At 49.4% G+C, this 133,221-nt stretch overlaps 42 protein-coding genes across 42 annotated transcripts; 19 read left to right on the forward strand and 23 right to left on the reverse strand.

The window, feature by feature from the left end:
• Positions 1-48: 48 nt before the first annotated feature.
• On the forward strand, positions 49-471 carry CDV56_100024 (uncharacterized protein; the record flags this gene model as incomplete). The annotated part of the gene is made up of 1 exon (XM_026753643.1): positions 49-471. A coding segment is annotated over one exon (423 nt), but the record flags the coding sequence as incomplete, so codon positions are not given.
• Positions 472-1,422: 951 nt separating this feature from the next.
• CDV56_100411 (putative mucin family signaling protein Msb2) lies at positions 1,423-4,305 on the reverse strand (the record flags this gene model as incomplete). Its single annotated transcript, XM_026754030.1, has 1 exon — positions 1,423-4,305. One exon carries the CDS (start codon positions 4,303-4,305, stop codon positions 1,423-1,425), a length of 2,883 nt encoding a protein of 960 aa, XP_026616103.1.
• Positions 4,306-8,269: 3,964 nt separating this feature from the next.
• CDV56_101459 (uncharacterized protein) lies at positions 8,270-8,808 on the reverse strand (the record flags this gene model as incomplete). The annotated part of the gene is made up of 3 exons (XM_026755078.1): positions 8,270-8,371; positions 8,435-8,584; positions 8,644-8,808. The coding sequence occupies 3 exons, from the start codon at positions 8,806-8,808 to the stop codon at positions 8,270-8,272; spliced, it is 417 nt and encodes a 138-aa protein (XP_026616104.1).
• Positions 8,809-9,482: 674 nt separating this feature from the next.
• On the forward strand, positions 9,483-11,174 carry CDV56_101640 (uncharacterized protein; the record flags this gene model as incomplete). The annotated part of the gene is made up of 4 exons (XM_026755259.1): positions 9,483-9,741; positions 9,809-10,136; positions 10,193-10,334; positions 10,395-11,174. 4 exons carry the CDS (start codon positions 9,483-9,485, stop codon positions 11,172-11,174), a joined length of 1,509 nt encoding a protein of 502 aa, XP_026616105.1.
• A 266-nt stretch (positions 11,175-11,440) lies between these two features.
• CDV56_101905 (uncharacterized protein) lies at positions 11,441-13,297 on the reverse strand (the record flags this gene model as incomplete). The annotated part of the gene is made up of 1 exon (XM_026755524.1): positions 11,441-13,297. The coding sequence occupies one exon, from the start codon at positions 13,295-13,297 to the stop codon at positions 11,441-11,443; it is 1,857 nt and encodes a 618-aa protein (XP_026616106.1).
• Positions 13,298-14,252: 955 nt separating this feature from the next.
• CDV56_102288 (ESCRT-II subunit protein VPS36) lies at positions 14,253-16,269 on the reverse strand (the record flags this gene model as incomplete). The annotated part of the gene is made up of 3 exons (XM_026755907.1): positions 14,253-15,893; positions 15,950-16,085; positions 16,169-16,269. 3 exons carry the CDS (start codon positions 16,267-16,269, stop codon positions 14,253-14,255), a joined length of 1,878 nt encoding a protein of 625 aa, XP_026616107.1.
• Positions 16,270-16,839: 570 nt separating this feature from the next.
• On the forward strand, positions 16,840-24,191 carry CDV56_102623 (phosphatidylinositol-3-phosphate-binding protein BEM1; the record flags this gene model as incomplete). Its single annotated transcript, XM_026756242.1, has 5 exons — positions 16,840-16,912; positions 16,969-18,226; positions 18,284-18,476; positions 22,442-23,209; positions 23,274-24,191. The coding sequence occupies 5 exons, from the start codon at positions 16,840-16,842 to the stop codon at positions 24,189-24,191; spliced, it is 3,210 nt and encodes a 1,069-aa protein (XP_026616108.1).
• Positions 24,192-25,171: 980 nt separating this feature from the next.
• CDV56_103582 (AFG1 family ATPase) lies at positions 25,172-27,035 on the forward strand (the record flags this gene model as incomplete). Its single annotated transcript, XM_026757201.1, has 4 exons — positions 25,172-25,550; positions 25,607-26,057; positions 26,108-26,621; positions 26,688-27,035. The coding sequence occupies 4 exons, from the start codon at positions 25,172-25,174 to the stop codon at positions 27,033-27,035; spliced, it is 1,692 nt and encodes a 563-aa protein (XP_026616109.1).
• An 806-nt stretch (positions 27,036-27,841) lies between these two features.
• Positions 27,842-30,118, forward strand: CDV56_103854 (uncharacterized protein; the record flags this gene model as incomplete). The annotated part of the gene is made up of 3 exons (XM_026757473.1): positions 27,842-28,024; positions 28,087-28,512; positions 28,559-30,118. The coding sequence occupies 3 exons, from the start codon at positions 27,842-27,844 to the stop codon at positions 30,116-30,118; spliced, it is 2,169 nt and encodes a 722-aa protein (XP_026616110.1).
• Positions 30,119-31,409: 1,291 nt separating this feature from the next.
• Positions 31,410-32,014, forward strand: CDV56_104220 (putative di-, tri-valent inorganic cation transporter; the record flags this gene model as incomplete). The annotated part of the gene is made up of 3 exons (XM_026757839.1): positions 31,410-31,530; positions 31,627-31,706; positions 31,763-32,014. 3 exons carry the CDS (start codon positions 31,410-31,412, stop codon positions 32,012-32,014), a joined length of 453 nt encoding a protein of 150 aa, XP_026616111.1.
• Positions 32,015-32,926: 912 nt separating this feature from the next.
• CDV56_104364 (uncharacterized protein) lies at positions 32,927-34,920 on the forward strand (the record flags this gene model as incomplete). The annotated part of the gene is made up of 7 exons (XM_026757983.1): positions 32,927-33,205; positions 33,268-33,366; positions 33,423-33,496; positions 33,546-33,645; positions 33,696-34,117; positions 34,177-34,300; positions 34,375-34,920. 7 exons carry the CDS (start codon positions 32,927-32,929, stop codon positions 34,918-34,920), a joined length of 1,644 nt encoding a protein of 547 aa, XP_026616112.1.
• A 261-nt stretch (positions 34,921-35,181) lies between these two features.
• On the reverse strand, positions 35,182-38,982 carry chsB (chitin synthase class II; the record flags this gene model as incomplete). Its single annotated transcript, XM_026758197.1, has 5 exons — positions 35,182-36,085; positions 36,140-36,306; positions 36,354-36,538; positions 36,596-38,286; positions 38,744-38,982. The coding sequence occupies 5 exons, from the start codon at positions 38,980-38,982 to the stop codon at positions 35,182-35,184; spliced, it is 3,186 nt and encodes a 1,061-aa protein (XP_026616113.1).
• Positions 38,983-40,288: 1,306 nt separating this feature from the next.
• On the reverse strand, positions 40,289-41,338 carry CDV56_105002 (DUF1774 domain-containing protein; the record flags this gene model as incomplete). Its single annotated transcript, XM_026758621.1, has 4 exons — positions 40,289-40,494; positions 40,548-40,987; positions 41,052-41,265; positions 41,329-41,338. 4 exons carry the CDS (start codon positions 41,336-41,338, stop codon positions 40,289-40,291), a joined length of 870 nt encoding a protein of 289 aa, XP_026616114.1.
• Positions 41,339-42,434: 1,096 nt separating this feature from the next.
• CDV56_105166 (inositol monophosphatase family protein) lies at positions 42,435-43,508 on the reverse strand (the record flags this gene model as incomplete). The annotated part of the gene is made up of 1 exon (XM_026758785.1): positions 42,435-43,508. One exon carries the CDS (start codon positions 43,506-43,508, stop codon positions 42,435-42,437), a length of 1,074 nt encoding a protein of 357 aa, XP_026616115.1.
• Positions 43,509-44,438: 930 nt separating this feature from the next.
• lap1 (putative aminopeptidase) lies at positions 44,439-45,738 on the reverse strand (the record flags this gene model as incomplete). The annotated part of the gene is made up of 3 exons (XM_026758947.1): positions 44,439-44,672; positions 44,740-45,486; positions 45,553-45,738. The coding sequence occupies 3 exons, from the start codon at positions 45,736-45,738 to the stop codon at positions 44,439-44,441; spliced, it is 1,167 nt and encodes a 388-aa protein (XP_026616116.1).
• A 1,758-nt stretch (positions 45,739-47,496) lies between these two features.
• Positions 47,497-48,813, forward strand: CDV56_105567 (uncharacterized protein; the record flags this gene model as incomplete). The annotated part of the gene is made up of 3 exons (XM_026759186.1): positions 47,497-47,908; positions 48,025-48,541; positions 48,591-48,813. The coding sequence occupies 3 exons, from the start codon at positions 47,497-47,499 to the stop codon at positions 48,811-48,813; spliced, it is 1,152 nt and encodes a 383-aa protein (XP_026616117.1).
• Positions 48,814-52,749: 3,936 nt separating this feature from the next.
• On the forward strand, positions 52,750-53,826 carry CDV56_105948 (uncharacterized protein; the record flags this gene model as incomplete). The annotated part of the gene is made up of 1 exon (XM_026759567.1): positions 52,750-53,826. The coding sequence occupies one exon, from the start codon at positions 52,750-52,752 to the stop codon at positions 53,824-53,826; it is 1,077 nt and encodes a 358-aa protein (XP_026616118.1).
• A 4,675-nt stretch (positions 53,827-58,501) lies between these two features.
• CDV56_106327 (putative MFS transporter) lies at positions 58,502-60,616 on the reverse strand (the record flags this gene model as incomplete). Its single annotated transcript, XM_026759946.1, has 10 exons — positions 58,502-58,613; positions 58,823-59,052; positions 59,110-59,194; positions 59,252-59,421; positions 59,477-59,880; positions 59,937-60,039; positions 60,092-60,173; positions 60,227-60,302; positions 60,355-60,490; positions 60,551-60,616. 10 exons carry the CDS (start codon positions 60,614-60,616, stop codon positions 58,502-58,504), a joined length of 1,464 nt encoding a protein of 487 aa, XP_026616119.1.
• A 1,131-nt stretch (positions 60,617-61,747) lies between these two features.
• CDV56_106531 (tRNA-ribosyltransferase family protein) lies at positions 61,748-63,384 on the forward strand (the record flags this gene model as incomplete). The annotated part of the gene is made up of 8 exons (XM_026760150.1): positions 61,748-61,822; positions 61,891-62,141; positions 62,195-62,278; positions 62,338-62,658; positions 62,710-62,767; positions 62,824-62,880; positions 62,958-63,145; positions 63,198-63,384. 8 exons carry the CDS (start codon positions 61,748-61,750, stop codon positions 63,382-63,384), a joined length of 1,221 nt encoding a protein of 406 aa, XP_026616120.1.
• Positions 63,385-63,649: 265 nt separating this feature from the next.
• TMP1 (thymidylate synthase) lies at positions 63,650-64,648 on the forward strand (the record flags this gene model as incomplete). The annotated part of the gene is made up of 1 exon (XM_026760269.1): positions 63,650-64,648. One exon carries the CDS (start codon positions 63,650-63,652, stop codon positions 64,646-64,648), a length of 999 nt encoding a protein of 332 aa, XP_026616121.1.
• A 190-nt stretch (positions 64,649-64,838) lies between these two features.
• CDV56_106708 (AN1-type zinc finger protein) lies at positions 64,839-65,777 on the reverse strand (the record flags this gene model as incomplete). Its single annotated transcript, XM_026760327.1, has 1 exon — positions 64,839-65,777. One exon carries the CDS (start codon positions 65,775-65,777, stop codon positions 64,839-64,841), a length of 939 nt encoding a protein of 312 aa, XP_026616122.1.
• A 609-nt stretch (positions 65,778-66,386) lies between these two features.
• CDV56_106797 (histone deacetylase hosB) lies at positions 66,387-69,929 on the reverse strand (the record flags this gene model as incomplete). The annotated part of the gene is made up of 1 exon (XM_026760416.1): positions 66,387-69,929. The coding sequence occupies one exon, from the start codon at positions 69,927-69,929 to the stop codon at positions 66,387-66,389; it is 3,543 nt and encodes a 1,180-aa protein (XP_026616123.1).
• A 2,900-nt stretch (positions 69,930-72,829) lies between these two features.
• CDV56_107119 (YggS family pyridoxal phosphate enzyme) lies at positions 72,830-73,633 on the forward strand (the record flags this gene model as incomplete). The annotated part of the gene is made up of 1 exon (XM_026760738.1): positions 72,830-73,633. One exon carries the CDS (start codon positions 72,830-72,832, stop codon positions 73,631-73,633), a length of 804 nt encoding a protein of 267 aa, XP_026616124.1.
• A 314-nt stretch (positions 73,634-73,947) lies between these two features.
• Positions 73,948-76,932, reverse strand: CDV56_107173 (AP-2 complex subunit alpha; the record flags this gene model as incomplete). The annotated part of the gene is made up of 4 exons (XM_026760792.1): positions 73,948-74,061; positions 74,117-76,035; positions 76,094-76,428; positions 76,481-76,932. 4 exons carry the CDS (start codon positions 76,930-76,932, stop codon positions 73,948-73,950), a joined length of 2,820 nt encoding a protein of 939 aa, XP_026616125.1.
• Positions 76,933-78,223: 1,291 nt separating this feature from the next.
• On the reverse strand, positions 78,224-78,663 carry CDV56_107383 (putative copper resistance protein Crd2; the record flags this gene model as incomplete). Its single annotated transcript, XM_026761002.1, has 3 exons — positions 78,224-78,303; positions 78,358-78,453; positions 78,504-78,663. The coding sequence occupies 3 exons, from the start codon at positions 78,661-78,663 to the stop codon at positions 78,224-78,226; spliced, it is 336 nt and encodes a 111-aa protein (XP_026616126.1).
• A 1,363-nt stretch (positions 78,664-80,026) lies between these two features.
• On the reverse strand, positions 80,027-81,758 carry CDV56_107460 (homeobox domain-containing protein; the record flags this gene model as incomplete). The annotated part of the gene is made up of 4 exons (XM_026761079.1): positions 80,027-80,394; positions 80,456-81,099; positions 81,164-81,301; positions 81,379-81,758. 4 exons carry the CDS (start codon positions 81,756-81,758, stop codon positions 80,027-80,029), a joined length of 1,530 nt encoding a protein of 509 aa, XP_026616127.1.
• Positions 81,759-89,702: 7,944 nt separating this feature from the next.
• Positions 89,703-92,222, reverse strand: CDV56_107851 (THO complex subunit THO1/HPR1; the record flags this gene model as incomplete). The annotated part of the gene is made up of 7 exons (XM_026761470.1): positions 89,703-90,135; positions 90,190-90,503; positions 90,586-90,735; positions 90,791-91,480; positions 91,539-91,657; positions 91,712-91,790; positions 91,863-92,222. 7 exons carry the CDS (start codon positions 92,220-92,222, stop codon positions 89,703-89,705), a joined length of 2,145 nt encoding a protein of 714 aa, XP_026616128.1.
• Positions 92,223-92,334: 112 nt separating this feature from the next.
• Positions 92,335-96,762, forward strand: CDV56_107928 (RNA helicase aquarius; the record flags this gene model as incomplete). Its single annotated transcript, XM_026761547.1, has 4 exons — positions 92,335-92,570; positions 92,628-92,728; positions 92,785-96,264; positions 96,323-96,762. The coding sequence occupies 4 exons, from the start codon at positions 92,335-92,337 to the stop codon at positions 96,760-96,762; spliced, it is 4,257 nt and encodes a 1,418-aa protein (XP_026616129.1).
• Positions 96,763-97,309: 547 nt separating this feature from the next.
• Positions 97,310-98,428, reverse strand: CDV56_108100 (PaaI family thioesterase; the record flags this gene model as incomplete). Its single annotated transcript, XM_026761719.1, has 9 exons — positions 97,310-97,379; positions 97,439-97,602; positions 97,696-97,742; positions 97,811-97,882; positions 97,943-97,985; positions 98,039-98,104; positions 98,217-98,229; positions 98,302-98,342; positions 98,402-98,428. 9 exons carry the CDS (start codon positions 98,426-98,428, stop codon positions 97,310-97,312), a joined length of 543 nt encoding a protein of 180 aa, XP_026616130.1.
• A 304-nt stretch (positions 98,429-98,732) lies between these two features.
• On the forward strand, positions 98,733-100,290 carry CDV56_108146 (TFIIH/NER complex subunit TFB2; the record flags this gene model as incomplete). The annotated part of the gene is made up of 3 exons (XM_026761765.1): positions 98,733-98,856; positions 98,913-99,000; positions 99,060-100,290. 3 exons carry the CDS (start codon positions 98,733-98,735, stop codon positions 100,288-100,290), a joined length of 1,443 nt encoding a protein of 480 aa, XP_026616131.1.
• Positions 100,291-100,758: 468 nt separating this feature from the next.
• On the reverse strand, positions 100,759-102,639 carry CDV56_108198 (uncharacterized protein; the record flags this gene model as incomplete). The annotated part of the gene is made up of 1 exon (XM_026761817.1): positions 100,759-102,639. The coding sequence occupies one exon, from the start codon at positions 102,637-102,639 to the stop codon at positions 100,759-100,761; it is 1,881 nt and encodes a 626-aa protein (XP_026616132.1).
• A 444-nt stretch (positions 102,640-103,083) lies between these two features.
• CDV56_108269 (PhzF family phenazine biosynthesis protein) lies at positions 103,084-104,046 on the reverse strand (the record flags this gene model as incomplete). Its single annotated transcript, XM_026761888.1, has 1 exon — positions 103,084-104,046. One exon carries the CDS (start codon positions 104,044-104,046, stop codon positions 103,084-103,086), a length of 963 nt encoding a protein of 320 aa, XP_026616133.1.
• A 611-nt stretch (positions 104,047-104,657) lies between these two features.
• tof1 (putative DNA repair protein (Tof1)) lies at positions 104,658-108,364 on the reverse strand (the record flags this gene model as incomplete). Its single annotated transcript, XM_026761930.1, has 4 exons — positions 104,658-105,763; positions 105,815-107,923; positions 107,985-108,222; positions 108,278-108,364. The coding sequence occupies 4 exons, from the start codon at positions 108,362-108,364 to the stop codon at positions 104,658-104,660; spliced, it is 3,540 nt and encodes a 1,179-aa protein (XP_026616134.1).
• A 366-nt stretch (positions 108,365-108,730) lies between these two features.
• On the forward strand, positions 108,731-109,831 carry CDV56_108410 (3-hydroxyacyl-CoA dehydrogenase family protein; the record flags this gene model as incomplete). Its single annotated transcript, XM_026762029.1, has 3 exons — positions 108,731-108,859; positions 108,917-109,016; positions 109,101-109,831. The coding sequence occupies 3 exons, from the start codon at positions 108,731-108,733 to the stop codon at positions 109,829-109,831; spliced, it is 960 nt and encodes a 319-aa protein (XP_026616135.1).
• Positions 109,832-110,119: 288 nt separating this feature from the next.
• On the reverse strand, positions 110,120-111,234 carry CDV56_108449 (uncharacterized protein; the record flags this gene model as incomplete). The annotated part of the gene is made up of 3 exons (XM_026762068.1): positions 110,120-110,342; positions 110,624-110,872; positions 110,936-111,234. 3 exons carry the CDS (start codon positions 111,232-111,234, stop codon positions 110,120-110,122), a joined length of 771 nt encoding a protein of 256 aa, XP_026616136.1.
• A 926-nt stretch (positions 111,235-112,160) lies between these two features.
• arp6 (actin family protein) lies at positions 112,161-113,738 on the reverse strand (the record flags this gene model as incomplete). The annotated part of the gene is made up of 4 exons (XM_026762115.1): positions 112,161-112,299; positions 112,356-112,418; positions 112,472-113,180; positions 113,243-113,738. The coding sequence occupies 4 exons, from the start codon at positions 113,736-113,738 to the stop codon at positions 112,161-112,163; spliced, it is 1,407 nt and encodes a 468-aa protein (XP_026616137.1).
• Positions 113,739-114,101: 363 nt separating this feature from the next.
• CDV56_108549 (uncharacterized protein) lies at positions 114,102-115,214 on the forward strand (the record flags this gene model as incomplete). The annotated part of the gene is made up of 1 exon (XM_026762168.1): positions 114,102-115,214. The coding sequence occupies one exon, from the start codon at positions 114,102-114,104 to the stop codon at positions 115,212-115,214; it is 1,113 nt and encodes a 370-aa protein (XP_026616138.1).
• A 302-nt stretch (positions 115,215-115,516) lies between these two features.
• CDV56_108586 (uncharacterized protein) lies at positions 115,517-118,513 on the reverse strand (the record flags this gene model as incomplete). The annotated part of the gene is made up of 1 exon (XM_026762205.1): positions 115,517-118,513. One exon carries the CDS (start codon positions 118,511-118,513, stop codon positions 115,517-115,519), a length of 2,997 nt encoding a protein of 998 aa, XP_026616139.1.
• A 1,838-nt stretch (positions 118,514-120,351) lies between these two features.
• Positions 120,352-121,776, forward strand: CDV56_108692 (uncharacterized protein; the record flags this gene model as incomplete). Its single annotated transcript, XM_026762311.1, has 1 exon — positions 120,352-121,776. The coding sequence occupies one exon, from the start codon at positions 120,352-120,354 to the stop codon at positions 121,774-121,776; it is 1,425 nt and encodes a 474-aa protein (XP_026616140.1).
• An 888-nt stretch (positions 121,777-122,664) lies between these two features.
• On the forward strand, positions 122,665-123,837 carry CDV56_108743 (60S ribosomal protein eL13; the record flags this gene model as incomplete). Its single annotated transcript, XM_026762362.1, has 5 exons — positions 122,665-122,667; positions 122,788-122,821; positions 122,925-122,971; positions 123,106-123,264; positions 123,400-123,837. 5 exons carry the CDS (start codon positions 122,665-122,667, stop codon positions 123,835-123,837), a joined length of 681 nt encoding a protein of 226 aa, XP_026616141.1.
• Positions 123,838-124,545: 708 nt separating this feature from the next.
• Positions 124,546-126,485, reverse strand: CDV56_108782 (uncharacterized protein; the record flags this gene model as incomplete). The annotated part of the gene is made up of 2 exons (XM_026762401.1): positions 124,546-125,530; positions 125,587-126,485. 2 exons carry the CDS (start codon positions 126,483-126,485, stop codon positions 124,546-124,548), a joined length of 1,884 nt encoding a protein of 627 aa, XP_026616142.1.
• Positions 126,486-126,805: 320 nt separating this feature from the next.
• On the forward strand, positions 126,806-127,627 carry CDV56_108818 (oxidoreductase-like domain-containing protein; the record flags this gene model as incomplete). The annotated part of the gene is made up of 1 exon (XM_026762437.1): positions 126,806-127,627. The coding sequence occupies one exon, from the start codon at positions 126,806-126,808 to the stop codon at positions 127,625-127,627; it is 822 nt and encodes a 273-aa protein (XP_026616143.1).
• Positions 127,628-133,221: the final 5,594 nt, after the last annotated feature.

A 133,221-nucleotide genomic window follows, 5' to 3' on the forward strand; every position in this document is an offset into this window, starting at 1 on the left:
GTGAATAAGATTAAGGGAAAGTACAGCTACTGAACCCGAATGTGACAGCTCGGCCTCGCAGTCGTCCCCTTCCTCCCTTACATCTTCGACGAACCCGTCGGCGAAGCAGTAGAATGGTCCTTCCGCACCGCCCTCCGCGCCTACGCAGGCGAGGACGCCGTCCGCCACCTCCCCGTCCCGACCTCGCTCGCTCACCCCACCACCACCGAACATAAAGACGCAGACGCAGACGCAGACGCACCTTCCCTATCGCACTACCTTAAGACCCAGGCGGAGAAGAACTCGTCCACGACGCTCGGAGCCGACGCGTCCGTCGCAGCGAGCGCGAGTCTCTCCTGGGAGGAATACAAGGCCGAGCGGCAGAAGGCGAAGGAGGAGCGCAGGCGGGAGCGCGAGGCGAAGGGCCAGATTGGACCGCTCGCTTGGTTGGGGTTCGGGCCAGGGTCGAGCTCGAAGAGTAAAACGGAGTAATGGGCGTCTATGCTCCTTATCATTCGTGGGTGGGTTGGCGCGGGGCGTTTCATGGTGCTCAGGCGCCTGCGCTTGATCCTGTGTGATTTTTGGTCTGCCGCGTAGACTCCGTCTCCGTCCGATCCGTTTCCTTTGTCATTCATCTCATCTCTGTTGCATATGCACAGCCATGTATAGGAGTTCCAGGTGCTCTCAGCTCAATGTTTCCAAGTTCTATCCAATAGATCTAATTGATAATGGAAAAGGACGTACACTAGATTCATTGACTTATCCTTGGCCTGCCAAGACTCTGTGCAGGCAAAAACATGCAGCTCAGTATCAACCTGTAGCTACGTACTTGCAACATCGAACGATATTCAATATATTACCGGTCAAATAAATATACACACATTCGTTCAACATCCATATCGGTTCAAATATCACAAATACGACTCGTTCACTCTCTACTCACACTATACATCTGTACAATAATCACAAGAACAAAACACTGAAAGACATCAAGGGGAACAGGGCCAGGGGCGATAGTATACGGCATCACTCATCACAGATACCTACCCCCCAACCCAGGTATGGAGCAGAGGAATTGATTTTTTTGACAAGATGCGAGTCGAGAAGGTCACAATGATCTTGGTGTGGGGAGGTAAGTACTTCTCTGTGGCACCATAAAGGAAAGTAAGAAACGAAAAGGGAGAAAAGTGAGGTCCAAAGTCTGGCAAGAACAAATGGGGAATAAATATAGGAAAATATGGTAGAAGAAGAGACAGAATGATACAAAAGACAACGCCCAGAAAGCGCTGTCACATAAACAGAAGAAAATGAATACATTCAGAAGTTAAAGGTTATCTCCGAAGGAAGCGGGACTGACAAGCATTCCGCTGAGTCCCACTCCTGCCCATGATCTCTGAGCCACATCGTATGCGCAACCTATCATTCCTGTTGCAATACCCGAGCTTAGTTCCAGCCCAGCGAGTTCTCGGCCATGACAGGAGCACTGATCATCTGGGCCCGGCCACTTCCCCGGCTATTTTGGCTGTTGCGGGAAAGACGGCCGCCGGCGGCGAAGAGAGAACCGGCACCGCGACCTTCACTTGTCTGCTCGACAGTGGAACTGGAGCGGCGATGCAATTGACGCTTCTTGCGGTAGCGACGAGCAACCCAGAACATACCCGCACCATAGGCTGCTGCACCGGCCACGACACCAACGCCGATGCCAACAGAGCTGGCCCGAGCGGAAGAGCTGCGGCTGGCACCGGCATCCGCGTTGTTAGCAGAGTCACTACCATTGCCACTGCTACCGCTGCTGCTGCCGCCGCCGCTGTATCCGCTGCCGCTAGACGATCCGCTGCCACCAGATGAGCCAGATTCTCCGACAACAAGAGGGATTGATGGATCGATCATCGAGAACAAGGTCTTGACCGACTCGTTGGGCTGCTCGTAGAGTTTGGATAATGGGCTGCGGAGCAGCTTCCTCAAGGTGTCAACCTTGTCCGTAGGGATATAAGCCAAGGCAACGGTTGCAATATACCCGGTGCTGGCCGAGTTGTCGTAGGGCTGGATCGCAAACATAGAGATGTCTTTGCCGAGAATCTCCAAAGCATAGATCAGACCCTGTGGAACATACAGGAAGATCTGCGATGAAGAGAGCGGGGTCGTGGCGACGAAGCTGTATCGGAGCTTGCCATTGAAACCGATCTGAATCAATGTAGAGTCCGATGGAGGGGAAGTAACACTATTGGCTGGCGAGATAGATCCAGGCAACTGAGCAGGCTGAGTGGTGCCAGTGGCAGTCTCAGCCGTCGAGACCTGAGTCGTGCTTGTAGGCTCCACCAAAATACTGGAGGGAACAAAGTCGGTGTTCTCGGAGGTGGTAGTTTCAGCGGGTGGACGAGTAGTAGTTGTCGTGGTGGGTGCGACTGTGGTCTCTGGCGTGGTTGTCGAACTTGTGCTGGCTTGCTCGGTTGTAGAGGGCGTCGGAGTTACCGAGCTCGTGAAAGTGGCAGTCGGCGTGACCTGGGTAGTGGGCACAGTCGAGCCTACTGCTGTGGAACCGGTGACAGCGATCGAGGAACCAATGGCAGTATCAGTGCTACCGGGAATGACAGCGGTGCTGGTGGCCGAGGGAGCAGTTGTAGGAACGCTAGGACTGATCTGAGTGAATGAAGTTCCCGTTTCAGTTCCGCTGATGCCTCCCGGGATGAGGATACTAGTCAAGCCGGTGGGGACGGCAACGAAACTGCTGGTGGGCGTGCTTGCACTTGGAATGATTCCGGTGCTACCGAGGATAGGACCCAGAATTCCACCCAGGCCACTCGAGGTGGACGCGGAGGGTGTCACAACAGGGACACTGACAGAAATAGTAGGCAGACCAAGGCCTGTGGATGCCGAGGTCTCAGCCCCGCTGCTACTGTCGGTGATGGCTGAGGATGATGCAGCAGAACCGGGTAAAAGGTCAGAGATACCAGAGGTCAACGAATCGAGCAAACCGCTCGAGCTTGCAGTTGGGGCTGGGGTGGCCTGCGTCGAAGAGGGAACAACACCCGTCGAAGTGGGAACGACGCCAGTCGAAGTGGGGACAACGCCTGTCGAAGAGGGGATGACGTCTGTTGAGGAAACAGCATCTGTCAGAGACGCAGCAACATCTGTCGAGGAGGCAACAACGCCATCAGTGGTGGAAGAATTGGAATGGGCAGCTCCAGGCAAAATTTCAGAGACTTTCGAGGCAACTGTGTCAAGGAGGCCGGACGAGCTGGCAGTTGCGGTCGGGGTCGGAGTCGCTTCCACCGAAGAGGGAACAGCGACAGTCGATGAACCCAGTAGCGTTGTAGATGTTGTGCTGGAATCAGTGCTCTCGGTCGCCGAACCCTTGAGGGTGTTGGACTCTCCAGTGACGGATGAGCTTACTGTAGGAATGACACTGGTTGCGCTGGTCGAGGTTCCCAGAAGGCCGCCAACAAGGCTGTCCACACCGCTCAAGGCGTCGCTGACGACATTTCCGCTGCTTGTGGCAGCAGTCGATGAGGTTGTTGGAGTTTGAGCATTTTCAGAAGCGGCTGTCTGGGCCTCAGAAGAGGTCTGCGCGGTTGACGAGGAGGCTATGGTCGCTTGGGAGCTGTCCGAAGCGGCTGTCTGGGCCTCAGAAGAGGTCTGCGCGGTGGACGAGGAGGCTATGGTTGCTTGGGAGTTGTCCGAAGCGGCTGTCTGGGCCTCAGAAGAGGTCTGCGCGGCTGACGAGGAGGTTGTCGTCTGAACATCCTTCGAAGCAGACTGATCGGCGGTAGAAGATGCCTTGGACGATGACGACGCAGCTGCGACCGTTGACGACTCGGTAGTCGAAGCTGACTTAGCATCAGAAGATGTCTGGTCTTGCGAAGTGGTAGTTGAAGCGGCGTCTGTGGTGGCACTTGAGCCTGCAGGCGCAGTCTCGGAGGTTGAAGTAGAGCTCGTCACGGTCACTGCTGAGGCGGCCGCTGTGCGGGTTGGCGCGATTGTGGGACTACCGGTAATGGTGTGAGAGACGCCGTTTGCGTCTACCGAGATGGTGATGGGCACGATGACGACGGGGGCTTCTGTAGACACCGGTGTGCTGGTTGTTGTCTCGGCGCCGTTTTGAAGCAGGCTGTTGAAGTAGGACATAAAGGGATTCCCATCGGCCCTTGTAGTCAAGTGGGCGTCAGTGCTCGAGGCAGCGGTAGATGAATCACGTCCATAGACGACATGTCTCTTGAGTTGTTTGGGAATGAAGCGAGGCTTCAATTCCTGGGCGTTTTCGGCTGTGACGAGTTCGAGACCCCCCAGGGACAGGAGGGCCGCAACGAGATGAGTCGCAGGACGCATGGTGTTGATACCAAATTGATTGATTGCTCGCGATAAGGAACGGCTAGGGTTGACGATGCCGCAATTATGCACAAAGGAATGGACGGAGCCGAAAGCTCAGCAGGGCTCCTATAGACAAATGTAATTCACGAGAGAGGCTCAGTGTTATCCGTCACGCTCGGAAATGCATCGATGCAGGTGTTGGAGCTGGCTGGGCGATTGGAAATGCTGGTGTCACGTCCAAAATCGTATATACCGTATGTAGCTAGGAGGCTGGGACGCAATCACGGTTTCTTCGGACCAGACACCCTTGCTGGCAGTCGACAATAGATAGTGATAGACTGCGATCGTCGACTGAATCCAATACAAACGCTTCGATGATGTGAGATAGAGGATCGGGATGGTAGCGATATAGCAGCGGCGACGTCAAAGCTGATCAATTCGTGATAAAGAGCGAGTATATAAACAATGCGAATAAAGAGCGACAAGGGAAGCTATTGAGTCGACTATCCCCCAAAGCGAATTGCAAAACGAATGTGAGTAAGGAGCGAACGACGAGATCTAGATTAGAAACGTCAAAATAAAATAAAATAAAAAGGACAACGTTATCTGTCGTGGATAAGGAGGTGGTAGTGAGTGAGGGTGGTGGTGGAAGAGGCCGATGGATAAAAGTACCTGTGAGTAAGGAGGACTGACTGATCTCTGGTAGAAGCGAGAGCGCGACCGTGGTAGAGAGGGGGGTGGGAAAGTGGATGCGATGCAAGGAGTCAGGGCCAACGGTAAATAATATGGGCTACGTCAGCCAACAACAGCACCGACTATCATGTAGATAGAAGAAAGACGAGACAATTAAGAGGGACGAAGAGAATAAAAGAGGGGGAAAAGAAGAACAAAAGTAAAAAGAGTGACAAGAGGCAGGACAGACAGCAGCACTTGAGAAGACGAAAGACTACCGAAGAGAGAGGGATCTGGAAGGTGAAAGGGAAATTAATTGAGGCGGAGATTATCTTTGTCTAGTTTGAGGTTAGTCTGGTTTATTTTCGTTGTTAGCGCAGAGCAACTGGAATTATTGTTACCATACTGTAAGATTCTACAGGGGCAGGCCATATTTACCACCAAATCAGTGCACATCGGCCGTGGAAATGGAAAGCGAGGTCCGAATATTACAGAATAATACAGAGTATTGTTACCTAAGGTAGTATCACTCAAGGTAAACGTACAAGGGACACATTATGGCCACGCACCACTTTGCGGCTAGCAGCCACGGTTCTACAGTCAACAAACAGTGTGCTACTGTCCTTCTAGATACCTTGAGTTACTACTTTGAAATGTTGGCATTGGCAACACCTTGACGTCCTGCCATACTCAAAGTCGATGTACTTATCTGCAGATATCCGTCGTGATGCTACCAGCCTATCAGACTGGATGGTTCTCTCATGGAATAGATAATCACAAGAAGCAAGGCTCACTACTGCGGCTGGCTACTGCAGCATAGCCTAAGGATACCGCTTCCAAGTCTACTGGGAAAGACAACATCAGTACTAATCTGTAATTCCAGTTAGCCTCGGTCAATGGCAGCTTTGGATATCTCAATATTATGAACTCCCTGAGTTGGCCCAGTGAACAGATTTGAAGGGAGAAAATCAGAAGAGAGGTCTAGATGGCCCATGGTGTATCTGGATCGACAAAAGACCCTGACTGAGTTCGAAGTAAGATGCCTTCAAGTCAAAGGCACACAATCAAGTGGCACTGTAGTCGATCTGTAGCACAAAAGCAGTGTAGTGGCAGTGTTGAAGGCCAAGGCATAATCGCAAGAATTTCAGAACAGGATTGAATAAGGTGATTAACATTCCCCTGTGTGAAACTAGAACAAAGGAAACATGCAGTTCCTAGGTTCATTGAAGAAGTTCATGAGTTTATCCATCCATCCATAGGTGGCTGATTCTAGCTCCTGTGGATTAACCTCTCTTTAGTCATTAATCAAGTTCAAAGAAGACATGTAGGCTACCAGCATCATCATTAATGGCCACTGTGATTGCTACTGTGCATGCTGATCTGCTGGCCAGGCGTGCACATCATAATTCCCGCCCTAGGCCTCCACAACCCGCTCACCAATCACCCATGATCCATCTAACCAACTCACCAGCCTCTTGCCAAATGCTGACTTTGCACTGCAGTAAGCCCATTCCGTCAAGGTTCGGACCATCGCAAGGCCTAGAATGACGGCGTCATTTTAGTGCGTGTGTGGACCACAAGCAGTCCACTTGTTCCGACTCCTAAGATGAATTGTGGATATGGTGGAGTGTTGTGGTGCGTGGTGATACAGAGTTACAGTGATTCAACGGCCGACTCGAAGTGACAGCCGTAAGGAACATGGACATGGAGTTGGTCAGAGTCTGAGGTCTGAGCCCTCTTCTCCTCCTCAAGATAATCTTCTTGTTTGATGAATTAGATTAAGCGTACAGCCTTATGGTTATGACTACGGTTTATTCATTGTCAAAAGATACCCGACGATGACAGCATTTCTAACCTGAGGCATGAGCCCTGTTCTGTACTCTATCAGCACATAATAACAAACCACTGAGCAATCAGGAAAAAAGACAATATGGCAAAATACTCCGTCTGGAGAATCATAGCGTACGCTAGCATATTTGCAGTAAAGCCTCCATTAGCGTGTCATGGCGACTGACACCATTGACCTGGATGAGAAACATAGGGGAACAACTCGTTCATTCGGTCTTCAACCGGTAGTAAACTATTACATACTAGACAACGAGTCTAACGACTGCTCAATTCAGCGATCGACTCGGTCATAGTGTGAGGAACACTCCAAAGTACTCCGTAAAGTGATTATTGACGATTAAACTTCGATAGGCTGATGCTAAAGAATGCGCGTGTCAATCATCATATCACCTTCCAGACTTCTACAGAGTATCCATCTACATTCGACCAGCAATCTGAGTGCCAGGTATCAAGTATCGCGCGGAAATGCCTCTCTCTCGAATGCTATGATCTGTCAATAAGGCGATGTTTTACTTCCACATGTTTTCCCCTGCCAGGATGCAGTACGCCGTAAGCGACCTGGTCTGGGAGGCTGAAACGGTCGTCTTTTCATCCCTTTTGGCTCGGCACTGCCAGGAAAACACCGAGCCTGGTACAGGTATGCCCACAATCAACAGCAGTCAAATTGCAAATTTCTGTCAAGTGAGCAGACATCTAGTAATACTACCTGGAGAGCAACTAGAAAGTGAACTGTTGAAGTCACTTAGTCCCAGCGACGAGTAGCAAATGTCCCCTATGGCCTCTGCAGTACGCATAGGACAGAATGGTGATGTTTAGTACAGAGTACAGAGTACAGACTCGGAGACCATGTCCTGATCCAGTAAAAATGCCAGCAATCAATAGACAATATCTTAAAATTTTTGCTGCCTCCTGAGACCCCAGCTATCCACAGCATTATGCTCGAGCCGGGGCAAAACTTCATTCCAGGTACCACGCAGTATCCTCACGCTTGAGAATTCTGAGAACAACGTCATTGACATTCCTCCCCCATGTGCTTGGAGTCGACCATGTTTTTCATGATAGATGATGGATCAAAAAATGTTCTCCTTGATGAGACAAACAAAATGTGACGCTGTCTAGACACTTGGTAGAGACAGATTTGCCGTACTTGGTGCCTGAGTTGGTCCTGGTAAAATGACGCTAAACCTGTTCCTGAAAAAGGACCTACAAAGGCCCACTTTACTAGCAAATGTCCGTGATACATACAGTGGTACAGGGTTTTATAGCATTGGGTACCTCACAGTAGTAATGGTATTCTCAGCTTACCATTATCATCAAATCAACTGGTGTTCTGGTTCAAGATGAGTTGTCAGCCACATCAACACCAGCCATACGACCGTCAACTCAAGATACCTACCTATCACACAGCTCCAACCAATCCAACAACTCATCACCACGCCTCCCAGTCATCATACCATAACACCTAAAGTCGAGAATCCCTCACCCCCCTCGTCACCACTGCAGAACACTCAATCTCCACATCCGTACCCAACGGCAACGTCCTAACAGCAACGCAAGTCCGCGCCTAACCCATCAGAATCAGCATCCACCTCGTCTCAAAGCAGCACAAAAATGAATCAGAACTAACCGGCTTTGGCTCCCCAAATGCCGCCTGGTAGACTTCATTCACAGCCGCAAAGTCCCCCATATCAGCCAGGAAGATATTCACCTTTACCACGTCATGCAGACTCGATCCGCCTGCTTCCAGGACGGCAGATAGATTGTGGAGGATTTGCTTCTGCGTCTGCCTCAGCTTTTATCTTTCAGAATTGAAATGAGGGGTGGGGGGGAAGGTACAGTGCGCTCTTGTATCGGGCCCTCCACCATCTTCCCTGTTGTAGGATCCACGCCTACCTGCCCGGAACAGTAGACCATATCCCCTACTTTGATCCCCTGGGAGAGGAATGGAGGTGGGAGGGGGGCTTTTTCGGTTCGGATGGGGATGCGGGTTGCTTTGGCCATGATTATTGGGGAGGTTATCCAGTTGAAGTTTTGAAGATTGTTGGATGCTGGAGGTTCTTGGGGTGTGGAAGGCTGGAGGTAGAGTCGTGCGGAGATGTCGCCCCACTATGACTATGACCCGGTATATGGGGTCTACCGTCCACTCAACAGGTATCTATCTAGGTGACGGCTACATAGGCAGATAATACTTGGAAGATAAAGAAATGAGTCTTGGATTATTATGAGAGTCGTTGACACAGTTGTATTCTTGAGAAATAAATTTGGATTGTCGGTGCGGGGAGATATATTCTGGTTTATGGTTATGGTGAAGCTGTTATAACAAGACCAAGACAGAGATCTATTATGCAGACAGATAGAATCTTAAAGTCTGGCACCAAATCAGAGATGTCTTCACCCTTTGAAGAGACTGGGCTATTTCTAGATATATACAAGCTGTCTAGTATATATATCTATATCTATATCAAGCCAATATACAAGTCAATCCACTGAAAACAAGCAAACTGTAGAGGATTTCAGTAGTATGCATATGCACAGGAGTGCTTATATCCTGACCCTCTCACATCATTACACACGTCTAGAGCAACAGTGAATGTGCAAGATGCCCTCCTACTCAAACCCAACACTAATCCTCAAATCTCTCACCAGAATGATCCGGAACATGACCCGCCAGCAAAATGGATCGCTATCGCCCACACATGGAAACAATTCGAGAATTCCCAGAACTTCCAAACCTAGCTCTACAGATGACCGAGAATTGGAAGCCCATCCCTGACTGGGAGGCCGACTGCAAGGCAAAGCGTAGACCAAGACCAGCTCCCCAGTCAAAGAGCCCTGTCGAGGTCCGCGTACATGGTCTGGCAGCAAACTTCTTCCTGGATCTCCCTGACGATAGAATCATCCCCAGCTACTATCTGAAGAAAGCCGAGAGAACTGGTATGTTTTGCCTGTCCCAAAAGACGTCCTGTCCTGACAGAGGAAATCACTGACTGATGTGTCTTAGTCATTGTTCAGCGTACACCCTGGTGCTTTCGCGAGGCTGACGATGCCCGCGACGTGAACATAAACAAATGGTCTCCAATCGACCTTCGCTTTCGAAGCGTCTTCATGACCCTCAGAAAACTCCCCGAGTTTGGCTCTCTTTACGACGAAGATGAAGACGAGGACGAGGGGTACGGTACGATGGACGGCGGGGGAAGCAAGTCCAAGCCCAAGTTCGATGAAACGATCAAACTTCAGGGACAAGTCGTGTATGCTCTTCTGCAAGGGATCTTTGAAGCATTCAGAATCAGCAGAGAAACGGACAACAGTGACTCCTATTACTTTTTGCGGTCAGTAGCTTCTCCACGGCATGTCGCTCTCAACGCTTTCACTCACAGCCGTTTAGGGCTAGGCTGCTCAACTGCGAGCTCGAATATTGGATCGGATACCGCGAGAGGTACAGAGACGGTCCTATCACAGCTGGAATGGTCGGCTTAGATCACTATCCTAACAAGAAGGTCTGCGCTGCAGTTCTGCCCGTGTCGGCGGTAAGCTTTGCCCCTACAAATCCACACACGTCGTGTCGGATCGCTAATACCTGCTTGTAGTCATTGGAAAACATATCTCTCAGATCGGCCCTCGAGGACAAGCTCAAGCTCATGCTTGGCCAGCTCCTTCTTAACATCTCCCGTCTGCGGCCCCATGGGGATCAGATCCCGGACCAGGAGGTTTATCTGATTGGCATCCACGGTTCCAGGCTGCATATTCTTCGTGCCATCTTCCTCGGCCAGAAAACGTCCCGTCTGTGGAGCGGAAGACATAACCGTCCCTCCTCAGATGCCGATGCGGTAGACCCCAATCCGAGCACAGCCTACGATCGATTCTACTCTGGAAAGAACCTGGAACGACTTCGCCAACAGGTGGAGTGGCTTAGTGCAAAAAATCTGGACAGCGATCCAAATCCCCGTAATCTTCGAGTCTTGGGCAGCCGAGAATTTGATCTCTGGCGCAAGCAAGATTTTCGGGCGGCCGTCAAGATGCTTGTAGCTCTGTTCATCTACATGATGAGCGGCCAGGCTCGTTGCGGCGTCCTGCAGAGTGCGTTCAAGAATTACCCTGTTGATGATGAATCAGACGATGACTTGGAGGAGGTACATGACACCCGCAAAAAGGTGGCGATTGAAGAAGAGGAGCTAGCAAAGAGAGAAAAAGAGCTGGAAGAGACGGAAAGGAAGAAGCGTGAGGAGAAACGGAACAAGGCGAGCATGAGGGGAAAGATGCGAAGCTCCATCCATGATCGCATTCGAGGATTCAAAGGTTGGCGTAAGTGGGATGACTCTGTGTGGCAGGACAAAGAGAAGGATAGCTCACTGGAGGAGGACTTGTAGACCATGTATTCCGATCCTTGTTTGTCCTGAGGACCATGCAGCCTGGACCATCGTGCTCCTGGTAGAGTCAGCTATTCTGAATCAGTCAAGTTCGACTTGGCGATTTTGCAAAACCTGGCAATGCGCTTAAATGCAACATTCCATTTGAATAGGAGGTGCACCATCAAGCAAATAGAGTTGTGATTTTTCTGTACAAACACCAAAATATGATCACAATGTTGTCACAAATTGTTGCTTCGCATGAGGTCATAACCAGAAATGATCATCTACTCTCGGTCTCTGCGACGCCTTTCAGACTCAAACTCGGTGAATCCATCAATACCCAGTCCGTCTTGCCCCCCGGTGCGAAAATACTCGACAACAACACCAATAGCGTAGCATGTTCCCGCCGTCGCTACACCACTGATGAGCATTCTACGAAGAGCTGTTCGAACTCTGGACCAAGCCTTCGCATGATCAGTATCCTTTGAAGCTTCAGCAGTGCTTGCAATGGCCGGATTGGGAGACAAGTCAGAAGGACCAGTCGCCGCTCGGAGATTTTTATCATGTTCTGACTGAGTGGAAGCCAGTTGTCCTGCTAGACCACCACGGCTTGGGATCTTTGAACGCATAACTGAGCCACTCTCGGAAGCCTGTCTAAAGACAATGATATCCTCGCCGCCAGAGACAATTTCATACCCGTCGTTGTGCATTTTAGCAAGGTACGGCACGAACTTCGCAGGATGGCTCAAACGAGAAAGGACTTCCGCGGGTGAAAGCAGCTTATCCGTCGGCTGCAGTGAGGAGCTCGTCTCTGCTTCCATTATCCGCAAGGTAGAGGGGTCATATACAAGAACACGATATGTTGCTGTTGCCCAAGGATCATTTGAAGAGACTTGATCCTGATTGTACTGCTCCTCGGCTTCATGATCTGGATCAACCCTTACGTTGTGATAGCCTTCTTGAACACGAGGAATGGAGGTACTTGCAGTCATTGAACTCTGCGAGCGCAACTGAGGCTTTGATAATTCAGGTGTCTTCGAAACCGTCTCCTTTGATTCAAAAGAATCATAGATTTTGTACTTCTCTCGAATGCTTTGAGCATCTAGATCTTTGACTGGGTCTTCGGCCAACTCAAAAGCAAGGTCCAACTTGCGCCGCTTTTCCCTTAATTGACCTTCAGAATCCTGATCCTTGTTCTTCAGCTCGTAGGGTGTGCGAATGTCACTGGCGCGCAGAATATCCAAATCTTCAGCCTTTTCTGCTTGCGTAACCCACTCTTCCTGCTGTTTAAGCTCGTCGGGTGTCATATGTGGCGTAACTCGTGGATTTATTGTTTTCGTGGGGACGCTTGAGGACCGTTCATTCTGATGGCTGGCTGCAGAGTCAGGCACATCGTGAGTCTCTAAACGAGCATGGCAAATTGGTAATGGCTCGTTAGTTGTTCCAGATGACAGTACTGCCTTTGCAAAAGCCGTGGATTCGTCCTGAGGCTCAGCTGGGTCTTTGAGCTTGTTTTCATCGAAATTTCCTGGCTTCGCAGGAAACTTGTTGCTGCGAGACGCGGATTCGCCTGGTCCTTGTGTGTTATTTTGAAGACTTGGGTCATCGGCACTTCCAGATTGCACGGTATTTTCATGGGATCCAACCTCTGTAACCCCTTTTGCGTCTGATTTTACTTCTGAGCGATCTACCGGGGAGAGGAAGCCAGCACTCTGAGCATCGTCACTTTGAATTGTGTTCGAATGAATCGTTGAACTGGGAGTTTCGGTGTGTTTGATATTCCGAGACCTCTCACAAGCTTCCCCCTTCTTCCGGACCATGCGGCCAGTAATTGGATCAAACTCCTTCTCTCCAATATCATCCTTCGCCAGCTCCTCATATGTATTGACCTCGTTTTTGAGGCTTGCTGACTGTTTGTCACTGGGCTGAGGATCTGATGAATGCACAACATCAGTCTTCACGCGCGCAGTCGTATCAGTCGCCTTAGGCTCAGCTTCTGCCTTTGACCCATGACCGAAAAAGGACTGAAACAAGGAAGAGAAAATATTCTCATGCTTGCCCGAAGACTTGAATGGTTCAAGTCTCCTCCCGAATAAAGCCGCGTAAGGATCCGCCTCGATCTCCTTCTTTATTTGTTCCATCCTCTGCTCCAAACGAACCCTTTGTGCTTCCCAATAGTCGTTCCTGGGCGTACGTTCATTCCGATATGGAGGAATGCTGAATTTCAACCGGCACCATCCCCAGCCAGGATTCCACCAGGGATGATGATTATCGAATATAGATTGTGATCTTTGACGGTGCCCAAATTCTCGGTCTCTTAGCTTTGAAGGACTATGGCGCTGGTACTTTTCTAACATCCTTCGTTCGTCCAAGCTTCTGCTCCCATGTCGATGGTATGGATACCGCCATATCCCTCGGCTCTGGATTGAGGTTGTGCTCGACACCTGGGGGAAAGTGATGTATGGGACTTCAGAATATCTTGGAATAGCTCTCGAGCACCTGGATGGTTTGGGATTCGATAGCAGTGCAATACATGCCATTTTGAACGCTCTCCTTTGAGCTCAATAGATTAACTTATCAAGTCTCTCGATAATGAAGATGTAGCCAAAGCTAGCGAGCTATACCTGACTGCGTTATGACAGCCAACAATCTAGACGATCACATCACAGCAGCTTTCGCAGCTTTAGCTCTCAACGAAAGCCCAAGCTAGAGTCAAGTACTAACAAAGATAAGAAATGATGGAGACTAAGATTGACGATGGATGTCACAACAGAGACGGTGAACTAGTCTAAGGATGAGGAGCGAAGGAGCTTCCTTAAAGGCGGAGAGAGCTCGTCGATAAGCTATGCGGGGTCGATATCCTCAAAGGCTCAATGAATGTGGGCCAAAGGTCAACTCTCAGTAAGAATTCGCCACAAGGCACACTTTCATGAAAGAAAACTGGTACAATTGTTTGTGGTTATACATATAATAAGTTCGAGGTAGCAGCTGCTTTAATAAGGAAGATTCATTTCTCTTGGTCATAACGGCGTCACATTGTGTTAAAAAGGGCCATGCGAACGAACACGCTATATCAATATGTACAAAAGAACTTCTTCATATGGCCAGACTTGACACCCTCGAATCAATGCTATTAATCGAAGGAAGGTCAGACGTGATGTGGTTGCTCCAGAACCTTAACCCTTCAATGCCTTCCTCACGACAAAGGACCCCTTTATCCTCAGCCATTTCTAGCTCCTCTGCTGCCACACCGACACTCCACTTGAACCTTTGAGCAGCCTCCTGTGCTGTCACGGCACGCCCAAATTGACGCCAGTCCCAGGGTACTGGATCAGCCGGCGGTATCTGACGAAGTTCCGCCATCCATTCTTGCAGTTGCCGAATGGTCTTCTCATCACTCCAGTCGTAGCGTTGAACAACAAGAAGACCACTTTTGAATCGCCGCAGCCGAACAGGTAGTTTCAGTTTCTCCCACAGCTCCGCTGCTTTCTGAAAGTCAGAAGGACTGACTAGTTCTACCCCATTTCGGGAGCGGTTGAAAATTGCCCAAAGATCAATCAGACTCATGATACCGCCTTCTTTCTGTAAGATACCCTTTCTGTCGTCGGTGAGGTACTCTGCCAAGTTGCGTGAAAGTTCCGAGAGATATAAGTTCTCAGCACCAGAGCCAAGCATATCTTTAGTCGTGATCATCCCAAGAGCGGCAGCAGATTCTGAGAGCACTGCGCTGGTTGCTGCAGAATCCCCGTCGCCAGCCATACCTGATTCCCTGGCGAGCGTTTCAGCAAGGTTAACGATCCGTTTAGCAGACGCCATCAAGGCCTCAAGATCCTCAAACGAGCTGCCTATTACCGCCTCGTTGTTTCTGCGAGCCTCAAGTCCCCTCTGCTCAAGGCCCGCGATTCCTACTGCCGGGGACCGAGGTTTCGCTGGCGCGGAACCATTAGCAGCAACGGCAGCTGAGGCTATTGTAAGATTTGGCGTGGCGGACGATTGCAATGGCTGCTGCGGAACAGGAGGCGCATCGTAGAGCAGCCACTTTCGTTGGACCAAGGCGCCTTTCAGCCTTTCATAGAAAGTCTTTTCACCGCCTCCGCGGAAGGATAATTTGACAACCTCGAAAGTCTCAGTATTGGCGATGTTACCTTGTGCGAATACCGGCGCTGGGGATTCTGAACGCTGGGAGTCCTCAGCAGAAGCTCCTCGAGCGACTGCGGAGGCTAGGGGAGCCCCGCATATCTCACACTCCAGAAGATAGGGATGGTTCACAAAAGTACATCTGGGACACGGCGTCGAGGTACTAGGCTTGCGTACGACTTTAACATCATTGCTTCCGGTTTGACCAGGCTCATGTGTAGCTGAAGTTACCGGCGTGCCTTCGCGGCCAGCGGCGGCTGTGATGGCAGCCTTCAGAACGGTCGTAAATGGAGGCTTTATGCCACAAGCCAAACATGGCGGCAAGTGAGTAGAAGCAGTAGCCGTTGCTGGGTCGAAATTAGAAGGCACCGGATTAGAGAACGAGCATATCGGGCAGACCCAGGTCGCGTTCGTAGGCTTCGGTGCTGGCGGCTTGTGAAATGAAGATGAGGTTGCTGGGAGTGGTGACTGCGATCTCCCGGACTGGAGAGCTGGAGACTGTGATGCAGAGGGGCTAGCCCCTGCGCTCTTTGACTTGAGGTCATTCTTTGCGGGTTTAGGGTGCAAAGTGATCTTCGAAGAGGACTTTAGAAACCCTGCCTGGAAAGGGTGAGCACGGGAGCAAATGACAGTACAGAGTCAACCATCAACCATACTTGGTAATCCGCTCGGTCGATTTCCTTCAAGTCGATGGCGACTGAGTACTTGCGTGGCTCGTCAACAGCGACATAGCAGACTCGGTGGGATGTGAGGTATGCATGGCCATTTTGATAATTTGGAACCTTGAATTTTCTGTATATACGAGCAAAACTTGCCGGTAAGCTTCAATGGCACATACAAAGGAGTAACTGGGGAACAGCTTCCTGTCAACTCACCCTTCATATAACCCCACCGCATCCTGGACGAAGAGCAAAGTCTCATCGGGCAATAATGAGGGACGGAGTGCAGTGGTCAGATCCAGAGACTTGAAGAACATCTAGTAAGCTCAGCCAGCATCTCTCCACCATCTGAATTGTGAAGAGAATATACAATCAATTCCGATTCCAGAAACATCCCAAGTCATGCTCATGATCACTCGACTCACCCCGCTGATGTAAGATAGACTAAGGGCGGCGCGCAGTAGATAGGGAGATACAGGTAGCGAGAGCCACCATTAGCGCATTCTCACATCCTCTCCGCCACACCAAGCCAGACAGAGTAAGCGAGAGTCTTAACCTCCTTCCTTTCAAAGACCTCACTTTTGCACTCAGACCTAGTGGTTAACGCAACATCTATCACTAGGATAGCTTCGTCCACCCAAACTTCACTCACTACTCACCTGCTAGTTGGCCTATTATCTCTCATAACCATACTAGTTTTGAGGTGGTTGGCCAACTTCTCAGCTTACTGGTGTGTATGAACGGAATTTTGATCACTCTCCTTGATCCCCAGGCAACGCGTAGTCTAATCTTTTTCTTCGCTTTCTGATTCTGATATTCTTTTCTCCTTTCAAGTTATTTCCTACTCTTCTTTTTGTGTTTATGCTTTTGTACAAGATTCTCCCATCATGAGTTCTGGTATCCCACCCTGGCGTGCTACCGCGTCCGCTACTGCTACGGCCCCTCACTTTCCTGCACATGGTATGTGTCTTCTTAATCTAATCTGTTCACATACTCAAAGTCTAACTGTGACTTAGCAACCCCAGCCTATATCCCTGTTCAAGCACGCCGTAGCTTTGCTCATACCTCTACAACCGCCATGTCACCTCAGCCGCAGCCAACAACAGCTCAAGCACCACGCAAACGAGTAGAATGGCCAGCACCCCTTCGATTATACGTGCAACGAAGCTTCGCGCCTGAGAACCAAATTCCTGGAGTCATCCGGCAGGAGATGGAGGTGAAACTGAAAACCGTCATCACCGAGGCGGCAGAGAAGAATCAGCTAGAGAAGATCAACTGGGATGCATTGCCCCTACCGCAAGTCATGATTCAAAACGAGCGCAACCAGATCCTGACCAACCCCGATGTCTCAGGTTGGAGTGCTTCTCTTGTAACTGCTGCTCAGAAACCGGACACCGTGACCGAGGACGCATCTAGGAAAAGAAAATCGGCTGAGTACCAGTACGGGGACAAAGACAGCTGTCCACCATGGAGGCAGACTAACAACCACCATGCATTTGGAGATCGAACTACTTATTCCTCAGCAGACAAGCGCCAGCGTGTTGATCAGAAGAACCCAAGTAAGTCAAAAGCTAATTTGGAAATGCGGAGGAAGCGTTTCGAAGAACTACGGGCCAGATATGGCTCTTCACCATCCTCATCCCGTGGGGAATCACCAGCGCCTACTGCCAATCAGGGCCCTGTTGTCGGACGGTGCCAGGAGCTAGAGAAGAACTACTTCCGATTGACTTCAGCGCCAAATCCAGACACCGTTCGTCCGCTACATGTTTTGTACAAGACCCTGGATCTTTTGAAAAAGAAATGGAAGAAGGATAACAACTATGGATATATCTGCGATCAGTTCAAGTCTCTACGACAAGATCTGACTGTCCAGCACATCAGAAACGAGTTCACTGTCAGTGTCTATGAGATTCATGCCCGCATTGCGCTCGAGAAGGGAGATCTTGGTGAGTATAATCAATGTCAGACACAGCTGCGAGCGTTATATGCCCAAAATCTCGGTGGACATCCTACAGAATTTAAGGCGTATCGTATTCTTTATTTCATCCACACTCGCAATTGGACGGCCATGAACGATGCGTTGGCCGATCTAACAGCAGCAGACAAGCGTGATCCTGCTGTTAAGCATGCCTTGGATGTTCGCTCAGCCCTTGCCCTTGGAAACTACCATCGATTCTTCCAGCTCTACCTCGACACCCCGAATATGGGAGCTTATCTGATGGACATGTTTGTGGATCGCGAGCGACTTTCCGCACTTGCGGCCATCTGTAAAGCGTAAGTGCCTTTCTCGCGTTGTGTGCATTTCTTTGCGGGCTGACTTGATGATGACAGTTACAAACCCGACGTAAAGATTCGTTTTATCACTGAGGAACTTGGCTTTGAGTCCGATGAACAGAGTGCACACTTTATTCTGGACCACGCCTCTGAGGATTTACTCCAAGAGAAAGATGGATCCGTGAGGCTGCTCACGAGCGGCAAGGCTGCGCAACTCTTCGAGGCGGCCAAGTCTGAAGCCCACAGAGTCGTTGATATAAAAGGACAGATTTGATACCGAGTCTTTCGTTACTGCAGCCAGCGTCCAAACCCCACTGCTTACCGGCATATATGAGTTTCCCCATCTCTCAGTGCTCTCAATACCCTTGCACCTTGATTCCGTCTCTTTTTCATTCCCCTTTCTTTTTTCGTTGAACGGCATAGGCAGTCAACTGGCATCAGTGCCTCCAGTGGTTCCCGTCACGTCCGCTTCGGCCTTCTCTATGCTCCTCGGCCCTTGACGGCGTCTTGCATATATCTTTGATGGCTTTTGAGATCACCTCACCTGACCCTGGAAGCACGGTAGCGATATTTTCTCTGGAGTTTTGGCGTTGTCATGGATGGGTTGTGGAAGTGGGTTAGCATTTGATTCTTTAGTACTCGTAATCTAGTGGTACATAGCAATATCAAAAGTACTTTCAATACCAGTGGTCGCTATCTTTGGCAATCGTTATACAAGACATTGGCCAGTTTTCGATTGAGAGCAGTCTTCAGATCCAGTATGATGAAATCAATAGGCACAAGAAGCCACCTCCAGATAAGCCACTCGTTGAGAAGGAGAGCCTCACTGCCTGGATTACACCGCTATGATTTAAATGCTCCGACTCTGCAGGTCGACGGACTGCTTGACGCAGTCAACGGCGGTGTCAGAACAATTGCTCTGCACTGTAGCCCCGATTGGCTGAAATGCTATTCCAATATGCAAGGGCACCTGCATCGAGATGCAGCAGCTGTCTCATCGCCCCCTGTCCGATTTAGAATTCCGATCCTCGATCTACAGGAGTTTCAAAGTCTGGTAGCACGGTGAGCTAGGATTGTGGCCGATTTCGGAGGAACTTGACCACCGCACAGGGTTGTCCGAACTTGAAGCTGTAACTACAGCAGGGTATAATGACCGATCCTACGGATCATTGACAGTCACTGTATGAATCACGATCCGAGGGTCGAAGATATGCTAGTTGATTGCCCATATTATTCTTGAGGAATTGAGGATTCTTGCACCAGTTCCTTATTATAGCCCGAAATCCTGGGATTAAGCGGAGAAGGTCGAGAAATTGGAGTCTGGGATAGGCATGCTGGACCATGGGACTGCTTCACCTGGTGGAGGAGTCGGGGTTGTGCTGGTATCTGTTATCGGGAAGATGTTGCAGCCCGTTTTGGGTACCTTGCTGGTATACCTTAGTCCTGGCTTGCTAGGAACGGGCTTTCAGTACTCAGTCTTGAACTGTCGATGATATCAGGATGTTCTGGAGTACTCAATGGCTCATGGATCTAGAAGTTGAGATAGGAAAATCGATCATACCTTATTTATTGCCTTGACATTTGACAGTAGTGACTTGGCCAATCAGCTTGAAGCACAGACGCGGTTGGCCGTGCTTCATGATTCTTCGCCAATAACAGCGCCTCCACGACTACCCAGAACGAAGACTCGGATTGGTGGCGACCGAAACCCCATGTGGCCGCCATCCCACACTGGGACGGGTGGAATACGTACGTTCAACAAGTCTTGGCTGAATCTGTTCCGTCATCCCATGATTGGGCGAATGATGCTCAAGTCCTCGAAAGAGAGGAGATTAGCAGCTAATTAGCACATTTGGTGGGTTCTGGCAGGTTCTCTAACTTCTCTCTCTCGTAAGTCATAAATCATAATGCTGCCCGATAGTCGCAGGGATTGTGTGCATTAACCACTCGTTTGGCCTTAGGCACTTGGGCTGGATTGGAACCGGGGACCACCTTCCGACGCACTGGATTTGGTACTGTGGGCTGTGAACGTGCCTTGGTGCCTTACCAGATTAGTTGCTGTAAGGTACAGTACCCAGATAGAATGGTCCACTTGTTGGGTATGAGCCATGGTCGAGGCATTTCCAGAATAACTGGAGAATGTGGATGATTATGGTATTCATGGTTACCTTACACTCTACAAAGTACTTGAATAACGATCTTGAAATGCCGTCCTGAATATTAGCTTTTTTGGCTTTGGCTTAAATATGAGAAGAAAGAAAGCCACTTCTAAAAAGTGGACTGTACCATCATCATCCCCACATAGGATGATAGGCACGGCAGGTACGGAGTACCCATTATCACTACCTACTGTACAGCTTTCAACTGCACAGCTCTCATGCAGTATCACATCTTCCTTAGTAACTGATTTAATCATTGTCAGATTGTTGACGATATTCCCCTGCTGTAACTATAATCATCGCTAACGATATATCTATGGGTTATCTCTAACATTCCACCCTTTTGTAGCTGAATTCTGAGAAGCGGTTGGTGGAATCCCGCCACCTTTGCATCATAGCTCTGGATAAGAATAAAGGTACTTCTTGGAACCTTGTCCAGGCTTGGAACCTCGAAATGTTGAGAATTTTAGGAGGCGAGAACAACTTCGCTGTCGTCTTTATATGCAGTATCCAGTATCTACAAAGGTATACTATACTCAGCAGCGGTAGATCACAGGCGCCTACACAAGGAAGGAAGTACTTTAAGGCTTCCACTTCAGCTGGTGTAAAAAAAATTACTCTTAGGTGTTTCCGTGACTGTCTATCGTTATTAGACGTTCGCATAGCCTGCTTTTCTCCTTCTGCGTCTCTCAGCTGATTGATCAATAAAACCATCGTCAACCAGCCTGCAGTGGTATTCTGAAAACCGACAGGGTTCCCAGCCAGCCCAAGCCAGATTTCTTTCTATTTTCCCTTTCAGGGGGGCGAGAAGGGAAATCCCAGCACCACCACCAAAGCGGGCCACTTTCTTTCGCAATCCAGAACCAGAACAACCAAACCCTCACGTATCCACGGTAGTAATCGAGCACGAGGGTAAAGTGAAGAGAGAGAAAGCACAAGAGATCCATTACTCAATAAGGCCACACCACTACTACTACCTATTACTATTACTATTACTACTGCTACGGCTAGACTACCTACTCTCCACACTCTCTCTTACTGGCATTATCATTATTATTTGAACCATTCATTATCTACCATTTCTTTGACTACGACGTGCTTTCTCTCCTTCTTATTCCACACAAACACGCACACAGACAAGAGACATCGACTTTTGGTCTCTCACACTCATTTTCTCTTTGTATGAACCCAAGAATCTGATTACTTGGTTGTCCTTTTGTTACACTCTTTTTCTCTTTGACTTTTGGGTCGTTATATTGCTTCTTTCTGCCTTGCCTCTCGAACCCACCTCTCGCTCTTTCGCAATCCCCTTGACTCTCCCAGCCTACACGGCTGTCGTTGATCCAACCTCCCGGACCGAGTACAGTGCTACTTTCAGTACGATTCCACTAGTTCGTTCGTCTTGAAGGGAAAGAATGAAGGTATGCTTTGATTCTAAACTGTTTGATACTACCTAGTGAACTCTGCGCGTCCCCTTCGTTTCAAGCAGCCGGCTTGCCCCCTCTTCCACCATAATAATCCATACCCCGCCTCTCGTTTATCTCGATTATTATGGTCGCTTGTGGTCTCTTTTCTTCCGACTCCGATTTTAGTGTTTATTTCCTTATTCCTGTCCTCGGAATATCATCGTCATTATTTCTCTTTTTTAAGACTTGAATGTTTATTTCACCCTCCCCTCCTTTATTGTTATGGCAAAATAATAACATACTGTTCAAAATATACAGGCCATCAGGCGATCTCTCAAAGGGGAAAAAGACCCCAAACCTCACCACCACCATCTTTCAATCACTCCCAAGTCAGCCATTGCGATTCTGCCCCCCAAGAAGGTAAGCCTTTATCCTAACCCCCCGAAACCAAAATGAACCGCTACGGCCCCCTTTCCCTCTAACATTTCATTTGCCTTTGAATGGATCGCATTTGAAAAGAGTATATCTAGACCCATGACTTTCCCTCCCTCTCACCTCCCCTCCCCCTTTCAAATTACCCCCCCTCATTCCAGTCGCATTGTCGATTCTTGGAAGTTGGTATTGACCGCGCGTCCCTTTTTCACGTCTAGGTGATCAAAGCTCTCTACGACTACCAACCAGAACCCGGGAACACGCAAGAATTAGCGTTCAGCAAGGGCGACTTCTTCCACGTTATCAGCAGGGAGGACGATTTGGACTGGTACGAAGCGTGCAATCCCCTCATCCCTAGTGCCAGGGGGTTGGTGCCGGTCTCCTTTTTTGAGGTCATTGGCAAGAACGAAAGAGATAGTGGCGGGTCGATCGATCTTCATAAGAAGAAAGAGTCGCACGACTCGGGTTTCTCAGATCGTGGTGCCGCTCTGTTTCCTTCCCCAGACCATACTCCCACGCAACTTCACCACCCCCCCACGGCTCTCAGGATGTCGACGTTAGGAAAGGCCTCGAGCGCCATGGTCTATGGTATCGTCCAGTATGACTTCCAAGCAGAGCGACCGGATGAACTCGATGCGAAAGCAGGCGAAGCGATCATTGTCATCGCCCAATCCAACCCAGAATGGTTTGTCGCAAAGCCCATCGGTCGTCTAGGTGGTCCCGGTTTGATCCCCGTCTCGTTCATCGAACTCCGGGACATGCAGACCGGTCAAGCCGTAACCGATCCCTTGGAGGCAGTCAAGCGCGCCGGTGTACCAAGGGTTGAAGAATGGAAGAAGATGACGGCAGAATACAAAAATAGCAGCATCACCCTCGGCAAGATCGACTCTGCCGCATCAACAATGCAGTCCGTGACCTCTGGAGTGGAGAAGATGGCCATGGGTCGCAACAGCGCTGGCCACACAAGCCAAAATGGAAATGCCTACGTAAGTCTCCCTTCTTGCTGTCTTCCTTTGGCGATGCGCATGCTCATGCTGTTTTCTTGTACAGGGCTTTCATAATCGGAATGCGAGCAAAGCGTCCCTACCTCAACACCTGTCGCAGCCGCCGATGCAGAATCACCATCAGCCTCTGGTCGCCCCAATAGCCGCATCCATTCCCCGGTACTGCTTTGATAACGACAAGTATTGGTATATTATTGAGGCCAAGATGGAGGACGGCCGCTGCTGGGAGTTGTCCCGTTATTATCACGACTTCTATGATTTCCAGATCGCGCTTCTGACCCAATTCGAGGAGGAGGCCGGAAATCGAGGCAAGCCGCGCACCTTGCCATTCATGCCCGGGCCCGTGACGCATGTCACCGATGCGATCTCCAACGGCCGTCGCCAGAATCTGGACGAATACATAAAGAAGCTCCTGGCCATGCCTTCCCATATCTCCCGTTGCCAGCTGGTTCGTCAGCTATTCGCACCTCGCCCAGGTGACTTTGAAATTGACCCGAGCGCGTTTGGAGAAGATGCTCGGTACTCCGGTGGCTCGCACCATTCCTCCACGCAGGAGGCATCGCGCAGCGCGTCCCGCCAGTCATCTCAGGCTCAAATGAGCTCGCACCCCGACCGAACTTCGCACCAGCGCAGTCAGCCCTCCGTCTCGCATCCGGCCGACAGACCGGCGCCGATGAACCGGCAGGCCAGCTCTCTCACTCAAGTGTCGACAACCTCAAGCGGGGGCGCCATGAAAGTTAAGGTTTTCTTCCAGGACGACTTGATTGCCATTCGCGTTCCTAGCGACATCAGTTTCCAGCAGCTCCGGGAGAAGCTATTAGATCGTCTCAAGGTCAATGAGGAAATTGTGGTGCAATATAAGGACGAACCCTCCGGCACGTACATGGACCTGAACAACGACAGTGACCTTGACACCGCCATCCAACGGAATTCCAAGCTCACTCTACACGTCGGGCTTGCCTAAAAAAGCCCTCACCTCCTCATATTTTCTTCTTGAAAGCATGCATAGAATCATGATTTTCCCGATGCAAGTTTGCGATAGATCGTTGTTCCTCGTATCTGTCTTTGTCTCACTCTACCCGGCCACAATTTTGATCGACTGGTGGAGACGGTGTATGGTGTTCTGGTCTTGTCATTTTGTTCATGTTCATTTTGGGGAAAAAACAGCCTTTTGAGCGCTTTCTGATTGTTTGATGTGGTTGAAAAATGGCAGAATGAAATGTCCGACATGTTTGATGTTTATGCCGTTATGTACTTTTTCTTGTTTGATATATCCTTTCCTCTGTTTTTCGCATTGGATTCTGTCCAGTGGGCACATGACTTGTGTGATGTTTCCATACCCTCTTGACGCTTTGTCCATCACATGTACATATGTTCTTTGCATATATACACCTCTATGTAGGTTTCTCTACCTGCATGCAGTCGTATAGTCCTGATATGTCATTCCTTCAGCATTATCCTATAGCATAACATAGCACAACATTCATACTCCGTGCTCCTACCTGATAGAAAGAAATTCCGCCTCAATTGCCGGGTTCCGAGTCACATGATTTTGGCCGTCGGAAATCCCGCGGTTCTTTTTCGCCTCAGGCCAACGCAGTGCTAATGGAACTTGATTGCCTCCTGACAATTGAACACACGCGTACCTGGCGCACATGCTCTCATTCTCTTCGTCCTCTTAGTCTTCTGAGAATTTGGAAATTACCCTAGCAAGGAACTGATGCCTTTCTACCAAAGGTATAAGGCGTACTCGCTTTGTTGACACCGACAACTGCTTTCCTTTTCCCCGCTTGTCCGCCGCACTTGACCCATTATTTGTCGATTCTTCGGCCATAGAAGTATACCCGATCGGAAGAATCTAAGCCCATCGACCACATATTTTTACACGAAGCGTTTTACGATCCTTTCCGCTCAGCATCCCTTACATCGACTCATCAGGAACAAATGAGTCGGCCATCTGCGAAACTCTGCGCCGAGTCCCTTCCCTCAGCGCTGAGGGGCCGGGCCCCAGCGTTCACGGCGAGGAGGTCCGGCCGTGGACGGGTACCGATCGAGAAGTGTAGGAGGAGTGTACATAGCAGCAATGGCGCGGCACGTCGTCAGGCGGCGGAGGCGCAGGGTGTGTGGTTGAATGCCAGGAACGCGCAGCCGAGTCCCGGAGCGTATATGCGGCGCTTTGCTACGGCGGCTGTGACTCAGCCTCAGGCTGAGAGTATTGCGGGAGTGACGGAGGATGCGAGGGCTGGGGTGTCTGGTGGGCCAATGCAGGAGTATGAGGCGCGGGTGCAGCAGGGGCGGTTGCGGGATGATCCGCATCAGAGGGGTGGGTGTTTTCTGTACCTGTTGTTTCGGGAGAAACGATGAGCTGACACAGTTAAGAGATTGTCCAAGAGCTGCAGGACCTGCACGAGGTGTTGAAGGGTTATACCCCCCCGGCCGTTGTGCACCCGAGCGTTGAGTCGCTGGATCCGAAACCGCAGTCGTCGTTCTTCGGCTCGCTGTTTGGGCGCAAGAGCGCGAAGACGGAGTTGAAGATCCCTGAGAATCTCCCCAAGGGATTGTATATGTATGGCGATGTGGGGTGCGGGAAGACGATGCTCATGGATCTGTTTTACGAGACCCTGCCGGCCAACATCAAGTCCAAGTCGCGCATCCATTTCCATAACTTCATGCAGGATGTACATAAGCGCATGCACGTGGTGAAGATGCAATACGGTAACGACTTTGACGCTCTGCCTTTGGTGGCGGCGGATATCGCGGAGTTGTCCAGTGTGTTGTGCTTCGATGAGTTTCAGTGTACGGACGTTGCTGATGCGATGATTTTGCGGAGGTATGTGCCTGGGGCATTGTGAGGCAAGGGCTCAGCTGACACTTTTTTAGACTCCTTGAATCTCTCATGTCGCAAGGTGTCGTGCTCGTGACAACCTCGAACCGTCATCCCGATGATCTGTACAAGAACGGTATCCAGCGAGAATCCTTCATTCCGTGCATCAATCTCCTCAAGACTGCGTTGACCGTGATCAACCTGAACTCGCCGACCGATTACCGCAAAATCCCTCGCCCACCAGCAGCCGTGTACCATCACCCGCTCGGTCCTGAAGCTGATCGCCACGCGCAGAAGTGGTACGAATTCCTGGGCGATCCCAATGATCCTCCTCACCCCGAGACGCAAGAGGTCTGGGGCCGTAAGATCGAGGTTCCGTCGGCCAGTGGAAAGGCGGCACGATTCACTTTCCAGCAGCTCATCGGAAGCGCCACGGGAGCGGCGGACTACTTGGAGCTGGTGCGGAACTACGAGGCTTTCATCGTGACGGACGTTCCGGGGATGACATTGCATCAACGCGATCTGGCTCGTCGATTCATCACTTTCATTGACGCCGTCTACGAGAGCAGGGTGAGTAGCTCCATCGGTTTGTTTTTTCGCCCAAGTCAGCCGACGGCTAATAATCTCTCTCGACAGGCCAAATTAGTCCTCACCACAGCCGTCCCACTCACCAACCTCTTCATGTCCGAGCAAGAAGTCAAAACCTCCCTAGAAGAAAACGGCGACCACTCCGATCTCTCAGACGCCATGCGCATGATGATGGACGATCTGGGATTGTCAGTGCAAGCCCTCAAATCGACCTCCATCTTCAGCGGTGACGAGGAACGATTCGCGTTTGCGCGTGCCCTTTCCCGGTTATCCGAGATGGGCAGTAAGGAGTGGGTTGAGCGTGGCTTGGGAGTAGGGAAGACCGTCCAGGAGGGGAAGAGCGAGCACGATGCGTGGATGAAGGCAAGGAGCCGCTGGAGCGAGGACAACATGTAGATCCAGTTCATCCTAGACTTGTGGCTTTCTTCTAGACCTTTTTGCATGCGTTTTGCGGCATGATGAGCCTGTTTGATGGAATGATGGTGCAGTGTATATCCCATTCGATACATATAGAACATACCCATACATATATCATCAGTCTTCCACCACTGCAGTATACACACGTCTAACACCTAACCCTCATCTAATCAACCCCAGTGATTGTATAATCTAGTCTACCCCACGAATACGATAAGTGCAAAGCCATACTGATACCTCTCTACAATCAGAGATAAGCCATCACGATAAGCCATGACGTCATCCGATTCTTCGATACACCACCGGGTGCATTACTTCTCATCTACCTCCAGAGTACAAAATACTCATAAGGTACCCCAGATACTCGGTATCCCAATGCTGCTTCATGATTAGAAATACCCAGATTCCAGACCGCAGCCTATGGCCTCTCGCTGACGTGACATTCGCCGAATCGCGCAGCGGACATAAGCAGGTTTTTCAGCGATCGGGGTTCGCGGAGCCGGCGATCACCATTCACCAGGCATGGAAACCTGGATTACACGGCTGTCTCCACTGGAAGTTGCTTTGGGAGTGGTTGCTGGGTACGTGGAGTCCAAGGTAAGGTAGGAAGTGGAAGTAGATGGACGATGTCATCGCGCGGGGATTGCATCATATCTGGGAGTTTGGGCATTGAAGGCCTGCACTTCGATGGTTAGTTCAAAAATTTTATATATAGGATTGGGAAGATGGCAGGCTTAGCTCTAGTATTGTGAAATACGAATTTACCGAAGACTCTGTGAATCATAATGTCTACGAATCAAACGAGTAAGACTGCTGATCTCCAGCGCGATACTATCGAGCTGGACGATAAACAGCACATGACAACCGATTATGGAATTAAGATATCTGACCCGGATCACTGGCTGCGTGTCGTCGATGAGAAGCATAATGGCCCTTCGCTCCTCGAGGATCAAATCGCCAGAGAGAAGGTACTTGCGCCTCCTCGTAGAAGGTAACTCTTGTGCGCGGAGTAAATGCTAATGCGATATAGATTATGCGATTCGACCATGAGCGAATCCCCGAGCGAGTCGTCCATGCGCGCGGCGTCGGTGCCTTCGGCACGTTCAGACTTCACAAGAGCATCAGCCACTTGACCACCGCTGGTGTCTTGACTGATACCTCTCGAGAGACACCCTTGTTCCTGCGCTTCTCCACGGTGCAGGGCAGCAAGGGAAGCGCGGATACTGTGCGAGACGTGCGTGGGTTTGCGGTCAAGATGTATACATCCGAGGGTAACTGGGATATTGTGGGAAACAACATTCCCGTCTTCTTCATCCAGGATGCGATCAAGTTCCCGGATGTGATCCATGCCGTCAAGCCGGAGCCTCATAACGAGATCCCCCAGGGACAGAGTGCGCATAACAACTTTTGGGACTTTATGTACATGCACTCTGAGACAACTCATATGCAGCAATGGGTAGGTCTTCTCTTTTCTTAATCAGCGCAACATGCTAATCCTGCAGGTCATGTCGGACCGCGCGATCCCTAGGTCCCTTCGCATGATGCAAGGTTTCGGTGTTAACACCTACTCCTTGATCAATGCTGAGGGCAAGCGGCACTTTGTAAAGTTCCATTTCCTTCCCGAACTTGGTGTGCACTCTCTTGTGTGGGATGAAGCCCTCAAGATCTGCGGACAAGATCCCGACTTCCACCGCAAGGATCTGATGGACGCGATTGATGCCGGCCACTTCCCCAAGTGGAAGTTTGGTATCCAGGTGATTCCTGAAGGGAAGCAGGATGATTTCGAGTTTGATATTCTCGACGCCACCAAGATCTGGCCCGAGGAGCTGGTCCCGATAGAATATATCGGTGAAATGGAACTCAACCGCAACATCGACGAGTTCTTCACTCAGACAGAGCAGGTCGCCTTCTGCACCAGTCACATCGTGCCTGGTATTGACTTTTCAGACGACCCTCTCCTTCAGGGCCGAAACTTTTCCTACTTTGATACACAGATTTCCCGTTTGGGACCCAACTGGCAGGAGCTTCCCATCAACCGTCCTGTATGCCCCTACGCAAGCCTAGTCAACCGCGATGGTGCTATGAAACACCGCATTACCAAGGGCAAGGTCAACTATTGGCCCAACCGATACGGAACCAACCCCCCTGCCTCTCCCGCCCAGGGCGGCTTCACCAGCTACCCCGAGAAGCAGCAGGGTTCAAAGGGTCGCCATTTCTCGGACAAGTTCAAGGAGCACTTCAACCAAGCGCAGCTCTTCTACAACTCCCTCTCCCCCATTGAGAAGATGCACGTCGCCAAGGCGTTCTCGTTCGAGCTTGATCACTGCGACGAGGAAATTGTATACAAGCGTCTGTCGGAACGTCTTGCCGTCGTCGACCTCGAGCTGGCTCAAAAAGTAGCCAAGAACGTTGGTGGTGACTCTCCTGAAAAGGCGCCCAAGGAGAATAAGGGTCAGAAGTCCAAGGGTCTCAGTCAGCTCGAGTTCATGCCCGAGAGCGCCGTCATCACCACCCGGCGTATCGCTATTCTCATCGCTGATGGCTTCGACTATGCCTCGTACAAGTCAATGAAGGATGCCCTCCAGAAGCAAAACGCCTTCATCTTTACCATTGGCCCTCAGCGACAAGGTGTTACCGCCGAGACGGGCGAAAAGGTCATCCCCGAGCACCACTTCTCTGGTATGCGTTCGACGCTCTTCGATGCGACATACATCCCTGGTGGAAAGAAGCACATCGCTGCCTTGAGCAAGAACGGTGTAGCCAAGTACTGGATCACTGAGTCATTTGCGCATCTCAAAGCCATCGCTGGTCTCAATGAGGCTGTCGACTTTATCCAGAAACAAATTGGTCTGGAGAGCGTCAAGTACGCCGCCGGGTCTGGAGAAGTCATGCAGAGTTATGGTGTTGTCACAGCTCATGGTTCTTCGGATGAGCACTTGAAGATCTCCGCCGAAATCAGCAAGGACAGCAAGGGATTCGCTGAACAATTCATCTGGCAGGTTTCGAGACACAGGAACTGGCAGAGAGAGTTGGACGGTTTGGTGGATGAAGTGGCTGCTTAAGTGCTTTTGTACAATATAACATGACCGTGATTATGCTCGTTGCAATTGATTTGTTCTTGAATAGTGAGCAATGCCAATACCTTGTCATTGACTGGACGATACTCGAGTAGTGACAAGTAAAGGAAAACAAGCAGACCCCCTGCTTTGGGGGAGTAGTTTGGCGGGTACTAGTCCTGCGTTGAATTCAGGCCAGATAAACGTCGCACACTATCACGAGCCACAAATGCCATGAATGACTAGAGTCCATGGGTAATGTCTCAAGTTGGGGACACGACTCTGCAGATATCCGAGGCGTCACACAAAGCGCAGGCAAAGAAGGAAAGGGGAAGATTTCGCCATCTCTCCTGGCCTTTTCCTTACTAGTATACGACTCCTTTCTTCCATTGCTTCGATCCGAGCAGCGTTGGAGTAATACTTCCCGAGATGGCCCTGAGCATATCGCGCTCACAGCGCTTGATCATCGTGATCGGGATATCATCATGTTTCTTCTTGACTGAAATCTCAAGTATTTGTCCTCTGCACAGATAAACGGATCCCAGAATTCAAAGCTGATATCAGAAGTTGGCTTGTACACTCATTCGCTAGCTCTGGTGGCAGATGCCTTTCACTATGTACGCTTTGCTTTGTCTCCCAGGTGATATCTGCTGAAAGGTCCAGTTGACTGACCTGATTGGGTTCGTTGTCGCCTTATCGGCCTTGAAGGTGGGATAATGGTCTTGAGGAACAAGAGAGCATAGAAGGTACTGACACAGAAAACAAAAGCTTTCTGAGATCAATGATCCACCGAAGATTCTGGCCTTCGGGTGGCAGCGAGCACCACTATTGGGAGCTTTCTTTAACGGAGCACTTCTCTTTGCGCTGGGAGTAAGCATTCTATTGCAGTCTGTGGAGCGATTTATTTCATTGCATAGTTTGTGCCCTCCTTCGATGCGCAGGCGATTTTTACTGATATTTCACAGAAGTCGAGAACCCCAGACTCATGTTCATTGTTGGATGCGTTGGGTTGAGTCTCAATATCATCAGTGCTATTGTTCTGCACGGCAGGCCTACCTTCTTGGATGTACGGTCTCGTGACTAATGTCAATATATTAGAGGACGGTACCCATGCCCATCAACACGCGTTGGAGGCTTCGACAGACCCATCCATAAGAACCGAGGACGAGGCAGGGATGCCCAAGGTGTGCCCTCATTGCCACACTTTTGGGTTTTGTATGAGCTCAGCTAAATCCTCGTGCAGCGCAATATAAGGCTTTCGCCGAAGAGGACAGCATCCAGTTGCCATGATCTCGGAATGCTAGGAGTTCTGCTCCATGTTATCGGAGATGCAGTCAACAATCTCGGCGTTATGATCGCTGCATTGGTGATCTGGTTCACAAAATCTGAAGGACGATATTATGCCGATCCGGGAGCAAGTTTATGGATCGCTTTCATAATCATACTATCCTCTCTCCCGCTCCGTGTGTTGTTCTCCATCTGTGGAGTTGTTAGGTGACGCTGACGCTTTTCAGTGCGGAATTCCGGATCCATCCTCTTGGGGAGTACACCCTCTGGTGTTGATCTCAATGACTTAAGATGTGATCTGGAAAAGGTAAGCGATGTTGTATTATTCTGATGTCATCTCAGCTCTGACTGTGACGGGCATAGATCCAGGGAGTGTTATCAATTCATGAAATCAAGGTGTGGCATATCAGCCAGCACAAGTCCTTGGCTATCATTAGTGTGCTTGTCACCGACCAACATGTCCCAGGATTTATCAAGCTGGCCAGCATGGTCGACGAGTGTTGTCAGAAATATGGCATCCAATCAGTTGCTCTTCGGCCAGATTTTGCGTTCGCAGGAATTGTCACTGTCAATGGTAAACCGGATTTGGAGAGCGATGTGGGCAATAGGATGTAGGAGGATGGATCTTCTGGGGTTCAGCAATTGTCCGAGTGTCATGTTGGGCATAGAATGGATAGGTTCAGACGATGTTGTTGAGACTAAAATCATGTCAGGAATGAGATGAATGTGGGATGGTTCTCTGTCACCTGACAAGTCCATGTCGCTTTTGCAACAACCAAACTGCTACTCTCCTCACTACCCTATCTCATCTGATCCCGTTCATATCATCGTCGTTTGTTCCAATAAATTGATCAAAGCATTGATCCGAGCTTGGGTCTTCATTTCTCCACCTTCTCCGCATCTCTGGCGGAATCATTCCGCCATGATGAAGGGAGCCAAAATGCTCTTCTCTGGCCTGGTAGATATACCAACCTACACGATCCTCAGGAAGATTGTGAGCAGCTCTGAACGAGGACAGGGTTGTCTGTCCTGCTTTGATTGATTCTTCGTTTGGACCGAGAGAATAGACGACTCTGAACTTATAACCATATCCGTACTGGACGAAAAGGGCAACTGATACGCCCTGAGTGGCTGAAGGCCCCACGACCACACCTTGAAAGAAAGAACCAATGGTACAAATTTCATGAGGAGAAGGCTTGATGGTTCACTCGAATCAACAACCGATCGGCAGATAAGAGCTTCTCCAATCTCCACCGTGGCCTATCTCCAATGTCTATTGTTATCTCCCGCACGTCTCCTGATTGGAACTTGTCACCGTATTCCGATTCCGAGACGCAAGGAGCTACAGCCTGAACGATTCTATGGGTCTGCTTGTGACGGGAACAAGGGGATTGACACTTCGTGGCGTCTTGGAAGAGGGGTATAACATATAGTCCTCCCGCCTCCTCCATGATCTAAGTTTAAGTTCTTACTTGATCGTCTATAAGGGGTACGTTGTTGTTGCCATATCAATCGGCGAAATACAATATGTCTGTACAGAATTGGGAAATTCGAGCGCGCCGAGCTAAAGACGTCCTTCTAAACTCTGTTCCAAAGCAATGGATCCTTCCCGCAGACAGACTGCCTCCGGCGGACCAGAAAAATGTCGAGGACTTCCCACGAAAGAGCGGTGTTCTCAGCGATAGAGAGGTCTCTATCACCGAGATGTCTGCTACCGCGCTTGTAGCAGGTATGGGAGCCGGCCTACTGAGTGCCGAGGAAGTGGTCATTGCGTTTCTCAAACGAGCTGTCTTGGGTTACCAGTTGGTATGCTACGCAACCAGAAGCTACATCTCAATTTGGCAATTTGGATCCGCTAACAGTGATAGCTGAACTTTGCTACAGAGTTCATGGCAGAGAGAGCCATTGCTAGGGCTAAAGAGCTTGACGAACACTATAAACGGACCGGAAAGCTTGTTGGGCCCTTGGTAGGTTGGCCTATCATGCCAAAAATGAAAAAGCCCTAACGGCGAGTCAACTGTAGCATGGCGTCCCCATCAGCGTCAAAGAGCACTTTGAAATTAAAGGTCGAACCTGCAATGCGGGCTTTGTGGCATGGTATGATTCCAGCTTGCAACAACCCAGGCCGCCAGCTGACAGCGCCCAGGGTCGACGACATTGCAAACGAAGACGCATTGCTTGTCCAATATCTTGAGAAAGCAGGCGCAGTTTTCCATGTGCGAACGAACCAGCCACAGTCATTGATGGTAAGCAACCTCCGTCTACTTGCAAAGACCACATACTAAATCTATCTTAGCATCTCTGCTGCAACAACAATCTCACCGGTCCCACAAGAAACCCCTACAACCGCACCCTCACACCTGGCGGCTCCTCAGGCGGCGAGGGCGCCTCAATGGGATTCAAGTGTGCTGCTCTCGGCGTCGGCACAGACATTGGCGGGTCCATCCGAGGCCCTGCCGGCTTCTGCGGTGCATATGGGTTCCGTCCCACGACTCTCCGAATGCCTGGGACAGGAATCAAAGTCCCCGGCGCAGGACAGGAGTCCATCCGCGGCACCGCCGGACCTCTGGCAAGCCAGAGTGTCGAGGATCTAGATCTATTCCAACGAGCCGTCATCGACCAGGAGCCATGGGAGACGGAAACATCCCTAACCCCATTACCCTGGAGGCGCGTAAAAGCCACCAAAGACATGACGGTTGGCATCATGTGGGATGATGGGTATTTTCCCTAGGTCCCATCCGCTGTTCTGCGCTTAGACAATAGTACTGACCGCACAGATGCGTCCGCCCCCATCCCCCAGTCACCCGAGCCCTGCAACACGCCAAAGAAAAGCTCCTCGCAGCCGGCCTGAGAGTTGTAGACTGGGAACCCTACCGCCACGATCACGGCTGGGAGATTGTCGTGCGTCCCTCCCCCCCAATCTCCACGCATCATCCCCTTGCCTCTCCCCAACTAACAACCCAACCCCACAAAAGTCATCCCTCTACTTCCCCGACGCCGCCAACAGCCAACGCACCGTCCTCTCCCAAAGCGGCGAACCCCTCCTCCCCCTAACAGAATGGGCCTTCGCCTACAGCCGCGCGTCCCCGCTCACCGTCCCCGAGAACTGGGACCTGAACTACAAGCGTGACGCCTACCGCGACGCGTACCACGCCCTCATGAAATCCCGCGGGGTGGACTTCATCCTCTGCCCTGTGTACGTCGGCGCCGCGGCGGTAATGGGCGAGTCGCATTACTGGAATTACACCGCGATCTGGAATATCCTCGACTACCCGGGTGTTGTCTTCCCGAGCGGGCTGGTTGTTGATCCGGAGTTAGATCCGGTGGATGGTGGGTATCGCCCGCGGAGTGAGGTTGATGCGCGTGAGTGGGCGAAGTATCGTCCTGAGCGATATGAGGGGGCGCCGATTGGGTTGCAGCTGGTAGGCAAGCATTTCAAGGATGAGGAGACCCTTGCAGCGGCGGGCCTTGTTTCGGATATCGTGCAGGGGAAAGGGAAGGATACCGAAGCTAGGCTTTGAGCCTCGCGTCTAGGCAGTGCGCTTGGTGAAGAGCTCGCTACGCAAGACAGATTCAGGTGTCCACACATCCTGTCATTATATCCATTCAATCATCAGATACATACATACATGAGCATCAAGTAACGAGTCAGAAGACTTGAATCAGTCATACATATCAATCGGTATCTAGCGAAACAAACTCCAACACGAAAAGAAAAGCATAGGAACCCATAACTCGGGGAGTACTGCATCAGCTTGAAGAAACGCAGACATCAAACGGCATTACTTCCTCCAGAACATAGCCTTGCCTGCCGTCCTCTTAATGGTCCAACCAGCTTCAGTCACCTTGTCCTTGAAGCTAGTCCCACCACCATACCGCAGTGTCGAACTACTCGTCACATAACTCGAAGTAGCACTGTTGGCATTCGCAATATTGCCTGCATCGAACTTGGTCTTGCCCTCGACGATCTTCTGAACCACCAACAAGATGGCGTAAGTCGTGGACCCGACGGCACGGATCAGTGCCAACACAGCCACAGACCACAAAATGATGGCCAGATAGACGTTTGTTCCACCCGCGTCGACGCCATAGATCTCGGAGACGGCCATGGCGAGGATGACATTGGCAACCATCCAGATGGACACCATGTATGTACGCACGGCGCGGTAATAGTCTTCTTGCTGCTGGCTCTCGGATACCGGGGGTTCAGGGACTTCGAGACGGTCGCGGAGGTTGCGCAGGGCGGCGTCGTAGCCACTGTCGATGTCAAGTTGCTCTGAGGGCATCTCCACCTCGACGGTCGTTCCGTTAATGATACGTGCTGCGCCCAGATCGGTGTTGATGGTGTTGTCACCCTTGGTACCCCAAGTCACATCGTGCGTGTTACAGAATGCGTAGACCTGCAGAGTGCAAATGTAGCTTGGCAGGAGCGCAAAGTATTGCGCCGAAGACGTGAACATATGCCATGGATCCAAATAAAGGAACGAAGAGTAGAAGTAGAGGCCAACGGTCGAGAGCAGGGATACCACAATATTGACGAAGAGGGAATCACTGACACCAAGATCTTTCTTGCCCACTCCAACCTTCGACATGAGCTCTAGAACGACCAGGTAGAGAGCGCAGAATGCAGTGTAGACCATGATTATACTATAGACAATGATACCCGACAAGTAAAGCTTCTTTGCTCTTGGGGGATGTCAGTAATGTACTTTTTCGTTGCTACATAGCCAGGACACTCACCCCTGTGGTCGATTACCCATCGAAATGATGAATTGCAAGCACATGACCAGGATGCAGGCGTACCGCAGGACAATGAAGATGTATTTCCCAACGTTGTGTCCGAATGGGTCAATCTTATCGTCTGATAGAGATCCTGCAATGAAAAAGAAAGCCAGGTAGAAGTTCGCCTGCGGATCGTCAGTATCTATCCAGTAAGCAGAACTATATCACATACCAGTCCAAAGTAAGTAAAGAGCAGGTTCAAAAATTGATAGACCGCCTCGATCTGAAGAAGAATCTTCCGTGGGAGAGAGTGGTCGGTTTTCCAAAGCTGTTTACCGTTGACGAGGGAATACACGGCCGCAAAGAAAGCACCGTTCAGCCAACGTCTTCGCTGAGAAATAAACTCGGGTATAGAGTCTGATGAGGCCATGGGTTAGTTTCAGTTCGACCATACAACCCAAAGGCAACACACACCTGGAACGTCAGTTTCACCGACAGCGCTTTTGACAAATTTCAGAACCCATCTCTCTTCCCTCTTGGCTACCAATTCCCAGCAGAGGATACGATCTTCTGCCAGGTACATATTCGCCGTGAAGACATCGGCATCCTTGCCATGCAGCGTTTCACCCTTGAAATACTGATTAAGCGGCCCGTTGCCATCGGCATCGTTTTGCAGAGCAAAGAAACGATACGCACTGAGAGCACCGGGAAGCACAGTGATGTACCCAAACACCGATTCCAAGGGTTTGTCCAAAATGTTGGACATTTTATACTCAAAGTTCTGACTTGCGACAAGCGGATTCAACAAACCCATCATGTTCTTGCCCTTGCCGGCCTTGATCTCACCAGCCGCTCCGGCAACATTCGAGTCTTGGTCAAACGCCTTCCACAGATGGTATAACGCAGTGGGCTCGGGTTTAGTACCAACGTCCAGAAGGATGCAAATGTTCGGTTGCAGAGCGCGCCCAAAGGCATTGAAGAACCAACGGTGCGAGTTCAATTTCTTCTGGTTGTGTTCTTTGAGACAGAAGATCACTTGACAGGGCATGATGCTCTTCTCAGCTCCCTTGAACTTCAGATCTGAGTCCAAAGACACCTGAGTGGTGTATTCGTACACATGGGCCGTGACCTGCTTCTGGTTGACAATATTCTTGGCGATGCCTTCTTGATAGACTCCCAATGCTGCTAGTGCGTTGAGAGTCCTAGGATGCACCTTCTTGCGGCCATCTGCAATGATACAAACCACAATTTTCTTCCATCCGTCTTTACCCCATGTTCGCGATTTGGATCTTGAGCAGAAGTGGCTAATGTTTCGCATAATACCATGCATGGTACGGGTGAAGTGAATTTCATCCTCATTGTACATAGTCACACAGATGAATAATTCGGTCTCGCGCATGGTACTTCCAATCTGTTGGCGTAGTTTATAGCCCCTCTGAGTGAAGTCGTCTGGATCGCACGTAACGGCTGTATAGCGCATGTGCGTGAACTCTCGGTCGTCCCGACGAGGTAAGAAACTGTGCAAAATTGTGGGAATTTTACATTCCAAGATCAGTTCACCGTTGATCAGCTGGACTTCCTTCTTGGACATCTGGGCCTCTCGAACTCCTCGACGACTTTGCTTTTCTGGAGCCGGACCATAGTGCATGTTGGGGTCGACGTCGGTAGTATCGTCTTCATCGAGGTTGATCTTTGCCGTTTCGTCCTTTTCATCTGTGATCATGGTCGATTCGCTCATGAACGATCGAATGCTTCCACGGTGCTCATGTCGGTTGATCGTCCTTCCTCCTCCTCCAAAAGGATCATCAGGATCATTGCCATCTCCGATATCAATGCTTGTGTCTTGCCCGGTTGGTGCTCCAGGGCCAGCAAACAATGGAGCAGGTGGCAAGGGACGTCTAGGGCTCCCGCCGTATCTGGAGCTGGGTGTACCAGGCCTTGGACTACCATTTAGATCTGCGCGTTCGTACTGCGAGCCGGCGACGGACGGTGGAGCAGGCGGCCTTGTCCAGTCCGGCGCGCGCTGTGGCGACCAGGGTCTGAGGGGAGAAGCAGGACGCGATGAATACTGCGGCACATCGACCACGGAAGCGGCTGGTGGAGGGATCGTTGGCACATTTCGTAGACTCGAGGCAGGTCGCGATGGAGACTCTCCAGCATTATAGCTGTAGAATCGATCGTATCCTTCTATGGCATTTCCTCTATATGGCACATATTGTGCGTTAGCTCTTGGCCTTCTTGGTGAAGTTATTTTAGGAAGGTTTGGATCAATCATAGCGATGGCGCTCAAGTTCGAGCCGCTCGAGGTAGACTGCTTGAATCAAACATGTGCAGCGACTGAGCGTACGCGACTGCTCGAAAGTAAGGGTAGCAAATGAGAAAAAGAAGAGCAGAGACAATAGCACATGCAGTCTGTTCCTCAAAAGAGAGACGACAAGATTCCACTTCTAGTCAAACAGCGGCGCTCTGCACTCTAGTCCAAATAAGGAATACAAAGCAGGAAACAACCTGGTGACGGGCAACAGACAGATACCGGTAAGTGTCTTCGGTATGTGGGGGGGGTCATGAAACATTCCCGGGAGACAAGGTCTGGAGGAGAAGGAATTCCTGAATATTACTTACGGGCCATCATCAGAGTACTCATTTCCATACTGATGACCTGCACCACTTCCCACATCGACACTTAGATCGTCATCCAGATCGGTACTATTGGGTAGCAGGCGCATGGTGACCCCCTGATGACGGGGTGATGAGTCGTGATCTGCGAGGAAGGATGCTGTCTCTCCATAGTTGCCGTATGCCGGTGGCTCTTCCTCGTAGTTTGGCGCGGGCGGATACATTCGCGATGAGTTGGAGCTCATGGTGGATGGGATGACTGCTGGTTTAAGCCTTCATGGCACTTTGCGAGGAGACCGATACTCGTGGCTTTCTTTGCTATAGGTAAGCGAGAAAACGAGATTTGCGTGAGTAGGACTGAGACAATCTCAGCCTCGGTCAGCGGGTAACACCACTCAAGTTCGTCAATGAGATCGACACGTCGTGTTCTAGTTAAAGATGAAGAAAGCGTCAGTTTACTTGATCGATGGGATGGACGACGGAATTTATGCACTGGAATGTAACTCACTGCGAAAAGAGGTAATGAGCCGGCTATACTCCGGTATAAACAATGCGGTTCCTGTAGCTATAGAATGTAACCGAGTTGAAAAGCTCGCAGCGAGAAAAAGACCAGTGGTTTGAGTGATTGACTTGTATGTTTGCGAAACTGATAGCTTCCAATACCATAGAGAAAGGTCAATCACAGGTAAGAACAAGATATGGATTTCGAACCAGAGCACAAGTGCATTGATTCTTTTTCTTTCAGAGCTAGGCGCTAAGGATGGATCACATTGACTGCCCCAAGGAACTGTGAAAGTGTGGGAGTGCATCTCTGTTGCGTATGGGTTGTCACCAGGGCAACCAGGCGGGCTGGAGCTGACAACCGGCGGGGCGGCGCAAATCCCGTTCCTTGTGCCTTGCAGGTTCGAGACATTGATGAAGAGCGAGGGGATGATTAAAACAGTTCATTTTCTGGAGGGCATCAAGGAAAGACTGCTTGATTCTCATAGCCCATTTTCTCATGGTGATACCCTTCAGAAAGGTCGGATGTTGCACGAAGCTACGGACCTGATGTTCATCATTTGTAGCTACATGATGACGCACCCACAGCCATGATAACCCACTTTGGCGGGGCCAAGAGATCGGTCAACTCAGCATAAATTGAAGCTAGACTATGTGAACCGAAAGACCGAGAGATGGACATAAGATAAACAACTTTGAGATCCATGGACGCTTTTGTCAAAGTGCCCCACCAGTACTAACGTATGCAAACTCATAAGACAACGCAGCAGACGGATAATTAAAGCAGATGTTCAATGAGCATTAAGCAATTAGCTGGGTTCTTGTCGGACTTTTGACCAAGGGATGGTATAGACTGGAAGGTAAGGGAACAGATGGAGAGGAGAGAGGAGATGAAACACTCGTGGGATATCGCGCATATCAATAATTAGCACGTAAGGCTGACTCGACCTCCTGCGAAATGATAATCCAATTTGACAAATCATATAACTCACTATTCGACTCAATGGTGCAAATGGAGTTATGCAGAGGCTAGCAGCGAACCCCCCTCCTTTAAGGATTGGTAGCACTATTGAGCAGAGGCTCTCTCTCGCGATCAGTAGGCTCAGGCTCCGTGATTCTACGGAACAGCGAGTCGCGACCGGAGTACTTGGTGCCAGAGAGGTAAATCGACTCCACGAGGAAGACAGCAAAGATGACAAAGGCAAAGATCCATTGCAACGCAATGACCTTGATTGCCACCTGCTTGACGGCCAAAGCTGCAAGGAGTCAACTCTCTGGGTCGTACCCATACAAAGCGGGCCAGACTTACCTAGAGTCAAGAAAGTCAGACAGTAGCCCAAGAGGTCATCCTGGGTAGCCATGATGTGGGTCGAGCCGAAGGCAAAAATCAACCAGATGAAGATATTGGCGACAATCCGCGCGGGGAAACTATTGCTGTTGACTGCGACGGCTCCATTCCAGAAAAGCGCCATCAGAGTCCAGGCGTAGGGGCCTGCGATTGCCGATAGATGTACGAATGTCGGTAGGGCACGGTGGCGCCAGTAGGCAGCATGCTGGTTGATGTAGTTGGCGATCAGCATGATTTCTGAGGCCCAGAAGTGGTTGCGCGTCCACAAAAGGATCCAGGCGAGGGTAAAGATGTTGTTCAGGATGAAATGTGTTGCGACGTTGGCGGCTGCGTTGGCAATGGCGCCATCGTTTGAGAACAGATGGTAGACATAGCTGAGCTGGGTGAGAAGCAGAAGAACCCTTGACAATGAAGAGTAGTTAGTATGTAGAATACGAGAAATTCACCCACTCGAGGTAAGCATACCAGTAAACCTCAGTAATTGTGGTGTTCAAACTGAAGGGAGTGATGTGCTTGTTTCCCTGCTTGAAGATTTTATGACCATGCTTGACATCATCTGGAGAATGCAAAGTGTAGTAGACGCCAACTACGACAACAAGCAGCCACGTTAGAGGAACAAGGACGCGATACGTCGACAGCGCATAACGGCCGTGGGACTCGCGCCTGGCGAACGGATTGTCTATACCATCAGTATATGAACGAGGTGACGATGATGATGACGTCGGATATCAATGAAACTTACAAATAGCCATAGTGCCTGCTTCAGATGAGAGAGGACAGAGTATACACACACAGGTTACTCTTATTCGAAGTTGAAGTCAGAAGAGAAAATGCAAGAGGGAGAAGATGCTTATAAGTTTCAGCCTACGAGAGAGAACTGCATGGAGACAAATACCCCCGCATCATGAGGTCTCCTGACAATCTTGAGTGGCCAACGAGATGCTTCCGGGACAGCCAACAAGGTTGATCTTCCTCGCCATAAACTTTCTTGATTCTTATGACGACGAACGGATGTGCCAGAACACTTCGATTTCATTTACTGGACTTACTATGGAGACATTTTTGATTACACTGGCTTCCTTCTTCTTGAAATCTGAGTTCATTTACTGTCTATTTTATCAACAAGAGAGTATAGATGGAAAACGGGGATGAGTGACGGAAGCTGAAACTGATGACATCACCCATGCCCCATGGCGCAAACAGGCAACTTTTGTGATAATGGCGTATAGATACCCACTGCCAGGTTATTGAAGACACTGCCATGATACATTTGTTCTGTTTCAGTCTATAAATGTTCTGTGCTAGTGTGTTAGGAAAGTCATAGAGTCTTTCTAGTGATCTAATTCCTCGTAGACCATCTGTCACTTCTGTTGATCAGACCCCACATTGTCGATCAGAGCACGGGCGCAGTACGAGGCATATCATACGATGCCTATCTAGAGTGTAGGTAGAGCGTAGATGCAATTCAGTGACTCACGATGACTAGTAACCGAGTCGCTACGAAGGCCGCAACCGCCATCATTATAATTCAACATGATGCGCCGGCTAAAAACCAAGATTTCATCAAATCCTATTCCAAGGACACGCTTCAATATAATCCAGTATACCAAGAGCATCGCTGTCTTCGAGGATAGCTCCGTGTCGTCCGAAGAATGATAGTGCGTTGGCATGCCTCTTATACCTATCTGATGCAAATCTCTGGTCGCAATGTACCTCTAGAGCTGAATAATGATGATATTGATAATCGCTGTGAGCCTGCACAGCGAGAGCAGAATCCTCATCATGACGATAGCCCGAACCAAAACGTAGTCAAATATAACGCAAAACCTATTGTCCCGAATGACTCGATCAGGGAGTCTGCTCCTGCATGACCTCCTTTACAGCTTCAACGAGCCGTCCATGTATGGAAGGAGGAGCCACGATCATCCCGTAGCATCCAGCTAGGGTTCGGCCCATGCTGCAGTCGACAGGATTTCCCGCAAGGTCAGTGACCTTAACGCCGACTTCCTCGGCAATCAGCATGCCGCCTGCATGATCCCAGATCTTCGACCGATAAGATGCCTTACGGGGGATCTTGATCAGAGCGTTGCAGCCTCCCACCGCGATGGCTATGTAGCGCAGCTGTGCAGCCCAGAGATCAGTCGTATACGGCCACGGAGCACCCAGTTTCGATGCCACGCGAGCATGCAGGGGAGTGTTCGATGATGTGGCGGACCCACAGTCCACAAAATCGAGGTCCTTCGGATCTGTGATCTGTGGCCTTTGAGCGATCCTCTCAGCAGCGAGCAGAGCTCCGCGTCCCATCTTCCGTATCCAGGCACCTTGACCAGCAACTGCAAACACTTGAGACCCATAGCCATCTCGATCCACAACATCCTCTCGAAGACGGCCCGTAGAAAGATTGAGATTCGGACAACCCAGCACACCGACCTTCTGGCGTCCATTCTCCACCAATGCTAGGCACACCGCATACTGCTGGCCCTGCATGAAGGTTGCAGTGCCGTCTACAGGATCCAGAACCCAGGCACGGCTTTCCAGGCTACATTTGCCACGAGCTCCAAGATCAATCAAGTCAAGCATTTCCTCCTTAGATTTGGGAGCATAGAGCAGGGCTTCACTGTCCTTGTCATCGAGATGAGTGGTAGAGACAAGTTCCCACGTGCGCTCAAGCAGTTCTGGATCTGCACGGAGAGCCTTTGAATCCTCCTCACCCACAAATTCATCCTCGGGAAAGACTTTGTGGATAGCACCAATGATAAGTGCCTGGGCAGCGAAGTCGGCGATGGTCACAGGTGTGGAATCACTCTTGTCGAGCGATCCTTTGTCGACAGCCTCGAGCAGTCTCTTCGTCAATAGTGCAGCCCGTTGCACTGTGAGGCATGCAAGTTGTACTTCCTTGGAATAAGGATTACTGGGATCCATGATGCAAGATTCAGACAAGCCGAGCTTGTCGTTCGGTTCGAAATTCTACCTGAAGCAAATATGCAAGTCGCTGATGATGATGACAACAGGATATCAATGGAGAGAGGGGAAACGAAGATGAATATGGTGTTCTTGCACAATTGAGCTTCTGAGGCGAATCAACGGAGTTTCAAAGTGCAAGTTGTCTTTGTTTCTTCTCGTCTGATTCGACTTTGCTCTCATCAGGAAGGTGATCAACGATGAGAAGATCTAGAACGACTTGGAAGGAGCGAAGCAAGACAGTCAATTGGGGTTCCAAGAGCTTCACTTGTCTCTGGCACTCAAGGCCTGCGGCAGGACCACACTAGAAATTTCTCAAGAAGCAGCACGAGGAGCTGTAGGCAATTGCTTGGCAATTGCAATGGACGCGAGTTCGATACTAGGACGGTGCTCGATGACCTCATAAATGAAATTAATATTTATTTGATATACAATGGTCGATCGGACTGTTTTATAGCAGTATCACAGACAGTCGATCGATGACGAAGTTTATTCCTGAAAATTCACCGCAAGGGAAATTACAGAACTTGTGACTGACCTTTTTGACTCACCGCTGTCTTGGAAGTCAATCATAGTTGGCGATCAGGTCCCATCGTGATGTCCGCAACTGTCACGTGAGTATCTCAAACTACTGTTCTATTCGGATTCCCGTGGTACTTCGTGAAAAAAGACGGGGAAATCAAGTTGACGCATTGTCATCACGTATATAGATATGCCATGAGTCTCATATAATGGTATAACCAGTTTGTGAGCGACCAGCCTACAGGAAGTACCTCACGAATGGCAAGTTCTCACATTCAAACCATGACCCAAATCCTCGAACGCCTTGTGATAGAAGCAAAGCAAGCATTGTCCAATATTCCTTTCATCTGGAGTCAAGCATGGGAGGAACTAGAACGGCGCAAATGCCAATTCCAAAGCAAAGCCGAGAGTCAACTTCGCATGCTCCAACATATGATCGAAGCTCAGATACTTGATCTGGTCGTCAGTAGTATGTATCTTCTTATTGGTATTCTCCATTTCTGCTTCGGTCGCCATAGCCGAGGGATAACCGTATTTACTTGCCGAGGTGTGGTCGGAGCAGGCATATCCGCACTTGGTCTCCAAGTAACCCACCGAACAGTACTAATGCAGCCTGTCAGTACATTTGTCGACTAAACAAGTTTCCGTGCGGGACGACTGTGAGGCATACCGCTGTAACAACGTCCTTGAGAAACTGTGTGAGGCCCTGATCGACATAGTCGACCATAATTCCTACAGCTTCCTCGACTCCCGCGTTGAGAGCTCCCTGGGTGTAGCCAGTCATATCTTGCTGGAGCATGGCCTTGACATCCCGCCTCTCCCTCTTGTAATTGGAGAAGATGGCCTGGGAGCCCAGCATTCCACCTTCTTCTGCAGAGTACCAGTGGAACTCGACAGTGTTGGATGCATTACCCTTGGCAATGGCGTCTGACTGCAGCAGACCGCGCAACGCTTCGAGAATGGTGACAGTTCCACTTCCATCGTCGTCAGCACCGGGGGCAGCCAGGATTGACGGGAGGAATAGATTGATGCTGTCCTGATGGGCGCCCAGCACCACAGTCTTGTTCGTTTTGCCGGGAATCCGAGCAATAATGCTGAACTGGCCCCATGGGTGAGCGAATCGCTCAACAGTTGCACCATACTCAGCGGCTCCTGACTCTGAGACAACCATCTGGACTTGGTCGTACAGCCAAGTCGCTGATTGGATTCCTGTCTGAGACTTGTAGTAGCGAGTATGAAATGATGTGAAGTGTTCCAGATTGGCCTTCATGTTTTCCTTCGATAGATCCTTGGTAAGCGTGACCACTTCTTCTGCATACTGCATCTTCAGCGGATATTTGACATAGCTGGCACTGTGGAGAGTGGGGTAGAATCCGGTGTTGTGCTCTTCTGTGATATCGATAAAATTCACGCCGTCCTTGATTCAATCGTGCAGTTAGTGACCTGTTGGGTTGGAGATTCAAGGTTTGTAGAAGTATGATACCAATTTCAATGCCCATTTCTCCTCTTCAGTCACCCATCGTGTTTGATAAGGCGCCAATTCGATCAAGTACTTCTCCTGGTCATGATGGATGCGAGGGTTGTTTAAGAATGCCTCTTGAGTAACCACTGCAGCAAGAGCCCCTGTTAAAGCTGTTGCGCTCAGCGCAATAGCTGCGAAGACTTTCATAGTGAATCAGTAAATTTTGTCCCTGAAGTTCATAAAACAAGGTGAATAACAATGTAGAAGGTATGATTGATGTCCGGTGAGCTTCGAGCCGAACGGCGTAAGCACAGCTTTTGATGAAGCAAGATGGATTGAAGAATGTTGATGTGCTGAGGACCCTTCCAAGATCAAAGGAGGCTGCAGCGCAAGGTACAGCTCATTTGTCTCAGGGCAGACAGGGAATACGTGATGATTGGGCGGATAATTATGGACTGGTTATCGCGAGCAACTGGCCAAGTCCAGACACAGACCGTTGCGTCAGAGAAGAGCACTGGCGGGTGGCTTAAATAATAAATGATAGAGCAATTCAGCACCGAGGATGGTAGCTTAGCCGCTCCAGTGGAGTAATTGGATATAATATTTCCTGAACTCTGGTTAGGTCGACCTAGGTGATTACTAGGTATTATTGTAGGGAGTAAGATTGTAACTTAAATCACAGACTCCTCAGGATATTAAGAGGTAGCAACTACCTTAGCAACTAGCGACTAGCAAGTTTGGTTTGTGAGGGGATGGTTTGACCTCTGCCGTCAGTCCCGTGGCTTGTATGGGCCCTTTGTCCTCCATTTGTATGTTTATGGATATTAACCGATATTGAGATTTGATGTGAAGCTCATTGTGATTGTGTTCAAACTCCATCAAAATCTCCAAGGGTATATTGCTCCAAGTCTTCAATCATGACGCCTTCATAACTCATTAGAGAATGCGACCGTGTCAGTAGTCATGAACTCCACTATTCACAGATCAATATGCCTCAGGCGATAAGGCTGCCAAACTTCCCCGCATGGATATGAGGCCTGGCCCGCATTAACGACGGGAATCAGGCGACTCAGGGACTTCTGTTACTCCTGTTAGAGTACCTAGCGGGAAGATCAGGCTTCAGCCTCGAATGAATGGATTTTCCTTGTTGAAGCTGCAATGGTAGTCTATTCGAAAGCTGCTCACCAGGAAACCACCTTACGTGTGTTTTGCGCCTATTCAAATTCTCAACTTATGCAAGCCATCCATAAGCTCATATTCTTGCTCAACTGACGTCCTAAAGTCTGTGATCTATCCTAGTCATCCATTGTTGTGTGCTGTGAAACTACGTACGTCATTGTAGACATACTGAGAGACCAAAGAAACCACTAAAACTTCGACCATAGCATCATTTGAACTGATACAAAAATAATGCCGACCATTCGAGCGGCCCTGGCTGAGCTTCAAACCAAAAGTACAAATGACCATTGCTCGCCATGATTTTGAATCATACCGAGATGACTGGGTTCGTATTCGAAGTCACATCATCAACCAGATGATGATGTACCTGCAGCCGGCATGACAGATTGCAGATGCTGGAAGGGGTTAGGGTATGGATAGCCAAGCACCAATCATGGACTTTTCTATAACCCGTGCCCCATCGTGAGTCAACCCGAGGCCTTTTCTATGGTGAGAAAAGTTTTGTACCACTACTCTTCCGGTAAGAACCCGCGATCTTCGGCTTCCGACGCGACGACTGGTTATCTGCGCATCTGCTTTCTTGGTTCTTATCTCTCTTCATCCCCCCGCCCATTCATTACTCCCTCATCCTTACTTGACTCTCCTCCTCTCTCCTCAGTCGAACCAGAGGTCATTGATTCAGCAGACTCAGAGCGTTCTGTGCATTCCTGTCTCTGAAGTGTTTTGCCACTCCTAACTAGGCCCCATCCAGCCGAACTTATCGATAGCCCGCTCGCGCCCTCCACAATGGCCATCCATCCAACACTGCCATCCCGGGTCAACTCTCAGGGACGCCTGACACCGCAGCAGACTCGAGCAATCTCAGCTTGGTCGGAGCAGGCAGCTGCGTCTCTGCAGAATTTGGCTCTGTCGGAGTCAGTATCGGCCGGCGATAGAAATGTCGAATTCATCTCGACGCGTGATTCCCCTCTGCGCGGCACCTCGGTTCCTCTATCTATTCCTCTAGACGACCCAGTTCCTGTGGTGCAAACGGGAGTTGTACCCAAAGTCAAGCTTGTGACTCGTGAGTCAGAGACGCAACCGGTTGCCTCGGTTTCATTCAGACGTCGGGAACCTATTCGTCGCGATAGTCTCAAGAGGCGGGAAGCGCTCCTCAAAGGAAAGGACGGGAGTCGACGCAGACAACGTTGGGAGAACGGTATGTCTTGACTTGTGACGTGAATGCCATGGTCTTTTGAGGCATCCCTTTCCTCCAAAGGGTGCAACTCGCCGCTTCTCAGTTCTCGTCATTGCTGATTGAACTTGCTCTCAAAGATCGTCTCTTGCATAACCCCTGGGTTGAGCCTCCTAACCCTGGTGATTGGGCGGTACAGCCGACATATCCGCGACATGATCCCATGCCTTACTATCTTGCACCTCTCTGGGATGTGAAATATGCTCACCTCGACCGGACGTCTTCCAAGCAGACTCCCAAAGGTACGAGGCATGAGAAGCATCGCATTCCCAAGGAACTTCGCATGAGATTGAAGCATGCGCGTGCTGCTCGTGGGATGCTCCAGGATTTGGAAGAAGATATTAGACAGTTCATCCAGACATGGAGCGAGAAGCAGCTGATGCTGCAGAAAGAAGGCTTGGAAGATGCACCATTGTCATCCGAGGACGAATCTGAGGATGAAGTAGTCTTTGTGGGGCGCAATGGACAGACGCATGACTCGCCTGAGCACAAGACAAGGTTGCGAGAACTGCGCGCGAATTTAAGCCAGCATAATGAGCGAGATGGTGAGAAGATGGTGTTCGAGAGCCTGGTTGATGACCGGGCCGCCGGCTTTGGGTACGTTTCGAATGCCATCTTTCGCTGGGTCTATACTTACCTTCGTCAGTCGCTGGCTCGTCCATTCCATCGCGAGTTACTACGGCCTGCATACATGGTCTATCACTGTGGGGGAACCTGCCCGCCGTGAGGCCTACGTTGGGTTCCATATGCCGGCGCCAGGTAGTCGACCTGGGCTCACGGCTCAGGTGTCCGTACCAACGAATTGCCATCAAGAGGCTATGATCAAGCCTGGCGATGACCTTCCGAAGCCACTCTGGGCCCAGATCTGAGCGTAGGTGAATTTCATTTCATGTCTATAGGGTTCATTATATGGTTTAGATGGGTTAAGATAAGAGGCTTGATGAAACTTTGCCTTTGACACTCATGCACAAACTTCGGTGAGTTCGATGTAAGATAAAACGTTTGTGTAAGACACATGGTCTTCCGGATTGGTCAGCCGTGTATGATACTATGATACACATACAGGATGTTGTCAATCATAGAATCAGTAAACTGATTGAATATAGTCACTTATCATATGGCAGGAAGCAGAATACTTCCCTCAACCGCTGTCTGGGCCATCTGGATCATACGTATGTGACGATACTTGGTCGCCTGCCGCACCCTGATCATAATCCTGTTTCCCTTGACAAAGAAGGGCACAGAATATTCGATGACTTAATGAATGTGGGTGACTACGATGTCCGCCTGCTTATTGGAATCATGCTCGACACAAGCAACGTCATTTGCCTGTCCCTTGGGCTTGAACGTCTTTTTGAATACTAAAGACAGTGCTACCTATTGCTGCTGTCTTTCGACCGTCATAGATGAGGAGATTTTCTGCGCAGGCTCCGCCTTGCAAGTCACCCCTTCCACATCATGTGAAGAAATCCATATAAACTCGTTGCGCTTACAAACTTGGGACTAGGAAGGCACAGCTGCAGTCCTCTCCTGTCTGGACTGGCTAGGCAGAATGCAGCCAAGTTCAAAGGCCCGGATAGTTCCTGTAACTGCAGAGAGCGAGAAACTGGTAGATCTACGCTAGAATCATGGATGCCCCCTCACGTACGACCTCTAATGCAGGCTCATACCTGATTGACAAACAAGTTATGAGCTGCAAGTTGGAAGTAAACAGATCAGCACGGTGGTACCTTCAGAGACACTCGTGCATACCGATATCCATGGTACTAAGCATTCGAGTAGTCCTAATCTATGATACCATATCTACAAATCTACATAACTCTATAAGACTCTACAACACTGTCGGCGTCGATCAGATCGACGGGATTACTCCTCACAGACAGTCCCCGGTAGGTTTGATGAGCTGGCGGGGATGAATGCGTACCTTAGTGTGGGGGACTTGGCTTTTCTCTCTTGCTTCCTTTTCTCTTCGGTTTCATGTCATCATTGGTATGGTAATGCGGTCATTGTGCATTTTTTTGTGTTCTGCTGGTCATTGAATGCTGGGCCAGAGTGGCGGTCCTGGGTGTTCGCCTCTAGCACTTTACAAAATGAACTTTGAAAGAAGAGGATCGCCGTGTGCCTTTCCCTATTTCAACGATGCACTGAATTCCCGAGGTGCTGTTGAGGGAATTGGATCATCGAATTGAAGTGAGTTGGTAAGAAAAGAGTTCCGTGTAACGTTTTCGACCGAGCAGACTTTACTAGGAAACAGAAAACAGTTGTAAGGTGTCGTGGATCAGGGTTCTGACCTGACCATTCGTTGACCTATGGAGGATTTAGCTTTTGAATCCGTCATTATCTAGCCGTAGAACCAGACGGGATGTTGACCCAATTCCTTATTTGGTTCATCGGCAGGCTATGCCGTTGCATAAGCCACAGAGACTGCCAGGTGGCAGTGGGATGGGCCGATCTGTCTACTCCGTAAGGATGCATGGATGCCTTGGGAAATGTCAATGCACTTTACGCATACAGCCAATGGACCATTAATGTCGTAACTTTCTGTATTGTAGTATGTTTATCATCAGGATGGTCCATCCCTCGAAGTAATTCTTGATATGCTTTGGCAATTGATATCATTCCGCTGTTTGAGAACCCAAGATAGGATCCATCAGATTGCGGCTTCGCAGCCTCCATTAATAGCGGGGATCAGCGCCGACGGTCCATAATTTGCTCTGATGGCTCCGTACTCTGTATTGCGGGATGATCTGACTGTGAGTCGTGATCTCTACACCGAGGAGAAATACCGATATCGGAGTGATGATAGATTAGTTAGTCGTCCTTGGGAAATGTCCAAAAATTACGATATGATGAACATATCCACTGTATGATTCTTCAGGCCTTTAGAAGGCTTGCTCTGTGTTCTTAAGAGGTTCTTCAGAAGTTCTTTAGTTAGAGCATTGACCATCGTAGATACTCACAGACTCTCTAATTTCGGTCCGATCCGAAGGCCCCCAGTCGGTTCCATGGTAGTAGTTGTAAGGTCCCTGGGTCCATGATCGTTAGATCGTGCAAGTTAGAAATCTCTCGATGAAGGTAGAAGAGGAGTTGAAGAGAAGTAAAAGATGTAGGAATGCTCACACTGAGCATAGCATGTGAAATACCAAATCTCAGGCACAGTGGCCAGAACCCCTCCCAGTCAGATAAATATCGAGTTGTACGGAGTACCAGGGTTCGAATCAGGCAACCTCTAGACTATGGCGTGGGATGTACAAGAGTATCATAGTAGCAGAGAATCAATTTCCGAAATGGCCCGCTTCCATCCTCCTGGTTCACGCGCTACTTGGCTGGTCGGAGAATATCGTATTTGCATTGATTGCAGGACATCAGGGCACTTGACAACGGCTTGATCGGCTTAATCTGCCATCTTCATCTTCCCATTGGGAGAGGGTCCAGCACCTGCTGGTCAGCCTGGGCGCTCACGCCTCTTTTATGGTCGCTTCTGGAACGGAACGGTTGCAGTCGCTGGAAGTAAGGCGCGAATAAAAGTTGAGAGAATGTTTCGAGACCTATTTCTTCGGATGTAGAGGCCTTATTCATTGTCAGGCTTCTTCTAGCGATGATGTCGCTACTTTTTCGGGCTGACGCTTTCATTAGGCACACACCGATGAGATTGGATGTTAAGAGGTAGCTGCATAAGAGCATCATCGCAATAATCATCGGCTTCATTGACGAATAAACGTAGATAAACCCGAAATGGAGTACTTATCGAGGCTGTACTATGAAGTATCAGATGGCTGAGCCTCGAGCATCACAGAAATAGATTAGATACAGGCCCCCATCACTGTATTCGGGCTGTTGAACGAATGACATATTCAAAGTCTGCTTAGTTAGTGTCTTATTTTTCTGTTCCAAAGCAATCATCCGCAAAGGACATCACACAAGGAATATCACGAATGGGATTAAATTACTCAATCAAAGCCTCGAAGCTGAACCATAAAGGTTGACCGGACTGGATTGACGTGGCTCGCTTCCTCTCCATAGCCCTTGATCATTCCTTCATGCGTTCCTCTCATTCTCCCTCGTTGCCCTCCAACACAACCACCACCACTACCGCCAAAACATTCCTGCGCCACGCGGATTATCCTCATCCATTTCTCCTTGTATTGGGGGCTGTTCGATCCCTAGAAATTACTATTACCAGCTAGTTCCTTCTCCTTCTTCCTCTTCAGCCAATACTACCGATTATTGTCCTTGTTCGGGCACCTGACCTACCTCCCTTCCCAATACTCCTGGCGTCATCTGCTATCTACCGCTCCCTCGGGCCTCCCTTCACATTCCCTTGAGCCCCTCCATCCCTCGGAATCGCTCCCTATAACCTACTTCCAAAGCCCTGAGAGGGAAAAGGGCTTCGAATCCGAACACCCATCGTATGACTGATCTATTCTCCCTTTTCATTCGGTTCCAGCTGCTGGAATTTTCTTGCCTCACCTCATCTCACCTCATGAGTGTATCCGACTGGATGCTCTGTCATACGCGAAATCCTGGGCTGAGCGACTGTTCCTTAAGCAGTGAAAGAGGATGGTGATCTAATTTGCATACGGATTACTATATATATTCTATTCCTACCTACTTTGTACCATCGTCATTTTTTTTTATTTTTTTTTATTTTTTTGCTTACTGTCTTATCTGGTACATTTGATCCAAGCCTACCTGTTTTACGGAGTCCGGTGGACGAGAACAACTCCGTGTCCAGCTTCGCTTCCAGGGTCTGAAATTGCAGAACCCCGACGCATCTCTTTTCACACTGTCGCATTCAAAACATCATGGGATCTTACAGTGCATCGTCGTGTCAAGGTCGTTGTGCCCGAACAGGGGGCAGCTCTAGTTCGACTGACAGCGAAGCCTCGGATCGGTCGAAAAGCACGGCCCCTACGATCTACAGCGATCGGCCCACATCTAAGCGACGTCCAGAAACGGATCGCTTCACAAAGGGCCCTAGAGACTCTGTATCAACGTACGCATCAACGATACCCTCGGCCGACGATTTACCAGAAGACCCGCAATATGAGGTTATCGACCGAAGGCCGGAGATCTATGCCACTGACGCGATCCCCTCCAATCCAACCACCTTTGCAGAGCTATTCCCATCATCCCGACGGCTACTGATCCGGCACGATGATTCGACGCTAGATGGTAATATGAATCTACGGGTCGACACTCTAGTGCCTCAAAGGGGTGGCTATCAACAAGATGTAATCCTCTTTCATCTCCGCATGTATGACTTGTTCTCGAGAAAATTCTCGTTTCGGCGCTACTGTCGGGACTCTGGTCGTGAGGTTTGTCATTCAGAAAGGAGGCCCAGATCGTCCAATGTCGATAAGAGGCCCATTCTTCGGCGCTCCTGGAGCAGTGTGTTGGCAAGCTTGCGGCCTGGGTCGAGTGGGAATGGATCGATAGCTAGCGCCGAACATAAGCGCCACGACTCGGGATATCACTCGATCAAGGAGGAAGATGCGAATTTGGATGATGCAACAGCAGATGCCAAGGAGGGTCCCAGTCGTCCAGTCGCTCTCGCAGATACAACGTTGCTAGAGTTTTCTAATTATGCGCATGTAGAGGTCAAGAGGCGAAGCGCAGGGATGCCCAAGCGGTACGAGTTTGTGTATTGGTCCACTAAATACCAATGGAAGAAAGAGTGCAGGAAAGAAGGAGATTTGCGGGAAGTGTCCTACCACCTCATCAACACGCGGACGTCCAAGGCGATCGCTCACATCGTGCCCGAAATCCTCACGCCAGTGGAAGCTGTCGAGGAGGAGAGCAAGGGTGGTTGGGTTCCTCCGTCCTCAATGTGGATTAGCGATTCATCCGTGTACGAGAAAATGCATGAAGTTGCCGAGTAAGCCGGACTTCCCCCCTCTCAATGACAAGAACAAGTTTCGTCTGAAATGGACCTTGTGCTGATCGTTTTGCAGCGTGATCGTAGCTACAGGGTTGATTGTTCTAGTTGATGACTGCATCCGGCAGCGATGGCACTCGAAGCGTCATACCGCGTCCACTCAACCGGCTAAATCATCTTTCGCAAAAAGCATTGAGTTGATGGGGCCTATGCGACTTATTGATCAAGTGTTTCACCGGCGTGGATCCGCCTGATTCTAATGGATATGTGAAGGACGTGCGAAAGAAGTTGGATCAAGTCGCTTTCACAATAGCCTGACTCGTACGTCAGCGAGGACCCCTCTCGTGGTGTCGACGTGCAGTGGCGCGAAGCCTTCTACCAACTCCTTCACAACAGTGATGAATCTGGATAATGATGCCTGATTTTCTGACAGCTGCCATTTTCAGCCTGGACCTCCTTGCATTTGCGTGTATCTGGTTCGCTGGCGACGAGGATCCCAGCCCGACCTGCTTGTTAGTTGTTGTCGTCGTCTCTTGAATGTGTAACGGAAACTCTGCGGCCTCAAGTCTTCGCTGTGTTGACATTTGTCGGCCGACTCTTGGTCGGATGACCCCCTTTCATTTCTTTTTTGGAAGTATGATCAACGTGTATATGATTGCTGGCATGGATATTTTTGGGATAGCTGTTCCATAGTCTGTCTGAATTGTGACAGGGGAGATGATGGGTGCATGGGATCTTGATTAGTTTGCGTTGAAACGAGTCAGTCCTACTTGCTCCGTAGCAACGTACAGGAACCATGGTTCGTGGTAGCCGTCTGCCTCACTAGCGAGTAGCGACCCCGTGGTGGGCCAGTCCAGCGCTTAGGATCAAGATGAAGCGCGAATGATCTGCTTAGAATGTGTGGAATGAGGAGCCAGAGAAAAAAAAAGGGGCGAAGAGAGAGGAGTGAAATCATGGGATTGATGTTCCGAAGCTCACCACCTCCTCCTTAACTCCCTACAATGTAAGGTACCTTGGACAGGACGGTACTTCTACGAAAGGCTGGAATGATTGGACCAGGCTTCATCCCGCAACTGAAGGAAGTCGTTTTTTTTCTTTTTTTTTTTCTTCATTTCCTTTCTCATTTTGCTCGTTCCTTCTTCTTCCTCTATTGGTGAAAATGCTCGAGATAACAGCCGATAGCTCCCAGCGATGGACAGATTCCAATTAAGCTTGTCCTGCGGGCGATGCGGGGCAGATCGAGGCTCGTCAATGTCCCTTTATTCCATCGAATCAAACGGCGTCGCCATAGGCCTTCCGTGAGCTCGTGGAAGCGATTCAACTTCCCCCGGTGCTATGATAGATGATGGCATCTAGCTTCTTATGCAGGTGCTTGATAATTCTGTGGCCCGCGACTCCCTACCGCGCGCATCGCTTCGTCTCTAGAAATCGCTGTCATTTATTGATGTTCTGTAGTTGACGGCGATGAGGAACAACATGAGGATGCACGTATGTATGCCCAATATGGTGCCAGAAGAAAGCAACGAATCATGATGGTTCCTCTTCGGCAGACAGTTTGGGTCAACTTTGAGCCCAATAGATGTCTCTCTTCGCTGGCAAAGCTGTGTTCCATGCAAAAGGGCTGCTCTAACCGCACGAGCTGGGACGTTCCATCAGGCGTTGCCTTTTTGGGTTTGACGTTCCTGCCGGGATATCTCCAGCGCCCTTGTCTTCTTTCTCTGCTGTTGCTTCTTACCTATCTGCAACCCATGTCCCCATGGCATCTGTTCATGCAGAGCGGCCCGGTTTATGGCCATTCGTTTTCAGGGCTGACAGGAACGATGTGTTTGAAAAGTCCCTCGGTCCAGATTCATGATTGAATCATTGATGAGCTGGCATTGTGGTCTCTGGGCCCGCTTTCGATCTTTACGGTGGCCTTACTGGCTGATGTGAGCAGATCCTGACTTCAATTCGTCGCTTCTGCTCCTATGGAGCCCCTCTCCGCTTTTGGGCGACTGAACAACCCCCTCCACTATCTGGTCCTTCCAGAAGGAGGGGCTTCCTCCTTTTTGTCCTTGGAGAAGCGTCCACGAGGCGTCTAGATTCTTCATGCCCGATAAGGAGCAATGCTTGCGGGAATCAACGAAAGGAAAGGGGAGGGAGGAAGTGTCAAGGCAAGAGAAGGAGACGAGATGTCTGAGTTGTTCAAAGGCTTCGGATCTGTGAACTGGCTTCCTTGTGCCACAGCTGTTCCTTTTGCCTCTGCGCCATCCGATCCTTGTCATCAAATGGATCTGGTCTGGGTGGAGCTCCGTGGCACCTTTTTCTTGGTAACTGGCGTTTCTTCAGGGTGCATTCTCAGTCGGCGTGCGCCGGGCCGTTCCAGCTTTGCAGCCTCAAAATGATCCGCATGTTCTCCATGCAACTGGCGGTCTTTTGACTGGAGGATAAGGGAGGGCGGAGAGGTTGCTGACGCTGTAGCTTGCCCCCAGCGACATGCATAAGCCCGACTGTTAGGTTTCATGGTTAGGCTCCGTGTTTGTCACGCCAAAATTGTCTTGCTTGCGCAGGGAAATAAAAAAAAAAAAAAGCGATTTGGGGTCAAGCATGGCCCACAGTTTATATGACCCCCCGCTTCCCATGTCCATCAGGGCTATTTGGGTGGGAAAGAGAAAATTCAAAAAAGGTATCGACTTATATCAAAAGTGAACAGAAATCTCTCGACTCAATTGATCCTGCTTCTTAGGGTCTTCTTTTTTTATTCATCTTCGCCCTCCAGAAACCGTCTCTATTCGTGTTGGCACTTGTTGCCCCTTCTTGGGCAAAAGTTCTCCGGAAAGGTTGTTGGCTCTTGATATTCTCAAATTTTCTTACCGACTTCGTCCTTCTCTTCAAGCTTTTGCGTGCCTTTAATCTTCTTCAATTTCAGCCCTCATTATTGTGGCTGTCAAGGGACCCAATACCGCTAAGAATCATATTATTTTTTGACAAGAAAACCACTTCAACATGACCTCGACTAGCCTGCAAGGAAATGGTGGTCGGAAGGTTGAATGGATAGAGCAACTTGAGAGTACGCCCCACTTGAACTACAATTTCCCTGAAGAAATCGTCCATGTGCCGTATGATTTATCGTTCGCGGGACTAATTCCAGACTCTATCATCCTGCAGAGCATTGCAAGACTGCAGGCCTTGGAAATCCTGTGTTCACATTGTTCTCCGATCGTCGAGGTAACTGAACCCCCTCGCTCCTCTCGTTGCTCTTTCTTTCAAAGGTCCTGATTGAGAGTATATTCTTCCTTTGCGTTGCATCTTCTCATCTATCCCTCTTCCCGGAAATCAACCCTTGCGTGAACTGAATGGTGCCCACTGTGTGTCTCGGTATCTGGATTGTGGAGTAACTTTTCCTTCACCGACTTTTAAACCTGGCAGCTTGTTGTACCAAGTGCTAACGGCTTTATGTCTTCAATCAGGAGGTCGGACGGCTTGGAGCTGCTCTGTGAGGGTACAAGATAAATCATACTCCGCGCGATTCTGGTACGATGGCAACTACACAAACAACGCCAAACATGACGCTGCCGAGGTAGCTTTCACGCACTTAACTTACCAACAGCAACCGCAAGCTCGCCGTGATAATCTTCCTGGGAAGGTTTGGCCGTAGCAGGCGAGCAAATACGGCCGAGATAGAGTGGGATCCAATGGGCTTGATACGGTTGAGCACTACTTTCCTTTCTCTGTCTGGTCCACTCGGGCTGGAACGATTACTCGCCTTCCTTTCTCCCCTCCTCTTTCTTTTCGCCCCTATGACCGCGTACGACGCATTTCCGACTTGATGCCTGAATCTTCGGGTTCCGCAGACGTTATGTACAACATTCTCGGCTGTCGACATTCTTCTTTGTGCAATATCCTGCATCAAGCACTGGGACACATCGATGACTACGATGTTGAAGATGGTGGACAATCGGAAAACGAACGTTTCCGTTCGCCACAACTTCTTTCTACAGGACTACAGAACCCCAGCCCCTGCCATATCTTGCTCGGTTCTTTTGGTTGTACACTCTCTATCACAAGCGGTTAGGTTATGCTTTTCTTTCCGACTCATCGACCTTTCCTGTACAATCCTCCTTTATTTTCTTTCAGTTTTCGCAAGGCACCCGCACAACGGAGACCTTGTTACGATATTATGACGACAGTACTGTGACGGACAAATTCGATACTCGAATCTTATTTCATTGCGTGCATTTTGAATTCTTGCTGTCGAAATTTTGAATTTTGGAATTTTGTGGTATTTCCAGCTCCTGTGTATGTTTCTTGTGACAATCATACCTAAGACAGGCCCTGCCATTTGCTCCTTGAGTCCGCGGGTCTAGCCGCACTGGCTTCCACCAGCACCAAACGGGCCGGGAACACTTTATTCTTGCGAATCAACCATCTAGGGGGAAATGGCTTCGTCTTTTTGGCACGTGCCAGTTCTGAGCCATGAAAGTAGACAGTAGGACTCCCGTTTCCTATCTTTCCCGTCCACTTTCTGTTCCCGTCTTGCCTTACCTTCTTGAACTTTCAACATCTGTTGGGGACTTGGTGACTCTTCATAGAAGGGCTATTTTATGCACTAATGGGGTGTGCGGGTTCGTTGTCCAGCTGGAAATCACGGTGTTAAATAAAGTACGGTTACAGCGTTCCGTATCCTTGGTTGCACCATGTCATGACATGAGCTTAACCTTAAATTTTCCAGTGTTCACGTGCTGACCAACGGACGCATCGATTCCGCTGGCGTTCGCCAACTGGTCATGGCCAACTTGGATACGGCTAAGTCTATAGGTTGATTAGATTGTGTTCGAGTTTCGCGTTAGGTTCGCTTTACTACAAGGTTGCATATGATATTTCCCCCCAAAACTTGTCTAGAGAAGGAAATGAGATCAACATGAAACCATCAATAAGCAAATCTTTTCCCACTTCCTCTGTCTTTACGGTTCAACCACCCGTAATAGAATCGGAGCATGATGCACCCCGCACAAACAAACAGGAGTAACCCAGCGTTGGTCCAGTGGCCCGTCGGATACCCCCTCTTCGCTTCGTTAGCTTTGTAAATCCACACGCCGACGATTTGGCCCGGTGCGCCGAAGGAGACGTTCAGGGCTATTGCTAGCCCGGTGCCGGCTGTGGAGCGGAGGTTGGAGGATAGCCAGCCCAGGAGCGGGGGGATGCAGGCGAAGGCGCCGCTGGTGGCGACGATGAGGCAGCCGTAGCGGTGCTAATTCACTCTTGTTAGGCATTTCTGTAGGGTTTGCGGAGGGAGGGGGGAGGGTACTATGTAAGCGTCTGGTGGCAGGACGGCGGATGCTAGGAAGCCCATGGCGCCGATGAAGGAGAAGAGGGCGGAATGGAGGCCACGGCTGATGGTAGGTTGTTAGTGTGCGTTGTGAGGCAGGTGCTGAGGCGAGGACTTGTACCTGTTGAAATGGTCTGCGGACCAGGCTGCGGCTGTTGTCACGACATATGCTACCGCCCATGGAGGCACTGTCATGAGCTGTGCGCGGAGGTTGGTATACCCGAGACCGCTGGTGATGGCGGGGGTAAAGAGAGAAAGACTGGAAAAGGGGGCGGATATGCCGAAGTAAACCTGTTGAGAGGCATTAGTTGTGGGAAAAATAGTAGGCTGAGAACAGGTAACAGACGGCATAGTGTGCGTAGAGACGCCAATCTGTTAGCACGGCTTTAGCATCCCCCCAGGTCATGGCTTTGGCTTCTCCCTTGGAGCCTTCTGTTCGCAGCCGTTGAGCGGCAAGGTCTCTCTCCTCTTGTGTGAGCCAACGAGCTGATTCGGGATAATCGGGAAGAAAGAACCAGACTAGAAACGCTGAAGCGCAGGAGGGTGCTCCCTCGATGATGAAAAGCCATCGCCATGCAGATAGTCCATGGGCCCGATTCATGTGACCCACGCCGTATGCGATTGCACCGCCAAAGGCGCCGGCTAAGGTAGCGGATGCGAGGATCAACGCAACGCGCATGGAGCGCTCGGAGTGTCGATACCAAAAGGTCAGGTAGTAGACCAGGCCAGGGAAGAGTCCCGCTTCCATTACTGACGGCTGTCAGTCATTTCCTAAATTTAGTTCTTGGTCTTGAGAGAGGGTATACCTCCTAGCAGGAAACGGATGCCGGTGACTTGAGCGTAGTTATGGGCTCCTCCCAAGCCCATTGTGCATGCACCCCATGACAGCATCAGAAACGCAATCCATCTCTAGATTTCATCATAAGTTTCTCATTTCAAACACAAGATTCTCGGGGCATACACTCGGCCTCAGCTTCTTCAACAAGTAATTCGAAGGGACTTCAAACAGCGCATAAGCAATGAGGAACACCATAAGGGCAATCCTAGCCCATGTCAGTACGCTTGAGCGTCGTCGAACTTTCCGGACAAAACCCACGTGTATTGATACGATGTCATCTTAGTCTCGTTCAGGAGGTCATTGTGCGTATCTTGGTTGAGGATTTTTGCATTCCCTGTGCCAATCAAGATGAGAATTCACTGAGCAAGAGCCAGATTCATGCTTACCGATGTTAGACCGATCTAGATAACAGAGGAGGTAGATCGCTGCACATAGAGGAACAATGCGCAAGTCTTGTTTCCAGACCAGTGCTTTCTCCCGAGGACTGCGATATGATGCATCAGAATGCTGCTCGTGAACGTCCTTGTGGTTAACAATTAGCAATAACAGCTACAACTCGAATGCTTAATCCACGGCGCATACATCGGACGCAATCTCAAGATCGCGAGTATCTTCCACGCCGTGGTGGTGTTTCTCTTGCTCGCTCATTTTCGCGGAGCTAGACAACCAAAGAGCCGGGGGGGCAATGAACAAGCTTTTGAGAAGCAATTCTTCCTTTGAGCATATTTATACGCTTGGGTCTGGCAGAATATGTTGGAGCCCCCGCACAAGTAACAGAGCTCCGCATCCTGGGGTAACCCCGTTTGAAGAAAATGGGATCTGGTGCTTCCGCGATGTCGGTGAACCTCCGACGGCTATGACCGAAGATGGTTAATCATGCCTAAAAGGTACACAGTACAGTGGCAATGATTGGTTACTACCATGACGAGGCATAGATCGGCAGGTGTGTGTTGACATTGGCGTTGACAGAACGGACATTATTGGAGCCACGAGAGAGAAATAGGAGTCGTATCCAGCCTAGCATTTACAACTGAGCTTGGAAACGAAATAATGCTAACAATCCCGCAATCTAAACTTGGCCGTTCTCACAGCGCAGGGATGTGAAGTCTGCAGATTATCGCCATTGGTACTGGCTCAATTCGCTGTAGTGTGTCGTCAGCTCGTCCGCGTCCTTTCCAAGATTTTGTGAGGTAAACAGCTGAGATCTCTGATGGCCACTCTCACTCGCTCTGTGTTTCAGTTTTCTCACTTTCCACTCTGAAAAGATGATTTGGATTATGGTTTGCCATGGTTTCAATCGCTTGCACAGACTCACCAGTTGGCGCCGGAAGGCTTGACGTCTACATTGTGCGGAGACAAACTAGGACAGGCATAGCTTTCGTCGGCGCACCATGAAGAACTTTGAATCCTTCACCCCGGCTGGCCCGGCAATTCTTCTATCCTTGGACTCTGGCTGGGAAAACACAATGCAATCCGCATGTATCTTTGGAATATGGAGAAGAAAGCAACGATCAATCTGATTGGTCGCGAGAACAGCTTCGAATTTTGCCCAGTTGGGTTAGCGCCAATCTTTATCTATCGATAGGTAATGATTGAATCGCGATTTTGTTGCATCTCTCTGCTGTTGTGCGTCGATCTTCTACCCTTTCTTTCTCAATGAAATGTCCTGCATATTATTTGAGCAGTGAATTCTATCATAGTGTTCTAAAAAGTAGAAACGGTCGTGTCGTGTCAAAATTATACTCCAATCCAGCCCTGCGCAGCTCCCAGATTGCAAACATGTCGACAGAAGCTACCCCTCCGCGCAGAAAGATGCCATCTGCATTGACTTTTGATCTGCATAAAAAGTGCTCAGTATGTATCTCACTATCACACATTTTCTGGTATTTTTGAATTTGATCTAATCAGGTAATTAAACGTAGACAACCAAAGCGCGCGCTAGCACCCTCCATCTCCCTCATGGCTCCGTGCCGCTTCCCATCTTTATGCCGGTTGCGACACAGGCGTCCCTCAAGGGACTCACGTATGACCAGCTCAAGCAGACAGGCTGCATGCTGTGCTTGAATAATACATACCATCTGGGTCTGAAACCGGGACAGGAAGTTCTAGACGAAGTAGGCGGGGCGCATAAGCTGCAAGGATGGGATCGGAATATCCTGACAGATAGCGGCGGGTGAGCTATGTCTCTCTCTTTTCTGATCTGACACTGACGCCTGTAATACATAGTTTTCAGATGGTTTCTCTACTGAAGCTCGCGAAGGTCACCGAGGAAGGTGTCCGATTCCTCAGTCCCCACGATGGTACTCCGATGTGTGTGTCCTTGCCGATTCGGAGTCTCAAGGGATCCCACTGATAATGGGTCTTTCTAGGCTACTCACACCAGAACATTCGATCTCGTTACAGAACTCGATCGGCTCAGATATTATCATGCAACTGGACGACGTGATCGCAACTACCTCTCCCGATCATGCCAGGATTCACGAGGCTATGGAACGGTCCGTTCGATGGTTAGACCGCTGTATCGATGCGCACAAGTACCCCGAGAGACAGAACCTTTTCTGTATCATTCAAGGCGGTCTAGACCTAGAGCTACGGAGGCAGTGCTGCGCTGAGATGGTTGCGCGAGATACACCGGGTATTGCCATTGGAGGTCTATCAGGTGGTGAAGCAAAGGAGGAGTTTTGTAAAGTGTATGTGTTGGCGTCAATGCGGCACTGACTACGTTCGGCTGATAGTTATAGGGTGGATACGTGCACTGGACTCCTTCCAGAGCATAAGCCTAGATACGTGATGGGAGTGGTAAGTATTAACTTTCCCCCTCCAAGGGGAAGTCTTTTTTTATTGACGCTGCTCAGGGGTATCCGGAAGATCTGGTTGTAGCAGTTGCACTTGGTGCAGACATGTTCGATTGTGTATGGCCAACGAGAACGGCCGTAAGGATAACCCCACGAACTCATTTGAGACCCAAGTTCCAACTGACCATTGATAGCGATTCGGAAATGCTGTGGTTCCTTCCGGCACCATGAACCTACGCCATAAGTCGTTTGCCGAGGACTTCCGACCCGTACAGGAAGGGTGCAACTGCTCCTGTTGCCGGCCCAGAGAACAAGGCGGCTTGGGGATTACGCGAGCGTATATCCACCACCTGGCTACCAAAGAGACGGTTGGAGCTCATCTGTGAGACTTCCCTTCATACATCCGGGGGATGCTAGTGCTAATTATTCAACAGTCTCACCATTCATAATGTTCACTACTTGCTTTCCCTAATGGGATCTGTTCGCCAGGCCATTTTAGAAGATCGATTTCCAGCATTTCTGCGCGAATTTTTCGACAATCTGTATGGGGATAAAGCGAAATTCCCGGAGTGGGCTGTCACTGCGCTGCGCGGTGTTGGAGTTGACCTGCTGGCAGACTAGCGTGCTTGCTGATAGAGCATCCTTTTCCATACCACAAGATCTTAAGACTGGTGTCAAGCATCATTTGACACCTTGGTACAACTGCCGTACTCCTATAGCAATATTACCAAATTGGGAACTTATGTAATTGTAGCCTGATAATCTGGTTATCATCACGTGAGCGCGCGCGTCGCGTTTACGCGTGGCTCAAAAAGATCCTCCGCAAGCAATGTCGACAACGAAACACCTCAATCACCATTACAATTCAACTCAAAGGGTAAGCATCATGTCGCCGGCAGCTGTGACACCGCAAGATACTCCCAGCCAATCTGGCACACCGACTCCTCACAACCCCGCGCACGAGGAACACCAGTACCTCAATCTCATCCGCACCATCCTCGCCGAAGGCGAGCATCGTCCCGACCGCACAGGAACAGGCACACGCTCGATCTTCGCACCACCCCAGCTGCGCTTCTCGCTCTCCAAGCCTGGTGCTACACCCTCCTCGGACCCGATCCCCGTCCTCCCCCTCCTCACCACCAAACGCGTGTTTCTGCGCGCCGTCATCGCCGAACTCCTCTGGTTCATCTCCGGATGTACCTCTTCCATCCCCCTCTCAGAAGCAGGCATCAAAATCTGGGACGGTAACGGGAGCCGCGAGTTCCTGGACAAAGTCGGGCTCGGACACCGCGAGGTCGGCGATCTAGGCCCCGTGTATGGGTTCCAATGGCGGCATTTCGGGGCGGAGTACGCCGACGCGAAGACCGATTACACCGGTCAAGGCGTCGACCAGCTCGCTGAGGTCGTGCGCAAGCTGAAAGAAACGCCCTTTGACCGTCGCATCATCATGAGCGCGTGGAACCCGGCCGATCTGAAGAAGATGGCTCTCCCGCCTTGTCATATGTTTGCGCAGTTTTATGTCTCGTATCCGAATGGGCTGGACGAGAAGGGGAGTCTGTCGTGTCTGCTGTACCAGCGTTCCTGCGATATGGGACTTGGGGTCCCGTTCAACATTGCGTCATATGCGCTGTTGACGCATGTACTGGCCCATGCGACGGATCTGAACCCGGGCACTCTGATTCATACCATGGGTGATGCCCATGTGTATCTGGACCATGTCGACGCGCTGAATGAGCAGCTCAAGCGGGAGCCTACCGAGTTCCCGGAACTGCGCATCAAACGTGATGATCGCGGTAGTGGAGTTGTGGATGGGTGGAAGGAGGAGGAGTTTGAGGTCATTGGGTACCAGCCTCACAAGGCTATCAAGATGAACATGAGCGTTTGACCTCGTAGAGCTTAGATTCTTGATTTGAATAAAGATACGTCTGTGCATGACATCTAAGGACGACTCCAATACGCCTGGGCTCAGGGAGATATGTAAAAAGGTATCCAAAACGCTCTCGGTGTATCATATGCTAAATATGCAGTTCCAGATGGCAGAATATCCAGAAGAAACGAACGCAGCGGATCACTCCTCACGACTTCCCCAGAACAACCCCGGCCCCTCTCAACAAGACGATAGTATGACCCTGCTTCACCTTCCCACCCCCAATAGTCTCCGAAAACTCCAAAAACTCCCCCGAATCCACATGAAAGATCCGCAGCCGCTCCTCCTCCCCAGCCCGATTATTCACATTCTCAACCCGCAACCTCCGCGCCGCATCATCCAGCACCCGACCAACCTTCCACCTCGAATCAAACCAAAAATCCCCCGAAGGCGGCTCCGCCTTTTGCGCCTGCGCATCCGCCGTCCCAACCACGTGCAGATACAGCCGCTTGTCAGCCGGGACCCCTGCATCCCCCTTGGCTGCCTTCTTGAGCGCATTCAGCTCCGAGAGCCGCGCAGCCGCGCTATTGGCCTTGGGTTTCGGCGCCAGCGACTGTCCCTTGTCTTTCCCCCACGTACGTACCCGCGCAAACATCGACCGGATCGTCTCTGCATTGCTTGGGCCCTGGTTGCCGGCCCGAGCCCCCAGCGGCGCGACCTTCGCGCAATCGTGCTCCTCCCGTAGCCGGTGCCGCAGACAATACTGCCTATTACAGTTTGGGCAGCGCACGCCGGGGTCTTTCATCGTGTTGATGAGTGTCTTGCAGTCTAGGTGTGCACATTGGTCTGAGTTGTAGATCGTGGGTTTCTGTGTGGGAAGGGTGGGTGTGCTGGTGTTCTGGTTGCCGTTGCGGCGGCGGGCCCATTCGCCGGCTTTGGGGCAGCGGTGGGCGGTTTCGGTGCGGTGATCGAGGCAGAAAGTTCCGCGGCAGGATTCGCAGCGAAAGGGGAGGAAGTCGAGTTGGTGGCAGTATTCGAATTGGCAGTGTCGGCCGATGGACTCTAGGTCCTTATCGGCCATTTCCGTGAAGGATTCATGGGCGTTCGGGCTGGGTGTCCGGCCTTTGGAGACGCTGATGGGTGACATGATGGGGAAACACTTTCAGAACAGAATAAACCAAAGGAAACGACAAAGAGAGCGACTTGATTATATCTGAGTAAAGAGAGTAAGGATGAATAATGCGCAACAAGAGATGGCGCTAGAAGGCACTGGCAACATGCGGAGAAAAGTGCCTGAGTCAGCAGTCAGCAGTCAGATGAGGCGCAGCAACGCGGAGAAGAAGATTCCAGTGTGGCTGTGGCGCTGATTATCTGATCCGGAGATCGGAGATAAGGAAAGCAGCATCGTGTTATTTGTTCCTCTTGTGGTAATCCTCTCCAACTGTTTGGCCATTATTAGGCAGACGCTGATGATTCACAGGTACTAGACTTATAATAATGCATGAAGAAGATACTCTTTGAATTCAATCGATTTTCATGAGGACGGTATCCTTAGCTTCACAGGTGAAAAGATAAAAGGGAAGAACGGCTAGTTAAGACAGAACCAACAAACTCGATACAACTCAGGGGGTATATTCAAACATAACAGATTAAATCAACAAAGAAAGGCATATTGCATAACATAAAGGACTGTCAAAGTTAGCACATGGAAACGGGGTGGGGAAGAGAAGGAAAGACATTCAAAGATCGAAATGAATCAATGTTTGGGTTTATGGTTTTGATCATGCATAGGGTCCAGAGGACTAGTCCCTGCATTATCACTGTGACTGAAAAGCCCTGGCTGCTGCATAACTAAAGTCTGGTTCTCCTTGGGAACAGTGCTTGCCGCCGCAAAAGGAATAGGGCCACTGGACGTAAGGAAGGAAAGTCCATTCATTGTCTGACGCGCGGTTGTTGGTGGTGAGTATACCGTAGATCGAGCGGGCAGGGATCCTGAAGCCAACAAGGACGAGGTTGCTGTGCCAGAGGAAGGCTCCTGCATCGGGGCAGAACCAGATACTGACACATCCTTGGGTCTTTCCCAGCGAGGGCGATCAATAGCGACGTTGCTCAAGCGCGGCATTTCAGGTTCCACCAGCGGGTCAGGAGACGATGCAATGAGCTCCTCTGCTGCGTTTCCTGGGCTCTCTTGCTTCACTTGATCCATGTTCCTGTCGAAGTTGGCTATATTTGGACCAAAAGGCATTTGAGAGATGCTAGGGCTCGGCGAGGGGTGAGAAGTCCCTCTGGCAGTAGAAGCATGCGAGGTCGCGGTGATGCTTGAGGGTTTCTTGGAGGATCTAGGCATCTTGGATGTTGTCGGCTTGGGAGCGCGTCTTTGACGTTCCTCGGCGGCTTTTCTCTCTTTCTCGCGAGCGGCGTGTTCTTCAGGGGAAGGCACCTTCAACTTGATGCTCAATTTCTTCACGCCAGCTGCCAAATCGTCCAAATCTACATGTCTGGAATCCGTCTTCTCGGTCACTGCCGCCTGTGTTGCGTCCGAAACGATCTTCTGATCATCGCCAGTGGCTGGTTTTGAGAGAAAACCAGACGGCACACGTGGTACAGGAGGCACCTTGGGACTCTCAGATCGTTTGAGAGCAGTGGAGCGTGACGAAGTACTCGACCTGCGGGTGCTAGTAGACTCCAGAGGGCGATTACTCGCGGCCATGCTTGATTGTACGGGCGTTTCGCTTGCCCCAGCATTCGACGAGCTCGAATTCTTTGGGCCAGACTCGGCTGTACCCGGAGGCTTAGAGGCGACCGGCGTTGTGCTCTTCCTGCGAGTTGTCCTGACACCAGGCGAGCTACCGGTAGTTGAACTCGGCAGGTCGCCAGGGTCGATAGTAATCCTCCGAGTGCTCTTCGGAACCTGTTTCTTTGGGGTCTCCACCTTTGGGATGCTAGGCAGAGAAGCTTTGGGCTTTCTCGTACGTAGCTGCATCCGATTTCCTTCTGGTGCTGCTGATGCTGCGTTAGTGGCCCTCTGGGCGGCAGCCACAGCGGTCTGACGCTCCCGCCGAATACGTGAAGCTTCTGCATTAAGTTCTTCCGGACGATAACTCGTGGTTTGACGGTGGCTGGGAATAAGGATTTTGGATAGTTCGTGTGCCGCTGTAGCCCAGCCTACCTCTGGCAAGGGTACAACATCCGAGCCCGTCTGTGAGCCAGTAGATTTTCGATCTCGAGGGGGAGTGACGACTTTGGCAGTGAAAGATTGCGTTGGTGCAAAGTAGGTGCGAGCAGACTTTGACTTTGACGCCGCGGCAGGAGGTGGATAGACAAGCGCCTCCAGCTCCTCAAGTGCTGTTGGCGCCCACCACTCACTATCGTAACCTATATGAGATGGGGTGCGCCGTGCTTCAGCTGCAGCATTGCTGCTGTCTGATACATGCAAGCGATCAAACATCTCGGAAGCCAGACCGACTTGCCGCTCATGGTTGATGGCGGCCGACATCGTTGTTGTGTCTCCCAGCGCCGCGAGATGACTGAGGACGCCGCTGGTCAATGCTCGATTACTATAGCCCCCTTCCAAGACGCTGATGACACGCCCATCTACTCCTAGCCCTTCTTCCTCCGCCATCCGGACAACATCCGCGGTGAACTTTGCATAGAACTCGGTGGGTACATTCGCTTTATGCCTCTGCATACCGGAACCTTCCCATTCACTCGCGTCAAAACCTGCGGAAATGAAGATTGCCGCTTTTGGCGGAGTGTCACCGGGCGCGCTATCAAGCAGGCGTTCGGTATGCAGACGTAGAAAAGCGCGCGCTTTCTCTAACAGTATGGTATATTTGGCGGCATAGGTATCCCAGAACTCCGAGTCGGTCTTCCACGTCTCCAAGTGGACATTCCAAATCGACTGACCGTGGGCTTTATCGATGCACACACTAGCGTTCCGCACTTTCTCAAAATCGCCATATTCGCAAGGGAAAGAGTTGATGTCATGCAAGCTGAAGTAGCCGACCCTCGTTTTCTTGTGGTTGGCTGCATTCCAGACTGCCGACACTGCTTTCTGATTCTGTTCCCATGCAATTTCTTGCGAACCGTCGCCATGATGCAGGTCGAAATCCAGGATAGCAGCATGGGTCAGGCCATGGGTCATGGCAGCGTAGGTTATTCCCACATGTACATTGTTGATCCAGCAAAATCCGGACGGATGGGAGGTAGAGCAATGATGACCAGGGGGTCGAATGCAGACAAAGGCTCTTTTAGTAGTGTTGGAGCTAAAGACGGCATCGACGCCTTCACAGACTCCGCCGAGGGCGCCCTCAAAGGCATTCAAGGATTCGGAGCAAAGGTATAGGTCGCCGTCGTTGAGCGGAGCTTTTTTGACAGATTCGCCGTCCTTCCCCGAGCTGCGCGGCCGAACCAACTCTTTACCATTCAGAGCGAGTCTTGATTCTGCCGCGTCACACATGGTTTTCAGCTCATCCATCCACTTGGTCCCGTGCACATGGGTAACAGCCGCAGAATTGAGCGGCAGAGTTCGCGACGTCTTGCGGATCTGGAACGGCGGCGCGGGAAGCTGATGTAGATCAAGATCAGGATGAGGCACAAAGCGCTTCCCAGCATGTCGGCCGGCCATGAGGACATAAGCTGCAGATACTCCCACCACACACGCTTGTATTCTCTCAGGCCGTTCGACGATGTAACTTAAGGCGGTTTTCGAGGTTCGAGGTCGCGAGAAACGATGGCCGTAGCATGCGTCATGAACGACTACCACGGCTTTGGAATGGAGGTCTGTGGATTGGTGCAAGTCGACTTCTCGTTGGAAGAAATCAGCGGCAACAGAAGCCGCGGTGGGCGCAGCTTGTTCCTGGGGTTTTTTGGACAACATATTCGATGTGGAGGTGGGAGATGTCGCGAAATTGGAGGAAGAAGAGCGTCGCGACAGACTGGGACGAGGGGAAGTTGCGCCTGCACTATTGTGCGCAGATCGTAGCGACGCGGTCGATGATCGCTTTTTCAGGCTGGAGGTGGATTTCCCTCGTTCATCTCGTTCATCTCTCAGAGAATTGGAACTGGTAGTTCGTCGCGGTGCAGGATGCGCCTGATCAACAACAGAACGCGCGGGGACATCCGGAGGCGACAGTAACGAAGACGGGGATAACGCGGATGGAGAGGCTGGAAGAGGAGTCGCAGTGGCAGAAGCAATTGTCAAACGATTCAGACTATTGGTTAGATCGTTGGGGTTGGGTGTGGAAGGTGGTGCAGTGAATGTCGCCTGGGGAGGCTCGTCGCGCATGGAGGGGTCCATGATGGCGATAGAAGTGGCATTTGAACGTGAATCAATTGCTGAGACAGAGACTATGAGCGCGACGGTTACTCTCAGAGGAAAGACGAGATACCAGTCAATTGAATAATAGTTATTAGAAGCAGATTAGTTGAAGGAAAGTCGAAAGGAGAAGAGGCGAGGGCGAAACAAGGAGGGAAAACGAGCCACGGTCATTCTTCCCCCTCATCCAGCCAAGGGGCAGTCGATCCCTTCCATTCCCCTTCTTGGGCGCCGTTTTCTGTCATTGGACTGTCGTTATCCGAGTATGACACGGATCAACCGATCATAATAATGGGATGTTTCATCGTGAGCAGACTCAAATATTTCCTCAAAGTCGAAAAGTCAAGCTCAGTGGTTATTTTGTTCTGATCCTCTAGAGATACAGAACCCATCTCCAATCACATGCCGAAGGAGTCGCGTACATGAAGTCGCCCGGTGGAGATAATCAACTGAATGAATGGAATCATGAGATTTTCTCTATCGACCGTGATATCCATCTCTAAATGAATACAGAAGAAGACACAGAGATCAATGCTATCATCACTTTTCCCCAAAAGAGAAACGCCGTTCCCAGCCTTCCAGAACACCCCAAGCTTCTTTTGAGCTCCCCAAAAACACCGATCCCAAGTCATAAACCATTAACATGACTGACATCAAAATACAGTAAATTCGTCATGAATAGGAGAGATCCAGACTCAGAAGGTTCGCGCGCGCAATCCGCGGAATTGGTACCACTTTCTCGATATCGCTGAGGTCTTCTCCTCCAGTGAACTGTCCGTTGAGCCGTTCTCGGAGTTGCGCTTCGACTTCTTGGTCTTCTTCTCAGATTTGAAGCCTTTAGTGGCATGATGATGGCAGAAGCATTGCATATGTACCGTTTCGATGCTGACACCCGGACAGTCATTGCGTTTGCGAGCGGCGCAGAGACTCTGACCTGCGTCTTCTTCGCATTGGCACCAGGTGTATTGGGTATAGTACTGCCGACACATGATAATTCAGTGTCTATGAACACTGTATGATTTCTTCTTGATCTTGGTGCGAGACGATTTCAAGCAGGTGAAATCTGGAGTGGTGATGAGTCCGTTCCGCGGACTTCCGATGTGTTATCAGGTCAGATCAACAAGACAAGCCAGATGCTAGTGATGATTGTTGTCTTCAATATGAATTCAGCTGTATAGTGTCGGATGCGCGGTGGAATTCCAAATCATAAGAGGATTGCGGCTCGTTGGTGATTGTAATGGCTGATGGTCAGAAAGCTGCCATAACAATAACTCTCTTTATCCGCTGCGAGATTCCCAGCTCAGAGTATCCGACTATTGATAGTCCAGCGGATATTTGTTATAAAGAGAGCACACAAAAAGAATGCGGCAAGGTTGATTGTGTTTCAATATATAGGCCCGGACGTCAATGTAGCCAAGTGGGTTAAGGTTTACAGAGAATTCGGATGCGAATGGAAAAAGGAATAATTTAGCAGGCCAGCCTGTATCTTCCAGAAGAAATGATAGCAATGACAACGATGATGATGATGATGATGATGATGATGATGATGATGATGCTAAGACTGCAACAGAATGTAACTGACGTCAATATACAATGAAGAAGCGCCAGTGGAACAGGAGAGTTGTAGTAGTAGCACTTTCAGATGGTCATGACTTGGTTACTTTGGCTCCTCTAATATCTCTTGGATCTACTTAGTATTCAAATCCTTCACTGCAAGATTTCGTATCTATTAATATTTGCCTCCAAGGAACGAAGGCTTACTGGCTTGCGCAATGGTCCAATCGCCTTTTCTTCCAGTGTCAGATTCCCCCGGTGAGCGGCTGATTTAGGCGCCTGGATTTCGACAGATGAAGCTGGACTACTACTGTTCAGATTGAGTTTTACATTTTATTCCCTCTTTTTGCTTGGTTCGAGACGCCTGAATGGGCCCATTAATCATGAACAATGCACAGCAGCCAACTGCGCCTCATGCCGAGCAGCAGGGTAATTCTTGGCTGTCAGCAGGCCGATCAAATGACCACAGTCAGAGAAACAAAGACATTTGTCTCAGTTTGAGTCTCTGACTTGAATAATGAAAATGAGGCATACAAAAGTGTAGCCAGTCAGTCAGAGGATTGATCTATAGAATGGAGATGAATGGAGCCCACGGAAATTGGATGGACTGTCTCGCTCCATCTGGCTGTGGGTTTGCTGGACCACTTCAGTGTCAGTCTGAGGATCCAGATTGTTAGGTAGATTCGTAGTCGTATTCCACTGCAAATCTGCACTAGTGAGGTCCTGAGTCCTGACTCCCGCCAATCCGCCAGATCCTGCGCAGACTCCGACATCCGAATGATCATCATCTCCTGATAATCAAAAGAGTGATGACGATGACGATCACGTCGTCAGTTCTGGACCTGCAGAATTTCGCCGAAAACGGAATCGCTGAGTTTCCCCTGACAGTACGGAGTACAACGCTAGTACCTAAAAGGCTTAGGCTTAGCGTCCGACACTGGATTGTCATTCGTCGTTGGCGCCGGTTACCGAGCATCACGTGGCTACCTTGTAAGACAGACGTCGTCCAACCAAATTGGGCTTAGTATACGGAGTATGGTAGTACCTTACTGGGTTCGATGACTGAGGCATCAACCCTCCATCGGCATCCACCGATCCTCGCATATCAATGCAAATTCGTCACTACTATTTTGAACCTGGTAGTTGTCACCACTATAAGCCGTATTCTTAATCCTATACAGACCTGGTATACTGTCAACCCTGAGACAGCACTGCGCAACCACTCCTACCACACCATAACAAGAGCTGATGCAACACCACCTCCAATGACTTCCACCGAACAACAACAACAACCACAACCCCCACCACCATCAACATCAACAACAATCATGCCCGCCTCACCCTCCCGCACAGCAACCCTCCTCTCAAACCTCTCCTCCGTGACCTCGCGCGTCAGCACCGCCGCCCTCAACGCCAACCGCCCCGCCACCAAACCCATCCGCCTCATCGCCGTCTCAAAACTCAAGCCCGCAGCCGATATCCTGGCCCTCCACAACCCCCCAACAACCCACCTCCACTTCGGCGAAAACTACCTCCAGGAACTGCTCGAGAAATCCAAGCTCCTCCCGCCAAGTATCCGGTGGCACTTCATCGGCGGGCTGCAGTCGAACAAGTGCGTCACGCTCGCCCGGGACGTGCGCGCGCTCTGGGCCGTCGAGTCCGTCGATAGCGAGAAGAAGGCCTCGCTGCTGGATAGAGGGTGGGGGGAGCGGTCTGAGGAAGTGCGTGCGGCGGCCCACGAGGAGCGGCTGCGTGTGTTCGTGCAGGTGAATACCTCGGGCGAGGAGAACAAGGCCGGCGTGGACCCGGTGGCTGGTGCGGTGCCGCTTGCGCGATTCATCCGGGAGAAGTGTCCGCGGTTGAAGCTGCAGGGTGTGATGACTATTGGCGCGATTGCGCGGTCCAAGGCTACGACGCCGGAGACGGAGAATGAGGATTTTGTGTGTTTGCGCGAGACGCGGGACCGCATCGTTAGGGAGCTGGGGCTGCAGGGTGCCGATGCGGAGCTGGAACTGAGTATGGGCATGAGTGAGGACTTTGAGGGCGCTATCAAGCTGGGGAGTGATGAGGTTCGGGTGGGGACGACTATTTTCGGTGAGAGGCCGCCCAAGTCCGAGGCAAAGGTGGTGTAGATGATGTGGGGAAAGTGACGATTTACGACTTTTGCATTACTATGGGCGTTGCATCAGAGGAGGAGGTCCTGTCTACCGGCCAGCAGGCTATGCCACAGCTTGCGGTGGGAAAATTGCACATACAATAAGGATGTTGTACAGTTTGAATACCGCTCAAAGCCACGGGGATATATGTACCTTGCTAGCGTCAATAATTACATCAAAAGGCAATCTCGCCTTTGGAGAAAACTCCGGAGCGACAATATTATTAATCAGTCATAAGACCATCCCTCATCTTGTCAGATGTCAGTTCATCGTTGGCTATTTCCATTTGTTCATCGTGAACCGAACATCTCGTCCGATGCGCCTTGCGCCAGTTTCTGCTCCATCTGTTTCGCTAGTGCTTGCGGCACGGCTTCTTGCGTGGCCCGAATGGTGACCCGGAACATCTGCGGAAATTCATGTCAGTAAAGTGTGGGGGACTCGTGCTCAGAAAATCCCTACCTTGCGTTCATAGTTGGGCTCCAGTCGTAGAAGACATCCGGTCTTCCCGCCCTGGAACTGGTACACAGCACATCCGACGATGTTATTGGGGTTGGGATCCACATTATCCAGGATCTTCCAGTGGAACCCTTCCACAAGTCGACGTGTCAAGGCCTCGCTGATGTTCTTCGCCTTAGCAGTGACGCCGAAAGTGTGCTGCGTCTCAAGCGGTGGACCGCCAATCTGCCTCCACCGCTTGAAGAACTCTTCTGCTGACAAAGTCGACGGCTCCATGTAGCGGTGCATCAGCACAGGGAGCTGCAGGGTGTAAGCCTGAAGCGCTCCAGCAAGGTATGAGATACGGATGGTGGGTGCTTCACTAAACGGCCCGTGAGCCTCAAAGAATAGCGTCTGCTGGGTTTGACCGGCGGCCGGAACAGAAGGCTCTGGGAGACTCTTGCTATCAATCTTCAGGTTTGGAGCTGCAGGGTTGTCCAGCGTGGTCGTCAGAGATCCAATCGCGAATGAGGATTTGTTGGAGATGTAAATCTTCACGACGCCCATGTGGCCACGATACTCGGACCGCAAGCCAACCTGGATTTGCGCATCCTCGAAGAGCACGCCTTCATCCGCAAAGTACAGTCTATTATACCCGGGTTCCCAGTCAGGCGTAAGATGAGCTGCACTGGCCATATTGGGCGGGGGCGCAGACGGAGCGCTGAGGTCGAGCCCGGCCAGGTCGCCAGAGGCGCTTGACGACGCCGCCGACCCGTTGACTCCGGTTTTAGTACCATTGACAATAGTGGTAAATGTACGCTTGAGTCCGGTGTTCTGCGCTAGGAGAATTTCTTTCTTGTCCGCGTTAGCATCCTTGCCACCTACGACCCATGTCTTCTTCTCGGTCGTGCCGGCCGTTTTCTGATGCAGCCGAGACAGAAGAATAGAGGCTCGCTCAGAAAATGGAGGCATCTCATCACACACGGTCCGGAGGAGGTCATCTGTGGGAAGCGTTGCCAGGGTCAGGTATTCAAAAGCGCGCTGCTGTAACTCGGTGTCGGGTGAATGGCTGTAGAGACGGAAAATGTGCAAGAGCTGTGGCTTGATTTCGGGAAAGAGATTAACAAATTTGATGAACGAGGATAAGATCATGGCACGTGTGTTGTCGTTGCTGGTGATCATCTTCCCTTGCAAAGCCAAGAACTGCTCAATGGGACTCGAGCCTTCATTGTCGGCGATCAAATGGCCAAATTCTCCGAGGACATAGCAACCGATCTTCACCAAGCTCTCATGGCAGTCCGTCTTCAGGTAACCTAAAAGCGTGTGTGCGGCATAGGCTTGTAATTCTTCGTTGTTGGTCACAATCTGGATGACTCGCTGCCATACTTCCTCGTTGACATGGTCGCCGGCCAAGGAAAGCAGTTTCAATGTAATGTCGATGTACCACTGAGCATCCGTGGCGTACTTTTCCGTAAGAATTGCCACCTTGAGTACCATTTCTTCTCGAATGGCGTAGTCCGCGGTCTGCAGGTACCGTAGAAGTTCGTTCACAATTGGAGCCGCGTTCGTGGTGTCGCACATGCTATAGATCAGGTCCAACCCTTTGCGCCGCACGCTGATATCTCGATCCCGAAGAGAACCTAGGATGATGTTCTGGTGCTTCTTGATGGGATCAAGAGTTTCAGCCCTGGCGGCGAAGTGTGTCATAGCCTCCAAACCTAGGTAGCGGACATTGGTCTCTCGCGACTGAATGTATTTACCCAAACGGGAGGATATTTGCATCATGAGGTTGTGTTCGGTATCTAGATGAATAAGAAGGTTGATAGCCTCGAAGAGAATGGCATTTTGAGCATTGTTTTGCTGGACATTCTTCGGTGTGTCCATGGCCGTAGTCATGATCTGTTGCAGAGATGCTCGAATGATTTCCCGGACGTGACTGTCCTCTGCAAAGAGGGTGAGCTTGAAGAACAAAAGACCGTATGATAGAGATATAACACTTACGGGAGGGGGGATAGTACTGAAGTAAGCGCAGCAGTTTGACCTGGATCCAAGGACATGGTACACGGTAGTACAGATAATCAGGCGCGATCTCGTTGTCGACCACGATCCTCTTGAGACGCTGCGCAGCTTTAATATAGCTACCCTTGTATTCTTCCGGCCTATCTTGCGCCAATGCCATGATGAGAGATGTGACAGACAGGGTGACGCCCATATCCGGGTCGTCCATCAAAGAAATCATTCGCTCGGCCCATTCGTTCTGCACGATGCCAGGGTATTTTCGGTATAGTCGAAGCAGGGTCAAGGCAGCCTTTTTCTTCACAAAGGCTTTAGATGTCCTACAGCCTCATTAGTCGTCGCACTCACCAGAAACAAAACAGCGATACTCACGGGGAAATCAGCAGCCGATGGACGTCCGTACTCAGCGCCTCCCCCATCTCCCGTCCACCGACATTGGCAACGGCATGCAGCGCCAAACAGTTGAACAACTCATTATGATCAAGTAGATCTTTCCGGATACTGTTAACAACCAGGTGCAGCAGCTCGTGCTGCTCGTGCAGGAACAGGGTCACAGCCAGATACCCAATCTGCTTCTCCGAATACTTATTGGAGGAGATCAAGTTGACAGCCTCCAGATGACCAAAATCAACATCATACCCCTGGATATAGACATATAGCAGTTTGCAGACATATTTCTTCTTCTGATAGCCGTTCAGGTTGCCGGCCTTGAACTTCTGCCGGATATTGGCCAGCTCCTTGTTCACCCGCTTCTCCTCGAGTTCGCGCGCTCGCGCATTACGCAGATCGGCGATGAACTGGACGAGACCTCGCATAGACGACATGATGGGTGGGGTGGATTGTCGAGCACACTCTGTGCTTTCAGAGACGGGTTCCGTCGATTCCTCGCAAAAAGCGCAGACACCGCGGCGGTGGGATTCGCTCAATCGGACCGTGTCATACACACATATCCCGGTTTCGGCGTTCACTTAGTTCGTAGTTCTGAGGGACTCTTCTTCAAAACACCTTGGACATGGCGCGAACGAGATGCTGTGCAGCTCTACCAGCGCAAACAGGGTCCAGAGGGGATGGCTGCGACAAGGGGTAAATCGTTCGAGGGTAGCACCAGCAATTCGCGAACTTCGTAAGACCGAAGAAAATGTCAGATATGGCGCATGAATAGGATTGAACCTGGAATGTAACCCATAGAACAGATTAAAAGCCAAGCTCAAGGTCTTAAAATAGGAGTTCCATGTGCGGTCCCGGCCTATTCAGGAGCAGAGCAACCGTTTCTCCGTGTTGTTAAGCCACTTCCGCTGCTGATCCGTCGGAGACCCACTACAATCGAGGATTAATGTTGTTGCGATGTGGCGGTGCAGGCACATCGAAGATTGTAAGGTCCTTGAAGGTAAAGCACATATAGACCAATCATCTCAAAATTCAGAAAAAGAAAAATAATAAAAGAGAAAATGGAAGTTTATGCTGTGCTCCAGCGATATTTGGACTGGACAAACGGAAAATAAGGAGGAAAAAAGGAGTGCAAAAAGCAAAGCATGCTCTATGCACCCACGCGGGATCGAACCGCGGACCTTTCCATTGCCATTTCTCAACAGTACAAGTGGAATGCTCTACCACTGAGCCATAGGTGCATGTGTGTATTAGATAAGCGAACTGCACTATATGAAGCCATAGAAGCATCGCAAGAGCTTCGTGGAAAGCATGTGCTCTATATGGTGCTTGCTGTTGCTGGGGCGGAAAAGCTTAGTAGGCCCATAATGAAAGCTTGAGATAGAGTACGGTGAGTCGGTGACAGCCGAGTGAAACATAATCTGGACAGTCAGCTGGTCTTATCATACGAACCACTACTAGGACAAGTTGTGTGTCCACGACTCCTATCTACGATGGCTACAAGATCCCAGATAAGAACGTTCGGAACCAAGACAACCCCTTAGGATTGGATTATCGTAATATCATGGAACGAGCACAAGCTCAACTCAAGCCGCTAGTAGCAATGCAGCCATAAAGCAAACAAGCTATGATACAATGAATCCTCGAATTACCAAGCAAAGCCCCTAACACCGAGAGCAAAACCCAGGCCCGGAAAAATCATAAACGTCATCAAATGCGACAAAACACTCAAGCACGAGTAGTGAAATCAATCTCGATGGCTTCGGCCGCCTCATCAACCGCGCTGACCTTCTCACAGGTGCAGGACGCTATTCTCAAGTCAGTAACTAAGTTGTAGTGGTTTTCCGCTCAATGCAACGTACTAGAAGGTCTCTGGCCGCAGGGGCATGCATCACCTGTCACGGGGTGGTTCTCGGTGGTTGCACGCTCACAGGTACATTGTCCAGCCGGACGGGCTCCTACCGACAAAGTAAGTCATTTGTTTTCCATACGGCGACGGGAGACTTACGGCATGAGCATCTGGGTCCGGAGATGGTGTTCTCGGTGGCGGACTTGTTGCAGGTGCAGTGGAGGGCGTTCTCTTTGCCGCAGGAGCACTTGGCCTGGGCTGCGCAGACACAGCTTCCATCACCGGAGGTCTTGCAGCAGGTCGAAGATGGGTGGACCATTTTGTCTTTTGTCTTGCTTGGTGGTTTTGAGTAGATTCGACGAGTCTCGAGAAGAAAACGGTGATGCTTCAAGTAATTGTGAACTTCAAAGGATGACGTATGACGTAACCGGAACGACGACGAAAGCTCGAAAAAGATCCAACAACTGCAATAGCGAGAACAACAAAGTGAGGCAGGTGAACGAGCCCTAGAGAATGATTATTTTGAAGCAGTTCTTGAATAGATGCTGATGAAAATAAAAAAGAATTATCGCGAGATTCAGCAGTATTTATATCCTAAATTGCATGACCATAGCCTGCAACCTGGCAATCGCGAGATTAGCAATGCCCGCTCGTTGATTGGTCGCAATGCCGAATCCCGTGACTCACCTTCAGCAATTCTGTTGCTTGTGATTTGCTGCAGAATCTGGGGTTGCTATGAACGACAATGACTGGATCGCCTGCGCCCGGGAGGCTGCGAGTGATTTGCGTCAGATGGATGGCGGATTACTTTTTACTATGCTCTGATTCGATGTCCACCTGGTTCCTGGATTTGCCTGCCTCGTCTCGACTGACGTTGTTTCAGGCTGCCTCTGATTCGCCGAAAGACTCACCATGAATCAGGACAGTGAGAGCTACTAAGCCTGTGTCTCAGTAATAGCAGTCCATTTATTGGGCTACTAGGCTGGTCTATTCTTTATCGCGCCGATAATCAGCTACTTAAGGTGTCGGATTGGTCTGATCTACAGTCAATCTAGATCATGTTATTGGACAAGCATACTGACATTCGAAGCCCTAAGTCACCCATATCAAACGCGCTCCCCGACCTCCAGAGCATCATGAAGAGAAGAAATGATGACCGACGTCTTCTGTGGTTGTTGCATGCTGTATTGTAAATGTATGCATATTGTACAATAGCTTATCCTTCTGGCTACAGATCCACGCACAATGGGAAATCCATCAGTGTACTGGCACAGAGAGGAAAAGATCCCAGGACCGCAGGGTGTTCCCCGGTATGAAATTGAAGAAGTGAGCCAAAGAAACACGACAGACAAACGTACGAAAAAGACGCCACGCAATGTGTTCCCTTATATAAAAAAAATATGAAATACAAACTATTTTCCTCCCTTGGAACCGGATTGTGGAATGCGCAGAGATGAGGTCAAGCAAGAAAGAAGTGAGGACCATCAGACAGCCTCTGGAAAAATATGTAGTCCCATGGCCCACGAATATCGGGCAGGGTACCAATCAGCCGTCAAGCGAGGATTATAGAAATGATTTAGACATTAGGTTGGCCCCTTGTGTCCACTATATAGGACAGGCAGCTGAGGCAGTGGTTGTATCGAGACGGAGGAATGGAGCGAAGATTCCAGGTTGTTTCCGTGTCACATGTACCCGGCATAGTCATAGGATGGGTTGCCAAATTTCCCTCGCAAAGGGTCCAAGATCTGGGGGGAGTGATTGATCCGGTCCCCAGCAGAGACGGTCGCTTGGGGAACACTTGCTGTTTCCGGTGGGAAGGAAGCAGGAAGGCTCATACTCGAAGCGTTGGCTTGTGAATAAGGTATTCCCGTTTGCATGCCGTACGGGTGATGCTCGTAGGAGAAAGGACGGTAGTCAGGTGCATCCGACACTGGTATCGAGTGTAACGCGGGCATGTGTCGAGGTTGCAGATGCGAGTTCATCTCTATGCCGCCAAAGCCTTTTGGGGCTGGCATAGTGAGTGCGGTTTGGTAGTTTGGGACTTGTTGATCTGTTCGAGGCGCGTTAGTATACAATACTTCGACATAAAAAATGAGCAGAGAGTCACATACTGTGACTGTCTACGTTGTATGACATGGGCTGTTCCTGCTGGCCGGTCGGCGACACTGAGCCTTCCATGGGCCGAGAATGATCGTAACCCACAACCATTCCATTGGCAGGCCTGGGAATCCCGTAGTCCATTGGACGCCGTGCGTATGGCAAGCCGGGATGGTTGAGTGGTTCGGCTCCTGGCCTCGAGAACCTGCCGGGAAAATGCAGTCCTGTGTTGAATGAGGCTTCGGAGAAGCTGCTCGACCTAGGGAAAGGAAAGGTCCCGCGGGTGTTTCGTTGTAGTTCAGGTAGGGTTGCTGCCAGTCGAGTTCCAAGAGCGCCATGTTGGGAAAAATGTTCGGGTGTCCTGTCAGGGCCAGCTGAAGGGAAACAATTTCCTGTGGTGGATGTCGAACTCAGCGGAGAAACCACGTATTCGTCGTCATTGATACGTTGTAGTCCGTCCGTAAGAAGCATCTTCAGAGAATTAGAATCCGTACTAGATGCCACGTAGTTCCGGGGTGACGCAACTGGTGTCTCTGATAATGTTTTATTGTCAAATGGGGTACGCAGAACCTGAGTTGTGTCAAAATCATCGGGTAAAGCCCGAGACTTTAACATCCTCTCTCGATCGTTGCTTGTGAGTCGCTTGAGTTTGGCTCGCCTGAAACACATGGATTAGTGGACCGAGACGGGCCAAGGAGGAAATCCACACAGGGGAAGCATACCGATTCTGAAACCAGACTTGTACTTGACGTGGAGTCAATCCAGGAATCTCCCTCGAAAGTCGTTCACGGTGTGCAGCATCTGGGTGTGCTTGACGAGTGAATTCGCTCATCAGAAAACGGGTCTGATTGTGTGTAAGGCTGCGGATGTTAATTAGTTTCTTTGCTCGAGCAACAACACGACCAGTCGAAAGGATCAAGGTATTTTGAAAGCTTACCGGAACCGCTTCATCTTCTTTTTGTCAGTCTTTGCGTCAGAGGAGTTCTTCTGATCTCCGCCTTCGTCCGAAGACATGCCCATTGCCTCACAATTGTCATTCTCGTCCCCTCGTGCCTCCTCCTGAGGCCGTTTCTTAGCTTCCGGTGTAGATTCCTTTGGAGCAGCGGGGCTGGCTGGCCTTGAGACCCCAGAAGGATGGGGTTCGCTATGGTTCAGCTGGTCCAGTCTCATCCGTGACAGCGTCTCTTCTGTGCTTCTGTTTTCTGCTTCCTTTGGTGGTGGCATCTCTGCCTCCGAATACCGTACATGGTTCGATGTTGCCACAGGATTAGTTGCTGAAAAGGCATTTTCAGCCTTGAGTACAGCAGCTGGTCGCATGTCGATTGCCTGCTTCTGAAACGAATCGCCTCCCTTCTCCCCCGGGTAGGGCAACCTCGGCGGGGTCACCCTTGACCTCGAAAGTACCTGTTCACTATTCCAGGAAGCTGACGGTAGGTGGTTCGTGATCGTAGAGAGATGAGATGTAGCTGGAGGCGATAACGATGACAACCAGACGCAAGGCCCGCTGATTGACATGGTAGAGAGGTCTCTTCTCGCTTCAGGCAAGTTTCGTTGTTGGCAGAGGACAGACAAATGGGGAAGCCTCTTAAAATCACAATATAAAAAAGAGCAATGAAATCTCAGGAGAGAAGAAGGGATATCTTTCAAGATCTTGAAGTGAATCAGAAGCGCACCAGGTGGGTCTCAAAGTAATGTCCGGGCGCTTGCTGAAGAAGCTCAGGATCTCCGAGCCGGGTCCGTCAGGCAAATCAGAGGCGAGGGTGACGAGAAATGATACAGGGGATGAATTGGTGAGGTTCTGCAGTTGGGTCCTGGTTGTTCTTCCTGGCAATATCCAGTACGCGTCAAACGAAACGAACCAGAAGGATGGGGATCGTCGTGGTTGATTAAGGAGCACCACGATGACCAGTGAAGAAGACTGCTGTCTCAAGGCTAGTGTGATAGCCCTCCTTCTCCTATTTCGCCCCTCGACTTGACTTAATATCTGTCCGTCCTTTTACGGAACGATAAAGGAGAACGTCGAATATCGACTGAGGCCAAGGGTCGACAGCAGGAGAATGGAGAAGGATCCGCAAACGGGTCCTGGAACTGGCCGGGGAGTGACAGGACGGTGGGTAGGTAGGCTGGTACGTAGTAGTGGTAGAGGGTTTATAGAGAATATTAAACAATCAACAGTGCGTAGGTGGCCAGGCGAGAGCGGACGAAACGAACAAAACTGGAAATGAACAGAACGGCTAATCATCAAATAAGGCCAGTGATGGGATGGATCATGGGAGATTAGACCAAGCACCAAGGCCCTGTTCGAGTCCGAAAGTGATCCACCGGAGGGCTCAAAGAAAGTTGGCCAGTTTAGTAGATGAGGATGATGCTAAGGATGCAGCAGAAGGCACAGTTAATTCATCCCTCTCACTCATTGGACAACCAGCCGGAGACGTGCTTACCTCCAGGCTATGATGCTGAATGACTGTCCCTGGGATTCAGATGAGAGCCCACAGGCATATGATATGCTATTCTAAAGGAGATAGATTCTTTAAGGGGTAACCAATTCTACCCGAGGGGGTTCAGAATGGGGAATTCTAAATAAACAGAGCATAGAATAAATTCCAGAAAATACACTGAATAAACAATCGGTCCAGTGCCTACGGTAGAGTCCGTACTAACTCTAAGAAAAATGGACGGGCCACAGCTTGATGGTTCGGGAGACGGAGATCTTGGACCATGCTAAATAATGCTACGAATACTACTAAAGTGCTACCTACGGTCTACCACTCTTGATCGCCCTCCGGTGGCGCCTTGGTCCGTTGAAGTGTCGATTGGTGTCAAGTCTAGGACTCGAGGTACAGTAAGGTTGCAGGTGACAAAAGAGGAAAATAGTGGCAGGAAGTAAACCCAGAAGAGGGAAAAGGAGGGGAAGAGGCAACACAAACACAGGATGACAGTCCAAGAGAGAAAAGTGGCGGCAAGGTGACTGGACCGGGGACGGAGCAATTTCTCCATATCGAAGGCTCGGTGATGTTGTATTCTGTATTTCCTGATGGATGCGGCCGGAAAGCTACTAACCAAGGCTAAGGTACTATTCGACTAGGGGATGACCCTACTAGGGTCAAATCCTCAACAAGGTTATTGCCTCTTTCCGTCTCCAAAGACGCTACAGACCTCGAGTCAACGGTCGAGATGCCTCGAATATCAACTGCGAGCCCGTCTACGGCATAGAGGAGGAAGATTTGAATCCGTCTTAGGAATCGAGGTGGGTATCGCATGTTGGCACGGTGGCGAATTGAACGATGCATATCAGAACCGTCTAGATTATCAGATTTACTTTGACAGCAGAAAAGAGCGAAAAAAAAAAGGCAGTGGAAGATACAAAACGAGGCACACAACACATGCAACGACTGGTACGGAGGCTATGAACTAAATGGTCGCTAAGGTTAGTGAGACCAAGACCATACGCGAGTAAGTTCACGATCGAGGTTCAGGCACTCGAGTTTGAAATTAGCAGAAGAGTACGACGGTAAGCTAGACTGCTAGAAGGAAGCTACTCTTCAGCAACAAGTACCATTGTATGAGAGATATTTCTTTTTTCCAGGGGACTGGATATTGCCGCTCCTGGGAATTGTTCGGCGTGGAGCTGGCACAGGAAGACGATTTGCAGGTCAGTGGAAGCCTGGAACAGCAGAAGTGTCGTTCTCAAGACAGGCATCTGACTGGAGAAATGCTTTCTCCGGCCAACGGTTGTTTGAGAGGGTAAATAGACCCTGGTTGCCTGTCTAGAACTGGTGCCGAGTACGGTCTCTTACGCAGTAGCATGGAGGAAAAGTAGGAGTTGCAGTAAATTCCTCTGCAACCTGGACACTAGTCTACTACGTATGTCCTTGAGGGAGATGATCGTCTGTGAACCGTACTGTATGGGAAATCTGAGACTCTGCCAGCGACAAGCCAACAAGTTACAACAATTCGATGTCCTTTGAGACACCATGTGGAAGACGTACCGAAGACGCTAGCAATGCGTTGGCTCCATAAGCCGCCGGAGACCCGGGGCGGCCGCCCTGTTCCAATGTGGATGGCTCGCCTGCCACACCATGGAAGTCAAGCGAGGCGATCCATGATACGTCTTCGTTGGTTCGTTTGTATTTTTCCTTTATTTTCCCAATGTGAATTTGGGTTTAATCCTGTTTCCTTTTTCCTTTTTTTTTTTGTTTTTCATTTTTGCCCCTTCGTGGCTTGGAACCGAAAGACACAAGCGAGAGCTTGTTGACTGGACTGATATGGAAACGAAGAGACTGGAAGAGACGCGGCTGACCCTTTGGCACAGTGGAGCCAGTCTGCCAGTTTAAACTTGAAGAGTAGCTAGATAATACCTAGACATATTTAAACAGCCTCGGTTAGGTATGAGCGAACCTCGAGATGTGAACGCCCACCCCACTCATCAAGCAAGAAATACTTACTGGACTGTATGCAATTACAACCCTAAAATGTCTGCACCCTTCACAGGCATAATGAACAATCAAGTATGCACATGGATGGCACTGAATGCCGCCTGCAACTGGCTGTAGAATGAAGTCTAGGACAGTACGGATGTGGGAACTTTGTCAGCAACCAGTTACCAGTGACCTGATTCTGACTTGCGAATAGCTTGAATTCGCGGAGGAACACGAGCCATTGACCAGGATGGTATCATGGTAGTGTGTCCGATAAGCTGACAAGTGACAAGGGTCATCAACACCGACCGCCCATGTAACGGGCAGAGTCCACCTCAGGAATGACCACCAAGCGGACCATGCACCTAGCGACCTGAAGCCTGCGAGATGCAGAGAATGAACCGAGCGTGGGCACTAACCCGAATGATACCCAAGCCGAGTTTGCAGCTAGTCAATAAAACGGTTCTGACCATTCTGACCATGACCGATTGCATCGTTAGTGTCTAGTGCATACACTCCACCTTGGTCCTTCGAGGAGGAGTGGAGCGGATCATGAGAATAAACAGTATGAGATAATCTCCACCAGGAGCTTCTATGAAACATCCGTGTCAAGCCCATCCAGGGGGACGGATCTTTTGCGAAATTCGAGAAAGAAGGAGGGGAATGTCCAAGATTCGAACCTGATTGTCTTCATCGCACTGTGAACGAAATGGGGTAAACCAGGAAGAGGGCAGGTGACGATGATTAATAACACAGAATTACAGAGCATCAAAGGTTATCCGTACTCTGGAATATTATAATTGATTTCAATAATGGAATGACCATTCTCGATGTTCGATCATTAGTATCGCGGCACCTAGCCCACGAGCACTGTCTGTTGATATGATTGAAGGAGAAACCGAGAAGCTGTGCTGGTGGAAAAAAAAAATGGAGGTTTCTTCCGAAAGTGGGGAGAAGGTGGGATCGGTGGGTCAGGTTGCGTCTGTCACTTCACCGTAACAATCAATTAGCATCACCTCCATGGATCATAGGTAAGTGTGGTCTCTGTACGGAGTATGTATGACTGGATACAGAACCAGGGACTGTCAACGAAGAGAGGGCGGCTAGGTACACGGGAAACGAAGAGGGGGGTGTAATCATGCACCTAAGATTTAGAGATGCAGCAATTGTTTTAAGCGAGGAAGATGGGTAATTTGCGAAAAAGCGATTCTTGTTTCTGTAGTCCGGTCTACACTCTGCAAGACTGCAGGTATGCATCTCAGGCTAAAAAGTACCGAGTACGACGGTGGTGGCTTGTGGCTCTACGCCAGACCGAGGGATTCCAGGAGAAGAACAGAGTCTGGAAGCTCAGGGAAGGGGTGAAAAGAACGAAAGAGAGGAGCATCCGGAGGAAGATGGAAACCAGCATACAATAATAATAATAGTTAACTGATGTCCATAACAGAAAAAATGATGGAGAATGCATTATCTGATACACATACGGACGTATTTCATCCTCCGTGCCTAATGGGTGAGACAAGACCGGCCAAATAATTTCCATCATCCAGATCACAACAGCGGAGGCTAGTTCCATTTCGATCAGCCAGTCATGACCATGGCGAATCCTCGGATAGTCCCTGATCGATGATCGAGATGATAGACCAGTGGGTGATTGACAAGAGGGTGCTCCATAGTCCGTAGTCCATCCTTCGTACCTAAGACCTGGTCTCAGTCTGATAGGGTACCTAAGTCTTTTGCTCTTTAGAGTCGGGACTACAGACAAATGTGGTGTAGTGATGGTTACTAGTAGGAGGATGTAACCACAGTTCCACTGTCCGGTGGCAGTGACGGTCCGGCAAGACCAACTAAACTTATCTTGTCGAAGAAGATTATTATTACAGGAAAAATAGGTAGATAGGTGAAGGAATCATATGCAGCCTCGCTTGACAAGAAATCTTATCACAGCGGGACAAATTCTCGGAGTTCTCGCTTGAGATCCCGACTACAGCGCTGTCCCTTGTCGGAAATTATCCATTATTCAATGAATTGTATGGAATAGAGCCGGAGCCATTTAGCGTCTGTAAGGTACGGAGGGTATCTCGTACCTTGAGGCAGATCTGTGGTCCGTACAGTATTAGATACTGTGCATGCAATTGTGCAGTGCGTTGCGAGAAACAGAAATGCAGATCGCAACATTCAGCAAGCTCCACGGGTGGATGGATATGGCATGATCCTTGAACAGTAACCAGGAAACAATGAGATATCAAAGAATCAAAGCAGTTTCAACCTCAAGCGCTGAGTTGTTGACAGAAGCTGAAGTGGATCGAGACGAGGTTAGTTGAGCGACGATCACAACTGAACAACGATTTCATCCATCACCCTCGTACCTGCTAAATGATACGTCCATCGTCCATACTCCATTATCCAGTGCCCTTCAAGGTAGTAGTAAGGACTAAGAAGTAGCAACGAAGATGCGGGGAAGACGGTCCCAAAACGAATCGTCCATCGAGGATGATCGGTCGCAGAATTGTTGATCGACAACAGTAGTGAGCAACGAAGCGTCATAAATCTCAGGATGCCAAGCCTGCTAACAATCCCTTCATTTTTATCCGCCTTGTCCAAATCAAGATATATCGAAGAAAATGGAAATGAATCCATCACAGTGGGTATCGAAGCTCATATTACGCAAGCCAGTAAGATTAAGGAGGAGATGCTGTCATCATACATCCACAGCAGAGCCATGAGTACCTTACCTAGCTAAGTGTTTTTCTAGATCTGCTTGCAAAAACCAAGAAAAGGAGACAGAATTTCCTGCCAGCTAAGCACCTCTCCAATATTGGAAATACTTGAATGGTTGGATCATATCAAAAGTCAATGCATCTTGCATCCTTAGCCAGCCCGGCTGGTCCGTGCGAGTCGTTGGCCACGATGAAACATCGTTTTAACGGCCTGGCAAGGACATCATCGATGGTCTGCCATGCGCCTAAGTTGGATTTCTAGTGCCTCGCTCCCTATGGACGTAATATTTCCAGGGATCGAGTAATAAGATTCCTCATCCAATGGTACCTAGTTATTCAGTGATTTGGAGATCAGAATGATCATTGGCCTCGGTTACACTGCCGAGGTTCTATGGACGTACTGTACTGTACCTGGATTCTGGATTCTGCCGCTTGGATTGTCGATGCCAGGCACCGCATATTTCGTAGATATTATTATTCATTATTGTCAATATTTGACGGCGAATCCTTGGTAAAGCGGTTGTGGCTAGCTTGTAAGTAGTACTTAGCTGGTTACTACGTCTTGAAGAGATAAGGTACAATTACAATGAGATGTCCAGGGCAACAGTCGACAGATGCTTGCGCCGAATTGTACCGGCACTTTCGGGACTTTTGACACTATCCATATGGAGTACTCCTTTTCCGTTTTCCCCCTGATCGCAAGTATCTTTTCTCCAAGGAGTCGTTGCCGAATGTTCCAAAGTACAGATCATATTCATGTAGTTAGCCATCATGGGAACTGAGGTTGTTGCGGCTGCTTGGTTATCATCTGCCTGAAACACAGCACCCCAAACGCACCACTGTAATTTCCCACAAACACCATCATCGGCTTAATAGGGGGCCCCGGAGGCGATGTCATTGAGTCTGGGCTCTGGGAAGACAAAGCTAGAATGAAATCAAAAGAAAACACTCACAGAAAGAACTCTTCTCGCCAATTCCACCTTGGTACTAAGCTAGAAGGAAGAATCGGCAGGATACACGGAAGAAACTTCCATGATGCCCGCTGTATCATAGCTGATAACCATTACGATGGTGATTATTATTCGTGGGTTATGGGACACCAAAAAGAAGAGTGAATAATGAACATAATAATATTGCCAATGCAGGAACTCTCTTCATCAATCGGTTGTGATTTTTTACCGATTAGAGTTGCTGATCCCCTTAAGGACTCGGGCCCACGCCCGTAGCTTATTCGTGTTGGATGGCCAGAGCAAAAGATGCTCAGTTGCTCCGTTGCTAACTTGCTTCAGCTGGTCTGTGTCCAGAATTCCAGATGCGTCCACCTGCAGTTTTCGCTCCCACACCTTAAACCTCGAGAAATTCTCCGGCTGGCTGGCTGTGGGCCTTGTGGATGCCCGAACGCCTTCAATTTCCGGTGGCCGATGCACTGGCCCTCTTTGGCTTCTAGCCTTCTAGACTAATCCACACTTTGAGAACTGAGAGAGAGAGAAAAAAGTGAAAAAAAAAAAAGATGCCTAAGATGTCAGAGCTTCTGCAGCCTGTTCCAAGATACCCAAGCAGTATTATTGCATTGCTGTTATCGTCATTCCTCCTCATGGTTTTCGTTTTACCTTGTTTTTCCTTTTCTCATTTGCTCCCCATTTTGCCCCTTTTCCCCTGATAGTGTCTGCTGCTGCGTGGCAGGCACAAGGAACTCGAGAACGTAGGGAAGATATCGTTTCGGCATATCGACAGCCCAACCCGACAGCGACCCCTGACTTACGAGGCGAGTTCATGAGCAATCAAATAGGCCATTGGCCAATTGCGGCGACTGATGGCATCCTTGCTGTCTTCGTTTTGAAGACCGTATCTTGCATTAGACACCGTGTCCATTCTCAAACGAAGATTGCTAACAGCTCGGTCCAAAATCTTCCTGAGATCTTCTGTACTCTGTAAAGACGCTCAACGTAGCATTGCGACGCTGATGCTGGCAAAATACTCGTGTCAAGTTCATTGGCGCCTTGTTGATTGATGGAGTCGTAGCAGAACAAGCTCCAAACAGTCATCGAAATTTGGACTCTAAGATGGCCAAGTGCAAGAGTTCATCTCAGCGCCAGGATACTTGAAAGTCGCATGTCTTTCTTTCATCAGGTCGCCTGGGGAGCCGCGGGAACTGCTTCTTGATCGCCATCATTCAGATCGCCAGGTGTCTGTTCGGAAATTATCGCGGAAACCTTTTCGATTGGCTGTTCTTCTTGTCCCGACGCTGCGGTTTCGAGTTCTGCATCGTTGGATGCCTTAGTTGTGGACTCCGAAGCCTGGGAAGCCGGTTCATGAGCCGGAGGAGTGGTGCCCTCAGGAGGTTGAGGGGCTTCAAACAGAGCCTTCAAATTCTTGCCGTCATCAATTTTGTCAAAGGCCGCGAGTTTGCCCTTAGCGGAAAGACGTAGAATGCGCCAGGTTTTACTCGCTTTCGCCCGAATCGCGCTTTCCTTGTCTTCTTTCGTATGAGCAGTATCAATGTCTAATTCATCATCCATGATGCCCATCATGAACGAGTCGGCGGAGGGAACAGAATATCTTGATAAATGTCAGCCACATGGTGATCAAATTCAGGGGCAACAAGATACAAACCTCTCCGGTTCCTTCAGCTTCTCGACGCTTGCTAGTGATTCTCCCTCGGGCAGAAAGTTCAGATTCAGGGCGCCCATAGGCGAGGGACGAAGGCGCTTATTTGCGTATGTCTTTGTCGCATTCTCGCGAGCACCGAGATACTCTTCGACTGAGACGGCAGGCCTTTCGATAAGCGGACAGCCCTCGGCTTTCCAACGGACCCAGTTCTTATCCCTCGATAGAACCGTGTCAACCATGCGATAATAGAATTTACCTCCAGTGCCTTCTTGTAGATATTCCTCGATAGCTTTTCTCATCTTGGTTGCCCACTTGGCCTGCAGCCGTTAATTTGTCTTCGGAGCGAGTGGGAAGACGCGGGGAAAATGTGAAAAGCAGAGGGGATGTCGAGCAGCTTACATCTTCTTCATTCAGTACAAAACCGTAAAGTACCGATTTGTTCGTCAAATCAGCAAGTTTTGCCTTGGCTTTCGGTGTAAGAGAAAGCATAAAATCCAGGAGAATCAAAGCCTGTACAAGGACGTGTCTTCTGAAAGCTGTGTCGTTGACCTGCAACTGATTGTTAGCATGTAATGATCAGACTCCGGACCTTTTCAGTACATACTTCGAGATCAAACAAGTCCCTGCTTGTCAAATACTTAGGGTTGAAACTGCTCGCGATCTCTTGAGCATCCGCGCTTCGTTTCCGCTTTGTAGATTTCCGGATTTCCTCGGCTGTCTTACTGGCGCTTTGATTCTCAATGTCTGTTCTGATACTCTTGAACGCAGTCAATGTGCTCTCCAAGCCAGACTTGAAGGATGAGAAATGCTGAGAGTCAAACACTTTTGTCGGGGCAGAGAAGTATGCCTGCAGCCCCCAGAAAACGGGGTACAGAGCGTCCAAATCAACTGCCTTCTCCGTATCCTTGTCTTGACTTTTCGAGACAACAACTTTCGGTACTTTGGCTTGTTCTTGTACAAGCGTCTGAGAATCGCTGGCTGAAGGCAGTGGTTGGCCATCATGATCAGCTCCCTGGGCTTCAGTTGCCGTTGGTGGTTCTTTTGCGTCGGACATTTCCACATCCATATCATCGCTCTCCTTTGCTCCTGATTCGGTAATCTCGTCAAAGGTGGTAACATTTTCGGTGTGATATTCGCCGCGAAGATTGACAGCACTTTTATCTCCAAGAGGGAAACTCTGAAACAGAAATATGAAGACACGGCCACAAAATACCGTGTCCTCTGCCCGGGACAGCCTCCGGAGTAGCTCATTGCAGGATCTGAGGATAATCAAGCTCTTTTGCTTGAAGTGTTTCTGAAAAGGTATCAGCGGATGTACTGCGAGAGTTGAATTGACAAAAGAAATTATCAACCTTTGTATTCCGTTCTCGGCGAGACTCCAAATAATCAAAGACCTTGCGACAACCATCAATGGTCTGGCTATCGAGCAATTCCTCGATCAACCAAAATATCAAACCGGGCTCGCATTGTTCTGTGCACGGTCAGCTAGCTGTGCGTTCACAAGACTAATGACGACCGGGCCAACCATTATCAGAAAAAATGGAGATTATGTCAAGCAGATTCCACATGCGAATAAATGAGGGCTCATCAATTGTGGTGTTCGCCTACAGATAGCGCAGCGTTAGCTTCTCATCACACTCATGCTTCATAGTTAAGCCTTTGAATGGGAGTCATACCAGGAGACGGTAGAACTTTTCCCTGAACGCAAGTTCAACTGCCGCAAATCGTGTCTGCTGGCTCAGCTGTTCTACCAACTGCTTTTCTTCCCCTTGGATCGCCCATATCGATTCGCCCAAATGAGCTTCTGTTAAAGGGGGTTCTATCTGCGCATCTTCTTTGATCTGTTCTGCACGGTTCAGGAGATCATCGACCAATCTTCTGTAGACATGCATCACATCAAATTCAGCGACCGACATCCTCACAGACTCACCAAGCGCAAGCTTGACATAAAAGATGAAGGGTGGTTGCAAGTCTGGCGCGGGCTTTGGATGATAAATGGCGGCTCTGCGGGCGGGTTCTAGCCGCCAAGAAGTCATCTTGGCTTAAACGCGCGCCAACAGCTTTCCCTTTCCGCCCGCGACGGACCACTTGCGCAAATAAATCGGACCCGCGCCTGCAGTACTTCTAAATCAGCCCTCAACATCGGGAATGGGCCTACAAACACGTCAGGTCATGGCGCACGGCCTCGATTCCAGGCCAACTGTTGAGGATTTCCGTGAGGATAGCTCATGGGTCCAGCTGGCCAAAACCCACTGGCTCGGGACCTCTAAGGTCCGCAAAGCCAAGCAGGATGTTATTAAGAAGGATTTATGGGAACCCTTAGAAGCTGAAAACTTCAGTCTTCGTTCGCTTTTGACGCTGGAGAATTTGAATGTCCTGGAGAAGTGCGCACCGCGACTGTGATTGACGCTCTTTAGTCCCATGAAGCTAATTGCCTATAGATATCTTTGGCCGACATATTCGGAAGATGCGTCCAATCACCATGTGCTACTAATTGCGCTGATTGTTAGCATTAAGCAGCGAGATCATTTACCAATATGGGGTGCGTTCCCGTACTTTCAGGCCGGTAATACCTGTTGAAAAGCTAATGGACCTTAGAAACTTTTTCTGACCGACCCGACGACTTCTCCAACCTTTTCCATCGGATCCTCTCTATGAGCGTCGACAATTCTCTGCCTACCTTCTCCCGCCAATCCATATTGTCTTTCATCATCAGTGCTTTTCAATCTCTGGAGAACGTACTCATCCGAAAGGAGTGCGCCCCTCTCGTCTCGATTTCCATCTGGCACAATCTCTCGAGCGAAGAAGCTAGGGATCGGATTCTTGCTAAGGCACCATCCTTAAAGAAAGCCTGGAGAGCAGCTGGGAAGCGGTATGAAGCTGGAGATGAGGCGGCAAAAGCCAAGATGCGATTCGAGCGATCGTGGCTCTACACTATGCTTCTGGACTTTTTGCGGCGATTGAATGGGCCCGAGCAAGAATTGTCCGATAATCTACGCTATTGTGAGAGATTTTTGGAATTCCTGGTGGACTTGGAGAGTCAGCTTCCCACAAGGCGCTACGTCAATTCCTTGTTGAAGGATCTCAACTTACTCCCAGTTATACGGCTTTCGCGAATGTACCGTTCGCCTGAAAATGCTCTCTTCCGCGACTTTTTTGAGCTTCTGAAACATTTTTCTGGATTTGCAATCGATGACTATACCGGCGAACCTCTTGACCCCCAGGCAGTCTATGAGAGCCATTCCCGAGAGCTGGCACATTTGCAGAGGACCGCCATGAAGCACTTCAAGGATAAGTTGATGATCCTTGCTCTGTCAAACTACGGCTCAATCGAGCAACGCTCGGAACTGGATGGACAATTGAGCGCCCTGGACGATTCCGAGCTTGAAAGTCTCTGTGCGCACCTGGGTTTCCGGACAGATTATCCCAAACAATCCCAGGTGACGCCCACTCGACATCTCTATCTCGAAATACTTTTGTCATTCTACGAGCGCAGGGTACCGTTTCAAGAGACTGCATCTCAGCTCAGCATTGTGCCCACAGAGAAAGATCTCTATGACCCTTCATTGTTGCGAAACGAAACCTATGACGGATCTCGGCCGCTTGCCATTCCGAAACTGAATCTTCAATATTTGAGCCTTGGCGACTTTCTTTGGCGGTCGTTCCTACTGTATCGTTCAGAAGCTTTCTTCCAGATCCGTAAGGATATGGAAGCAATTATCAAGCGGATGCAGCCTCGATCAAGCCGCGATGGCAAAACGCTGACTTTCGATGGTTTCTCGCGAATGGCCATTCCCATCTCGAAACCAGCCATAATCGAGGTTGCGCCTCCTAAAGTAGGCTCTTCAAACCCAGCTTTTGTAAGGGCTGAGATTGCAATTGAAGTTGGCAGGTTAGCAGATCACATTCGAAAGGAATGGGACTCACTTCGTCCAGATGACGTGGTCTTCCTTCTAGCTGTCCAACCCGGTACCGCGAACAAATCCATTGTCCGGGACAGCTCAGTAGAGACTCCGAGTCTCATACATCTCAGGACTGCAACAGTGGTTCAGGTTCTTGATGAACAGGGTCGCCCACTTCGTGAACCAGTTGCGGGCCATACGAATGGATATCAATCTCGACCTCGCCTCCGTAGATTGCTCCTCAATCTGGATCCATCCGCTTTCAAGGCTGATAAGGATAGCACCTTACAAGGGAAGCAGGACATTTATCCCTTGATGAACGTGATTGCGAGACGGAAAGGGCGGGAGAACAATTTCAGGTCGATACTCGAGAACATGCAGAGACTCATCGTCTCTGATGTTGCCCTTCCCTCTTGGATTCAGGATATCTTTCTAGGATACGGAGACCCTGCAAGTGCCAGGTATACTGAAATGCCAAACCGACTGAGCTCGGTTGATTTCCGAGATACTTTCTTGGACTGGCAGCACCTGGTGGAGAGTTTCCCGGGATCCACCATTGAACCCTCGGGCAACGAGGCTTCGAGTTTCGGCCCCCCATACGTACTTGAATATGTTGAAAATTCTTCCAAGGCCCCTTCAACAACATCATCGAAGAAGCGGCGGAGGGATCCGGTCGAAAAGGAAAAAACAAGTGCAGGAGTGATCCGCGTGTCCACATACAAACAGCCGAACCCAGGTCCCTATCCAGTCGATGCTCCCAAGCTCAACGCCGTTCGTTTCACCCCAGCTCAGGTTGAAGCTATCGCATCCGGCACGCAGCCCGGACTGACTGTGATCGTTGGCCCTCCTGGAACTGGTAAAACGGATGTTGCAACTCAAATCATCAATAATATTTACCACGACTTCCCGAACGAGCGTACGCTTCTGATCGCGCACAGTAACCAAGCCCTTAATCAATTGTTCCAGAAGATTGTGGCCCTGGACATCGATGAGCGTCATCTTCTTCGACTCGGCCATGGTGAAGAGGAACTCGAAACCGAAACTAGTTACAGCAAATACGGCCGTGTCGAGTCATTCCTTGAAAACCGCAATTACTTCCTCGCTGAAGTGACACGCTTAGCGGCGTCGATTGGTGCAGAAGGCGCACACGGTAGTTCCTGCGAGACGGCTGGATATTTCAATACAGTCTACATTCAGCCAGCGTGGGCGAAATTCTTCGACCATGCTCGTGCCGAAGGTACAACGACTGAGGACATTATTGCATCTTTCCCATTTCATGCGTATTTCTCGAATGCACCACAACCTGTGCTGGATCCGGCCGCTTCGAAGGAGACATTGCTTGATGTGGCGGAGGGCTGTCAACGGCATATCGACAGGATCTTCTCTGAATTGGAGGATATTCGCCCATTCGAGATTTTGAGGCAATCCCGCGACAGGGCAAACTATCTTCTTGTGAAGGAAGCAAGAATCATTGCTATGACATCTACACATGCGGCAATGCGTCGCCAGGAAATCGCCGACCTCGGCTTTCAATATGACAATGTCGTGATGGAAGAGGCGGCGCAGATTACTGAGATTGAAAGTTTTATTCCCTCCGCCTTACAACGCATGAAGAATGGCGAGCTCCCTCTGAAACGCGTGGTTCTTTGCGGCGATCACCTTCAAAACTCTCCGATTATTCAGAATCTTGCTTTCCGCCAGTACGCCCATTTCGAGCAGAGTCTTTTCCTTCGCTTGGTAAGACTCGGTGTTCCTGTGATTAATCTTGATCAGCAAGGCCGAGCAAGACCTAGCATAGCAGATCTCTTCCGGTGGCGTTATAAGCAACTTGGAGATTTGCCGATTGTCCACACGGCTCAAGAATACAAGCAGGCGAATGCTGGCTTTCAGTACGACTATCAGTTCATCAACGTCCCAGATTATCAAGGGAGCGGAGAAAGGGAGCCCACCCCTCACTTCATTCAGAACCTGGGAGAAGCCGAGTACGCTGTCGCCATTTATCAGTACATGCGACTCCTCGGGTATCCAGCATCAAAGATATCCATTCTTGCTACCTACGCAGGCCAAACGGCCCTGATCAAAGACGTGCTTGCCCATCGATGTGCTAAAAATGCACTGTTTGGCATGCCCAAGATCGTGACAACTGTGGATAAGTACCAGGGTGAACAAAACGACTGTAAGTTGAATCATCTCTCGCGATAAGTGGATGGTATGCTGACCTGGGATCTGCACAGACGTTATTCTTTCCCTTACGCGAACCCGCACGGTGGGCTATCTTCGTGACGTTCGCCGCCTTACGGTTGCTCTTTCCCGTTCCCGTCTGGGTCTCTATATCCTCGGTCGTCGCGAGGTGTTCGAGTCATGCTATGAACTCAAGCCGGCCTTTGACCTTCTCCTCCAGCGCCCTGACAGACTCATGTTGGCCACGGGCGAAATGTTCCCAACAACACGATCGCTGGACGACGAGGTGCAGGGTACGCCTATGGAGGGAGTCGAACATCTCGGGCAATATGTGTTTGAGATGACTCAGGCCAAGGTTAAGGCCATGGGTGACCAGGATATCGTGGTAGACGATGTAATGCCTGATGGGGAAGACGAGCTGTTGGATGAGGATGAAGTCATGCTTGGGGCGGGCGATGAGCCTGAAGAGGACCCATTGCATGAGCATGCTTGAATAGCAGCGTAGGAGTCAATTGATGCCAACAGCTTGACATCATCGTTTCTTCTAATGGTGTAGTCTGTCTGTAGGGTTGCGTTCGGAGTTCTTGTGTATATTCGGGACCTGATCCGGTATAATAGGCTATGTCTTTGTGGTTTGCGTTTGACTTAAACCCCAGTGCCTGAAGACATGGGGTGGAAAAATAGGAGGATGCATGACTGGGATCTCTTAAGGGGCCGCCTTTTCCATTGTGTTTCAAGTGTACTTATGTGTGATGTGCCTTGGCCGCTGTATCCTCGCGCCTCCTATCCCCCGTCCATCAACCAACCAGGTGAATATATTCCGAAGCGCGGTCAGTAATTTTGAGGCCATAAGAGATGCGCAAAAGGTTCATTCTTTCTATGTACAACGGCATTCTTAAGTTGCTTCGATCTATAGAGACTTCTCAGATTCTCTAGGATGGGAACCAGATGTATATATGCGCCTCCGGAAGGACTGTCTCAGCCGTGATGGAAAATCCACCAACTCTAAGAGTGCAAGCCGGCAAGATATGCCGATTTTTCTACGATTCCTTGCGTCCACCGAGTTCCTCAACAATGTTTTGGGGGTCCTTCCAGGCGAGAGCAACGTACCTGCCGGTCAAAGCTATCAGCTATTCGAAGGATCTGATCGGTGAAGCGTGAAGACGTACTTTGTATGACTGCCTCTTGCGAAGACCTCGCCTTTGGAGTTCATGAACTTGATGTTTGTGTATGCTAGAGTTTTCCCGACTGTCGACTTGGTTAGGCATATCGATGGACCAAAATTCGCATGGTCTAGGATGACATGGGCCTGCGAGGGCTCGTCCTCTGACCACTAATAGGACTTACACTTATCGCAAGTGACTTCCTGCATGCAAGTCAGTAATCTTATAAAGAGCTCTACCTAAATGAAGCTCGAAAAACGTACTGCTTGGATCCTGTCTCCAACTTTACCTCCAGAACTCAGGTATGTTACTTGTGATAGAAGCTCGTATCAGTATAGTATCAACCTTGACTCATCCGGTGCATATGGTCTGGCATACCATTAAGATCTGTCGAGACACCAGTCGCGAACAAACCTCGAGAGGCTACGGCTAGGGAGCCGCCAAGGTCCACTAGACTCAATAGTCAATGGGATGGTAAAGAGGGCGACGAATCTCATCAGTATACAGTACCCATGCTGGCGATTGTCCCTCCATGAAGGATGCTGAGTCTATTCTAGTGCCATTGTTAATGTATGGTGAAGAGTAAGATGCAAGTAGGGGACTTACCGTGTGCTCTTTCTGGATATCAAGCTCAAAGTTGACAGTTCCAGGTCGTGCAGCAGTTACACGAAGCTGCGAAGGCGGTTATTAGTATATCCCGATGCGCTTGTCCGATGCTGATCGCCAGTGGGATCCCAGGCGTAACAATCGCAATTTTCGATGAGGTGCAATAGCAAAATCTTACATTATCAAGCAGGCTGTGACCTCAAGAGATATCATCAGCGACTGTCTTGCTCGAGTGTTTATATGAGCCCTCTGTCAGTACTTACCGAGGCTCTAACCCTGAGGTAGCCCGAAAGGACTCCCAGACCTGTACAAAATGGTCACTATGGAAGTATCATTAAGAAATAAATGGAATGTGATACTTACAGATCTGACAAATCGCAAAGCTGTCATATTCAATCAGTGCGAAAATTATAATTGAAGATGTGAGGAATAGGAAACGGGGAAGCAAATGGACTATGAAGAACGTATCGGCATACTTAGGTGGGAGAGTCTACGGAGGAAGCTAAACAGTGAGATCATCGCCGACTGCGCTTTGTGGCCGCTATGGTCACCGGACAATATCTATTGCAACTTCTCCACCGGACACAGATTCACCACTACCTAGTTATCATCACCCTTCATCGTCGAGGCTTTTCAGTGTCAGCGCTTGATGATGCTGCAGAGATAACGAACTATTTCTGGTCCTGCAGGCAAGATGGCTGCGGCACCACCCCGTCCCTTCGATTACCTGGAGAGCTTGCCTGGGACCGTCTTCAACAAGCTCTACCAGCAGCCCTCCACTGCTCTCGCCATTTTCAGGCGCATGCTGCCTGATCTGGGTACGTGCTTGCGTTGCCATCGTACAGAGAGCTCCTTTTGGACTGATAGACCACAGCAAAATGTTTTGTGATGGCGCTTCTCTACGTTAAGGACCCACTTCCAGCGGCGGATTTGGAGGCCTGGGTCAAACCAGACAGCTTGAAGTGAGTATTGCCACTTTCTCAATGTGAAAATATTGGGAAATATAGTCGCTGACTCACAGAAGAGAGCGAGATGATGCGCTTTCAACGCTGGGCAGGTTGCATATCATGACAAACACTACGACGTCGGATAACGTAAAAGCATACATCGTCACCGATCCTTTTGCATCCTCTCTTCGGCAGGCTCTCACCGGTGCTGAGCAAACTCAATCATTCGGTGTTTTATCGCGGATATCTGACGAGGAAGCTGTCTCCATCGCGGATCTGGACGAGTATGCTAGACGGCAGTGGGAAGGAGTTCTGGGGTACATGGTGGGGACGAGTGGACTGGGAATGCAACGCGACGTCAATTTGAGCAAAGGCGTGAAGGAGCTCTTGCAAGCCGGCCACCTCGTCGAGATCAGGGATCGTCGAGTAGAAATTACTCAGGACGGATTCGCTTTCGTTCTACAGGACGTTGGCACTCAAGTGTGGCATATCCTGATTCTTTATGTTGAGAGCGCAGCGGCCATCGGTATGGACAGCGTCGAGGTTCTTTCCTTTGTGTTTTTCTTGAGCAGTTTGGAACTGGGAAAATCGTATGAGAAGAAGCAGTTGACATCCAACCAATTGCGCACTCTGACCGACTTGGCCGACTTTGGTATCGTCTACCAAGAAACCCCGGATGCCAATCATTTCTACCCGACGCGCCTCGCAACCACCTTGACCTCCGACTCCAGCGCTCTGAGCAATCCTATCTCTGGCTCCCTTTCCGGACCTACGGGCACAGCCTCGAGCAAAGCCGGTTCCGGGTTCATCATCATCGAAACGAATTACCGGCTCTACGCATATACCTCCTCACCGCTCCAGATTTCTCTCATTGCACTTTTCACCACGTTGAAATACCGCTTCCCGAATTTGATCACAGGCAAAATCACCCGCCAGTCCGTCCGGCGTGCAGTCGAGATGGGCATCACCGCCGATCAAATCATCTCTTACCTATCGACACACGCACACCCACAAATGCGCAAGCACAATGCGTCCAGGTCTACCTCTAATCAAGCCGGAATGCCGGCATCCGTCCTACCGCCTACCGTCGTGGATCAGATTCGTCTTTGGCAGCTCGAGAGAGATCGCGTCAAAGCGACGCATGGGTTTTTGTTCAGGGACTTCAATAGTCTGGCCGAGTACGAGGCTCCGTGTCGATATGCCGAGGAGATCGGCGTTCTGGTCTGGAAATCTGATCGGAAGCGGATGTTCTTTGTCACTCGACATCACCAAGTTGCTGCTTTCTTGAAGAGCAGGAGGAAGTAACTGAATTGCAGACTGGGAACCGGCGTAGCCGATATTTCCCACAAGACTAAAATTAGTTCGATGATGCAATTTTTGACAAGCATGGTATGGCGTTGGGACGTTCTGCTCTTAAATACGGCGAATATGCTAAAGAGTCTGTGGTCTCTGAGCTCCTCAGTCAGGATTATAATAAATTCTACGCATCAGACAGGCTACTTGCAATGGCTTGTTAGAAACAGATGTAAATATCAAACTCCGGTGTCATTCTAGATACAGCAATTTGCAACCCACACACTTCAAACCGATGACTCCTGCGATTGCCTTGCCCAGCAGATAGACATATGACTAGTGTATCCCGACGCCTTCATGACCCAAACTCCCAACCGACACATTGATATGGCCCAGATACCCATAATCCAATGAAACGCCACATGGTGAATACACCCAAACGATCTTTCATCAACAGTAAACTTTCACAAAACAGCCTCATCACAACATCCAACGATCTCCATGAATAGCAACGTACTCGTCTCTGAACTCTCTCAGACTAGCAGTCGCCTCCTCAGTCACGCAAACATTCTCAAGAACCATGAAGGCGCGCTTGACACGATAGTTCGCAAGATTCGCATCGGGTTGAGCTAAAGGCCGGGAGTAGCTCGACAGCATGCCAAATCCAGTGGCGATATCGGGCTCATTGAAAGAATCCTCGTAGTGGAACGCGTTGGTGAGGGTCATGAAACGGCCAAGCCAATACTGACGGGGTTGTGCTTCGGATACCTGAAAGCCAGCAGGAGTAGTCGTGGTTAGCGTTCTCTGCTTGTTGCGTGGGATTCTGCTGGTGTGATCATCATCGTTGGGCAGTACCATTCTCTGAGTGCGATCTTTGTTTCTGGTCGTCGGCATCTTTGCCGTTGGCTCGGACTGTTGGCTTGAGATGGAAACGCTCTGCTCTTGGTCGTCATCGGATGCTAGCTGTGCAATGACCTCTTCTTCAATCTGAAAAGCCTTCAGGTCGGCGAATCCTCTGCTCATCCGTAGTATCTTCGGCTGCATATTGCTCGTGCTTCTTGGGATGCGATTCGTCATCTTGTATATGGAGGCGGGCTGGTTGTCGGACAACTGACGGTGGGTGAAGGTCTGCTGTCTGAGTGGAAGAGGCTCGCTGAATCGTACTTTCTTGACTTTCAGGCCAGCGTCATTGTTTGGAACAGGGATGGTGCTGCCTCTTGTATGCTTGTTTGTTCCTTGCTCTTCTGACGCCTTTCTTCCATCTTGAAAGGCAGGAGCGCATGGCTTTGCAGGAGATCTGAGCTTAGCAGGAACAGGTATAGAACCGCGTGGAGGAGTCAATCGAATCAATGCAGGCTGGGAAGCTGAAGAGGAAGTCTTTCGGGGGATTGATGAGCGAAATTTCTTCGATGACGAGTCCAGGGCGATCTCAGCGTGCTGCTTGACGGTCTCGGTTTGCTTGGATTTCTGTCCCAGACATTTTTTACAGACTAGAACTGTTTCAGCAGCAGGTCGGACAATCTCGGCAGATTTGGCAAGCTCAACAGGCACAGCAGGCTGAATACGTAGAGTAGGTTGGGTAACTTGCACTGCCTGGACAGGTTTACCGATTTGGACAACTCGAACAGGTTCGGTAGGTCGAACATATCGAACACTTTGAGCTATTTCGACCAGCCGAGGAGGAGGAATATCAAACTCTTCATCTTCTGCGTGCTTTTTTCCAACGTTCGAGATGGACTTGTTTTCATCCTTGCTCACGTTTCGTCTGAGATTGATGTAACGCCTGCTCAGTGATGACAGAACGCTCCGTTTTCCTTCTTTCTGAAACACTTCGTGAGAGTAAATACCATTGGCTGGAGGTTCAGTGGGCGCCGGAATCTTCGAATACTTGTGTTCGGACGATGAGGTCAAAGTTGAGCCAGTGAAACTGGTGGATCTAGAAGACGTCTGACTGCTCAGTGGAGAGGAAAACGGACTGGCTCTTGCTGTCAAACGGCGGATCGATATCTTGATCTTTCTGTAAGTCTTTCCATTGGTGGCTGTTGGTTCGTTCGAATCTTCAGAGCCAAATGAGGAGGACTTAATAGGTAGAGGCATTGAGACTTGACGCTGAGAATTCCATGCTTCGTGTATCTGAGAGGTGTGACTCTTCCCTCTGAGCGAGGTCAGGATTGAGCTTTCTTTCTTGATAGGAATGAATGAGCCAAGCGAGAAGACGCGTCCACCTCTGCCATTGTCCTTTGGACCGCTGACGCTCTCGCTTCCCAGTGGCTGATAAGCGTGCTTTCCACCGCGAGTCTTGCTTCGAAGGACTTGAAGGGATCCCAACAGAGAAGCCCTACGGCTTTGCTTCTCTGTCATGGTTGGATTCGACGCAGGCAAGATGAGAAGAGTGAGGATAGACAAAATGAGTTCAGAAGTACATCTAGACAGGGAAGACAGTATGTTTAGAAGATAGCAATAGGTGCTGCATCAGAGAGGTGTAGATGGTAAGAATCAGATAGAGAGAAAGAACAGACTGAACAGTAGTATTTATGTTTATTTACCTTAAGGGTGACAGTGAATGGTTACCGGAGATATCCGTTGAGAGAGAGCAGATGTAGTGAATTGCCTCAAGTTTACCTGACACCAGTCTCATAGTAGTATGGCCTTCAGGTGGGCTAATTCTCATTCACTAACTCTCACAATCAGAAGCATCATACAGAATACTCGAAGATCTCGTCGCAGCTCGGACGAACCATGCATTGTCATCTCGTCATATTGCAGCCCAGGAGTGAACCCGTTCGCGTCTAATCAGTCATTGACTCATTTCGGAGGAAGTAGAATGCATCCTTCGGATACCTTGACAGCGCCTCCCTGAAGCTCAACAGTGTCGATCTTCTTATCCTGGTTGACCACGACCTCTACCCCGATCTCACTGCGTCTACCAATCTCCACTCCTTGCACAATGTTATACTTATACTGACCAGGTTTTCCCTCCATCAGAGACAGATAAGCCGCCAGACCGCTGGCCGCACTTCCTGTTGCTGGATCCTCCAGGTTTCCGAGAATCGCCCTGGTCCGAATGGTATTTGCACCTGTCTGTGGGTCCTTGACATTGCGGACGTAGAAGTACATCACACAGAAACCTGCGTCCCAACCTTCATCCAGATAGCCACAGCCCGCAGAGATAACCTCACCTCCCGTGGCCGTAGTGACGGCAGCGAGAGCCTCGAGGGAGGGCAGCTCGACATGGACCTGGTTCATTCCATTGACGATAGAGAAGACGGGGAAATCTGGCTCCACTTGACCGGTTATACCGAAAAAGCGAGACAAGAAAGGATGCAGTCGGATCAGTTGCTGGAGCGGGAATCTGGACCGGTGCAGCCGCGTATTATGTGCGATTTTAGCGGTTACTGCTGGCGACGGCTGTCCCGGTTGCAGCGAGATGGGGATATCCCCCGACTTGGTGGCCAGGGTCTTGACGGCTCCCTTGTCGCCTTCGTCCTGAGAAAGATATAGAAACCAGGAGGCAGCTCCTATGGTGGGATGGCCTGCGAATGGAAGTTCGCAGTCCGTGGTGAAGATGTCGATGGTGCGTTTCTCCCCTTTGTCGGCATGGACAAAGATAGTCTCTGACAAGTTGAACTCGCGGGCAATTGACTGCTTCTGCTCTTGTGTCAGACTCGGCTTGTTTGAGTCTGGAAGAAAGACCACAGCGAGCGGATTGCCGGCATACGGCTGTGACGTGAAAACGTCCAAAGTGACGAATCGGACTTGTTCAGTCATGATGGAGTGGCAGTTGGCTTGTTTGAAGTCCGATAAAGTTCGAGCTGCTGGAGGAATCTTGATTTGCAGCTTCTTTGAGACACAAAGTGAGTAGAAGTATTGGGATTTTAAGGTCTCATACCCGCTTCGTCCGTGGATCTGTGACTCATCGCGACAAAGCTCGTGCTGCCGTCTCGTAAGGCTACTCGCTACTATCAGGAGATAGATTCTATTGACCAAATATCGATCATTTGAATTGAAGAGGCTTATTCGATTATGATTGAGCTCTGATTGTTGTCAAAAGATTATACTCCTCGTAGACTACCTTAGGGCTTGAAAGTGCCGCAGCTCCATAGTTCATCGAGATACGGAATGGCGCAACGTGAGATAATATCACTTCATTTGTTTAGAGGTTGATGGTGGTGCTTTGTCGATTGCTGTCGATTGCTGGAAAAACTCGATAGGTAGTGGTAATATGAGCACCTTGAGTCTGTTAACTTAGTGGATGCACATCTACATGAATGCTTTTCTGATTTGGTATATTTGCGAAAATGTACATTCATTCCCATGCCCATCAAGACCGAACCCGAACACCGCATGGAATTATCATTACAACATGATAGGTATACGTCTCACTCTGAATCGCTTTCTATGACAAACCCAGCTCGCACTCTTCGCCGAGGCGGTGCAGCGACAGGTGCTTCATCCTCATCTTCATCTATAGTATCGGGCCCGGCATCAGGTCCAGGGGGCTCGGTCTCGCTATCATCGTCATCCGCACTCGGAACTTTGTCTCTGTCACGATTTCGGCTGAAAGCTAAATCATCGTCAAAATCGAGTTCATCTTCTTCGGAGGTAACCGGTGTGTCTTCAACACCGGTAGCACCTTGGAGAGAAGGCGAGCCTAGTCCGGGAGAGTCTGGCGATCGAGCCTCCGTACCGGTCATAACAAGATCGTTATTTTCGTCGAGCTCTTCAGTCCGCTGCTGGCGTCGCTGTCGCTTGCTCTGAGTATCTGCGGTCGAGGCAGTGTGCTGATCGCTTTGCCGCTTGCGCCCACTGCCTTTCTTCCGTGGTTTCTCACTAACCTCTTCGTCGACCCCGTGAAGCAGAGCCTTCCTGATTCTTTCTGCCTGCTCTTTTCGTCTCTGCTCCTCGAGTCGAAAGAATTCACGGTCTGCTTCTTCATCTGTTTCCTCATCACTGGCGTGAATATATAGATCGCTCTTGATCTTCGCTTGTCGAGCTAAAGCATTTTCCAGGCGTGCTCGACGCCGTTCCTCCAAGTCTTGTTCATCAGGCTCTTCTTCTTCTCCAACTTCCTTGCGTCTCTTTTTGCGCTGTTTCTTCAATTGCTCGAGGGCGTTAGCTCTTGATCGTGGGTTGGGTGGGAACAGCGGCCCATCTGGGATGTTGTCATCACCCTCAGAATCGGATCCGAAATTTACGTCGGCCGTTGGGTCATCTCCGTCTCGTCTTGTATTGTTTCCTGATTTTCGCCTTATCAACTGGCTCAGGTCCCGGTCAGAGTTCTCCGTGACAGGCTCAGTCAAACACTGTTCAATGATGGATCTCGTGTGCCGAAGATCTTGAGACGTGAGTGATGAAGGGACGATCCATGAGGCTCCAGGTACATCCTCCATTCCTAGACGTTCGAAGCGAACCAAGGTCATGAGGAGGCGTAGTTTGGCGTTGGAGAACATGGCCTTCTGGCATGACTCGTTGTTGGGTTTGACAGCTGTTCCATGTTAGTCATCGTACGATCAGCCAGAAAGATCAAAAGACGTACGAATCATTGGGTTGGGAGCTTTCTGTTCCTCTGATTGCTGTTCCTGACTTTCCCAGGACTCTCTTTCATCGGCTGCCGAATTTAAGACATCACTGACCCATTTGACCAGGTCAGTCTGCTCATCCTTGACCATGACATGCACAACAATCTTTATTTTCTCGTCGGTTGTCTTGGCTTCTCTCGGGTCAACTTCGAGCTCAGCCGGAGGTCTTTTAGAGACGGATATTGTCTGTTTCTCATGCCCAAACTCCAGATAGAAAACGGTTGAGTTGATCTTACTGAACAGGAGCTCTGTGATCAAAGCCGGCCGTTGATCAATTTTCTTGATCATGCGCCGAATAATTTGCCGGACCAATTCCTCCCATTCCTTGAAGATCGACTTGTTTGAGTCCAAGGCACCCGGACCTTTGATCATGCGATAGAAGAGGTTGATGATGTCAAGGCGGAAAAGCAGAACGCTCATCTCTTGCTTGAAAGCTATCCTATAAAAATAGCGATGGGCTCGTTTCAATTGGTCCACATTCAGCTCTTTATAGTACTTGGTAAAAGCGATAAACGTGTCAACACACTTCTGGTTGCAGAACTTGGCAGCAAAGCGCCTGAAATCGAATTTGCGCTCCTTCGAAATTCTTTCGGCGTCCATCAAGTCTTCATCTTCAGATGCGTGCTCCTCGCCATCGCCTTCGATATCGGCCTGTTCAGCTTGTTTGGCTTTACGCTTTGTGCGGCGACGGGATCGGATCTGCATATCCACGTTCTCCTTGGAGTAACGCTCCAACATCTTCAAGAAAACATGAGCAAGCTCTGTGCATGCATCCAGGTAGCCAAATCCTTGGTCTTTGTACCCACGAATGATGGCGATGATGCGGTCATGGGTAGTCTCTTCATAGAAGACTCGATTCTGGATGTTGTCGGCAATCTCTTGATCTTCTTCAAGTGGTGACTGAGCCATCTCTTGTACAGTCAACAGAATTTGCGTGAAACAGCGCATTTCCGCATTGAGGTCTTCCACATCTTTGTTGTCATAACTGTACTGCATTGAGCGGTTCAGAAAGACAAATGTTTCCTGGTTGAGGACACTGGCAACAAGTGCAAAACTATCAGGTTCCAGCTCCTTCAACGACTTGTCACCCAGATATCGTTTTTCACGTTGATGTGCTCGCCGCACACGCTCGGCTTCAAGAAACCAGGCAACGGCATAAAAGAATTGTCGTGTATTGATTTCCATGACTCGATCAGCTTCGCGTTCAATGGCTTTTCGGACGTGAGTGAAAAGCGGGTTGAAGCCGGAATCCAAAAACTCTTCTACGAACATTCGCAGATTCTTTGTCGCGGTCGAGTTGAGATGGACGGGCGTGTTAAAGTCATTGTTCGCCGTCACCTCGGTTTGTCTTCGACGCATCTGAGGCTTGTTCCACTTTTTGCTCTGATCCATCTTGTGAAGGGTTGTCTGGCTATCTTTGAGCACATCTTGTCCGGACACGGTAGAGACCTTGGCGTCATCGCGTTTCACCCAAATCATTGTCCCAAACCTGCCATGCCGGGTCGGTGCGTTCTTTGCATATTCCCGCCGCAGAGATGATTCCTTCTGCAAAAGTTCACCGAGCTCGTCTGTGCGCTTTGCTTTTCGTTGGGCCTCATTCATGAAGAGTTTCTCCACGTTGACTCCCTTGACAATGTGGAATAATATCTCGAGGAGGACCACATCTTGAAGGCTGAAATCATCTCCCACATTGGAGCACATGGTCAGAAGAAGAGCGAAAGCATCTTGATCCTGGAAAGCATTAATGGTCGCGGATCTTGACGTTTCCTCTTCATCACCCTCCGCCGCGAGGCGAGTATTTGGCGAAATCACCGCGATATTTCGAAGGAAGTAGAGCATAAGCTTCAGGATTCCTTCATCCCGAGTCGTTCGTTCGGATCGAGGGACTGCCATGCTGGGGAGGCCGATTCGGATGATGGTTCGAAGAATGCTGTCGCTACTATGGCTGAGAATGCCACGTTTATAGAGAACCTGGGCTTGTTGCAAATACGGTATGTGTCGATGATGGTTGACTGTCATTTCACTGTGTAGCTCCAATGGCCATGTCAGAGGCACCAACAATTCCACTGTCCTTTGTCAGATCCACGGATCATCGTGCTCCTTTTCGTACCCATTCAGCTCACTTACGGCACGCCAATGCAATCCTCGACATGTGTTTGCTCTTTTGACCACTAGTTGACCAGAGAGTCAAGATTGGCAGCAGGTCGCCGTTGACAAGATTCGCTTCCCCCAAACATCGCGCAACATCCATGCGATTGTTCTTTTCATCGTATAATTTCAACCAACGCTTAATATCTCGTAGACAAGCCAGTGCATCGTCACCCAGGACGTAGCGGTCCACGTTCTCGCCATTGAAACCTCCGAGCTGCAAACATTAGCACAACTTCTTACCGATGAAGGATGGTATCGACTCTACTTACTGCAGTAACAAGGCTATAAACATGAGCGCGGACATCAGGGTCTACGACCTGGACACTCTCGCTCAATGGCGCACCATCTTCATCCATAGTCGCCGCTTCAATTCCGATCGTCCGCCGATGCTGTTGTCTAGCAGACTGATAGCATCACCATAAACATTGATAGTGATGAAAAGCCCACCTTTTAATTCGCGCCCATCGCAGCAGCCAATGACAACGCGTTATCTCACGCGTCACGCGTTTATTAGAATGGCCAACCTCGGCTTACCGGAGAAGGTATTTAACCGACGGCCGAAGATAGCCGATGACGTCGGATCACATGAGTCGGGTGTATATGGAGGAAGACAGGCCAATATCCCATAGATCTTCGGCTGTTTTCGTTTGCTTTTCTCTCATCGTCTGTGTTCAATCTTTTTTTTTTCTTTTCTTAGCAGGCAGTTATCATCTTCTCTAGCCATGTTCTCAGCTTCTGTCCGGGGTGTGGCCCGCGTAGGCTCGTCAATTACCTCTCGTACCTTTAGCACTTCCACCACCGCCTATGCTGCCGAGGTTAAATCACTGGGTGTGATTGGGGCTGGTCAAATGGTGAGCACGCTTCTATACTGTAACTTTTCTTGAGGTCAAATTCTAAGTGGTATGTAGGGTCTGGGTATTGCTCTTGTTGCTGCATCAAAGGCCCAAGTTCGCGTTACCTTGATCGACAATTCCCAGGCGTCTTTGGACAAGGGTCTCACGTTTGCCGGTATGCTGGATACCGTCCAATTGTCCACTACACTTCTGTAATTCCCAGGATATTTCAATTAACAATCAATCCGTTCCGCCTCAGACAAGCTCCTTGCAAAGGATGTTTCCAAAGAGCGCCTCACTCGGGAGGCTGCCGATGCCGTTCGTGCGCGCATCACTCCCAGTCAGAACATGGACGACCTTTCGTCCGTGGATTTTGTGATCGAGGCCGTTCCCGAGATACCCGACCTCAAGACCTCCATCTTTTCGAAGCTCGCTCAAATTGCACCCAAGCACGCCATCCTCGCGACAAACACCTCGTCTATCTCCATCACTAAGATCGCTGCTGCCACTACAACAAATCCGACAGATCTCCAGGCTCCTTCCCGTGTGATCTCCACTCATTTCATGAACCCCGTACCTGTTCAAAAGGGTGTTGAGATCATTGCTGGTCTGCAGACGTCCAAGGAGACCATGAACACTGCAATTGCCTTTGTGCAGCGCATGGGCAAGGTTGCAGCCGTTTCGGCTGATTCCCCTGGTTTCCTCGCTAACCGTATCCTCATGCCATACATCAACGAGGCTATCATCTGCCTGGAGACTGGAGTTGGTGCCCGCGAGGACATTGATAGCATCATGAAGAATGGAACAAATGTTCCCATGGGACCTTTGACCCTGGCTGACTTTATTGGTCTTGACACCTGCCTGGCTATTATGAATGTCTTGCATCAGGAAACTGGAGACAGCAAGTATAGACCGTCTGGGCTGCTCAAGAGGATGGTTGATGCTGGTTGGCTGGGTAAGAAGAGCGGAAAGGGCTTTTACGACTACTAGCCTGGTGACTCGCTGCGATGTTTGAAGTAACATATAACGTGATATCCCTGCTGTATACCACCGCTTGGCTATATACCATATCAAACGAAGGACTGAATAACCGGCATTGAAATCTTAAATTTTGAAACGATTAATTGCATTTGCTTCGTTATCAAGGGTCGTCGAAGTCACACGTCAGCATGGGAATCTAGCAAAATAATGGTTCATAGTACAACAAAGCATATCGCTTCAAAATCAATGCATTAGCCAGTTTCATCGATGGATGTTTGTGCTCTTCGCCATCGACACCTATTCTTCCAGCTCTTTCTCAGCGAATGTCATGGCAGCCACGATAGCAGCAAGCTCATCTGCATCATGTGTGCCCAATCCGTCTCCAGGAGGCGCTCCGCTTTGGCATTCTGCGGTTACGTTCCCTAACGCATTGTGATGGCAGAGAAGCCATGGTCCACCACATTTGTAGCTTGGCTGCGTCAGTATCTCGTATTGAGCAAAGATGAAATGAGGAATAGGACTGACCAAAGATCAGCACCACATCTACAAGTTATACGTTCGCAGCCCTCATCACGCTCAACCATTGCCCCACAGCGAAAGCATCTCTGCCAGCCTTGAGTTCTAGCGAGTTCGAGAAATTCAGTCAGTCCAGGATCGAAGGAACATTTGCCAGGTGCATGGGCCTTGTCCCGACAGCCTGGGCAGATGGCAGTGTCACAATATGGGCAGAGCTGCGTTGGTGGTTGACTCTTCAACCTCCCAAGCGGTATCCATTTCCCGCATCTTATCGCGGGGCAATACCAACGTTCTGTGGCCGGTGTCGCATACTCCTGCGTCTTCAGCTTAAAAAGGGCTTTCTCCCTCTCTGTCAGTTTCGAGATGACTTGCTTGGACGGAATCACCTGGGAGCAGCACTTCGGCGGAAACAATTGCTCATTTGCCATGGCTGTGAGTGCCAATCGGCAGAAACAATGATCACAGTATTTGTGCTGGCAAGGGAGAATCTCCAAATCCTTAACAGATTTGCTGCTGAAGCAGACCGTGCAACGTCTGTTTGCAGTTAGTACATAAGCTACGCAATAGAGCTACTCAAGCTGAGCAAATAGAACTTACTCCTTCTTTCGTGATAATCTTTGGCAAAGGCCCGCCATGCTGTCAATGACACCAAATCTTGCGAAGAGACAAAGGCTCTTAAGCCCTGCAATATGGGTTCGCAAGTGCGAATCAGACTTTCCGGACACATCCATATTGCGCCTGGTCGTCGCACGATGAGCGCCTGCGAATATTGATTTCTTGTCCGAAGCACCTCCTAATGGAGCTATCACCCGAGCATCACTCGCAAGCAGTCGCTCCTCTTCAGCTCGGCTCTGGATGAGGCCGGAAATCAAAGATGATAGAGTGATAGAAGACATGATTGTTAGCTCGGTTGATTTATGACCATGTTCCCAGCTATCCTGAGAACGAGGATAATCAGTTGCTGTCAAAGCTGTCGATCGCGATATGCGCCCTTAAACTGCTTCGGCTGATCGTAAAAGTAGCATGGCAATTTGTCAAGAACAGTGGTTGTCGAGTCACTGGTCAATATAGCATGATAGTATGACGAGATGAAGTCTGTAGTATGGTTCTGGCAGATATGTGCCCTTCATCATTTCGTCAGTATTGGGCTGGAAAGGTTTGAGAAGAATTTGGTATGACTCCTTCCGATGGCACCCTCAACCGAGGGCATATCGCAGGTGCCTGAGCGAAGGCGCCATGGTTCGAGCGTCTCTCAACCTGCCACATGTCCACGGCCCGTTTTCTGAGAGTGATCCAGTCCTTGTTTCGGCGGGGGTGGTGTTCTGGCTAAAAAAAAAAAAAAAAACTGAAATCATATGGAGAAAAAGAGTGTGAGGTACATCTCTAATGTCGGACGTGTAAATCACTGACGTGTAAATCTTGATGGAGCCAGCGCGGGGACAATGATAATAACTAATATCATCGCTTGCTGATGATGTAGCCGGAGTTTTTGCAAAAACTTCTGGTAACTTCATAGACGATCTCGACGCCTGATAGGAGCAGCTGATTCTGCGAACAATCAGTAGCATCCATGGGTCGCAAAACAGAACACAACTAAAAACAGCCCGGAACTGCTCACTGACAAAATCTCTAGCTACGACACGTGCATCTCTCCATTCAGTCTTCGAAGTCTCAGAATCATTCACTTTATTGTCGAAGATCAAGGGTATCATTGAAAATGCAGCATTTGAAGAACAGCCCAACAACCATCATGCAGAAAACACAATAGAAATCCACTATACTCCAGTACCGATTGAGGGGGAGAGTCGCAGCAAAGTTGTGCTCAGAGAGTGCCGGAAAATTTTCGTCCCGCCCATGAAGAGCCATACTCCTGATATTCCTGACGGGTGATAGCGAGTTTTTTCAACTCGTCTCTGTTCGTTGCCAATCGTGACGCTCCAAGCCATGTAGAACGTATGGGGCTAAGGTCAAGCGGAATGAGAACGTGTTTCAAGGGAAACTGTCAAGGTGAACTTACTCATGAGGGCGCCGAACTCTGACAACGCATTCTGCTGAAGCTAGCTGTCGCAGCTCGCTTTCTCTGAGAAGATGTTAGAACCGAGAGTGATGATAGTCGTAACATAGCAGCCTTACAATCGTTCCAAAAAGCCTGGAATCAATGTATTACCTCCAACAACCAGAACATTCGCTAAAAACGACGGATGTAGTCCGGTAGGCAGAACTGAAAGACTCTGAAGAATGATGTCTGGAATGCCGGCTTGCTTCATGCCAATGTCACTTGGTGTGAATAGTATCTCTGGCACAGTAAAGCGTTCATTCCCCAGAATCAGCACGTCCTCGGACAGAGCCTCAGAATTGCCGCCAGAAAGGATACTCTTCCGCTTCTTCGCATTCGAAAGAGGGTCATGCGGTCGCATGAAGCCCTTCTTGCCTGTGTTGGGGTCAGGCAGCACATAATCAACTGTGATCCCTTCGGCTGCGTCCGTCGAGCCACGTTTTCGGTTGCCCTGCCATGTCTGTTCCAAGTCACTAGCAAAGTCATTGCTTACGAAGCAAACAGCCTCCTTAACCTCGTTCATGATGTAAGTTTCATCAACCATGTTGTACTGCCTCATGGACACCATCTCTTTCAGGTAATTTGTTAGATGTTTGCCACCAATGTCGAGTCTCCGAATAGCGCGCTGGATAGCTTGCCCTTTGTAAACTGGGGTTACTGTTGTATGAGAGTAGCCGGAGTCAACGACAAGCAAGCATTCCTTCGGTGAGATCGGAGACGAAGAGTCTTGTCCGATAGGGTCTCCGAACAAGGACTGAACTTCATTCCAAGCATTCAGCGTCGGTCCTAGGACATCAGCTTTAATAACCAGAGGTAAGACGGCAGGGGAAGAAATCCGGCTCGCTTACCTATACATCTCATATAGCCGCCAAAGCCCCATTCTTCCATCACAATCTCATCAGCATTCTTTTGTAGGGTCGGCAAAGCATTCGGTGCCTCAGTAAGCACGAGCGTTGTATCTTCTGGAGATTCAATCCGAAGATCTTTCGACCGCACCGTCTTCTCATCGAAGAATGCATTCTCCCATATTTCCTTCTGTGCTTCCCAGTTGACAATGTACCCTTTCTCCACTGGTCGCCTAAACACCATCTCGTTCCAATCGGTAACTTGCGAGTTGAGCTGCGCACCAATGTAGATACGATTTCCGCGTGTCTTGGCAATGGCATTCGGGATGGCACTGCAGGCTGAAAGAGCCTGATCTAAATCTTTGGGGGGTGGAAGCTCGGGCGCATACCCAGCTTTCATGGTATATGCGCCATTGTCGATAATGAATGTCTTCTCCGGTAACGACTGGACTTTTGGAGCGGAGTCTCGTGCGGAGGTGCGAGGTTTAGTAGCGCCCATCCTGTCAATGAAACGTACTTGATTTTTTTTCAACTTATTGAAGTCTGTTCGACATCATCTGAAAAATTCTTCTCAACGGACTGGTGCTGTGATGAAGAGAGAGTCGCGTACGTGATTGATAACAACAACAAATATCGGAGCTCAGGCCGAAGGAGTTTGTCCGATCCAGACGTCACAAATGAGGAAATGAGGGCACATGCCAAGGCCCGCGCCAACTGGACAATATTGATCGCAGGTGACCCCGCAGAGCCCTAATCAGTAGTTGCCCCGCAATCTCTACAAATTTCTCCTCAATTACCTCTGTTTTCTCATATGCAATAACAAAGCCAAGCTCGGTATTTCGGATCATCAAACCCTCCCAAAATGGCAAAACAGCTTCGGGTCAGTCTAACGACGACTCTCAACCTCCTGGAACAACTCCAAGCAGCTCTTTCAGCCTCCGCCGGTGATACCAAGGCCGCTGAACTTTCGGGAAAGGATGCCCTTCCCCTCCTTTCCACGTCAGCCACCGCATTGAAATCCCAGGTCACAAAGCTATCCCTTCTGACGATCACTTCTCCGTTCACTCACTCGGCGGTTGGTACCGTTCTCTCGGCATTGAATGGTTCCGTGCTCCCATCTCTCGTAACGGCGGCTCTCCTTGTCACTCCGACCAATCATACAAAGGCTTTCCACGCGGAGGTGCACGCTTTGACGAAGACTACTTTGAGGGAATTGACTTCCTTGGTAACCGAAGTTCAAGTTGTCGCCGAAAGGACGGGCAAGGCAAAGGAAGGTCAAAAGAAAGGCGAAGAACTTTTGCAGGCGGAGAAGGATACTGTCACAGTTGCAACCGGGCGTGTCTGGGATTCGTGCGACACGTTGATCGATATCGCAACTAAAGGGGTTGTTGGGTTCGTGATACGGCGCGTCGAAGAGTGGCGAGATCTGGTGCGTGATGCAGTGGAGGAGATTGAGGAATGGGATCCCGATGAGGACGGAGACGATTTCTTCGATGATCTCTTGAGCGACGATGGCGAGAAAGATACTCAAGATGAAGAAGAGGAGGATACCGAGGAAAGCAGCGCTGCGCTACATGCGCAGAAGAAATCGACCCTCCGGATTTTAAAGCCTATTGCTCAGATATACCCTGCCATTGTCGCGAATCGGCTAAAGGGTGCTGGCGACGTGCCTTGCTCATCTCCTTCTGGGATTGGCAGATTAGAACACTTGATGACGAACTTGCAGCACATCCCGGAGCATGTAGATGAAGTTGCCGGAGCCCTGTACGAGGAGGATTTGAGTAAATGCACTCAATATCTCGGCAAGGTTAAACGCTACGCCACGAACGCTGTCGACTCTGTTAAACCGTCTTGGGATACGGTAGACGCCACCGGCAGTCAGCAGAAGGAAGATAAGTTCACAATATGGTCGAAAACATGGATGAATGTTTTGGATGAAGTCAGCAAATCTGTGGGGGTGGCAGATCAGGAATGAATGATACATCAAAGGAGAAACCCACCACTTATGGGTTACATTTACAGTGAAGCACTGCCGCAATTCGAGAAGACCTCTCGCGACTCAAGCACTTTATAGCCAGTTGAGAAATCTCCGAAATTTATTACAGTCGAGCAAGTGTGAAATGGCGTATATACATGGTAGGAAAATGGATCATCAAGATGGGTAAAGAAGCTCTATACACTGTACAATCAACGCAGTCCGTCAAAAGACCAAGATCCAGTGCCGAGATTCGCTAGATGCTTTCCAACTCTGAAGTCTTACTTTCCTCACCTCTCGACTCATTCCTGCACAATAGACTCCTCGTCGGGTTCCCATTCCGCAAGGTCTTCGGTTCGAATACGATCCTTCAGCCACTCAAGGATCGCATCAGTACCTTTCGCCACGACTTGCCATCGGGGAACCCGAAAGCTGTTACCTGCCACTTCGAACCTTCTCAGAGGGTATCCGGTGCCCCAATTCTTGCTGCAACCTTCGGGCCTCAGCAAGCCGAGTTTTGGCGGAAGAGAGCTGATATTGTTGTTACCAACGTCCAGCACCTGGAGGCCCTGCACAGCATCGAACTCCAAAGATTGAAATACATTGTCCGCTGCGAGAAAAGTCATCAACTTCGGAAAAACCTGGCGCACAGCAGGAAGGGGCCCCGAAAGGCGGTTGTACGAAACATCTAGGGTCGTCAAAGATGGGGCCGAAAGATTGGTTAATATCGGCTCGAGGGTCGTCAACCTAGCGGCACCTAGATTGAGGATTTGGAGATTCGGTAGTGTTAGAGGTGTGGAAAGCACGGATGAGCTGTCCAGGGGATTATTCGAGAGGTCAAGATCGGTTAGGTAGTGTGCTAGCATACTGAGAGCTGGCACAGGTATGCAGGTCAACGAGTTATGTTGCAGGTACAGGCAGCGTATATCATTGAAGTTGATTCGCTCCAACTGCTTCACGTCCACCTCTGACATTTCTGAATACGATCTATCAAGGACCCCTCCCGGTTTGACCTGCCACGACGTCATCTGAGCTGGTGTTTCTGGTGCGAGTGTGAATTGCGTGGCAACGGAGCCTTCGTCATCATCGGTATCCTGAGGCTCTGGCTCGCACCTGTTTCGCAGATCACGCTTGATATCATCTGTATTCATAGTCAAGAATTTTCGTTCTCGCAGTGGATTGTTGGCTAAGCGAAGGGTGGAAAGACTCTCCATCAATCCAATCCTTTCATCCAATCTGGATATATTGTTTCCCGTGAAGTCAACATTGCGAAGGTTTTGCAGATCGACGAACCCCTGCGGGATCGCTGAAAGACTATTGTCCTCTGCCGAGAGAGTCAAAAGCGCCCTCCAAGTACAAATGTTTGGCAAGTGCTTAATGCGATTCACGCTGATGGACAAGGTTTGAAGGCTAGGCATCTGTAGGTCTTCGCGTTCTGATATTGCTGTCAGCGCATTGCTGGTTACATCCAAGTTCTGTAACTTGTCAAGCTTCGATAGAGAAGCTGGGATCAGCGTTCCAGCCAACTTGTTCCTAGGGGCTCTGAGATCTTTAAGAGGAAGCATGCCAAGAGACTCGAAAGGGAGAGAGGTCAGTTGATTATCGCCAACATCTAGAGTCCTAAGGCAAGCCAAATCCTCGAGGCTTTTGGGCAATTCGGTGAGAGAATTGCCGCGCAAGTCCAGGACCTCCAATTTGGTAAGGTTCTTCACGTCTGAGGAGAACGAACCCTCCAAGAGATTGTTTGCCAGCTTCAAATCTTTCAGAGACTCCATTTGCATAACAATCTGAATGCTTTTCGCGTCCAATTTGTTATTGGACAGGTTTAGAGTGTGGAGCCTTTGCAATCTTCTGAAACCCATTGGAAGGGTGCGCAGCTGGTTGCCATGAAGATCCATGATCTCCAATCCGCCAAATTGATTGCCTCGTTCGTCAGTGTCTGGATCGATATCGAATAGATCGATGTCAGGGAAGGCTGCCTCCGATAACTCAACAAATTCATTGTCTGCGGCGATGAACTTGACGAGATCGACGTTCTCGTACCAATCTGTAGTAGAGTTAGGATCGAAGTCATACATAGTCATGACCTCTTTCGGTAGCTCCGTCAACGACATGGCCGCAATGTTCAAATGACCGGAGATCCGACCTGCTTCCACACGCTTGCGGAGCAACCCATGGTTCGAGTCTTTGGGCTTTTGATTGAAAGGATCTTCAACATTGAGATTGTCCCAGCCATGAACGGAGCCGTTTTGGGAACTGTTCTGCCTTGCAGATGCTTTGCGCGCGGCTTTCGCCTTAGCAATGCTCTCCCTTAATGCGCTGGATGACTTGGAAGCCTTTCTCATTTCCATCTCCGACTGTTGCTCCGTTGAGAGGTCCGGCGCATTCAGCTGAGTTGATGACTTTCTCGAATTATTTATAGGGCTGGAATCGTTCGCTAGAGCTTTCCTTGTCTTTTTCACATGAAGTGGTGGAGGCGGAGGTCCCATGTCTGAAAACGTAGAGTTTGCGGATGTCTTGCCTAGAGCTGGGCGAGGATTTGGCGACTTGCTTGTCGTATCCTTAGTCCCGTCATAGAAACTTGCTCTTATAGAAGGCTTCTTCAAGTTCGAGGTGATGTCGGTACCAGCCAAAAATGTTCTCTGGCCGGTAGAAGCGTCGTTTGAAGACAAGCTTGGAGCGGGTGATATTCGAGACCTCGAGGGAAGTCGTATTGTAGGGGATGGTTGTGAAAGGAAATCATTACCACTAGGTCGCCGCGTAGTTGATGCCCTCGAGGGTGATCTTGAGGTCATCGTAGATGGTGGCCGAGAGGGGGACCGTACCGGGCTGTTGCCATTGAAGAAACTAGATTGCCTACTGGAGGGCGCAGGTGATGGAGGAATCCGAGATAATGTCTCGATAGTCCGTTCTGACAATGAAGGTCGAGGGCGACCTCGGCGTTCTGCATCTTCCACAGCGGCATCTGTTCCCAGTATGGGGGCTTCATCCAGGGAGCCTCCTGCGTTTTCCGACCGTCCACCACCGCTCGATATGCTGTTGGGAATGTCTCTCTTTTGTCGAGGTTTCTCGGGGGTCTTATTCGACAATGAGTACTTTGGAGGAGGCTTCTTCACAACGGGCTGCTCAGACCGTCTTCGGAGCCTTGTAGCATCAAGACCGGGGTCTGCGCGCAACTTTTCACGGGAAGGGGAAGGTTTGACGGATCTGGAAGCGCTGGATGTTGGCAAAGGCAGTCTGGAGGCAGCTAGGCGAGGGATCCCACTCGGTCTAGTTGGTGTTTTCTGTTGCTGATCCATTTTGCGACCACTCGGTTGCTGTTGTGGTCAATGCAGACAAAGTTTGAGGGGCATGCGATTGTTGATATGCGTTAGCGTCACTGATGATATCAGTAAGGAGGTCGCATGCTTGATGGGAAATTCAGTAATCCAGAATTGGAAGACAAATGTCAGAGCAAATTCAGATTAGCAAAAACGTGGAATCTAGCAGTCTTTGGTCAGCTTTGTACGCTATCTAACAGTCAATTTTGTTCATATCTCTTTGTTGGCAATATCATTGTTTATTTAACTATTACTTTGTTGTACTATGACTTAGTGCCTGAGGCCACTGTCTCCCATTCATGGCCAAATCAAGTAATTGATTTGGGCCCCACTTCGGCATCCCCAGAACAAATCCAGATCCATCAAGAGATTGAACCCAAGGGTTTAGCCTCAGGTACCATCCAGGCACAGAACTTGAGCTTTCACGTACCTCTCTACTTGGTTGTCTGTATACTGGTTGCATCTAATGTCTCATTTATTCTAATAAGTATGCTTCAAGGTCTTTACCCCTGTTACTTGTTTCATTGGAAGGCAGTGGTGTAGAAATATATAGTCTCTATGTTCGGCTGCGGAGGACCAGCACGCAGCAAGATGTTTCTTTGTTACATCTGTCAACATGAAGCAGTAATTTCACTGGAAACAAAGAACACCCCGTCAATGAGACGGATAGCGTACTAACACGTTGTCATACTAGAAACTGGGCTCTAGGATATGGACATCCTGCCGGCGCGGAAATGAAAGGAAGATACCTACTCCGTAGTGAGCAATACAACTCTTCGAATACTAATCCACATATTAGTGCTTTATATCTTATCATAGATGGCACAGAAAGACCAACCTTTTTAACTCACTGAGCTAGTCCTAGCTTGTGTAGTGTGTTTAAGTCTGGCAGTTGCCTTGATGCTTCATGGGTAGTCTAAAGGGACCATAGATGGCACTGAGTACTCCGTAGTGAGGTCGATATGAGATTAATCGTGCCTCGTACTTCGAGTTATCCGATGAGGTCCCGCACCTTCTTTTAAGACTCAAGAATCATAGTATCAAGTCCTATCTAAGAGCTAGCTAGGAACTACGTCAGGCAGCGCGTTGCCTGAGTTACGAGCGATGGCCCATGGAGGTTCAGCTCTTGTTTACCTTTTCCGAGCTTCAATGATCTCCATGCTAGCCGCATTCGGAAGGGGTGGGGCTTTGGCGCGCGGCTGGACTCACGTGGGTGGATGTGGTTGGTCATAATTGGTCCAGGCCGAAAGCGTCGCAAGCGACTTTCCCAGCCCCCCTCCCGCTTGCGACATCCCGTCCTTAAGGCATCAGATCGCCCGCACGCCGCGATCCTTGCATCTAACATCACACATACAATATTTGTTGACCTCTTTTCCACTCCTTGAAACCCCTTGCTCCTATATCATTCTGCAACGTTCTATCAATTCTTCCATATCGGACTTCCTCCACGGGTGTTATCATCTATACTTGATTAGAACGTGCTACTACAGCCCTATCAGTGATAAGACCAACTGCTCATCGCGAGGGACCAGAGTGACGTACAATTGTGTCCGTGTCAGCACTCTTCGGCAGCTGTCGCCTCTACTTAGACATTTTTACCCTGCCATTCAATCCCAAGTACAACATCTACTGCAACCGACCCGACGTACTTGTCGGGTGTTAACGTGCCAAATCAGAGTCCGGTATGTGCTCGTTTGTTGACAGCAAGCGCTCTAGCCCCACCCATACCTGGTTGAGTGATGCTAACAGACCACCAGTGCGAGGGTCTGCCCCACGGAATATATCATATCTCACCCTTACGGCACCACAACTATATCATGTCTCAAGAATCCCAGTTATCGCAGAGCTCACTCGCTCCGCCTCTGGAGCTTCCAGGGCCAGCCACTCCGGACCGACGTCCAAGTCTTTCTGCTTCACCTGAGCTGGATGAAAAAGTTGAAAGCCAGGTTTCCCAAACCGATCAGCGCAAGCTCGTCTCCCCCCCTTCTTTGGCCTCCTCAGATATGACCCCACCCCCATCATCACAAGTGCCCGGTGCTCCCCTGCGGCGGTCAAGATCTCGATCGGCCACATACCTAGCATCTCCTCCGGATATCGAGAAGACTCTGTGCGCTGCATACGGTGCCTCCGAGAATCTTCCATCTGTTGGTGACATCGACACTGCCGGCGAACCCGAGCTGCGTACAATCGCCAAAGAACTCCTCAGTGTTGCGCAAGAAGCCCGTATGTCGGCGCTGCATTTCAAACTTCAGAATAGCCTACTGTCTTTCACAAGTAATGAAGCAATCAAGCGCGCCGAAGTCGAACATCAGTTAGCGAGGAGGGAAGTGGAGATTCTTCAGAGTTCCGAGTACCGAAATAGACATTGTCCGTCCGAGGTAAAACCGCTGCAACCGATCTCGAACGTGGGACTGGAGACCGCCCTCAAACGTAACCAAGAATTGGAGAGAGTCAACGCCACTCTGGATCGCCGATTGCGTCGGGCGAAGAAACTCATCGAGCAGGAGAAAGAAAAGTTCGAGTTGCTCTTGGAGGAGAATGATTTGCTGAAGAAGCGCATCAGAGAAAATCGCGAGCATTTCTCTTGGATGATCGAGCGTGGCTCCATGTCGCCGAGCCCTCAGACTCAATCCCGCACGCCTCAAAGAAAACCAGTACCCCACTTCCATGACAGCACCAGTCCACACATGAGCCGTGGTGAAAGCCATCCATTTGCTGCTCTTCTTGCTGCAGACAGAGTTCTCAACAGAGGATCTTCAGATTTTCAGTCATCTCCACAAAGGTCCCGTCAAAGACAGCATTCTAATGGCCATGTGCGTGGCACACATTCATTGTCTTCGCTTCCCATGACACCGTCGCAGTCTCGGACGATCCACCAAGAACATCTATTCTTCACTCCAACTAGGAATACTCAGGATGAGCATCGTGACCGTGACAGCACGATCTCTGCCTCGGACATTGAAGAAGCTGAGACAGAAGAAGACATTCCAGCCTCTCAAGCCGATTCTCCTGCAACTAGCATGCTTCGTCGCGACCCTGTGGTCAGCCACCAAGAGTCTCGAAGTGCGGCAATTGCCCCAAAGACGAGCACTTTGTTGCAGACAAAATTGTTCGGCCAGGTGAGGAAGGCTGGCGTCGATCGTCCTCCGAGTGGATTAAAACGCAAAGCCAGTATTGACGATAGTGCGGCTTCGAAGAAATCGAAGGCGGGAGAGGGGGTGGGTCTGGGTATTGAAGCGTAGACTACTTAATGATTGTGTATACACGTGCATAATCTTTCCTATGCTCCTTGCCTTGATGGATCTCGCGGAAGTCCATGTATCTGAACTCGCTGTGACATCGCTCTCGATCCACAGGGATATTCATGCAAGCTTTCATTTTTGTTTGCCTTCAGTTGTGCCTTCGATTTTGATTTACGCATTGCTCCGTCCTTAGGGACATTCACGATTGATGACTTTCAAAAGACTGACATGTGGAATTGGTGTTTTCTGGGCGTCTCTTTCTGCTTCTGAAGCTTTTGCTGCTTTCAATATTATCAGGTTTACAGTACGGCCACCGCTGCCTTTCCAGATTGCTTTTCGGACACTGGTCAAATTTTCCAATTGAAATATTAGCCAAAGCGCCCTGCATGAGAGAAGACGACCTTGAACAACTGCTAGATACTTATGTAGAGAGGCATGGGGATGGAAGAATAGCTCTTCGACCTGCATGGATTAGTAATTCTGTAACAGAGGTGCAATACTTCCATTCAATACAGAAGAACGTCAAGCAGCACAAAGCATTCAATGCCAGAAACCACACAGCTTGTATGTCACAATGAGACAATATGGGAGTCTAACAAGTAACAACTGAATAAAAGACTGATTCGAATTGATCCTGAAGACATTTGAGTAATCGAACTGACCTAGGATTCTGTAAAATGTCGGTATGAAAGTTACGCATCATGACACCTTACCACATCCGGCAAGCAGGGTAGGGCTCGCTAAGCGAGGCGGTGCGGCTCTGCGCGGTTGGCCACACCAAAAAAGTTCCACCCAATATTGAATCGACTCCTTGGAGTCTTGAGACACGACCAGCAACAACCCACGACGACGACGACAATCTCCCGGCTCTGATCTCCATCCGTCACAATGGTGCGTTATATGATCCTCGCTGTCTCGAATATGCGGATAGATCGTTCAGAGATCTATTTCGATGGTCACAATGAGAAAGGGCTGGCATGCTGATTCGATTTTTTTCCGATGGTGATATAGGCGATCAAGCACAACAACCAACTCCAGAAGCACCGTGAGTGAGCCCTCATGAACCGGTTTTTTTACGAGATATGGGAATACAGATTGTATCGGATTTTTTTTGAGAATTGATGGTCTGACGGAGATTTTGATATTAGACTTCCACAAGGACTGGCAGCGTCGTGTGCGCGTGCACTTCGACCAGGTACGAATTCGAAACCCATACCCTTCCGAATTGCACCTTCGAACGGACGACTGGACACTTCCAAAAAAGCCGAACTCTGAACGGAGCGACTGAGAATTCTTTGAGTGTACATGGACTGACATTGAATATTGTAGCCTGGCCGCAAGCACCGCCGTCGTGAGGCCCGTCTCGCTAAGGCCGCCGCTGTTGCTCCTCGTCCGGTTGACAAGCTGCGTCCCGTTGTGCGCTGCCCTACCGTCAAGTACAACCGCCGTGTCCGTGTCGGCCGTGGTTTCACCCTTGCTGAGCTGAAGGTAAATTCATCCTCACTATTCTCGCAGAGAGCGGGGAGTTGGCGGTGCCTGGGTTTCCCCAACTCTATCCGCATGGGCTGGATTTTGATATGGGATTTGGATCAAGGCTCACAACACTTTCTTTCAAAACAATAGGAAGCTGGTATCCCCAAGAAGCTCGCTCCCACCGTCGGTATCGCCGTTGACCACCGCCGTGTCAACTACTCCAAGGAGTCTCTCGTTGCCAATGTCGCTCGTCTCAAGGACTACAAGGCTCGCCTGATCCTCTTCCCCCGCAAGAGCGGTCAGTTCAAGAAGCTTGACTCGTCCGCCGACGAGGTCAACGCCGCCAAGGCTGCTTTCGCCGCCGAGGGCAAGACTGAGGGTTACGCCACCAAGCTGGGCGCTACCTTCCCCATCAAGAACATCTCCGCCGCTGAGGCCGTCACCGAGGTCAAGCGCGATGAGCTGCCCAAGGGCGAAGAGGCCGCTTACCGCCGCCTGCGGGAGGCCCGCAGCGAGGCCCGCTACAAGGGCATCCGGGAGAAGCGTGCCAAGGCCAAGGCTGAGGAGGAGTCTGCTGCTAAGAAATAAATGTGATTCTCAGCTAATGATGATCGGGTCGATTTTCAAGTCGGGGATTATTAGTGTATTGTGGCATGGCGTGGCTTCCCTTTTCTCTCTTCACCTTTGTCCTTAAAAAAGCTCCGAACCTCTCGAAATGCAAATGTCCCACTTTCATGTTCACAGACCGGTCCTCCCTGCGAAGTTATCGATCAACTTAATGAAATGCCTTTCAGGATGCGTCTGTTGGCTCTGCTTTTCATTCCATGGAGCGCTTGGGTAAAATCTGCCGACAACACCAGGGACAGGCAGGTCTTGGGCACCCTTCTGTGCTCCTCCACCTAAATATCCATGCTACGTTTAGGACCAGTGTCTCAATGCATGGACGTGCAAGAAAGATAGAGAAGGATTAGCAATTGCATGGCCTATATACACCATCTCTCATACAAGTGTACACAGGTTTTTACTCATGGTATCTTCTCGTAGTGTTTTCCGGATTTGTAAATCCGCAAAAGTACAAATACTTTAGACAAAAACAATAAGAAAAAGTGCTTGGTCGGGTATAAAAAGTTATCAACACATCCATGTGCAAGAAATAGCCAATTTCCGAGAAACTCCAATTCCAGTGCCTGTTTCATCTCCAACTCAACCGCCCATGCCATTTACATCATCCATCATAGGAGAAAGGACGAGGATACCGATTATATGTGGAGTTGGCAACGCCACCCTAATGTCTCATTAAACATGTACTTTCGACAGCTTTCCGTCGGCTTCAACGCCGAACAAAGCGTTTAGAACGCATTCGATAGCTCGGATGATAACATCGGCCTCAGTTTCAATTGCGCCTTGCTGACGTTTGGAGTCCTTCAGTACCGCCTGGAAGAGCTTCTTGGTCTCTTGTTCGATCTTTCTGCAAGATGTGCCATTGCTCGTTGATCTCGCTGCGATGCTGATATCCGGCGTCAGTTGAGGTTCGCTTGTCCATTCGTCCATGCTCAGGTCGCACGAAAGGAGCAATTTCATCCTAGATTCTTTGGATTCGAGGAGCATTGTGCTGCGCTTGAGGTGTGGCAGTAGTCGGCGCGGGCTCGACTTATCATCTCGCTCCTGTTGTTTGCTGTTCTTTCCAGGAGCGCCAGCCCCCAACGCAGGCCTACCAGTCAGGTTTGCGTGACGTTCTTCGATTTCGGACCATATGAAAGCACGTGACAGCATGGCTTCCCAATACTGATTGATGCCCTGACAGAGGCCTGATATGTCTATCTTTAGGAGCGGGTTAAACAGCCTTGAATCGATCCATCGTCTCAGCGATGTAGGTATCTTTGTTGCGGAAGTTCCAAGACTTGTCGGGACTGATATTGAGGTCAAGCACTGTAATTCGGCGTTCGTTTCGTAAATGACGGGTATATTGTAGATGTTGGATGGGAATGGGGCTGGAGCAGATAGTGTCAAGTTATGCCTCTCAAGAAGGGCATCGTTCTTTGGATCAGAGGTAGTGTTCGAATGCGCGGTTAAATTTAACGGTGCAAATACTGTCAAGTATTGTTTTGCTCGAGCAGACACTTCGAGGGCAAACGGATTCGTAGGGCTAGGGGACTGCTGTATTGACGGCGCGACCTTTGTGGAGAAAGGTAATAGGGTGGATAACAAGGACGATATCGACGTATCGGCCGCAGGGCGCTTCGCATTTTTGCTGGCCAGATCTTCGGCTACTAGTATAGAGCTTGTTCCGAAATCAGTCGGTTAGTTGATGTGATCAGGGTACCAAATAAAACTTACATGAGCTTGTCCAACTCGTGGTCCGGTTCCATGGTCTCACGTTGTTGGCTCAATCTCTCTGACCAGCTCTCCAATTCCGCGATGTCCTCCTTGAGCTTTTGCAAGTCGGCAGAGAGCTCTCTCTTGAGTTTTTGTTTCTTCACAACAGGTTCTGGAAGAGTTTGCTTCGATACAATGACTCCGAGTCCTGATAGGTCACCTGTTTGTGGCCCATAATCGACCCTCCTGAGCTTGGAAGGGCTTTTCTCTAGTAGATCACCAGTTCGCCGCTTTCGGAATCTTCCATGCTGCGTGCTAGGGCTGCTGCTCAAAAGTCCTCTTGGTCTCTCAGGGGGTTTTTCCAATCCTAATTGAGTCGGCGTCGGGGGGAGGTCCGGTTCCTCAAATTCTTCATGCACAGACGGCTGCTCAGAATCAGTGCTCACATTGACTTCTCCTGTCGCGCTGCCAAGTTCAGACGCTAATTGATCTTCGGGAGTGTTTATAGGTCCCGCATTTATCGCGGTATTTTGTAAGGTTGCTGGAGACCCGAAGACGAAGTCTGCAGGAGTGATTTTTCTCGACACTCGTCTTGGGGGTGCAGCAAATGCTTGAATTCCACTCGACCGTCGGTTCGAAAACGGCGAGCGCGCCTCTCCGGCTTGTTGCGCAGCACCTATAGGGCTTGCAGTCGAAGCCAACGATGGTCTAAAGGCCTTTCTATCCCGTAGCCCGAATACTCTCGCCTCCGCCTGCTTCTGCTGATCATCCTGATTCCGGTCCTTCCCCGGTGACTTGTTCTGAGCGCGCTCCAAGATTTCGGGATGTGATCTCGCCAGACTCGCCTTTGTTGGCGCTTGAAATGTCGGAATCCTTGAAGGGCGCGTTCGAGCGTCACCCCTGAGGGGTTGTGAGCTCATTTGCGACGCGTCGGAAGCGGCTGAGTGTTTAGCGCCGCTCGCACAATCCGTAATTAGGCATTCAAAAAGAGTAAATGACTAGTTTCAATGGGTCTATCAGCCATGCAATAAAAGCGACTGCTGCCTCAAGCCTTAATGACAGGAACCTGGTTTCAACATTGTTGCGGCATGCGTTTCGCGATAAGCATACACAGTAAAACAGACATTGCCGCGGAAATGGAATAGCTGTACTGGGCTGTTTGCATTGTTTGCCTAATGACATAAGTAGTCGTTTTGTGTGATCATCGGAAGTTCTTCACATTTAATTTTGAGACATAAGAATGGAGTGCTTCTCCATGCATATCAGGCAGTCGATTTTTCGATGGCAAATCTGCCCATTGTGCTTTAGGCACGTCCGGGTTACAAATAAGATTTCTTTACCTCCCTCGCCAACCTCATCGGTGACACGACAATATGCCTTCACTCCATCTTCCCGCCGCCGGACCGCCCACGACGATACCCTGGCAAGCTTAGAAGACTCAACACGCTCGCAGGCGCATCCGTTATCGGGCTACTACTACGATATTCTCTCATCCCAATCACCCTACGGATCTCGTGCGACAACTTCGCGCCCTACGTCGCAAGCCGCCGAGAAAGCAACCCCGGCAACAACCGTCAAACCACAGACACCAGAAGAGAAGATGTCGATCGTGTTTGGATCGCGACTTGCTGGACCAGGCCGTACTTCGCGTTATAACCCCGGAACCATGCCACCCGAGTCTCAGTGGAAGACGATCAATGGGGTGGCCATCCCGCCACGGCCCGAGGAACCGGACAATTGCTGCATGAGTGGTTGTGTCCATTGCGTGTGGGATGATTACCGCGATGAAATGGAGGAATGGGCCAGCCGTGTGGAGAGCGCCAAGGCGAAGGGCTCTACACAGAAGCCAGCGATGGATATGCGCCAGACGCCCAGGGCAGAGGTTGAAAGTGCGAGTCATAGCATGGATGACGACGGTGGAGGTAGCGAAACTAACTGGCCAGTATCTTACGCGGCAGAGGATCTCTTTGCCAATATACCAGTTGGTATTCGCGAATTCATGAAGACGGAGAAGAAGCTGAAAGAAAAGCATCAACATGAGAAAGCTAAGGCGTCAATCTGAGAAGCTCGGAGTTTGAAACACGTCTTACGAAAATGATTGATGCAACGAAGAGTATATAGGTTATGTTTCCTCGATGTTGTACATAGTATTTTGGCCCTGATATACGGAGTTAGACTGGGTAGAATATCGACAGATGTACATAGATCCATTTTGTACAGCGGAAGTTGTTTTTGATTTTGGTCTACCCAGTTATATATATATACACGCGTACATATTGTACCGGGTAGGTCCGGGCAGAGGTGCCTACCAAGCCAGGTGCTGTCCAGGGAATTAAACCTACACAGGCCACTCCCACTATTCTTATATTTCAGAAGCCTGGAAGCCACGCGACCCTTTATATAGGGATTAGGTCATGGCCTAGTTATCTATCTTCTATCTAGTAAATCCATACTATTACTACTTGGTACTCTAGGAGCTAAATTACCTATTAGATATGTCCCTCTGCTACATGGTTAGGGCTCATCTGGCTGTATGGGGGTAGGGGCAGCTGGTGCTAGGCACTATGGCCCCTATAGGATCTGCATTTATTTAGGGGGTTTACCCTATACTACCTTAAAAGTATCCTTATTATACCTATGTCCCCTGTACCTATTAGAGATGCTGAGGGTCCTCTTAATAAGGATCTTCCTCTATATCATCCCCCTATAGAGCCCTCTAGTAGTAGCTAGATTCCACCAGCCCTGCTTGCTTATAAAGGACTATAATAGGTATACTTTCTAGATATACTATGCTGCAGCCTGATATAGGGTCCTCTATTAGTGAGATTCTGCCTTTAACCAGCAGGGGCTAAGGATTATAAGTGCTAGTAATTCCTAGATAGTGCTTAGGGCCTCTATTGTAGCGGGCAAGGCCCGCTGTATGCTCGAGCCTATCGGCACTCGCGAGCTGCCTTAGGCACCAATCTTTTCTTGTTCGGCCGTTGCGGCCCTAGTTAGAACCCCTTAGCGATTTCTTACCGTCCAAACCTAGGTCATAGGTTGACCGGCTTCTAGCCCGTGACATCTATCTTTATTATAGTGCTAAGTCTCCCCTATATCTCTATAGCTTCCTACCAGACTACTTATATAATATTATACTAGATCTAGATATATTCCTTACTCAGGTTATATCTATGGTGTAGATAGTATTAGCATATATAGTCTATCTATATGAGTTTCTCTCCTGTTACAATTCTCCTGTGTAGTATATACTAGAGGAGGTTACCTACCTTTAGTATATTAAATTCCTTCCTTATAGCACACCAGAGCTGCTTTAGTATTATACTATAGCCTGTTTTCTCCCTATATATATTAATTAGGCTATATATAAGGGGCTAGAAGTTAAATCCCTGGAGCTTCCTCCTTACTAAGATCTGATAGGTCCTAGTAAAGGTTAGCTCTGTTAGGGTTAGGCCTTTTATTAGGAACTCCTGTCTAGGCTCTGTAGGCTGGGTCTATAGGCCCTATATATTATCTAGGAGTGACTTCTACTCTATAGGCAGAGCTTCTATCACCTTCCTAATAGCTATGCGCGCTCTAGCCTATGCTTATAATACCAGGGAGTCTAGTATATATAGTGATTGTAGTGTTAGGTCCTAGATATCACTAAGCATCCTTGCCCCTGAGCCCTATAGGCTATGTATAATAGCTAAACTCAGAGGTTAGATTCTAATAAGACTACTAAAATCTACTCTATTAAGCCAGTACTATCTTTCCCCTAGTCCTTTTATCTCTGCTAGGAACCAGATCCTGGCCCTATAGCCCAGCTATTAGAGCTAGGGGTGGGTTACTATAGGTTAGAAGATTAAGGCTGCCCCTAATAACTTAATTAAGAGCTCTGTGATAAGCTAGGCCTAGAGTAGCTCTAGCTTTTCCTAGGCTCTTGTAATTATGCTAACTACTGTGGTGTCTACTATTAAGATTATATTAAAGCATCCTACCCTACCCTTATCTACTAGCAGGCAGGCTTATAGGTTAGTTATAGGCCTGATATACTTATCATCCTATACCATCCTATAGTATTCCTATTCTAGTGCTGTCCTAACAGGGGCTAGTACCTCTAGGAACCTAAGGATATATCTTAGGATTAATATCATTAGTGTATTAGCCACTAAGATGCAGCCTTTAAGGGAGAGGTAGAATTTTAGCTAGCCTATTATGATTTTCTTAAACTTTAGTATTATTTCCTCCTAGAAGCTCTTAATATGGGTTAATAGGTTATTTCCTACTAGGATCCTAAGGTGGGTATAGGGGTTACTTAGGGTTACTCCTTATACCCCTGGAATTATAATCCTAGTATCTCCTACCTCTAGGAGGTAGGATTTTTCCTAGTTAACCTAGGCTCCTAATACTCTTCTATAGAGGTCTAACTACCCTATTACTATATCTACCTCCTCCTAGTTTTGCAAGAATATCATGGTGTTATTAGTATATAAGGTGGTTTTTATCTAGTTATGCCTAGTATGGGTCCTATAGATCTAAGGGTCTCTGTTAATACTATAAGCCAGTCCTTTAATAACTATAATAAATAGTAGGCAGCTCAGGGGGTCCCCCTACCTAACTCTACTTTAGATTAGGATAGCTTAGCTTTAATAACTATTTATGAAGAGTTGGACCTCTGCTGCCTTATAAAGGGCCTAGGTCTACTAAATAAAGTCCCTAGGGACACCTAGTTTCCCTAGGGCTGCCTACATAAACTTATAGCTAACTCTATCATATACCTTCTCCTAGTCTAGGAATAAAACCCTAAGAGCTTCTCTATATGCCCTAGCCCTGGCTACTATAAATTAGACTATCCTTATATTATTATTAATTAGGCAGTCCTATAGGAAAGCTAACTAATAGGTGCTAATTATAGTACTTAGGGCCTTAACTAGGCACTATATAAGAATCTCTGTAAGGATTTTATAGTTAATATTTATTATAGATAGTGGCTGGTAGTTCTTAAGGTCATTATAGCTACCCTTCTTCTTATAGAGGATGGAAAGCACCCCCCTTGTCCAGCCTATAGGGACTATCTTAGTCCTTAGAATCTTATTAAAGAGGTCCTCTAGGACCTTAATAATCTATGCCTTCTGTCTCCCTCTCTTAATATCATGCTATAGGAGAGCTTTATAGAACTTACTAGAGAGCCTATCTACTCTAGGTAACCTTTCCAGGGCTGCCTATTTTATGGATGCTCTGATCTCCCTAGCTATAATTACTTATATTAGGACTACAGCCTGTGCTAATAGTATCTAGGTTTTAACCTATATCAGGATCTATTCTGTTATATCTAGATCTGAGGGCTTTAGTAAGTATAGGTCCTTATAGAAATTAGCTGTAACTTCTAGCATCCCTAAAGGTATTATAAACACCTAACTATGCCTATCCTTAAGGGCGCCTATTAAGAGGTCTAAATTATATTTAACCTTTAAGAAGAACCACTTTAAGGGTTATTTATCTAAAAGCATATATTTTGCTAGCATATTATAAGAGTAGTTCCTATAGGACTATTTCTCTAGGCATTCCTCCTGTACCATAATTACTTCTAGCTTCCTCTTAAGATTAGTATTAACCTTCCCTATCTTCCTCTTTCTCTACAGCCTTTTCTATCTTTATTTAAGGGTTATCTAAAGTCTATAGGCAGCCTTACAGTATGCCTTAGCTGCAGACTATAAGGATTCTTTTAGCTGCCCCTTTAGGGTAGTCTACTTAGTAAAGAGGTTAGTCCTAGGCAGGCTATCCACTGCATCTATATATGCCTCTAGGGCCCTCCTATTTCAGAGTAGTACAGGGTTAAGGTGCTATTACCTAGGTCCCCTCTCTGTCCTTTTAGGCAGGCCTAGGTATATAGTTACTATATAGTAGTCTGTCTGGAGTCTACTAGGGCAGATATCCTAGCCTAAGGTATCCCTCATCCAGTCTAACCTTACTAGGAGTCTATCTATCCTAGAAATTCCCTTAGCTTCCCTGAAGAAGGAGTATATAACTACCCCTAGATATACCTCTCTCTATCTATTAAGGAGGTTATAGTTTCCTCCTAGTACTACTATTAGGTATTATAGCTCTTGCACCCTAGCCTACTAGGGGGCCTGCTTATTATTCCTATCTACCTTTAAGAGGGCTTTATTCTAGTCACCTCTAATAATGTTATAGGACCTAGGTAGAGGGTTCTTTAATAGGTTATCTATATACTGCTAGAACTAGTTTAGCCTTATAGATGCTTCTACTAGGGCATAAACATTCTCTATTATAACTAGCTAACTATAGCTTACTATTTAGGTAACCATTACCCTCCCTCCTATATTCTTATAGAGAATATAGGAAGTCTTACTAGCACCTAGGTTAGTGATTAGGAGTTACTCTATTATTCTTATATTAATTACTATCACTATACTACCTCTTTCTTTACCCTTATTACATGTAATAGTAACCTATAGGTGTACCTCCTTATACTCTTAGGCTAGGCTATCTATTAGGAAGGCCTCCTGGATCAGGGTAATGTTAATTTTTAAACTTAGAATATGGTTATATAGATTATTAAAATAGGCAGAGTTTAAGATTAACTATATATTAATTAAGACTATCTTTATCTTAGATATTATAAGGGTTTTTTCCTGGGTATTCATCCAGAAGTATATATAATCTAAGATTAAGGCCCCTTAGGACAGCTATGCCCACCAGCTCATAGCATTCTAGGAGGGCATAGTCTGCTAGTTTATACTAGCATACCTTATACCTCTTTATAGCTAGGTCCACTGCCCTAAATCTGACTTTAAATACTATCTTAAATCCTCTTTATTTCTTCCCTAAGTCTACTAGTATAAGGTTCAGACCAGGGGGGTGGTTAAAGACTACTACTACTATTAACCCTAGTATACCATAGTACTTCTGCTGCCCTATCTAGAAGGAGAGAGCCTTATTCCTTATATTAGGGACCCTAGTAATGCCTTAGGTAAGTGCCACATGTGATATCTCCCTAGAGTCTAGTATAATAAAGATTTATGCTCCTTCTAACTAATAGGGTGCTAGGCTAATATTCCTATAGTTCCTAATTACTATCTGGATGCCTACTGCTGCATAGGCTATTTTAGGTGAGTTATACTTTATTAACTAACCCTATGCATTATAGGGCCTAGCTACACTAATTTTAGCTGCTGTTAGGGAGCCTATCTTTAGTAGGGTGTTAATAACTTCCTAGTAGCAGATCAGGTTGCTGCTAGGGGCATGGAGTTCTAGAGGAAGCTTTATATATAGCTACATTCCATCTAAGTAGGGGACTTAACTATCCTCCTCCACACCATACTATGACTACCTAGATAGGTCCCTAGACAGGGTCCCCTTGGGGTTAGTCCTATTAGTTAAGCTCCCTTTAGACTTATCTGTTAAGGCGCTGGGAGTTAGGGATGTGCCTTACCTAGCTATCTTAGCTACTTATACTCTTTCCCTGCCCTTTCCCCTGGTGTCTCTGGCCTTTTTCTTCTTCTTAGCTATCTTAGTAGGTGAGGTATGTTATGGAACATCTACAGTCAACACGAAATGGTTGGATGAGGCTTACGAGAAAAGACAGCGCAGTCTGACGGACAACCAGGCTCGAGACAAGGGGGGCGGCTAAGTCACGTGACTAACGGTCCC

The sequence above is a fragment of the Aspergillus thermomutatus genome (assembly GCF_002237265.1).
Source record: "Aspergillus thermomutatus strain HMR AF 39 chromosome Unknown NODE_49, whole genome shotgun sequence".
NCBI classification, from domain to species: Eukaryota; Fungi; Ascomycota; class Eurotiomycetes; order Eurotiales; family Aspergillaceae; genus Aspergillus; species Aspergillus thermomutatus.